Source organism: Pithys albifrons, chromosome 5 (assembly GCF_047495875.1).
Source record: "Pithys albifrons albifrons isolate INPA30051 chromosome 5, PitAlb_v1, whole genome shotgun sequence".
Taxonomy (NCBI): domain Eukaryota; kingdom Metazoa; phylum Chordata; class Aves; order Passeriformes; family Thamnophilidae; genus Pithys; species Pithys albifrons.
In genome coordinates this window covers 19,310,706-19,432,601 of record NC_092462.1, presented here as the reverse complement: position 1 = coordinate 19,432,601, position 121,896 = coordinate 19,310,706, and the positions used below count along the sequence as shown (strand labels likewise).

The 121,896-nt window shown below is 43.8% G+C and overlaps 7 protein-coding genes across 7 annotated transcripts; 4 read left to right on the top strand and 3 right to left on the bottom strand.

Moving 5' to 3' along the window:
* Positions 1–1,312: 1,312 nt before the first annotated feature.
* Positions 1,313–21,802, bottom strand: LOC139672185 (E3 ISG15--protein ligase HERC5-like). Its single transcript, XM_071555843.1, has 23 exons — positions 21,683–21,802; positions 20,615–20,747; positions 19,879–19,955; positions 19,093–19,314; positions 18,266–18,357; positions 17,543–17,673; positions 16,623–16,771; positions 16,230–16,306; positions 15,837–15,931; positions 14,578–14,637; positions 13,919–14,021; positions 13,577–13,661; positions 13,081–13,262; positions 11,846–11,941; positions 10,540–10,686; positions 10,347–10,466; positions 6,579–6,725; positions 6,321–6,493; positions 5,202–5,268; positions 4,922–5,001; positions 3,706–3,889; positions 3,226–3,325; positions 1,313–2,607 (listed from the first exon to the last, which is right to left on the bottom strand). The coding sequence occupies exons 1-23, from the start codon at positions 21,735–21,737 to the stop codon at positions 2,393–2,395; spliced, it is 2,790 nt and encodes a 929-aa protein (XP_071411944.1). The 5' UTR covers positions 21,738–21,802; the 3' UTR covers positions 1,313–2,392.
* On the top strand, positions 7,368–7,880 carry PYURF (PIGY upstream open reading frame). The gene is made up of 2 exons (XM_071555846.1): positions 7,368–7,577; positions 7,739–7,880. The coding sequence occupies exons 1-2, from the start codon at positions 7,381–7,383 to the stop codon at positions 7,878–7,880; spliced, it is 339 nt and encodes a 112-aa protein (XP_071411947.1). The 5' UTR covers positions 7,368–7,380.
* PIGY (phosphatidylinositol glycan anchor biosynthesis class Y) lies at positions 7,913–8,600 on the top strand. Its single transcript, XM_071555847.1, has one exon. It carries the CDS (start codon positions 7,913–7,915, stop codon positions 8,141–8,143), a length of 231 nt encoding a protein of 76 aa, XP_071411948.1. The 3' UTR covers positions 8,144–8,600.
* Positions 21,803–25,201: 3,399 nt separating the features above from the next.
* Positions 25,202–43,188, top strand: IGFBP7 (insulin like growth factor binding protein 7). The gene is made up of 5 exons (XM_071555845.1): positions 25,202–25,724; positions 39,219–39,328; positions 40,612–40,728; positions 41,355–41,481; positions 42,949–43,188. The coding sequence occupies exons 1-5, from the start codon at positions 25,253–25,255 to the stop codon at positions 42,966–42,968; spliced, it is 846 nt and encodes a 281-aa protein (XP_071411946.1). The 5' UTR covers positions 25,202–25,252; the 3' UTR covers positions 42,969–43,188.
* On the bottom strand, positions 43,130–61,367 carry POLR2B (RNA polymerase II subunit B). Its single transcript, XM_071555828.1, has 25 exons — positions 61,249–61,367; positions 60,712–60,784; positions 58,871–59,021; positions 57,381–57,493; positions 56,895–57,114; positions 55,805–55,963; positions 54,638–54,802; positions 53,932–54,128; positions 53,094–53,213; positions 52,546–52,732; positions 51,238–51,381; positions 50,816–50,955; positions 50,580–50,691; positions 49,977–50,131; positions 49,536–49,734; positions 49,252–49,420; positions 48,705–48,801; positions 47,523–47,617; positions 46,988–47,238; positions 46,810–46,899; positions 46,499–46,606; positions 45,930–46,043; positions 45,676–45,836; positions 44,277–44,472; positions 43,130–43,384 (listed from the first exon to the last, which is right to left on the bottom strand). Exons 1-25 carry the CDS (start codon positions 61,265–61,267, stop codon positions 43,295–43,297), a joined length of 3,525 nt encoding a protein of 1,174 aa, XP_071411929.1. The 5' UTR covers positions 61,268–61,367; the 3' UTR covers positions 43,130–43,294.
* A 51-nt stretch (positions 61,368–61,418) lies between these two features.
* Positions 61,419–74,297, top strand: NOA1 (nitric oxide associated 1). The gene is made up of 7 exons (XM_071555844.1): positions 61,419–62,475; positions 63,566–63,730; positions 64,592–64,788; positions 67,053–67,184; positions 68,855–68,971; positions 69,773–69,890; positions 70,470–74,297. The coding sequence occupies exons 1-7, from the start codon at positions 61,485–61,487 to the stop codon at positions 70,673–70,675; spliced, it is 1,926 nt and encodes a 641-aa protein (XP_071411945.1). The 5' UTR covers positions 61,419–61,484; the 3' UTR covers positions 70,676–74,297.
* A 1,939-nt stretch (positions 74,298–76,236) lies between these two features.
* On the bottom strand, positions 76,237–82,915 carry LOC139672647 (serine/threonine-protein kinase PAK 3-like). Its single transcript, XM_071557093.1, has 9 exons — positions 82,708–82,915; positions 82,339–82,402; positions 81,249–81,297; positions 80,167–80,279; positions 79,480–79,597; positions 78,634–78,733; positions 78,024–78,220; positions 77,440–77,577; positions 76,237–76,383 (listed from the first exon to the last, which is right to left on the bottom strand). The coding sequence occupies exons 1-9, from the start codon at positions 82,913–82,915 to the stop codon at positions 76,237–76,239; spliced, it is 1,134 nt and encodes a 377-aa protein (XP_071413194.1).
* Positions 82,916–121,896: the final 38,981 nt, after the last annotated feature.

Sequence of the window (121,896 nt, the reverse complement as noted above, 5' to 3'; positions counted from 1 at the left end):
TGGTTACATGAGCAGCTCTGCCAGACTCTTGGACTTCTTTACATGTCACATTCAGATCACACAAGTGACCTAAAATAATTCCTGCTGCAGGTTCAATGTACATTTGCTGCCTATGTGAAGACTTCTAAAGCCACAGCTGAATGCGATGCTCACTCATATTATATTCTCCTGCATGTTTTATAATGGGCACTGCTTCAGAAAATGTAGACACATCTCACTGTCCACATTAATTTTAGAAAATCAGAGAGGAGGTCTTTATATAAATATATATATATATATAAAAGTAGGGCTTATTTGAGGACAAATTAAAAATAGCCTTGAAAGTTACTCTGGGCCCTAATCTCCCATGTGATGTTGCATCATACATGATGAGAAGGAAATTCCTCCAGGCTCTAAATAAACCTATTATCATTTAATCTCTAATGGGTTATTTTGAAAACCAAAGAAGATACATCTTTTACGCACTTGCATAGCACAGAAGGATTTCCAAGAGGCTACTAAAGGCTTAGAAAACCATATAAAGGGAAACAAGCAGCCATAGGCAGGCTGATGAAGAGCAGGCTAAGCTGCCAAAACCGAAACTTGTGGTGGTGTGGCAGCATTAACCGGGCATGGGATGCAGACAACAGCTTGGGTTTCTGCCAGTTCCCTCTTTCTATAAAAATACACCTGCAGCAGGGTGGTGCCTTTTCCAGAGGATGTAAGCATCCCTGTGATGTCCTGTTTGCCTCAGGTGGGTGAGAGGGACAGGGGTTAGATCTGAATGGGCCATGTCCACTTGCCTCCCTCAGCTGCCAGCTGGCAGCCTCCAAGGTGCTAGTTCCCCTCTTGTCACCACTGCCATGCCACCTGCTTTCCTGTACCACCCTGGTGCTTGAGGTGCTTGATGTTTTTCTTTACTATACTGTAACTTAAAAGGAAGCTTTCTTATTTATTTAATATGTAAAAATGCATATAGTACTGATCTGAAAATTCATAAATATTGCATATGTCTTTCCTAGGAAACATTTACTTTCTTAAATGAAAAAAACCCCAAACAAAAAACCAAAAAAACCACTGGCAGCCACTTTTTGTCACAAGAAGTTTTGTGTAGTTTACTGTCATTTTACCCTGATCCAAGAGGGTATGTGTGCATGTGATACCCAACACAAAGTCAAGACAGAACAGAAAATAAAAACCACTGTTGACTTCTCACTTTCAGTTTTTACATTTATCTAAAGCACATTCTACATGAAACAGGAAAGACTGACTTGTTCAGCATACACAATGCATCTCTTTGAAGTACACTTACATCAGTCTTTGACTCCTCTTGTGAACAGCTTCCCCATATCGTGGAGGACAGAAAACACAGATATGCTGCCATATGTAGGCAGAGGCATAATGAAGGAAGAACACAACTACAGGGGTGAATATTTAATCAAAAATATCATTTAATTCAACATAGTAAAAGTCTTCTTTTCAGATGCATGTCCCCTGATACATTTAACACACCACAGAGAAGATGGCTGAAATATCAAGATTGTTGTTTCTCTCTTACCAGAAAGCAAAATAAACAGAAAACACACATCCTGCCTGACATTGTCAATATCATGCCAGTGCTTTGCACTGTTTTGTCAATGAGGTTCCAGAAGCCCTGAAAGCCTCATGTCCACACGGCTCTGTAGACAGAGATATTCTCTAAACCTAAAATGTTATGATTTCATTGCAGAACATCTTAGAAGATATAAAGAAACATGACCAGTATCACAGTTACCACAGTAAATAATAAAAAGTGCATGAATGCTTTACAATTAGAACTTTTGGAAAAAATCTAGGAATGATCAAATGCCCATCCTAAGAATTTCTCCCAGATAAGTCAAAGGCCATATCCAGGTGAGCACAGACTGCTCCTTCAATTCTCAGTTTGCAGGAACATTCTCCTTACTGTTAGTTGCTCCCCAAGAGAATCCTTAGCTAACATAAATGAAAACTTTACCCTAGGTTGCCCTTGCAAGGATGACTGCTCAGCATATCCTGGCTGTACGCTTGGTAATATGTACAAATTATTGTACTTTGCTGCTGTGAGCTCACCAATTGAACCAGACCAGCACAGTGCAGACCCTGTCTGCACAAATATATAAATGCAGTTGGTTATCAGCTTGCTTCTTAGAAGTGGGTCAAATAGGGTTTGTTCTTTCCTAACTTTGCAATCTAACCATGAGGTATCTGGGTTATGCTCATTTTTATAATCAATATAAAATCTCAGCAAATACACACACTCAAGTATTTATAAAGTGCAGTAAAAATAAGGCAGGGTAGAAAACAGTAAATTTGAATTATTAAGAGAAAAATACAACAAGTGAAACAAAGACTTCTTTGCTTATTTTTGCTTTGAAGTGCTTCTGACCAAGAGTTAGGTCCAGCCAAAACCTTCATTATGCTCTATGGCACAAAGCAACTTTTCCTCAAGTATGCTTTTACTACTGTATCTGGGGAGAAAAAAAATGAGGGAGCAGGTATTGGCACAGGGATAGAACTCATCTGGATTTTCTACTTGAGGATCTACAATAAAAAATCGAAAACATTCCAGTTGATTGCCAGGGATTCGATCAGATCCTGACAAAAAGCCTGAAGGAATGAGAAAAAAAAAGCAAGAAGAAGTAAGCAAATTAAAAAATAAACAAAGATAACGTTAATTGAAAATCATGAAAATAATTAATGAAAATCATGAAAGGAAATTAATGTAAAAATATGGCCATTTTCATAAGCTCATTATTTTGCTTTGTTTGATTTGTACCTGAATACAATAAAGTCTCTTACTGATTCATTGTAATTATAAGCCCTTTTTTACTTTATATTATAAACTTCATGGATGAGGAAGGTCAGGCTAGGTCCAACCTTCATTTAAAAAGTATGAGTTGGCTGCTGTGATCCTTTCAGAAAGGTAAACTGCTTACGTCAACATAGCCTGCTCACACAAACTGAGGCCTCTGACCAACAAGACAATTACAAAAGCAAGGGATAAAGTAATTGCAAGGTTCGAGGTGGTCCAATGCACTCAGGCAAGCCTCAGGGGATGTGAGAAGGGTCAGAACCATCTCTGTGCAATTCTTTGTGGCAGTGGCAGGGGCAACCATGTTGAAAATTTGTTTGGAACTATAGTCTTTTTTATGTGCAGCCATCTATAATGCGTGTTGTGGGTGAGAAAAAAGGGCTATGAAAAGTTTAAAATGCCTGATACATTACCAAGGAACATTTTCTTTTTTTCTTCTGAGAGTTCATGAAACACAGTCCAAAAATCCTTGATGGTTTGATCTGACTTGTTATACTGCTTGTATATCACATTCTGTCATAGATACAAAAACAAAACAGGCCAGTTAATCCCAAATATTTTCATTTATATTTAAAGCAACAACATTTTATCTCATAAATTATAATCCTGTTCATAGATATTCAAATCCTCTTAACCTCTGGAATCTGCTTGTTCATTTGTGTTTTCAAAGATTCATATGACAATGCTTGACTTAAGTCTTGATATTTAGTCCCCTTTATTCTTGTACCTGATGTAGATTAGAAAGACAACAGTGACACAAATAAAAAAAAAAAGAGAAAGTCCCTTGAGCTTCTGTCCATCTGTTCATAACCTATGCAGTCAATGAAAGAACAAGCCAGAAGTAGTTTATGCTTAGCAGACAGAGCAGAAGGACACTGTGCTTGTAACAATACCTTTTCCAAGAGGTACCAGTCAAATGTTGTGTGTCCCTGGAGAACAACTTGGAGCTCTACAGGGAGAAATATCTTCCAATTTCTAGCTGGGCAGCCTCTTAAAAACCCTCGCATAAAGTCCTGAAATGGCTTCTGCACTGATTCATTCAACACGTAATTCACATACAAGTCAACATATTCTTTCCTGCAACAGATATCGAACAAGCAATGTGATAGGTGCTTTTTTAAAAAGAGAATTATAGAGAACTTTATACCTTATTCCTTTATTCTGTACGACCTGCTGTACTGTAAAGACTCAGACTTTACTGAGATCAGTCATCACTGGCTATTAGTTAGTCACTGAACAAGCTGGGAGGACCTTCATAAATGAAAGAGAATGCTGGCCAGTATAGATTAATTTTGGTAATACCCCTTGTACTTCATGTGAACACTACAATGAAATCCTGTCAGACACTTGACCATTATAAAGATGGAACCTAGAAGATCTAAATGGTGTAAATGTAAATTCAACAAAACTCCCACTGAAAGCCCAAGAATTTCCCTGATATCAAAATAAATATGTGCACAGCTTCAGTTAGTAGTTTCACTCTTCTCTTTACTCATGATGGGGATTTGTGTAGTGACATTGTACTTGCGCAAACAACTCAATGTAAATGCTATACTTCAAGCTTCCTAAACAGCCCTTTTGTGCATCCCTGTGGGTCCTCAGATCATCTGCAGAACTCAGAACACGGAATTTCTCTCTGTCCTCTGTGACGAGGTTAATATTGACAGAAAGCCTTATTGATAGATTGCTCCTTCTCCTTTATATACAAGATATATCCCATGGACGTAGCTAAGCAGGAAACATTTTGCTCTAAAAAAACCTTCTTGCACATGTGTACCTATAGTTGGATCTCCCAGACAAATCATCTGTATTCCACTGAAAATACTGTTCAAGGGTATTTTATACATTTGTTAGGAATTTTTCTGATGATGCCAGGTACCGGTATATGCAGATGCCAGGATCCCCTTCTCATCCACTGCTTGCACAAACTGCCAATGTCTGGCACATGTTCAGCAAGTACAGCAGGAATTGAAAGTGTACAAAGGCCAAGACGAATGGCATAATACTGAAGTCATTATTTTCTAAGAGTATATAGGGATGGGTATAAGCATGTTATTTCATACACTTGTAACAAGACAACAGCGTAAGAAATATAAAAAGTAAACTGACCTATTATCCTTAGTGACAGGAATGTTGGCACCATTTTCTTTAAGTTTAACAACATCCATAGAACCTTCTTCTTCCATTATCTACACAAATAAAATAAAACATTGGCTGCTATATTTATGTATGACAGATGTCTATGTCCAACATCTATCATTCTTTCTGCAGAGCCTGACATAGCACTTTTAATGGTTTGAGTTTATAGACAAGTGTTGTCATTTGCATTAGGACATTGTCTTGCCTGAGTACACACATGAGATGTCTAAATGGCACAAGGGACTGTTACCGTGAAGCGTAGGTCCATGTCTTTGAGGGTACGATCACATTCTTCATTCAAAATTCCCCAAAGATTCCTGTCAAAAAACAAAGGGGGAAAAACAGAGAGGAAACTTGACCATTCAATGCCCTTTCAAATTCTGTGGAAAACCATCTTTTGATAAGCAGTATTTAAATGCATACACATACACAAAACATACACATACACAACACCTAGACTCACAGAGAACCATAATATATGGCCTGGAACTTATGTCTGCTACTGCCATGGGTTGAGGGAAAATGCCTACAGTAAAAAAGGATTCCAGGCAAGTCCACTCCCATGCCCTGTGGAGACAACTTTACACAAAGTTCAGTGAGAAGCTGTCTTGGACCACAGCCTCGCTTCCAGACATCATCTGTTAAGTATGGACCAGTGGGATAATCTGGGAGTACTGGTTTGGGGTGCAGCACTCCTCCAAGTATTGCGGGCAACCTGATGTTTCAGTTAACTGAGGACTCTTTAGCACCTCAACACAGTGACTGGGTCATGTGATGGGGTCTCATCTTCTTAGCTGTTCACAGCACTTGAGTGGAAAGCTGAGTTTCAGGGGCCTAAAAGGTGTATGTTGGTGATAGCAGCAGCCCGCCCTGCTGTGTCTGCCTGAAATCGCCTTTCCCAGTGTGTGGAAGCCCTGCACAGGGGTTCCCAGAATTGGCACAACTGCAGCATATGGCAATACTTGCTTGTGCAAAACAACATAGTGGAAATCAATAATTAGTAAATCAGAGAAAAAAAAGCATTAGTAATTGGGTGCTTAGTTCTTTCAAGTCCAAACTACAGCTCAAAGGGTTTTGAACTATGCATTCACAGTGTGGACTTAAGCTCATGTGGAGCAGAGATCTGACCTCTTCTAAGCCATAGGGCTTGTTTTGTTTTGGCAACACCAGCCTGTGTTTGAAAGCAACACCTGTGCCCTGGACAAAGACCTCCTTAGAAATCTGTGGCTTTTACCAGCTCAGCAATGGCAAAATACAGATACTATGGATATCCTGAATTTGGCCTTGGGGATCTCCCTGTGCATGGTCAAGGTAGGACATGGTCAAGGTAGGAGACCCAGCCAAAGCGCGGGCCGTGCCTGGCTCTTACCGGCCCACGGTTGGGAGCAGCTCCTCGAGGTCTTCCAGGGTGGGCGCCAGGCCCAGCAGCTTCTTGTAGAGAGCCCTGGGGAAGGGCAAGGGCACCACGCGTATGTTATACAGGGCCATTCCGCACAGCGTGCCAATGAAGAAGAAGGTATCGTCATCCTCACAGCCCGAGGCCTGGTCAGGAACAAGCACACCAGAAAGCTGTGACTGCCTTTTCCCAGGCGTGGGCCCCCTACCCGCCGCCGTGGGGCTGCCTCACCTTGCTGGGGAACCACACGAGGCCGGAGGCAAAGCGGCAGAAGGCGCTGGTGCCAGTGCCGGGCTGGCAGATGGTCCTGGCAGCGACGCTGAAGAGCTCCTGGGCCAGCCCACCACCGTCCCGCCCCTGCTCACCCACGAACACCACCTGCGAGGCCAGAGACACCATAGGCACAGACACTCACGCTGCCCAGATTTGTGTTCGTTTCCAGGGTGGAACAGGTCAGTGGCTACACACCCGAGAGAGACACTGATTTATTCATTTTAATGTTGTGCACACCTGGGTGCTTCGTGGTATTCCACAGATCAAGTACATCCCATTGGACATTTTGGGCAGTTATTTGTATGCAGAAACTCAGAGTTAATAACTTGCCAAGTACAGCCCTTCCATTATGATTGGTTAGGAATTTCCACACAAGTCACACAACCACAGGCTGTGGAGAAGGGTCTGCACCTGAGCAGGGGCCTTTGTGACCTGTGGGTGTGATTTTTAGTCTTACAGTGAACATAGCTCAACTATAGATACACTAACCTTGAGCATTTTGCCAGGTTTTCGGTGTATACATAAACATACATCAACATTTTGATTTACTGCATCCTTAAACCTTGTCAGTTCCCGGATGCCCTTGACTAGGGAATGCTGGCTGCTGCCTGCTCCGCTGATCAGGTCTCCTTTTGCTGATGGGGCTTGAAAGTACAGAAGCATCTTACACGAAAAGCTGCCTGACTCGGCTAACCTCGGGGAGCTCCGCCCTTGGCAGCAGCAGGGCCAGGCGCGGCTGCGCGGGGCGGGCGGGGCCGCCATGCTGCGGGCCGTGCCGGGGCTGCTGCGGCGGGCGGGGGGAGCGGGCGGGCACGGCCGGGAGCGGCACCGGGAGCGGGAGCGGGATCGGGATCGGGACCCGGACCAGGAGCAGAGCTCGGGCTCAGCGCGGCCGCAGCCGCCGGAGTCGTCGCTGCTGCGTTTCCTGGTGTGCCCGCTCTCCAAGCGGCCGCTGAGGTGAGGACGGGCCGGGCGGGCCGCGCTCGCTGCCGGCCCTGGGCCCGCGTGGAGCGAGCGGGTTCTCAATGGATGGACAAACCCAGGTTATTCACTCCTGCTTCTGTTTTGTTGGTGTTTTGGTTTGGTTGTCCCCCCCACCCTCCGACTTGCCCGGCCAGGTACGAAGAAGCCACGAACGAGCTCATTAACGAGGAGCTGGGTATCGCGTACCCCATCATCGACGGCATCCCGAACATGGTTCCAGAGGCTGCCAGGAGGACGCACAAGCAGCCCCCGGCCGAGGACTCGAAGCAGCCCTGAGGACACGCCAGGCACGGCGGTAGCTGGGACTGATGGCCGGGGGAGGGATGCTGCCCTCCCTGCCCACACTGACTGTGCTCGTTCCCCTCCTGTCCTTGGCTGGCTTGTTTTACTCAGCCAGCGTAGACGAAGCCTTCCCCCAGGGCTGCACCAGCACAAACAGCTTGTGTTTCTACAGTCTTCTCCTTCCTGTTACAATACCGGTTTATGTGTTCTTTCACCTTTGGACCTGGATGGGGATTAAGCTTTTTAGGCACAACTAGTGTGATGCGTTTGCTACCCCCTAGGCTTCTTTAAATCAATGCAGTAGGTTTAATCTCATAGGGTATTGCGGTTCATTTGAGAGTTCCTTTCGACACTGCTGTCTGTCATAATTTTCTTAGTACTATCTTGAACTGAATAAAGCAGTAGATAAAGAGTAGTAATAACAATTTCCTCTGTTGTATCCCTTCAAGAGCATTGTGTATTTGTAGTGACACTAATGAAAACCTTCTAGGTGGAGATTGTAATGAGGAAGAACTGTACCCTGACTGAAAAAAACTGACCTTAAGTAATATACTAAATTAAAACATGCAGTGATATGACTCTCTCTTTGAGAACTTTGGTTTTGTTTTAACCTGATGCGTGTACTGAAATATACTTGTCTCACTGTCAGAAGAACATAAATTAAGCTGGTGTTTAATAACAAATCTTGAGGTAAATGAAGAAATTTCTTGGATATCTGTGTATGCAGTGGCTGCTGCTTTTTTCTTTCCTTTTCTTTCAAGAAAAGAAGATGGGTAAATGACAGCTCTGCAGAACAGATGTACCTGTGTGTTTGGGGACTTTGTTACAGTGGCTTCCAACATACTCCACTGTCTGGCTTAGGAGATGTATGTCCCAGTACTATGTGTTAAATATATCTGAGTACATAAGTTTGATAGCCAGGCTGGGTAATTTTCATTAAAGAGGCATCTCCTGACAGGTTAGAACTAAAATAACTCCCAACTGAGCCCAGGATTTGGTAGCCAAGTCAACAGCTACAAAAAGGCTTTTTAATTATCTAGAATATCCTTCCCCCGGCACCATTTCCTGCTCAGTAGGGAGGGAATAGGAGATTCTTCTGCAGAATACTTCAACCTTCCCTGTCTTTATTTCTGCAACACTAGAGAATGGGTGACAAACACTATGCGGGTGTCGTGTCAAGTTCTCAGTGCTGTCTGAAAAACCTCCTAACTGGACACAGCTATGGAGACAGGTCAATGCTATGATAATTATTATAAAGGCTTCTTTTTTATGTTTTGCTATTGAGTGGTTTATATTTGCAACACAAATATATTAATGTCCTTTACCTGCTGAAAAATGCAGAAAGGCAGCATCAAGTTGTAAATACTGCAGACCATAGTTTCTCTGGGTGAGAGACTAACAGTGCAGTCAGATTTATCAGGCTGCTGCTGGGCAAATAATGCTGCAGTGTGCAGTGTGAAAGGCAGCACTCACAATAGGTGCATTTGAAGGCTGACTAAGTGCAGCTGTTTGCCAGAGGTTCTTGTGCAGTTGGTGGAAACTTGAGATCTAGAGGACAGCACAGAGCTCAAGCCTCACCACCTCTGCAAATAAATGCTTCAGCTTGTGTAGTGAGGAAGATGGAAGGAAAGGCAGCTCTAGGGGCCATTGTGAATCTTCTCCTAAGCATACGAGAAGGAAAAGCTTGGACAGTTCTTGTTGGCAAGAAGGCTCACTTGGAAAGCACCATAACTGGGTAACAGGGCACTGAGGTTGATACTTCCAGCAGCACAAGCATAGGACCAGACTTTGTGTTAGTGACTGATGGGGCATGTTTTTCCTGAGCTGACCTCCACTCTGTGCAGGTGCCCTCTTCCCACATCAGCCAGCTAGTGGCTTTTGCAGGAAACAACTGTCAGAACCTCTGGGTTTGTGTGGAAGCCACAGATTAAAGGCATGCGGAGACAGCAGCACTATAATCAGATTCCCATCTCTCTCTCCAGCACTAACCTTTTCCCCTCAGAGAGCATTTCCATGAGAAAACTCGCTTTTTGTGGCTGTGCTGCTTACTGGCTACTAAGGCTGGTTCCCCAGCCACTGGGGTTTTCATGTACAGCAAACTAGCATAGTCTGACAGTCACTCTAGCAGTAATAGTACTGGACTTTGACAATTGCTGGTTTCCTGAGCAATCCTATTACATTACCCCAAAGCAACCTCACAGTAAATAGCACTGCCACTTGCATTTAACTTATGCCAACAATGCTTGATGGCTGCCTGGAATAAGAATGTAAGATACTGCCACCCAGATTTATTCTACACCGCTTATGGAACATATTTTATAGTAATTTGAAGAATAGTTGATTTGTTGTATGCTCAGAGAATACTAAAACTCTCCTACCAATACTTCACTCACACTGAAAATCAAGGAACACTGCAGCAAGATATTTAGAGCTAACAAATAATACAATTTGGTATCTTACCCATAAGGTCTTCCTGAATTCTTGGGATGAGGCACTTTCTAAATTGTTCCGTATGTCTTGCAAAAAGCACTCTCTTCTGACACGAAATTCCCATTTTCTTTGCACGAGTGTAAAGGGTATCTGAGGATTGAAGCAACAGTGGTTAGCAGTGTGTTTACCTCTTCTAATCTGTAACAAAATTGACTGCACCTACGTTAGTATGGGTCAAAGATGGAACACTGCATTCTGTGGACAGAAACCTGCGTTCTGTGGCCAGAATCATGTGTTCTGATACATGAAGGTTAATCTTGTTTTGTGTGTTGAAGATGCACGGATACTTGCTCAGCTTCCATAGGGCTATCTGAAACGACAGGGAAGAAAGGCAAAGACATGCTGATTTTCCCCTGAGAAACCAGGGATGTGTGTAGAGACTGAACTGCCAGTCTGTACCCTGGCAAACTCCCATATCTCTGAAATGTGCCCTGGTTGTGTGCATGAGCACTACACTAGCAGAGGTACACTTCCTAAAAACAGCTTCTACCCACTTCTGTGAGAGAGAGAAAGAGACGGCATCTAACCTGTCTGTGCAGACAGACACTTGTGTTACAGGGCCCCAAGAATAAAACACAGAGTGATTTTAACAGCATCTTTCATAATTCAGCTAAACCAAAACACATAGTAAAAATGTCCTGGATACTTGGGTTATGGTACCTTGTTTTTAAAAACTGCTGGCTTTATTACCTACCAAAAGTAGACACTGGTATAAAAATAATCTAACTGAAAGTGTTACACCTCCAGTGTCATAAGGCAGCAACTTCAGGTCATGACCTATTTGTCTTTTGATTCTATGCTGTTTCCTAAACCTCCTCCTCCTCTCTGGTTAATTGGTACAAAATTGGTACATTAGGAAATAAAAGCTTATGAAGGAATGAGGCACTTGCCCTACAAATTCCAGCCAAGTTGCCAGAAAGCTACATTTTATTGCCTAAGGAAGCCCCTACTATACATATTTCCACTTCATACTGCTTCCTGTGACACCGATAGCATTTGGTAGCTAATTTTCATTCCTTCATGTCATCAAGAAATTAATCATTTCACAGACCACCACTTTGTTTTAAGATGTAAGTAAAATTAAATGTTCAATATGGTTTCTAAATAAAAGTTTAAGGACAGTCTGCAATATTTCTATTAATTTAACATAATAAAATCTAGAGTAACAAGAAGTATAGCAACCATCCCTCATGGTGCTTTATCACACGGATGACTACTTCAAAGCAAACAGAGCTGCTTAAGACACTGGAGGTCAGCTTCAACTCTCAGAGCCAGGGGTCATCTCAGGAAAGGTACTACTGCAGCAACTAAAATACTGGCTTGGTAAAGGGCTTGCTAGAGAAAATGCATTGTCTTTGAGATATAATGGGTTAAAGTCTAGAGTTGACTTTCATATATATGTATATATACACATATACTATTTAAATAAAAGAGAGTGTTTTGCATTGCTCGTAAGATTTTATACTTACTGCTGTATTAAAGTGCTGACATAACATCATAATCTCTCTCACAGGAGGTACATAGAAGTGGCTTTCTTGTACTCTGAAACCAGTTCGGGAGTTCACCTGCATTGATACACGCAATATGTCAGCAGCAGATCTGGTGAACTGTGTGTCTGTGTGGCAGAAAAGGACTGACAGGGCTTCCTGCAGAAAGAGCTCTGAGACCCTGAACAGAAGTGAAAGGATTGAAGTGCTCCAAGTAGCACAGAGCCCCACAATGAGAAGTCTCAGAAAGCCATGTATAAACTAGCAGGAAAGCAATTTTCATTTACAAAGACTCCTTGCCAGGACTCCTTCAGGAAAGGTATGTTTCCCTCTCAGTGTCTTTCATGCTGCACTGAACACTGTGTAGCTCACTATTCATTTTCATACTTGTTGCCTGGCAAAGATATGTGCCAAGGGACAGTGAACATGTAAAGCTCCAAGTGATGTAACCACTTACAGGGGAGTAGGCCCTGCTGGATTTTTGAGTTAATTTATCTGGATACATACAGATTCCAAAGTCTAAACTTCAAGGACCACATCTGCATTCTCAGCCAAAAGGATATTCAGTTCTGAACAAAGTTTAACAATTCTCCTTTGATTCAGACTGTGTGCTTGAGCTCTTGACTTTCCTAAACTTTTAACATCTCCGCAGGAGAAATGATGATTGTCAAGAACACAGTTACTGCCCTTTTTGTTCCCCTTGTTTGTATGCAGCTAAAGAGGCTCTAATACTGTTGATCCATAGAATTTCTCATGTGACAGGCTCTTAAAGCATCATGCAGTGTTAACTGTGGCAGCCACAATGTGCCAAGCAGGTAAGGTTGTCTTTGAAATACTGTGAGCATTTACTGGGGTAAGGGATCTCACAAGCAGAAAGGGAAATGGACGTGCTACGTAGAGGACACCACATCCATAGCTCTGTAGGCATCAGTGCACACACTCCTCACACCACTGAAAGCGTTCCTCCCCCTCCCAAGGGCTATAACATGGTTTAGCTCTTCATTTATACACAGGGTCTGTTAGGCACAACTCCAGCAGGATTCTTTCAAAGCTATGCTGATGCAGAACCAGAGAGATTCCTGAAGCAATGTAAAATGACAAGGCTCCATGTTCCCTTGTAAGAAGGAAACCCAGAGAATTCAACAAGTGAAAGGGATTCAAATACTCCAAGCCATATTGATACATCCTGTCTAATGAGGATTCAAGTCCTTTCTGACCTGATAAAGCATTTGCAGTATTTGGAGAGACACTGCTTCTTCTGACTTCAGGGTGAAAGGTTCTCTTGGCCCACGGGTCTTTACTTCCATGATAAATTGAGACAGGGTTTCCTGGGAAACCCCCTGATACAGAATGACCAGCTTGTTGAAAAAGGATATTTCTAGATTTGACCACAGGTACTCTGCAAAGAAAACAGCTAGTGAGGTGACACATAACATGTGAATCACCGTAATTTCTGGATGAAGCTGCATTTTCTCTTTTTATCAAATGAACTAAACAAAAACTTGCTTAATTTTGGACTACAAAAATTAGTAAATCCTAGATAGATTTTTAAAAATTTTTGTGTCTTGCTGCATAGTCCCCATTTTTCTATGTCTACTGAAAGCAATTCTTGCAAGCTCTGGAACATATTACATCAGTGATACTAACTCTTGTTCTGCAACAGAAAGTGACCAAGCATTTAAATCATTCAGTTCTATCATCATAAAACCCTACCAAGAGTTTGCAGGTCCTTTGGCTGGAGCTTCATGATGGCTTGTCCTAGAAGTATCAGAAACCAGTAAGACCTTACATCCTTCCCCTGCAGAAGGAAAGGCAAGATCAAATAGACTCTGAAATTTTCAGGTGAGATGGGAGAGGAAGACAGTGATGGCAGTAAGTACATAATCTCCTCTTGCACCTTCAGAGGCCAAAAAAAACAAAAACAAACAAGAGACAGGGGTTAAATGCCATTATATTTTGCCAAAGGAACTGGTTTGGCATGAAATTCCCATTTCATGCACAAATACAGAGCTCCTCAGCATCTGTATAGTGAGCATTCTTATATTAAATCCTTACCTGTTGGAAGAGTTCTGGCTTCTCTCTGATCTTCTTGTAAAAATATTTCACTTCTGACATGTCTACACCTGAGACTTCTTTGGAGGTTTTGAAATGTTTGTCTCTATAACAAAGGGAAAAAAAAGAACACTAAATTATGTGAGAAACTGGTTTTTGTTATGGATTGAGTAGTGAAGCATTTTAACACATATCTGGAAAGTTCAGCCCCAGCTCTAGTGGGTATAGTTTCATATGTTCCAAGAAGATGAACAACACAGGTCACTGTTTTGTGACCTGATTAATATCCTGTCTTTCCTGTCTCATGTGGCTGGGAATTATTAATGGAAGATTTTCTGTATTTCACACAAAACAACTTCCACTTCAGTGCTGGGAGGAGCTATTACAGATCCTTTGAAAGCTACGATATTGCCTAAAGGGATTATCATCATCTGTCAAATATCACTATAGAATAATCTAAAATATAAGCTTCTCTAGCAAATTTCAGTAGAACTGGGAGTATAAAAACCCTTAATTTAACTTGGGCTTTGAAAAATACAGACTTGCTTCTTGCAAATTCAGATAAGACTAATCTTTTCTACATACGTGGTCTAAAATAACACTTTCTGGTCAGTTTACATGCAGGCAATATATACTGTTATGTCTAAGTCAGTGCACACTACCTTTTCTCCAGGAAGCTTCCATTGATGCAAGCCTCAGATGAAAAGATCAATCTGATATTCCTGATAGTAAAAGACAAACCAAAGTCAATACCTTCAACTACAGGTTTTTAATTCCAAGAGAACAGAAAACATATGTACAAGTGTGCCTGTGTCTGATCACACAAACTTCTTAGCACCACTTCATGGCCAGCAATGCTGAAGACACTGCATTCAAAGAGTTGTGATCTTTGGCAAGCCACCTCTGTTCTCACGGGCCTTGTAAGAGAATCTGCTCAAATGCTCCATGCCAGCCAGTTGCATGCTGGTGGATGTTATCATGGAGATATCTTCTCCTGACAGGTTGGAACATTTTCTGGTTCTGTTTGTTATGCAAAATAAAAGGCACTGCAGCATTGCAGGAAGTAGGATCCCCTTCATGGACAGGATCTTTGTAGCATGTGGAGGGAAAATCTGTCAGGCTGTCAATTTACTGCTTCACAAAAGCTGGGTTCCCATCATCTGAAGGGGTGTTAGATTTACTCACTACCTGTATTTCTGGTTCTGTTCTTATTAAAGCAGCTATTTTATAACCAATTTGCCCTCCCTATTGAGATCTGGAGAGAACTCTCTTTCACCCTCTCGAGAACCACTTTCCATATGATCCAAACTGTTCTAAAAGTGGTCAGGGAAACATCTAGTTCCAAGTTAGCCAAAATTTTGAAATGCTCAAAATCAGCAGCTGGAGTCAGACTTTCCCAAAGAAAATAACTCCCATGTAAGACCTGCAAAAAGACTACCTGAACATAATTCTCAGATGTAAGTGTAAGGTATTCCACAGTAATATGTATTTGCTGCTTTTGAAAATGGGTGATTAAAGAAGGGATCGCTAATTTTAAATGCTGACAAAACAATCCCGTTTGGGTACTCTGGATTGCAATTTTTCCATAAGGCCTTGGTCTGCAGGCAGAATCTTTTACTGATTTAACTTGTTGGCTTTTCATCAACTTAACAACCATTCTGTGCAAGAAGAGGATAGGCTTCTGAAGATGGGCAGTACATCTGCTCTGTTCCTGCAAAAAGGTTATTGAAGGGCTGTTGCTTATCAATATCTCTTTTTCCTGTGCAAAAACTAGGTGAGAATTGCCGGTACAAGACTGTGCCTTGGCTAAATTCTTGAACAACGGTTCCTATAATATTTCCCCCAACATTATATTTTTTAGAGAAAATCATGTATCAGGGACAAAACCCCAAGCAAACCCCAAAGTAGGTTTTTTCCTTACTTTTTTATCCTCTCACGGTCTTTTGAATTGGAACTAGAAATCCATTCATCCACTTTTTTATCCTCCAGAGTGGCAATTCCATTCAAATAGGAGTTCTGTGTGAAATGCATGAAAACATTGACAAGATTAAAGGTCTAGGAGGTGGGATTCTTATTTTTTAAACCAATCTTTGCAAAAAGACTTCAGACTAAATATGAACAAATAATGGCAATCCAGCATGATCCAGATGTGTTAACCACAGAGCACACATAATTGAGATACAAGTTAGTTTCTGTGTAAGTATGGAAAAAACTGCGATATATGAAATTGGAGTGCTAAAAGCATGATGGAAAATCTGAATGTTTCCAGCAGTATTGTGAACAGTCAAATGTGAACTGTCAAATGTGCACATACCTTGTTCTCCTTGCAAAGGACAAAACTTCGGTTTACTCCTGTAGTAATTTTAATCCCCTTTTGTGATGTGTTATTTTCTGTGAAAGAATAAAAAGATTTTCATAGAACATTTGAAGAGACAGTCATTATCTTCAGAGAGTTCAGTGCACAAAAGTGGAACAGTAAAAAAATCCCTCGGATTGTTGTTATCTGTCTAAAAGTTGATTCTCTGTGGCCATTACCCATGACGATAAATCAAGCAGCAAATGGAATAATTTGTCACAGAATTTGTTGGGATGGCCAAGTAAGCATGAGACATGATGTTTCCCTCTCAGTGCAAACATGAAATCAAGAAAGCAAACACCTCCCAGGAAGAAACAAATATAGATTGTATACATCTGCAATGGTCATTACTTTGGCAGGAGTTTCCAGTATTCACTGGTGGATTGATGGGAAGCGGAATCAACTGATTAGGCTTCCTCTCATCTTCTGGCCATCCTTCATCACCAGAACCAAAGAAATAGAATTTTTCCAAGGAAGGGACATAGACCAGAGTGTGCTGTCTGTTCAGGAAAGAAAACCTGTCATAAGCAAAGACCACTGGCTCAGACAGAATAAAATTTACAGATACATTTTCAGAGTGGAGACCTGAGGCTTCTCTTTAAAAGTCCTGAGAGTGCAGACAAAGAATTCCTTTAACCAAAGTTAGAACTCTACATTGCATAGATGTTCAGCAATACAGAACATATGGACTCAGATTTCCTATACTAGCCTCTAATGTTTGTGATTTACCTTGGTTCCCACAGCAAAAGTAGTGTTACACCTTGTTAGCTTCACATCCTTCCGTTTTTAAAAGCACAACTGCTGTGCTGCTGAGCCCAATTCTAAGCCCAGGTAAGGTGACAGAAGACTTTTTCTGGGCCAGTCACAGAAAAGCAAAATGAAACTGGGTAATTATCACAGCTTTCAATTCTTACTAAGGACCCATCAGTTTATCAATGTAGATGGGAATTCAGTGGCTTTCCCAATGCAGACTTTTGAGAGTCTTTTGCCCTTTGGAACCCAGTACAGCCTTTGTTTATAAGAAGAGCCAAAGACTAAGGGCTTCTGGTGGTTTTGCAGCTCTCTTCTTCTGCTCATCACAGGCTGAGGGTTCTGCTCTCACTGAGGCTCTGTCAGAAGGGTGGCTTACCTTGAAGAGTGGACAATAATCTCACAGTGCGGGCCTACTGGGGTACAGGAATTTAAACATCTTGGTGTCCCCCCCTCTACTGGTCTACAGTGATTCCCCTAAGACATTGCCCTTAGAAGACAAGTTATTGGCACATTCCCACCTGCCACAGGCAACCTGCGAAACCCTTGCTCCCCACAGCTCGGCCACCACACGAGGCACAAGTTCATTCCGGGTAGAGTTGTGACCAAGCTGGCCAGCCCCTCCTGCTCCAAAGGTGCACACCAACCCCTCCTTGAAAAGAAGAAACAAACAACAGTATCACTGCATTATTAATAACATTCAAATGGTAGCCACTGAGAGTGAGAGCCAGTAAGACACAAAATGTTACATGGGACTTGATTCAAAATGTCCCTGATGCAAACACGGGTAGGGTTCACTTTTCATCACGCCTAATCACACACTGTCATGTCCAAATCATTTAAATCCCAAGAAAAGAAATGTAACTCCTGAGAATAACTCCCTGTTGCTTAAGAATTTTACTTGTATAAATAAACCCTAGTGAATTAGGTATTGTTAACATTTTCTCAAGTCCCCAGTATGCTATAAAAAAGAAAAATATTTTTTAAAAATACTGAGAGTTGAACCGTACACCTTTGCTCCAGGATTCCAGTTCACCATATCCCTGCAGAAGTTCATATGCAGGTGACAGGAATCTGAGAAAAGGCCAGTTTTCCCAATAGCTTAGTTAACATCCCCTGACGACCGCTTTCAGACTCAGGTGGAAGCAGGCATTACCATCCCAAGCGCTCCATGCTGACTTTTAGCAGTGTATCTTTTCTAACAGGGTGAGGTCTCAGATGCTAACTTTCCATTTCAGACTCACCTTGGAAAGAACTGCAGTATGATCTGCCCCACATGCGATAAATACAGTCTTCCAGTGCTCTAAAGCTCCGACATATGATGGACAGTCCCTGTCTGGCAAGAAAATAGCACTGCTAAAGTGTGAGAGTACTGTGGGGTCTCATACATAGAACAACTTAGAGGGCTTAAGCACTTTTCAGTCCTTCTCTTACAACAATTCATGTAATTACAACTTGGGTTTATGTTGTTTTTCTACCCTCCACTATGACATATTCTTTCTCATAACGTTTCTCAGAATGGTTTTTCATTTACATTCAGTTTGAAACAAAATTCATTGCTTTGATGTTCCCTTGTCAAACGGTACCCAGCTTCAAAATATTTGGTTCTCAGGGGTGTGGACTCATTCAGATTAGATTCTGCTGACTTCAGGTTTTGTCTGGCTTGGGCAACTCTGCTGTAGCCTTGTAGGTTTGAAGACAGTGGGTGATTTTGATTCTCTCATCTTGTGTTTACAAATAATTAAAGAAGACAAAAAATATAAAATAATTTCTTTTATGCAAGACTTTCCAGAGAGAGGCTGGGAGTGGAAATAGATCTCTAAGACCTCAGAGATCTTAAAAGCCCACACTATCCAGTTAGGCACATAAAATGATTGTAACTTCTCTACAGAAATACGTAACTTAAATCCCTTGTTCCTGTGTGCCTTTCTTGGTCAGGAAACAAAGAACTTATCCAGATATATTTTCTTCAAAACACTATCTGCTGCTGCTCCAAAGGGCTTTGACAATACTGAGGAATGACTCGGTGAGCTCACTGACCAGGAAAACACTTTCCTGGTGCTGTCCTTACCTTCTGTGTCTCCAAGTCCCAGCTGCCCACAATCATTCTTTCCCCAGGAGTACACAAATCCAGAGAGTGACACAGTGATGCTGTGAGCTCCTCCAGCAGCAATTTGAGCAAGTGGGATGCCCTTTAGTCTTTCCACCAGCTGTGCTTCAGGAATAAACGTGGTTTGGCTCCCCACTCCAAGCTGTCCATGGGCATTCTGGCCCCAGGTGAAGAGCTCACCTCCTTCACATGCAGAACAAAAAAAAAATCCAGCTTAACTTCATTGCTTCCCTTGAGTATTTGCACTTTGGGAGTAGTAGCAAAACTCTGTACTGTTTTCAGGGAACTAGTTCTAAGGTAAGACCATCAGGTATAGCCAAATTTCCATTTGCTTCTGATCTCTTTGGGGAAGTCCCATGTTGCACATGTGACTCAGCATAGCAAGAATAAAGGCCAGGTGTTTCCACCCCTGAAGTCATACTTGCATGAAGTTCCCAACCAGAGAGGTGTTGCACCTTAAGAATGAGCAGGCCTAGTCAATGTAGAGTAGGCCAGCCAGGGCTGTTCTTCACAACACACCTTTGTGGAGAAGGTATTGCTCAGGAACTGGAGAGACAGACAGAAATGCAGGTCCCTGCATGCTGGGAGGAAAGGGCAGCATCGGTAGTCAGTGCATTTTGTGTCCCCTACCCACTGCTCATTATTCTGTAGTGGTGCCACAAACTATTGGAAGGAGTATAAACGCTGCCTTCCTGGTGCTATAATGTGATTCCTGTTTGGAGAAAAAGAGTTCTTTAAAGATGCTACCTCTGGATAAAGCCATGGCGTGCTGGTCTCCACATGCTATTTGAACAATATTTAGACTTCCTAGTTCTTTCACCAGCCTATAAAAATAAGGAAAAAGAAAAAAATCAAAATAGGTAGATGCTGTGCCACAAGACAAAGTAAAGGAAAAAGATCCTCTGCTTACCAAGCCCTCTCACTTTTAGCAGGAAATATGTGGAAAAATATAGGTCACCTCTAAGTTAATTCACTCTGCTCTTATGCCAGCCTGCTGCAGCAGGGCTAACTGATTTGATTGTGGTTTGCTCCATGGGAAGCTGGAAAGGAATCAAGCTCAACCCTGGGCACGCTAACAGAAAATCAGAGAACAAACTGCTGGGACATTTGTTGGTTACCCTCATAGCTTAATCAGAATGTGGTAAGGTTCAGACATGCTTGTGCCTTTCACATGCAGTTTTCCCAAGCCATGTGTAGTTTGCAAGTCATCTGCATTACTCTGGTGTGTACTACTGATCCTCACTAAGTTTGAGAGAAACCTGTGCATGCCAAACAGCTCAGATCTTGGTATCATCCTCAAAATGCGTGCATTTATTGCTGGGTTAAAAAAGAAGATAAAGATTTGGTAACTTGGAATGTATGTGTTCCAGTTCTGTCTCTACAACATGAACATGACTCGGTCTCTTACATATTACTTTTAAGAAAAGCAGGCTGCATTTTCTGACTTTGTCATCCATACCTCCACCCTGTGACAGCTCCTTACCTTTGTTTAGAGCAGTTTGCTGGAGCTTTTGCCCAGTGTTCATAAACCTTCCCATCATGGGAGAGAATGAGCGTATGTGTTGCATCATGGTTTGAGCACTGTGCCTTCTCACTCCTCTGCAACTGTGTGTGCTCTGCAGAACACATACAGACAGACACGATGGTCACAGTAATGCAGCAGGCATCTTAACCATCTCAGCCCTCTCCCCAAGATCATTGTGTGCTACTGTTTTCAGCCAGAGCTTCTGCTCCTCAGGAAAATGTGAGACAAGTGCATATGATTTATTTTCTCAGGCTCCTTAGGGTTTCAGTGTCCTATCCACCCACTGCTTGGTTTCATGCTGGTTTACTGTCCTGGCTACCACTAAAAGACCTTGCTCCATCTCTCAGGCTGCTGTGCCACCAGCTCCCAAGACAACCAGTGAAACATCAGCAGAAGCAGTCTATTACTTTTGCACATCTATTGAGAGTGTCCACGGGAAACAGCAATTCCTGAGGTATCTGACCACCCCGGATTTGTCACAGGCTTGGGGATGGAGATGCCTCAAGTCAGACTTTTACATGACACTGAAGAAATAATGACAAATTCACCCATTGCCTATTTAGAGCAGGAGGAGGTCCTTCCTTGGCTACAGCTGAGAGGCTGCAGATGCTTTCGTGACCCTGAGGCACCAGGTCTACCCAGTGACTCGCACGTAGCGCCGCTGCAGCACAAGTGTCTGAGACCCGGGACACACAAACGTGGAAGGTGGTCACCGGCAAAGCTTGCCCTGATTTCTGTAACACCTCTGGAGACTCACTGCCCACCCTTTACACACCTCCAACAGGGAACTAGAGAGGAAAAGTCCTGTTTATTCCCCGGCATGGTCTGCTTCCTTCCAGTCCCCCGTCTCCTAGCTCTGCGCGCTGGGACGCGTTAAAGCCCCTGAGGCAGAGGCTCCCCCTCCCCGAGGGGTCGCACAGCAGAGTACTGCAGCTTCAGTGGTTCCACCTCCTCAGACCCGTCCTTGCCCCCGCGCGGACCTATCCCAGGGGGTCTCGCCCCCGCCGCCCTCCCACCGGGCGGTACCTCCCGTGCCGTGTTCCCGGCCGCGCCGCCGCTCCCGCCGCCGTGCCGTTGCCATTCCTCGCTCGCCGGCCGCCCGTCAGCTCTGGAGAGATAGGGACAGCGTCCGGACAGCGCCAGGAACGCCCCGGCGGGGAAATGGAAACCGAAACTCGGCACGGGCCGCGGCAGCGGGAGGAGCAGCGGGAGGGATTCCCGACTCCTCAGAGGCCGGAGCGGGAAGGTCTGACCCCTGCGCTGAAAAGGCGTGAGCTGCTGAGCTCCGGTGAGCTCCTGGCTCTTCTCAGCCTGCGGAGGCGGCTGCTGCCCGGATGGGAGGAGAGGGGAAACCACAGGGCGAGCGGAGGGATGCCGAGGTCTTCCATATGGAAAAGGCACCCGTTTGACTTCACTATTAACCTCGGAGAGTGACCCGCCCCCGTGTCCATCCCGTGGAGACGACAGACCTACTCTGCTGCTCAACTGTGTCTGCAGGGTAAGAGCCCGCACAAACCCAGAGGGGCAGATTGGCTGGAGGAAGTCAAGCCGCGAGTGAAACGCTCGGTTTGGAAATAACATCAACATCTGCGGAATTGAAGCTGTCTGCTTCCATTCTCACATAGTCTCTCCTTTCGTCTGCTAAATCGCTCCCTGCCTTCAAAGATCCTGGAAGCCTCCCCGCCCCCGGAAAGACCACCCAGCCTCTCCCACCTCCCACGCTCTCTCATTAGAGTTATGTATGCAGGACCATCGTGGTAGTGAATGATGAAACGGATCAAAACACATAAGAGCACTTTTGTTGTATTCCTAAGAGCTGCCTGATAAATTAATTCAGTCTACTTAAGAAAATTTTAAGCTGTTGAATACTAAGCACAGATTTTGGGGGGGATCTCTACAAAAATCCCAAGAAGCATAACACGAATCTACAGATGAATACTGGCATTCACTGAAACACAGTGGACAATTCATTACTAGGACAGCAGAAGCATCAAATGTGATGTATTTAAATGGAGCAGCCTGTAGTGCACAAAAAGGCACACGGAGGTCCCCGGGGTGAAGAAAAAGGGAGGTGGAGAAGCTGCACAGGAGCCGTGGAAGCAAAGCAAAGTGAGCCTTGTTCCTATCAATTGAATTCTGCCCCAACCACTTTCCTACACATAATATGCTGGTCTTATCTCCTTTCACAGTACATAGGAAAGTCTTGAGATAGGTAATACCCAGCTAGAGCGGTGATACCAAAGCACGAGCTGCGAAGGGACACTAGAGGTCCTTCTGCACCAACGCATGTACTAAGGCCGCCTCCCTGGGAGGAAAATGTGCTCCAAGCAGAGGCAAGCCCACTGCCTCCTGTCTGGCACGGAAAAGAAGAGATTCGAGGGAGGGAAAGGGAAAGGGAAAGGGAAAGGGAAAGGGAAAGGGAAAGGGAAAGGCGTTGAAATTCTTCCTCCTTTTTGGAACTACATTTTTCCTCCTGTTGAGTGGAATGCCGACAATGACTTCATGTCAGATTTGCTCTGGTAAGCTACTGCAGGTTAATTAAACACTGCCATTCGCAGCCGAAGAATATCTAATCAATAGGAATCTAGGGGCCTCTGAGGGAGATGGCTGGCAACTGGCAGGAGACAGAGGAAAGAGGTGAACAGCAGAAAATCTTTTTTGTAGCTAGAACTGGGTTTGACAGATGTGTATGTCTGTACATTTCACCCCTTCACTTCTCTAGTGAAATACCCATAAAACCCAAATGAAAGCAAAACACAGCACAGCAACAACAATAAAAGGTGTTAAACTCCTGAGTTTGGCATACTGCTTGCTTATGAGGCCTTTCTCCAGGAGAACAGCACAGAGTACTTCCAGAGTGAGAGGAATGGAACAATCCAAGGACATGTATGCAGATACCATTGTCTCAGGAAAAATGAAGGAATGTCTCATGCTGGGCCCCAGGGAGCCAAAGAAGCATGCAGTGGGAGTCCGTTCCCACGCTGTCAGCAGTTGAACAGGCATGAATTGGTCAGTCCCTCCAGATCAGATTTGGGAGCATGGGGAACTTGCAGCCCCTCTCAGCTGGCCTGAGTCACAGCTCCAACTGCTCTCTGCAAGGGAAGGGACAAGAAGGAAGCCAGGACTCAGCTGCCGGCAACCTATACAGGGCAGTGCTGCATACTTCAGTTGCACAGCAAGGAACACCAAGTACCTCCGTCCTTCTCCACACCAGAGTGTTAAAGCAGTACCCACCACACCTTGGCAGAACCAAGGCTGAGTGTTGTCTCAGCCTGGACTGTCCCACATGAGACGCGGCTTCTGCAGGCACAGGCAGGCCTGAGGGCAGGGAATGAGTGCAAGGGTAGAGAGAGCACTCTGTGCTGCCCCACTGGCCCCACCCAAAGGGTTTATCAGCACCGTGGTGCTTTGAGTTTGGCACTTTGAGGGCACTGGTTTGACAGAATCCAGCAACATCATCGAGTGCTGCCTGAGGAATACTCCCAGTTCCTGCTGGTGGCAACAGTCCCCTGCCCTTAGAGACCCTTCAGGAGCCATGCCAGGGCAGGAGCCACAAGCTAAGAGAAAAGAAGGCAGCAGGCAACAGTGTTGTCCCCAGTATGTACTGTAGAAACTGGACACCCCTTTTTCTTCTTCATCTCCACTCCTACAGGAACCTCATGGGCTCATCAGGGCCTGTGCAGCCCCCCTCCTCAGCCAATGGCTGTGAGGTGAGCATGGGTGCATGGCAAGAATCACAGAATCACCAAGGTTGGAAGAGACCTTTAAGATCAAGTCCAACCATCCACCCAGCACTACCACTGTATTTCCTAAATCATTAAACCATTTTATCCAGTGCAAGATACAGATGCCTCTTACACATCTCCAGGGATGGTGACTCTACCACCTCCCTGGGCCTTACCACCCTAATAGTGAACATTTTTTTCTAATATCCAATCTGAATCTCCTCTGTCTCAGCTTAAGGCCATTTCCTCTGGTCCTCTCACTGCAAGTATGGCAGAAGAGACTGGCCTTCACCTCACTACAACCTTCTTTCAGGTAGTTACAGAGAGCAATGACGTCCCCTCTGAGCCTTCTCCAGACTAAACAAACCCAGCTCCATAAGCTGTTCTCTGTAAGACACATTTTCTAGACCTTTCACAAGTCTTGTTGCCTGTCACTGGACACACTCAGTATCTCAATGTCCTTTTTAAAGTCAGGGGCCCGAAATTGAATGCAATACTCGAGATGTTGCCCCACCAGTGCCGAGTACAGGGGGATGATCACTTGCCTGCTGCTGCTGGACACACTATTGCTGATACAGGCCAGGATGCCATCGGCGTCCTTGGCTACCTGGGCACATTGAAGGCTCACATTGAGCCGGCTGTCAACCAACATTGCAAAGACCCTGTTTGCGGAAAGGAGGCAGACGCGGTGCTGAGTGCGGGTCAGCCGGGAAGGACAGCGCACGTCGGGGCCCGCGGAGGGTCCGGCGGCCGCGGGAGGGCAGCGGCGCCCCGCTGGCGAGTCCGGGGCCGGGGCGGCGCCGCCGGGGAGGGGTTTCCCCCTTTGGCGGCGGCTAAAGCGGCTGCCGCGGGCGGGCGTCGTCGTGCCGCCATGCCGCCCTGCGCGATGCTGCTGCTGCTGCCGCTGCTGCTGCTGGCGGCGCTGGCGGTGCCCGCCCCGGCGGCGGCGGCGGGGGGCTGTGGGCCCTGCGAGCCGGCGCGGTGCCCGGCGCTGCCGCCGCGGGGATGCCCGCTGGGCCGGGTGCGGGACGCCTGTGGCTGCTGCTGGCAGTGCGGGCGCGGCGAGGGCGAGGCGTGCGGCGCCGGCGGCGGCGCGGCGGGAGGACGCTGCGCGCCCGGGCTCGAGTGCGTGAAGAGCCGCCAGCGCCGCAAGGCGAAGAGCGGCCCGGGGCTCCCCGCCGCCGGCCCGACCGGCGTGTGCCTCTGCAAGAGCCGCTACCCGGTGTGCGGCAGCGACGGGCTCACCTACAGCAGCGGCTGCCAGCTCCGCGCCGCCAGCCTGCGCGCACAGAGCCGCGGAGAGCCCGCCATCAGCCAGCGCAGCAAGGGAGCCTGCGAGCAAGGTGCGGGGACGGGAAGGGAAGGGGGGATGTCCGCTCTGCTGCCCCGCACGGGGGAAAAGCTGCGCCTCACAAGTGCTCCTGCTGCTGTTTTATCTCACCGGGGTGCTTATTTGTAGGGTGAAGGTGATGTCAGACCCACCTTCAATGGACTGGAGAGTCCCAGTCGGGTGGCGCTGCCTAAACTTGGAGTGACAATTCAGCCCCAGAAGTGCAGAGGAACTTGAGCACTCAATATTGGCATCCAGCGGTGCTGGAACTACACGGTTCCACTTCTCATACTTTGCCTTTCAAATTGCAGTTCGCGCTGCTGTGAGATGGGACAAAAGGGTTGAGTTATCCAGGGGAAGGTTCTGCCCAGGAAGATTGCAAACTGCGAGGAAAGGAGATGATTAAATGGATATGAAAGGCACAGAAATTCATAGCCAACATTCACTGGCTTGCATTGGTTCGAAATGAAAACTAGCAGCGACTTTCCTGTGAGCTGCACGTAGAAGCAGTTTGCACTTGCAGCATTTTCAACCAGGAGCTTGATTCATCCCAAGCTTCTTCTTAGGGATGGTGGTCAAGAAAGAAATTTTTCTGCTGCAAAGCCTCTACTAGAAATCCTGACTTCTGAGAGTGCATTTTGCTGAGACGGAGGGAGGGAGAGAGGGAGGGAGGAAAGGAGGAATGGAACATAGCACGCAAACCATATACTGAATGTCTCAAGGACAGTATTGCAGCGCCAGTGCTGTTTTGGTGGAGGAGTGTTTTCATAAACAGTATGTGCAGGTCACAACCTCCACCTCCTCCTTCTCTTTCTTCCCATAACTGAGGCCAAATATGTTTGCAAAAGAATGTTTCTGAAACTCCCAAGGAAGGCATGAAAGGCTGGGTAAGGATTGGTGCTTTAATGTTGCCCATTAAATGCCCTGTGTGGCTTTTCACAAACTGTGCAAAACATCAGGCTTACATATTAGCCAGGAACATCGTGGTACAGTGTTAACTCTTGGAGGGAAGGAGTTTCAGTTTCAGTGGGGTGAGATGAGAATGGCCTCAAGTCTGTGCCTCGTGCCTCTGTCTACTATTTGGAAGGAGATGGTCAGAGCAGTGCTAAAAATCTGTGCTATTTCTTGGCCCTGCCAGCCCAGACAAGGGAGAGGATGGGTTTGAAAGATGTCTGAGGTCATGCTTCAGGTGTGTACTTGAGAAGAGGGCTGTGTTCTCACTTGTCTTGCCCAAAGTCGTCTGGGAGTTCCTTATAAGACAGGTATTGAAACTTGTAAGATACTGTTTCAACCCTTGGCTGCACTTCGCTTGTGTTCATCTCACACTGCATTCTGGTTTAACTTGATGGGGCTTTTGACCCAGACTGTGGATATAGAGTTTGATAAAGTCAGTGCAAACATGAGTAGTTGGGCAGAGAATGGTAGGAGGCCATTCACCAGCCAGCCTCAAACAGGCTGCTGCCTGTTTAAGAACTTCACTGAAGCTTGTGGTGTTGAGCCACTGGCAAAATGTCCCCTCCTCTGTCACTCTGGAGGGACTCTTCTTGTGGCTCCTGCTGCTGGGAGAACTGACCCAGCATCTCAGGGAAGGGAGCAGGATGGAAGTGGGCTGCTCAGCAGTGGTGATACAACCAGCTGTTCTGAAACTTCTCTTGGTTGCTGTGATTCTTCTTTTGGTGATATGCATTGGTCTGTGAGTTGCAGCAGAAGCAGGGACCCATCCCACACATGTGGTAGACATCTGGAAGTATTTCTGTAGCCCCAAGGGCCTCCCAGCAGTTAAGACTGTTGGGTGGGAAGGGGTGGGGAGTTGTAATCTCTACATGGATTTTGAAACAATGACAGCAGAGAACATCCATCCCATCATCCCCAAGAGGTAGAACCTTTCTCAGTATCTTTCCAGATAGTAGACAGCAGTTTTCTGGGTTTCTAGAAGAACCTGGATGCTCTGGGAATAAAAAAGTGGAAGTTCTGGCTTTTGCCATTTCCCACCACAAATGGATATGATCTCCTTAAGGCACTATCTAGGCTGGAATCCTGCACAGGGAGACCACAAACAGGCAGGATCCTGTTTGCATCAGTCATTTGTGTGAAAGCTTTGGCACAGAAAGAATTCCTTGGGCAACAGGGCACTTGTGCTTCCTGCTTGCGGCAGATGGGCTCTGAGGTGTCTGCATGCGCTGGCTGGACTATAAGAATTTCATCCGTTGTGTCCAAGAGTGAGCAACTTTTCAAAAGAACCTCTGAGAAGACATCCAGAAAATTACATTTTCAGCAGTGTCTAACTGCCTTTGATTGTCTTTTGTTTTTGTTTTTGTTTTTTGTTGTTGTTGGGGTTTTTTTTGTTCCTGGAGACAGAGGGCTTGTTTTGCACATCTAATCGGATGTTTCTTGTGTTTTAAAACAGCAAAAGGAATGAGTCCATTCTCAGCCCTGCATAATTTGCCTTGACCTTGTCCTTGGTTGTTTGTCAGATTTCTCAGATGTGATATCTGTGTTCTTTGTACAAAAATCGTGAAGCCATGCAGAAAAATTTATTTCCACTGCAGCCAAAACATCTTCCTGCTGGAGGGCAAAGGAAGACAGAACTGAGAAGAGTTTGAAAGAATGGAAATAACCCTTGCACTTGGCAGGTGTAGGGATCCAACTAGTCCTTTCTGGAGTGGGCTGCATGTAGCACGACTGTTTAGGAAGTCTGGAAAATGGCACCCTACTTGATTTCCAACTCCTTGAAGCTTCCTGGCTTCAACTGGTGTTGTGCCAGCAGGGTAGGGCAAACCTGGCTGCTATTTTGCTCTGAGGGAGCAAGCAGGGATGCCGTGGTGCTCCCTCCTGGCTGAGCTCCTACTTTGCCCTCACGCTTGCGCTCACAGGTGGCTCTGGGTTTGCCCTGCTGTCTGTCAGGGACCCGCTACCCACATCCTGTCTCAACTCATGTGTCCTAGCAGCCTCTTTGTCGCTAATCCCAGTGCTGAGGATGCAGGAGATGGACGCTGTGAAGTTTTCCATCTGCTTTCCAATATTGCCTTTAATTGGATTGTCCCTCTGCTCTCTGCCTATAAAAATGCAGCTCAGGTTTGCTGCCGGGTATTGAAGGCAGGGCAAGTCCAGATGCAAAGCAGAAGCCTTTTATTAGGGCAGGTGCAGGGGTGCCTTCTTTGATAGACCCTCGGCAGGAGAGGAGGCTACTCTGACAGCTGGGGAGCTGCCCTCTGTCATTGCTGTCAACACAGCTGTGCACAGATGTTCAGAAGAGCCTCTTATGGAGTTGGTGGCTTCAGAAATGTAGGCTGAAATTCATTTTGCACACAGTGCACCCACTGAGGCTGTTTACTGCCAGCTAGGATCTGAGGCAGGAGGACTGTGGTACCCACTGCCTTGCAAAGCCATCTGGCAAGAAGAATTCAGGTTGCATGGCTCAGCTCAAGCCAGGCAGAAGAACAACCACAAAGCACCAACCCCCATCAAAATAGCTATCAGGATTTCTGGCATGATTGTGAAAAATACCAGGCACTGACTTGTTGCCTAACCAGTGCAAGAAGGGACAAATACCCCTGACTCTTTGTTATTGTTAGCTACCAGCAAATACCTGCTTCGAGGATGTGTTGTAACTGCTAGAAATTCTGCTAAAGTTGCCTCATTACACCTTAAAGGCCTAATAATTTTAAGTCCCTGATGCTTGTTGCAGCAGGGTTGGGGTCCTCTGGTGGTTTTGCTGTTGCCAGTCAAGGCTTTGTCTGTGTATTATGCTCACTTCTCTCTTGGTGGAAGCCAAGCGCGCCCGTCCTTGCCCAGTGCAGGGTACTACAAAGCGGCTCTCAGCAGATATCAGAGGACAGTGTTTCACTCTCCAGGGACCTGGTGCTACTGTGTACCTATTTACAAAGGCCTCCTGGAGGTGGAAACTGAGGGCCTTTCTGTGTGAAGGGTAAATTTCCTGGCTTGCCAAGCAGTCTGCTTTACTTCTGTAGGACTGTATGTCTTTTAAAACTCCATGGCTCCATGGAAGTATTTTCCCAGGACTGGGACTATGCAGTGGTTTTCCTTATGGTGATGAGGGCTCAGTACCTTGCAGGATCCATCTCCCAGGCTGAAAAGCCTATGAACAGCTATGAACCAGGAGAAAGTCTTTGGAAGCTGACTGTAACCAGCACTAAACTTGACAAAATCTCACCAGCAAGAAGATACCAGTCACTGGAGCTGTGCTCTCCCCACAGAGAGATATCATTTTGCCTTCCCAAGAGCCCACACAGCATCCCTTCTGGAAGGTTTTTTTTGCTAAGGTGCCATGCACCAGCTCTGGGGCTCAGGAAAATCTGGGTTGAGGTTCTTGGCTGGCCAAGGGGTTTAAAAAATAGACTGATGAATGTAGGATTGTGCCTGCCAGGCTCTTATGGAGACTGACTGCCCCATGGGCAAGTACACCGCCCCATCCGCCAAGTTCCTGGCACTTTATCCCATCAGTGGTTTTGCTTTGCTGATGCTCCAATGTTCCATAAAGCTGCATCTGCACTGCAAGCAACGTTCCCACAGGTCAACTTCAAAACAAGAAACATAAATCACATCTGTTGGATCATTCCATCCAAATTCAGCTGTTGGAGCTTTGCCAGAAATATCTTAGTCTTGAGGATGGTTTGTTTTATTTTTTTAATCCACTGCTAGAGCAGAGCAAAAACAGGGGTTTGGGAAAGAACCTTGTGGGAGATGGCAGACTGCTGTTATCACTGGCATTGGCTCACCTTCTCCTGATACAGCTGCCTTAAATTAAAAGGCTCCCACTCCTTCCAGACACCACAAAGCATAGTTCATATCTCATCACATTTTGCAAGAAACTCTTCCAGATTTGTTAACAAGTGGCTTAGATTGCTCTAGTTCTTTCCTCCTGTTCTTCTTTCCTGGATTTTAAAGGACTTAATATCCACATTTTATAAATGGTTTTGTCTTTGCTGGTGAAAGAGAGATTTAGACAAGTTTTTGCTAAGTCATCTGTGGTTAGAAATGAACTGAATTCCCTGACTTTCCTGGGAAGGTGGCTTGGGTTTCTGCATCGGATGGGAGTGGGGGTCTTGCAGCAGTGGCCTGCTACCTGCTGCCTTCTACCACAAAGGAAAGCATTGCACTTGCAGGTGGATCTTGCCAGCATTTTTGTGATGCATGCAGAGTCTCTGGCAGAGCAAATCTGTGCAGGTGCATGGTAGGGTTACACCTTTTGCTTGTACCACAGGGTCCTTTCAGATGGAGTGTGGTGTGGGGATATTTTTCAGTGTGGTGCTTGCTTTCTGAGCACACAGTGCGTTGGGATTTTGAGAGGAAGTTTATAGGGCTGAGGCTTTATCATAGAATCACAGAATCGTCAGGGTTGGAATAGACCTTTAAGATCATCTAGTCCAACCGTCCACCCAGCACTATCACTGTAATCCCATAACCACTAAACCATTTCACCCAGCACCAGATGCAGACACCTCTTAAACACCTCCAAGGATGGTGACTCTACCACCTCCCTGGGCCACCTATTCGAGTGCCTCACCACCCTAACAGTGAACATTTTTTCTAATATCCATCACTGCAGATGTGCTTTATCTGGACTTTATTCCATTATAATTTAGCTGAAATTTGGTATCAAAACTTGCATGTGACCCTAGTCCAAAATATATCTAAAATCCTTCACAAAATTGACTGCTGGATTTGTACTCAAATGCCAGAAATTGATGACAAGAAAAGCAATTACCCCCTAATTGGCATTTTGAGGAATGAGACTAACTTTGGAGAGTCCTATGGAATCCCAGAGATCTGGAGATTTCTAAGCAATGTAATCGTCCCACACTTTTCCACAGTATAGTCAGAACCATGATCCCATCTCTAAGAGTAATTGAATTGGAAAAAGCAATTGTTAAAATCTCAGCTGTCATTGAAATCATCCAAAGTCAGACCTCAGATGCTGTTGCAGCTTCACAAGAAGAAGTCCATAGTTTGTCTGATGTAGTACTACAAAATTGAATGGCCCTCAATTTCTTACTAGCCTCACAAGGAGGCATGTGTAAGGTCATCAGCAGTAGCTGCTGTTCTTACGTAAACCAAACTGAACCTAGATAGTTATGTTTATCATTAGTGTTTTGCATAATAGCTAGCTGTAAGATTTAATGCTGTAGTTGTTATTTATCTTTTTAGTGTAACACTAAGTATAAGTAGTAAAAGCTGCAAAAAAATTTGAGTTTTGTCCATTTTAAAAGGAGAGACTGATGCCTCAGGGGTTTTTTATTTTTTAATTTATAGATTTTAGAAGTACTTGTAACTGTAGCAAAATGCAGATTTAGTGTGTTAATATTTCTAACAATTTAGGTTCAATGTTTATGTATTCTAATCCCTATCCCATATCAATGTCTAAAATTCCATTAGTTATTTAGGCTTCTTTTCAAGGTAGAAGGCTGAATACTATCTTAAGGCCTGTGCTATGAGACATAAACATAAACAAACAACCTCAAAACCAGAACACTGGAAAACCTCCAACGTGTGCTGAAGAAGATGAAGAAGATGAAAAAGGGGTCCCACTGTCCCCCCCACTCAAATCCTGATGGGGTGTGCCAGGGGTGGAATGGGGCTGGACCAAGACATGTGTGAATAGGGGATTTGGTGTACAATATTATAAAAAGCATGGAGATCAGAGTCTGAGGGGGCGCATCATCATGTATTCCTGAAGGCCCTGAGCCTAGACATTAGAGAATCCACCTTTTAATCTTATCCCACACTAACTTGGCTTGGAGTCCTATTTTTTGCAGTCTCTCAAGGCATCAGCAGCCCTCCATCCATCCATCTTGTCGTAGAAGGAGATGAGGTTGGTCAAGCAGGGCCTTCCTTTTGTAAACCTGTGTTGTCTGGGCTTGATCCCCTGGTTGTCCTGCATGTGCCATATAATGGCACTCATGATGCTCTCTTCCATAACCTAACCATGCCCAGAACAGAGGTTAGGCTGACAGACCTGTAGTTCCCTGGATCATCCTACCGACCCTTCTTGTAGATGGGCATCACATTTGCTAATTTCCAGGCAGCTGGAACGTCTCCATTTAACCATGACTGCTGATAGATGACTGAGAGTGATTTGGCAAGTTCTTTCATAAATTCCCTTCAACACTCTGGAGTGTATCCCACCAGGGCCCATAGACTTGTGAGCGTCTAATTGACTAACCATCTCTTCCTGGATTATGGAGGCTTCACTCTTCTCCCCATTACCAACTTCAACCTCTCGGAGCTGGGTATCATGAGGACAACTAGTCTTGATATTAAAGGCTAAGGCAAAGAGAGCATTAAATAACTCTGCCTTTTCCTCATCCCGTGTCACTACACTACATTCTGCATGCAACAAATGATGGAGACACTCCTTGACCCTCATTTTGCTGCCTATGTATTTATAGAAACTACTTTTGTTGTCTTTAACTATAGCAGTCAAATCAAGTTCAAGTTGGGCATTGCCCCTTCTAATCTTCTCCCTACATGACCTCACAACATCCTTATAGTCCTCCCAAGTAACCTGACCCTCCTTCCAGAGATGGTAGATTCACTTTTTTCCCTAAGTTCCAGCCTAAGTTCTCTGTTTAACCAGGCTGGTCTTCTCCCCTGATGTTTTTCGACATATGAGGACAGCCTGCTCCTGAGTATTTAAAGATTCCTTTTTAAAGCAAATCCAGCCCTCCTGGACTCCATTGCCCTTCAGGACCAATTCCTGAACACTGCTGTTCACTGCTGTTCACTGTTTAAAAACACTGCTGGTGTTTTTTAAATTCATGTGTATCTGGAGTTTTCCACTGTTGTAGCATAGGCCATAAATTCCCCCTTAAAAGGCAGTTAGTTATTTGAAAAGGTTTTGGTTCACTGGAGCTTGAATTTTTGTGGTTACTTTGCTAAAATCTACTATGGAAGTTGTTTAATATCTTACTTGGCAGAGTCCTGGAGAACAACAGTATGCCAGGGACTATGCAAAACCTTCAGTGCACAGGAAGATTCCGTATTTCACCTGTGTCTTCATTCTCAGTCATCATAGCATATCCACATTCAGTAGGAAGGAATGATTACTGATCAGCAAATTCCACCCCATGTTTGTTTTTTCTAATGCTGGAAAGGCATGCTGTGTTTAAAAAAATGTGTTTAATCTTTTGTTGGGCTGAGGTTGATTGAGGTTAAAACTAAATAGGAGATTACCACATAACAAGTCTAATCAGGTCGGATTTTTGCAAGCCCTGCTTGCTTTTCCATGCATAAACGCTGCCATGCCTTGTTCCTGTGTCTCCCACTGCCAGCTTTTCACATTCTTTCCAGGCTTTAGCTCATGGAACTGGATGATCAATCCAAATCATTCTGTGATATAAAAGTCATGCACAAGGTTTCTGAAGGCATCATTCCCAAAGCATGGTAAAACAGCAGGAGTGGGATTTCCGGTGGTACTGGTCTGCTCCATGCTGAGCCCAGTGGTGTGGAAAGCTGGAGTTGCTTCATGGCAGATACTTAGTGGCCCAAGGCCCTTCCTCACACTGACACAGTCTCAAGTCTTCAGGACTCGGGGCAAAGCTGCATTCATGTTTTCAGCCTTTCCAGGGTTACTGGGCTGCTAAAATCTGAGGTGGAGCATTCAAACAGACACAGCATCTGACATCTACTTTGCTTCGGATGCCTTGGATCTTCCTTCTGTAACTCCTTAGTCTCTTCAAAGCCAGGTTAAAGGAAGATGAGAAACGCCTTCAGAAAGTGGTAAAGAAGGAGGCTTGTAAATCTGCCAGAAGGCAGCAGGCAGCTTTGGGAGTGGTGAAGGCCAAAAGCACTTCCTGTCTGCTGCTGCCTTTCACAGAGCACTGATCTGGGAGGGAGCAGCTGAGGCCATGCCAGCTAAAATGAGTAGATGCTGCTTATGGAAGGTTTCCTCTTCTCCATATAAAGTAATTTTGAAGGAAAATACTTTGCCAGCAACTTAGGAGACTGGAGTCTATTTTCAGACTTGCAATAGCTTGTGAGAGTGAACAATGTTTAGTTTTTGCTTTGGTTTGCCATCTCACAGGGAGTGTTCCCAGCCTGTGTTTGAGCCAGGGCTGTGGCACAGCAATGCTCAGGAGGGCTGACTGGGAACTAAGCTGACACCCATATGAGCTTCAGTGTGTGGAACATGGATATGTGTGTTCATGGTTTGGATTTCATGCACACATCCAAGCACCAGGGCATACCCCACAGTGCTTAGTGTCCCGCTCATTTCTGCCTTCAGTGACATACCTGTAGGCCTCTATATTTTAGCAGAAAAGTTACTGCTCTGCTTGTTGTGTGTTTTTTATTTGTGTGTGAACACCAAAGGAAAATCGGTGAGGACCAGGTAACCCTGAGCTGTGATAGACCATCCAGGTACCAGTGAGGGGCAGATGGCTGGGTTGGGAGATCCCAGGTCTCTGCCTGCTGTGGCTGAGAAGAGAAGGGATGCCTTTTGTGGGGAGGGGTGTCAGGATCAGATGCCAAATGATATCCTCATGGAGGAAGTCAGGCTCTGCCACATGCTGCAGCAGTAAATCAACTACGTAACAGCAATGGGAACTCTTCTCCAGCTGCTGCTTTTGACATAACAGGCTGTCAGCTTGCTGCAATCTGGAGAAAAAATAGTCCCTGCCCAAATAGTCAGGCTCTCTCCTGGGGTGAATGAGCTCTGGGGCTCTGTAAAAAGCCCCTTCCTGGGCCAGGGAGAGCTATTTGTTTTACAAAAAATGGGCAGAGCATGGAGGAAATGCCTGAAGTGCCTGTGAATAGCAGCTGGTCTCCATCAAGAGCCTGGGCTGTCCCCTTGGCTAAGGAGCTCCTGTGAAGTCAGAGCAAGTGCTGGCAGGGAGCATCTGCACATCAGCAGTGTCCCAAGTGCAGGCCCTGGTGGGGAGTGGAGGCCACTTGGCCACCTCGATGGTGGTGACCATTTTCATCAGCAAGTGCAGCCCTCAGGTCCTCGGACCAAAGGAAGTGGATGAAGAAACATTCCCCTTCGTGGGCAGTGCTGCAAGTAGAGCATCAAGGCTTCTCAGCTGCAGGCTGTAGGATAAGAGCTGACAGTCTCCTTGCAGGCAGGAAGCAAGACATCAGCTCTGTACAGGGTGGGCTTGTTTCCAGCCCTGCTGAACACATGGTGGCTTTGCTCTCTTCACAAGAATTCACGAAGCAAGGGAGTGACTTGGAGAAGGGAACATTCTCACATTTTCTGAAGTGCTCACAAGGCTCAGCCATCCCTTACCTCTGCTTTTGTCAGGTTGCCGTGTTGTCTGTCCAACTCGGTCTGCTTTGGGGGATTGTGGGAGAGAGCATGAGTGGGACCAGCACAGGCAATAAGCAGGGTGACTGCCATGCATGTGAGCATCAGCTCCCTATAGTGGGAGTCTATCTACTGCTGTGGTATGTTGTGATTTTCCTTTCTATCTGCTGACTCTTTGGCCTTTCTCATTTATTTTTAGTGGTAGAAGAAGCACAGCTCTAGTGTTTTGGCTGTATGGGTTAAAGTCAAATGTCTGGAGAGTCCAAAGTGACTCTTCTCATGACACTTGTTGCATCTCTCAGGATGTGTATTCCCTCCTGGCCTCAGCGCTGTGCTGGATAGAGGTGGAGGCCTGTGGATGCTTCCAATTCATTTTGCAGCCAAATGCAGAACATCATGTTCTGCCTGGTTAGATCAGGATGTACATCCCAAGCTCGAGGTCTGCCTTTTAAAAGTCAGGCTCCTGTTGTGCTGTGGCTGCTGTGCCAAGCCAGCCAGAGCTTTCCTGTGAAGCTGTGCAGGCAATTCTCCTGTCCAGGAAGGTAAACAATTCCTCCTTGTTCAGGAGGTGGGTAGAAATTCTTTCTGTTTTCCTCTGCCAGCAGTTACTGCTGAAAAATCGTGGTGTAACGTGCTCCTGGCAGGGTAAGCAAACACCCATGGGCAAGAGGGAAGCTCAGTGGCAGCCAAGACTGAGACACCTCAGGCAGTGGATTGAGTTGGGCACTGAATGCTGCCAGTTCCCAGCCAGGGAGGACTGAAGCCAGATTCTGGAAGAGCATAACAGTGCCTTAAAATCCACCTGGCTTTTAACATAAGAGTCAGTCTCTCTCCTTTTCTGTTATAGGAGATGATGGTTACTTGGGGGCAGTTGTGTTTTTCCCACCTCGTGGGGAACCCCTGTAACCAGTGACAAAGAGGATGGTGTCATACAGGGGCAGACATAGCCCTGTCGGATGGGAAGAGGCCCCAAGCTCTGCCCAGGAAAGGCACTTGGCATGTAGGGGGTTGTGCATGTCTGGAGCAGAAAGCAGCAGCTGCAGCAGGCTCTGCTGGGTGCACATCAGCTGGAGGTCCTCACAGAGCATGGGGTGAGCTATGCTGCCTGGGGACATTGGGTACCATCAGAGCTTCCAAGTGCACTATTGTCCCTATTGTTTAAGAGACACCGGAAAGACAACAGCTGGGCTGTGCAGGAAACAGCCATACTGGGTAAGGAGAGCAGAGTGCGTGACCTGAGGTGGCCCCGTCCTGGGGATGGTAATGCCCTGGGCTGGCCACTGCCCTGCGCTGCTGCACAGGGGCCAGGCTGCGGCTGGGCGTGGCAGGTCAGCCCCCTGTGCTGTGGTGTTCTCGGGGGGAACAGTCTTCAGCGGGGTGTTGTTGAGGGTGCAGAGCTGGGCACAGGCCGGAGGTGCAGATCTGCTCTGGGCTGACTGGGGCACGGATAACCCCAGCACCTTTCCATACGGGAAAAGATGCTGTGACGCTTGACACACTCCTCTTCTTGCCAGTGCACAGGAATCAATTCATGCAGCAGCACAAGCAGCAACAGGGTAAGCAACATAATGAAACACTACTTAAATCCTTGACTCAGCTCTGTGCAGATGAAGAGCACCTGGGTTGTGCATTCTGCCAGGAAACCAGCCCGTGTGGACCATTAGGCGTGGTTTCCACGGTCGCCCAAGGCTACACATAAAACTTTGCTGCTTCTCCACAGCAGCCTCCTGTCCAAACCAGAACTGGAATACTTTTGTAACAGAGAATGCTGATTGCAGCCACCCCCATGTCTCTTAGCAGCTTCCCACCAGCAGGCAATATACAGCCTTTCCTGCACAGGGAAGTCTCAAAAGAGAAGAACATACACTTCTCTGGGATAGCACCAGCTGCTCAGGAGTGGTGAGCCTTCTCAGCATCTCTTTGGTTAAAACAGAAGGATGGCTGATACCCTCTAGCTGGTAATACTATTGTGGACCTGTCCCCAGATCCTGAGGTGGAAAAAGTCACCAGCTTTCTGCTGGAAGATGTTAGTGCAGTGGGATGCACCTAAAACCTGTTTTCCACTGCCTGTGTCAGGGCTGCAGCAGGGAGTGCACCTTGCAGGACTGAAATCAGTGCATGTTCAGGACCCCATAACGAGCATCAGGACCCAAATCTTCATGGGGCTGAGCATGAGCCATGGCCTGTGAGCCAGCATACTCAGGGGCTTCAGTCAGGCTGGCTCTGGAGTACTTGTTTGCGTAGGAAATGCCTTCTTCTGCTGCAGTGTAATGGGAGCTTCAGTTTCCTGTTACTGTCTGCATCTTCAGAGCAGAAGGGAGAAAGCTGTTTGTTGTGTTCTTAAAGCTCTCAATAACTGGAAATAAACACTATGTGCTCCTTTGGTCTGCACTTCCTATTGTGGAGAATTAATAGCTGCATTTTGTAAAACAGCCTCACTAAAGAGGGATTGAACAAAAAAGTCCATTCTTCCCTTTCTGGGATATGGGTTACATCTCCAGCATTTCTCAGCCTGAGGGGTAAACATCTCCAGCCAGATCTGCAGAACAACTCTGTTCCTATCTGGCTTTGGAAGCAGTTCTCTATTTAACCAGGAATTGGAGCTCTCTGGGGAAAAACCGAGGTCTGCATTCACCTAGTCTCTTCCCAGATCCCCGCCAGGGAGAGCTCTGCCACCCTCCAGCCAGCCTCCTTTGGCTGAGTATTGTACACAGATAAAACATGAACAGTGTAATATTGAATTCTGCTAGACAGCTGCCATGGGATTGAAATCATGCTGGGAAGAAGGATGCTGCCAAGTTAGCCAAGCTCTCCATGGCATGAGAGAGTGAGTGGGAAGCACCCTGTCTCCTGGGGGTCATCTCCTCCATGCCAGCTGACTTGGTGACTGCACGATAAGCAGAGCTATCAGTTTGTACAGTCCTGCTCAGGCCCTGAGATGAAAATACAAGCCATATCTTACCTCTGACTTCAGTCTTGCAAGTAGATGGGACTGATCACCTGAACTGCTCAACATTTGACTATCTGGGGCAAGTGCCCATCAGTCTGAACAGCTTAAGGCTGGATGCACGTGTTGCTTTGGAGAAGGAAGTGCTGTGATGTGTGATCAGTCCTGCAAGCTTTGCTCCAAGCAGGGATGCCCTTCACCTTGTCTTCAAAATCTGTAAGATGTGACTGGTCCCACTTAAAAGGAGATAGGCTTGTAGTCACCCAGAGCTTAAAAGCATTTCTCTCTTTTTGCAGGACCCTCCATTGTGACTCCTCCTAAGGACATCTGGAATGTGACAGGAGCACAGATCTACCTGAGCTGTGAAGTCATTGGCATCCCAACCCCTGTCCTCATCTGGAACAAGGTAAGGGCCCTGCTAGGAGCCCACAGAGCACAGCAAACCTGAGGCAGCTGAAACTGCCTGGTAAGCATAAGGACCACAGCAGATCCCTCTGTAGAAACACACCTCTTTGATGAGTTCTCTCATCTGTGCAGTTCTGTACACCCCCAAATATCTGGTTTCGCTTAGACTTTAGTCATTGCTTTTTCTAAACTCTTCCTGACCCTGAGGCAGAACAGGACTCATGTTTCTCCTGGTAGCGCCTGGTATTTGGAGCACGTGGGGAATGTCACTTGACCTGCTGTCACCCTGCTGGCACAGTGACTGAGGTGGCTAGACATCACCCACGTCGTTGGGAACATGAACCGCATGGGGCAGCTGTCTCCAGTAGCCAGCAGCATGTTGATTTTGGCAGCACTGGTAACATCTGGCTTAGGACAGGGGCCAGCATTGAGCAAAGAGGATTGTAACCATAGGGTTGAGAGCCACTGCACAGCCCCCATAGTCTCCTCAAGCGCTACAGGTTTGTGAACACTTGGGAAGGGCCTTAAAATTAAGCTGAATGTCAATGCTACTCTGCTTTTTGTGCCTCTTCCTGATGGCTGAGAGACTGCTGGACATGGTGGCAACAAGGGTTGAGTACCACTTAGCCCATGCTATGCCTGGGGCTTGGATATGCAGCACTGGGGAATGACTGCACTGCTGCTTTCTCACTGATGCTTGGCCCACCAGAAGGGACAGCCTGGGTTACTGCAGAAGAAATGTGCAGGACTGCTGCTGGTCTGCTGGGAAGAGGCTAAGTCATGCAGGTAGACACTCAGTTCTCTACTGCTGCCACATTAAAAAGCCTGATCATCAGGAAGTTATGGGTGAGTCTTTCCAAACAAGGACAACAGTCAGCTCCTGCTGGTCCCCCAGTCCCAAGCTAGAAGGCAGCTGCTCCAGCCTGCTCAACTGGATTGATGTATGGCTGCCAGCAGCTGCATTGGTGGGCTAAACATACCCTTGGCAACATGCACACGAGTTCTGTGAGGCTAAGTCAGTTCAGGGCCTGTTTGCATAGCCCACTGCCCAGCACCCTCCATCCCAGAAAACCATGCCACTCCATCTGTTCCTGATGAGGCAAGCGGAACACAGCCCTCGGGCAGATGCAGAGGCACTGGGGCAGTACTATATGGAGGACAACGTGAAATGCTGACACTAGAAAAAACACATTCATATAAAACTAGTGTTGAACTCGTCTGTGTGCAGGTATGGTTCTAACAGTTCCAGAAATAACCCCCCCGTTTTCTTACCCTTCTGTTTAGATAATTCGAGGACAGTATGGTGTTCAGAGGATGGAGCTTCTGCCTGGGGACCGGGAGAACTTGGCTATCCAGACCCGAGGGGGCCCTGAGAAGCACGAAGTGACTGGATGGGTGCTCGTAAGTATTTTTCATATGTCAAGAGCTGCACAAACAGTACAGAGCAGTTTGCAAATATGAACAAAGAACAGTACAGAAGACAAATGGCAACAGGCAGGGTGTTTAGAGAAAAACAACCTTTGTGAATTAGGAATGGCTCCAGTCCTACTTGTTGCATGCATCCTACCTCTGTCCAGCATGCAATAGAAGTGTCCATTCTATGATCAGAGGCTAGATAGAAAGAAAAGATCTCATAACTTTCCTGTTGCTGTTAGTGGGAAGGAGACAGTCTCTGCATATAGGAAGGAATGAGTGCAGAGGCAAGGCATCCCTAAAACCCACCCACAGCTGTGGAGCCTGTACAGATCTGCCCTCTGCTGTGAAGCAGAGAAGAAAGCTAGGCTCATCCACAGGAGTGGGTGCTTGTCCCAGACCTCACTGGGGAGACCCACCACAAGCTGAACCAGACTGTTTATAGCTGACAGAATGCATGCAGTCAGTATCATTCCCAAGGGTGAATCACTGCTTCATACACTCTGTGCACCTCATCATGTCTCAAGCAATCAGAAAGTTACACAAGATACCTTAAAACAGAATCACCTCTACCTATGCACAGGATGCTCACTGGGATGTGTTTCTTCCCCTAGATATCCCCTCTGAGCAAAGATGATGCTGGGGAATATGAGTGCCATGCATCCAACGCCAAAGGAGAGGCAACAGCTTCTGCAAAAATCCATGTTGTGGAAACTCTGCATGAAATAGCTCTGACCAAAGGTTTGTAAGTGTGGCTGAATACTCAGCAACTCTCTACCCTGGCAGTTTACTGTTGATTCAAAAGGACCATCTCAGTTTAATGCTTTCTAAAACAAACAAAACAAGGCCCCCCACTCCCACCCTAAAAATACCAGTTTAACATGCAGCTTTTTGTGTTTGGAAAAATATTCCCAAGCAAATCTTAGCTGCTCGAGTTCTCAAGGGAGAGAACATTGCCAAGTGCTCTGAAGTACTGGAGATTAAAGATACTAAATTAAAATTAAAAAATACCTTCTGGGCTTTTTCCAGAGCAACTTTCAGTCATTTTCCAGCCCTAACTTTATGTTGTCCTTTCAGTGTTCTCTGGACACTTGCAAACCTGCCCATCTCTCCTGGGAGCAGTACTGGCACAACAAGCCCAAGACAGAGGGGGGATTTCAAGTACTTAAATTCCTGCCAAGTCCCTGCACCTCCACCATCCTGGAAACACCCCAGTACCTGCCATATTCTCTGCATTCTGCAGTGTCAAACCTTGGAGGGTACAGCTATGCCATAGCAGGTCCTATTTGCCAGGCTGTGTGCAAAGCTGATGGCAAACCAACCACCCTCATTGCAGCTGCAGAGATGATGGCTCAGTATCACAGCCCTGTATGCTTAGGAATAAATCTGGATAGCTGGGACAGTAACTGTAACCATGCTAGAAGCAGAGGCACTGAGAACCAAGCATCCAACTAGAAAACACTGTGCTGCCCAAATCCACTTTTGGAACATAAACCTAAGTTTTAATCCCACCAGCTTTAGCCAAACGATATAGTCTTGACTTTCTGTATCCTTGCATCTGTAAATAGCTGAACTACTGCCCTTAGGAGAGTATTAACAGCACTTGGCATTGAAATAAGAGCTTAAAATGAATCCTAGTATCAGGCATAAGAACTTTGCTAATGTTTTTTAGCTAGTCTCTAATCCCTTTTCAAACACCTTCTTTATGGATGTGAATGAAATTTTTACTGACTTGTGCCACAAACAGCACACATAGACCCCAGAACAGAAAATGTTCACTCCCTCTCTCTCACAGTAACTACCGTGAGGCTGTAGTACCATGTATATTGCGTCATAGTTTATTTCTTACACACAACCCCCACGTGTTACAGCTGTTTCTTGTCAGCTGTAGGAAAGCTCCGAGTCAGCATGCTGAAGTCAAGCGATAAGTAAGTGTAGACTGCCAGCTTAAAGGAAATTGATAAGATTAATGGAACAAGCTGTCAGACGTCATAGTTACACACTGTGAGAGTGTGTCCCATGCCCAGGTGATCTCAGCACAGAAAAATGCATCTATTACCATCCCCCTGCAGCAGGGAGGGAAGGAAAGAAGGAAGGAAGAAGGGGTCAGGTCTCGCCCTCAGCTGGAAGATCAGAAAGCTAATGCCAAAGTTGCAATATTCCCTCTTGGAACAGTACAGAGTGTAACATGTTTTTGTTTTTCCACAGATGATGGTGCAGAGCTGTGATGTGAGGACTTTCACTTACCCCCAGTTTTAAATTAGTATTTTGGAAAGCTGCAAGCTCTGGCTTTTTCTAGCTGACTAATCATTCCCTCTTAACTCCCTTATTCTTTGACTCCCAGTTTGCTTGCACACTTCTTTCACAGATGCACAAATGAAGAGATTCACAAGTTTGATTACAAATTTTAATTCTATTTACAGGAAATAAACATACTTTTGAACAGCACACAGCAGATGAGTAAAACTGTATTTTGAATGCAACGTACACAAAAGGAAACAAAACCTGGAGAACTTCAGTCTCATAATTAAAAAACCAAAAAGCCCTTTTAAGGCTAAACACTCATCATACGAGGTGCAATACTCATAGACATCAGTTCTTGGAAGAGGAGTTTGCAGGCATAGGGCATTCGAACCAAAGATATCTGGAAAGAGATTTTGAAAGTCTTATGATAGGCACTCCTAAAGCATCAACTTCCACCATCCTCTAAGCAAATAACTCATTGAGTTTTTGGCTCAAAAGTGAATCTGAAGTTATGCATGAAAGCATTTAACATGAATTGCTCACAGATGGTACCAAACCGAGAGGGAAGCTGAGACTGTTCTGTGGAGGCCACACAGCAGATATCCGGAACATATTTTTAATGTAAAAACCCTGCAGCCAAGGGATCTGATCCTAAACAAGAACCATTTAACATGGGAATGTGTGCATAGCAAAGTGTGCCTGATGTGCAGTAAATGCAGTTAAGATTCCCAGCACACACTCATTTGTAACCCCAGTGCCACTGCTAGAGCTGCAGCAGTCAGTCTGGCAGAAGAACAAACTTGTTCAAGGCAACCCTTTTTATCTCTGTCGCCACTCTTCCTTGACATGGTATTGTAACCAAGCACACACTGCAGGGCTTAAATTAAATAAAAAACCCCCACCAAAGTGCAACACAAAAGGCCTCCCATGGGGACCCAGCTCTGCAAATATAAATATCTTCATGGGACAGTCACAAGGGCGATGGTTCTAAATTCCTGTGATTCTGAGTTTTACTTCTATAAATAAGTTCTCAAGCGTTTAGAGTCTCTGAAAATGCTGCATTGTACAATACTTGAACAGCACTTCCTGCCAAGTGACAAGCCCACTGTAAAGTTACTAAGAAAGCATCCAAATTAACTAGGTCAGTGTAAACACTAAAAACAGTTATGAAACTAAAATAGCAATTGTTCTGGTGCTTCTTTAAATATTTACTTCCCTATCCTCCTGTTCACTGGAGTGGCATTTCCTCTTGCCCACAAAGAGAAACACTGGCTGATAAAAACCACACGTACCTGAGTTTTATTGCGGCATCCCCGGCATTCATAGGTGTGAGTCCTCGTGTTTGCAATCGCCATGATTCCACAGAGGTTACACACATGGACTTGGTATGGGTCTGAAGCTTCAAACAATCTTTCTCTCAAGAACTGCGCTGCTCCATGAGCAATCTGGCAATCTCGTTCCATTTCTCCAAAGCGAAGGCCACCATCACTGAAAAGAAACAAAAACACTCAGCTTTTGAGATCACTGGCAAAATAATCAGTTTTGGTTGGCAGAACAAGTGTCTTACCAGAAACACAACAGAAGTATTGCAAGACAGGAGGAAAGTTGTGTATTATTTTGCCTCTAACACCTCAGAATAAACTGTTAGGGAGAATGTGAACACAATAATTTTTAACTGCTGCTGAGCATTTCTACAGGAGGTGTCTGACAGTCACAGCACAACCACAAAGCAAAATGAAATATACAATTAAATCATCATCTACTTATCTGTGGTGGGTTTAATTTTGGCTGTCTGCCAGATGCCCACCAAGCAGCTCTCATGACTCCCCCATGCTGACAGGACATGGGGAGAAAATGTGATGGAAAATTCAGCGAGATTGCTTATCAATTACTGTCACAGACAAAACAGACTCAGCACGGGGAAAATTAGTTTATCACCCATTAAAAAAAGAGTGTTAAGATAAGAAATGAAGACAAAACTAAAAAATTCATCTCCCCAACGTTCTTCCCAGGTTCAACTTCACTTCTTCAGTTCAAACTCCTTTCCTCCTCCTCTCCCCATGGTCACAGGGAGAATGGGGAATGCAGTCAGTGCCTAACAGTTCCTCTCAGCTGCTCCTTCCTCCTCATACTTTTTCCCTGCTCCAGCATGTGGTCCCTCCCATGGGATAGTGCTTCACAAACTTCCAGCATGAGCCCATCCCATGGGGTACAATCCTGCAGGAACAGACTGCTGCAGCATGGATTCCCCACAGATCATACATTCTGCCAAGAGCCTGCTCCATCACGGGCTTTCCACAGGCTGCAGGGCAGTTTCTTTTGCATTTTTTCCCCTCTCTCTTACAGCTGCTGCACAGCATTTTTCACTATTTCTTAAATGTATTCCCAGAGCAGTGCCACTAGCACTGCTAACAGGCTTTGGCTGGTCAGAACCAGCTGTAAGTGACTGTGTCCAGCACAGGGCAATCCCTGGTCCTTTCTCAGAGAGGCCAGCCCAGCAGCACCTCCTGCTACCAAACCTTGACACTACACCCAATACTTGATCTTAATCCAAACACTTGAAAAATGGGTGGCTAATTGCAGTGAACTAATTACGTTGTAGCTGCAAAGCTACAGTTTTAGCCCTACAGTTTAGGGCTAAAAACCTGACGGAAAAAAAAGCACCATATAGAAACTAACACACATCCTTACCGAGATCTACCTTCCATGGGCTGTCTGTTAAGTATCTGGATGGGTCCTCTTGCACGAGAATGGATTTTGTCATCTACCATGTGCTTCAAACGCTGGTAGTATGTAGGACCAATGAAGATCTGTGATGTGATTTTTCGACCAGTGAAGCCATTGTAGAGGACCTGAGGAAGTCAATGCAGTCACTGAATCATAAGCCTTACTATTCGTCAACTGTATATTAAAAAAATTACAATAAGCTGATATTTTGACTATACCTCATTTCCTCTTAGATGATAGCCATAATCTGATAAAAGATTGGAAATCTTCTGCACATTGACAGCATCATTAAAAGGTGTAGCATCACCAATTTCTCCCTTGTTTGCAGACACCTACAAAGAAAAGATTTGCAAAAGTCTGTTAAATTTCTGAAGGACTGGTTAGACCACATTAAGCTGTTTAAATCAGTTTTAACTCTTAATGCTTAAATTTGAGAATCCATGCCTATAAGAGTATCCTATCTTGCTTTGATTATCAGCTACACAATTTAAAAAATACAGAGTATCAACACGTTTTCTAGGCAAGGGGAAAAGTCTGTAACAAAAGCAACAGATGAGAGAGCACACTGTAGTCGGATTTGCTGGACAAAATTTACAGGACTATGGGTCTTCCCCAAGAAACCTCCTTTTGCTATCAAGTAACTGGAGAACAATCCTTATTTTTTAGTGAAGTAACACCAACTAGGCAGTACTTGTCTTTATAAAAGACCTCCAAACCAAACAATAACCTCTCCTCCAAATTTTAAGGTCATATTGCTCAGACATTCAGTACAGAAGATTCTTCTTACCTTGCCCTGAAGACACTCAATCAAGTGACCAATGGTCATGCGGGAAGGGATGGCATGGGGATTGATAATGATATCAGGTGTGATGCCTTCACAGGTGAAGGGCATATCCTAGAGCAGGGAAACAGACAGTCAATTCTTCTCAGAATGTCATGTTTAGGAAAAGTAGATGCCTGGATCCAAATGAAATCTTTTAGCTAAATTTAAGTCAACACATTGCACCTGAGTAGCTATTCTACAGACAATTCACTTAAGGCACTTCAAATGATAAGAAGAGCACAGGTAAAATGTTAAGAAGAAAAAAAAATCACTACCTCTTGCCTGTACTGGATACCACAAGTTCCTTTCTGACCATGTCTGCTAGCAAATTTATCTCCAATTTGTGGAATTCTTACAGAGCGCACCTGTAAGCAACAGGGGAACATTCAATGGATAACTTAAACACAGAACAAAGATTATTTAAAAGTAGAAAGCACACCAATTGCTGCTCACCCTAATCTTGCAGAACTTGTATCCTTCCTGGTTAAGGGTTACCATGACCTGATCTACAATGCCAGTCTCACTAGTTCGCAGAAAAGTGCTGCAGTCTCTCTTTGTGAAGCGCCTGTTTGTGCTTTCCAGTTCGTCTTCGTTTTCTGGCAGTGTGACTGTTTTGCCAATGATGACATCATCCCCAGACACACGTACCCCAGGTGCTATCAAACCATCATCGTCAAGTTTGTCATAGATTGCATGTCTCATACCTTGGGGAAAAAAAGGAAAAGAGAAAGCGGATTCACAAATTTTTCAACTATTCATATTGACTCTGATGTTCTGTAGAAATTCAACAAGTCTGCTTGCAACTTCAGGCAATTGCAAAAAGATCTCATTTTACACAAGTATCCCAAATGATTAATTGCAGCTAATATAGACATCTCTGCTATCTTATATGTCCCGAAACGAATACTGAATCAGTTCGACAATTTAACAGCCTTTCCCACAAAAATGTAACTTAAAAACTCAGCCTTTGCATGCTCCTGTATCTTACCTTGGCAAGTTTCACGTGTAGGCTTTTCAAAAACTTCCTCTTGGTCATACCCTTTTTTAGATTCCTGCTCTTTGTATGAGCGGTAGAACACAGATCTGAAACAAAGCCATAAAGTTTTCTCCAGTGACACTACCATCATTTTCCCTCATCCATAAATCTCAATTTCACTATAATCACTTTTTTATCACACATTATGGCTACTATTACTAATGACAACCAAAACCAAAGAAGGAGCATATGCCACACAACCTTGGCTCTAATTTCCTCTTAATCTGAATATCACTGAAGAGGGGAAAACAAAAACAAAAAACCCCACCAGACAAACAAGTTTCTGATGGCATTATGATGGTCAATTTTCAGATACTGCAAGTACATCTAGATAACATGCTAATTTTTGATGAACTGCAAAGACTTTTGCATCTTGCTGACATCTCAGAAGCAGTTATTATTCCTAATGATTATTTACATCTTCAGCATATCATTCTCATACTACTTTATTCCTTATACCTGCCATTTTACAAGCTGTTTTAGGCTCCTGCTACCTTGCAGTGACACCCTCAGTACAACTAAGCTGCAGCAGGAAACTTTCAATTTATGTAGGCTTCTTTCTGGGGCTTTAGGGGTTTTTGCTTGCTGCCTTGGTTGCCAGCACACCAAAGCCACAGTCTTTCAGGTACTAAAATGCACTAAATCACACGTCCCAACAGCAGCTTCTACCAAGGAGAGGAACATGCCAATCCTCACTGATAGCAACTGTCATGTTACTAAAGGCAAGATCATGTTACAACGCTGCAATAATTGTCATTAAGGAGTTCATGTAGCTGGCATGAGTTTTATGAATATACATCAGGAAAGAGTCCAAATGGTTTTTCATTGAACTGTCATATGAAGAACAGTAAACGTAATAAATACCAAAATGGAAAAGCTGGGAAGGCAAAGTGGGCAGTCAGGTTGCACAGAGAATGAACCATTACTCGCTGTGTTTTGTTAAGATACACACTCACTGTTTTCATTGTGCTGCTCCCTTCAACCTCATAAAAAACCCCCAAATTAAAAAGCTTCTCAGGTTGGAAAGATTTGGAGAACATTGTCGTCCAGCATAAGATGAACTCTTCTTGAGCCTCTGGACAACTCAGTATAGGTTTGTTTTTTTTTTTAATTCCAAGCAGTAAAAAATATTACCTGAAAAAGCCTCTGTCAACAGCAGAACGGTTCATGATGACAGAGTCTTCCTGGTTATAGCCTGTGTATGATGCAATGGCTACAATCGAGTTGATACCTATAATATGCAGAGCAAATACTTTGAAAGGATCCACACATGCCAGTCAGACATTATTTGTAACTCAAAATAAGCTGTGTTCTCTACCGTGATGCTGTTCTGCCCTTTTGGAGATAACATCTCCATGTTCCCCGCACAAAAATACTCGGTATCAGCAACTTTGGGGTAGAAAAGAGTCAAGAGTGACCCCTTGTGAAAAAATCTAGCAAATATCAATACCGAAAATGCATTTTTTCAGTTAGGTTTTAGCACACTATAGAGGTAAAGTAGTTTCACCTGCAGCACTACCAGGATTTTCTGCAGTCTAGCTGTCCAGCTCCAAACTAGCAGTTAAGCTATAGTTATTTTTAAAACTGCATACATTTGCTAAATACTCAGGTATTCTACACATTTGTGACATTTAAACAAACAGTAGTATTTTTGTTCAACAAACATGAACTGACAACGCACCTGCTGGTAACTCTCTGAATCGCAAGTACTCCATGGAGCGTGTTGTTACAAGGGGCTTCTGGGGATAATACAACACATGTGCCAACGTATCCATACGAACATGGAAGTTTGTAATGTAAACTCCCATAGCTTGCTTACCCATAGCAGACTGGTACGTGTTCCTGGGAGACTAGACAGACAAGGAAAGACCAGTAATTATGTACATGAAGCTCTTCGCACACACACACACACCTGTGGGTTTCCTATAAGCTTTGAAAGCAGGATGTCAGAAGAGGTGCACTGACCTGGTTGTGATCAGGGAAAGGGATAATAGATGCACAGACTCCCAGGATCATGGATGGGTGAATCTCACAGTGTGTGTATGTTGAACAATATGCCACACCTTTCTCTTGCAAGTCATCTGGAGTCATTGCCAGCATCACAGTCTCTTCTTCCAGGGTATCAATGTACTCTACCACACCACTGGCTACGAGATCCTGCCAACTGAATAACCAATAACTCAACTAACACATAAAATGGGCCTCTTCAGCAGTAAAGAATAAGGACTTCCCGGATTATTACTACTACCATCACTGCCTCAGTGTGATTCAAAAAATTGACTACCAGGCAGAGAAAGCTTGTCTGAGCTGCACAAAGCTTTAAACATTTCTTTCTCCAACCTAAGGGAATGTGCAGCTTCCAAGATGGTGAATAACATTCAGCTGAATTTCAGGAATGTATCTCACCTGTAGTTGTTATACTCTCTTTCCTTCAGTTGGTCAATATGCCTTTTCTTCAACAGCAATTTCTGTTTCTCCACAATTAAAAGGGGCCGACAAATTCTGCCTGCATCGGTATAGATGCGGATTTCTCGCTCACGGATATCTCTAATCATTGAGACCTGTACAAGAAAGCAGCATCCCATGAGTGCAAAGACTTAGCTTGGACCACAGAACAATAACTAAATTCCCTTAAGCAAAGACTTTACAGGCACTATCAGCAGCACAGAACAAACAAACACTACTACAACAAAAGCATTTCAGAAGACTATTTTCAACTTTTTTTTTTCAGCTGGATCCTCTTTAAAAACAACCGACCAACACTCTCACCCCCAACAAACCAAACCCCAAAAGCAAACAACAAATCACATACAAAATCAAGTAACAACAAAAAAAGGCACCAAACTCAAAAACATCTCCAAACAAAACACAAAACAAAACAAACTGCCACATGAAACATATTTAGAAAGAGACTGGCAAATATTGCTCTTTGGAGCTTGCAAAGTAGCATCAAGGCATTATCCTCCCTTGTCTAAAAGGACACTGAAACTCTAGTTGTAGAATTTATACCTCTGACACAATGATGTCCATCTGACGACGGAGCTTCCTGAGGGTATTCATGAGCTGCTCTGGATCTTTGTGTATTCCTACCCAGCAGCCATTAACAAAGATCTTGGTAGCACTATAAAGAGGGGAAAACCAAACATAAAATAATAAAAAAAAACACACCAAAAACCCCCAAGACCTTGAAGTGTTGTGCAGGACAAAAAGCTTAAGTCTATTTAAACAGTTGCATTTGCACATACTCAGCTATTGCTGCTGGAGAAATTTCTTCCAGGTTTTCCATACTCCACTCTTCCAAGAATTCCAAAATCGGGGATGGCTGAGACCCCACAGAAATATAAGCCATCAGGGCTAAGTTCTTCACAAGTCCTACTGCATGACCCTAGCAGAAACATAAAGTTAACTTGCATTATCAAATCAAGAGATACCCCCAAGAAGATCCAGGAACTCAAAACTTCAACTCCTCAAGGAACTGGACATAGAACATGGTAATTACTTCATTAATTTCTGCCATTTAACCACAGAGTTAGCTATAAAGCTAATCCTGTCATGCATAATGTCAGCATTTTTAAAAAAAATGCAAGCCATCATCACAAGTGCCATGGCTACAAAATGACCAGCAGAAAAAGGCAGTAAGTACTGACATAAATACTGCTTTCATTACCTCTGGAGTCTCAGCAGGGCAAACCATTCCCCACAGTGTATTGTGCAGCTGCCGGGGCTTTGCCAGTTTCCCGTCTCTCCCAATTGGAGAATTCAGGCGTCTCAGGTGGGAAAGCGTAGATGCAAAAGTCAGGCGGTTTAACACCTGCACATGGCAAGAAATTCAGTTAGTCAAAACTTCTTAAGTATGTTGTTGACAGACATTATATTACCATAAGGGTCAATGCCCTCTAGAAATTATGTACTTAAAAAGAACTAAACTAGCTCTGATTTCTTTTAGTTACACTTTTTAGTTCACCTCCACTAATCTTAAGACTTATCCTTAGAATAAAAAGCTCCTAACTAGTGTTGTAGTGGCAGGAGTTTCCAGAACACACTTACACCATGTCAAGGCCCAGCAGGAACACAGTTATATCCAAGCAAAGAGCTGTTTTTTGTTGTATAACTTTCTCCATTCAGGTAACTGAACAAGTAATACTTTCTAAGCAACATTTTCATTAGGGGGGTTTGCCAATACAGTAATACAGACATCTTTTCAAATTTTGAAAAACCAGGGCCACTTAGGAGCAAATCAGCATTTACATTCTTCTCAGAATCTGCTTGAAGCTTCTCAGAAGGTAAGAAAATCTATTTTTACAGCCTGAAATGTGAGAATTTATTTAAAAAGCAAACAAGCTCCTCATACACATACACCAACACCACTCCATGCAGAGACACCAACCATCTTCATCCCTCTCCTTACTTTGCTTTCCCTGAATTATGATACCACAAGGGCTTCAGACAACAAAATGTGCTGGCATTGAAAAACTGACACCTTTTTTCTGTTTTCATCCTTATGAGAAAGCAGCTCAATTAAGCACTGCACTGGCTAATAAAGTCAGTGCTCGTCATCATTTGCTGTGGAATATGTTACTTTTCTATTACAAGGTGTCACTCAAGTTTCTTTTAACCACCTGTGAAACACTGGAAGTAAATACAGGAAAGAAATTCATTCTCTCAAAAGATCCCCTGGGACTAGAATTTACCAGACATACAAGCATATGGTCTAACACAGAAAAAAATCTTTAGAAGAGTTACACCAACTGTTTAGCAGTAAATGCAATAGCTAAAATAAAAAACAAACCACGACAAAAAAAACCAACAAACTACACATCTGAATCAATTATTTGCATCTTCATCTGCGTCAGCTAAGAAAGTTTCCTTCTAAAAATGCTTTTATTTAACATAGAACAAGCATGGCTGACAAGCAGTGTTAAACCCTTCCATGATATAGTTTTTCTTTTACACAAACCTGACAAAGCCACTGTACCTGAGATACTCCTGCTCTGGCTTGATGAGCTTTCTTCTGGTCACCCCAGTTTCCAGTTGCCAATGAATACTTCAAACCATCTGAAATAATTCTTGTTTTAATTGCCAATTCCAAATTGAAATCTTTCCCTCTGTCAATAAACTTTTGTGCATATATTCTCACTTCCTTCAGCAAATTCTTAAACATTCTGTAGAAGACAGACACCAAAGAACATGATTAAGCAGTGCTGTAGCAGTTCACCCTAGTCAGTGCTATTTGGAACAAATGTCACTGACCTCCTGAAAAGAAGCAGTTTGTAACTATCAGGAAGGCAGAAGGAAATAAAACAAATTAACCTGTTTGTGAACATGCACAAATGACACTGCAAAACAAGTCAATATTAGCCATCAACTATAATAGGAAACTTAATCAGTCCATGAAAAGGTTATAGTCAGATACAGGCAACCGGCTCTTGGGCACAACGGAATTAGTCTGACTGATTTAGACACAGAGCTGGCAACACCTCTACCATTAATTATGTCCAAAGAAAGTGTACATGTGATAGTTACCCTCTGAACAGGAAAGCCAACAGTGGCCCAGCAAGATCCAGTCTTTTGTTGCCATAATGATCTCTGTCATCCAGCTCTCTTCTTCCCAGTGCTGCCAACAACAATCTATGAACCATATACCTAAGCAAATAAGAGAGTTTATGTTTTAAAGTGACAGCAGGCATTCACAACAAAGATAACATGCTTTCATAGATTGATCAGTGAACTCTTTCCTAAAGGCTGTCTATTTAGATCTTTAGGATATTGGTGTCCTAAAACAGACCTCTTCAGCACATCCCAAGAGTTAAATGACCCACTAAAAGTTCAGGCTGAGGACAGAGGACAGAGAGAAGTCAATATTTAAATAATGATTAAAATATCTTTTGCTACAGTCTGTCTTGTTGTGCAAGATGGGCTCTGTTTAAGCATGTGTAGTCAGGTGTAAAACGGCAAGTCTCCTGATATTGCACTTCATCAGCATACTAATAAGCAGTGATCAAGAAAATGTGCTAATAGTATAAAGTGATTTACATTACATTCAGCTTATCAGTAGTTATCTACATATTAGTTATCAATTTCTATATTTTGTCCATGCAAAAAGTCACGTAACACTATCATCACATCTAACTGAAGATTCAGGTGTTGGAGGTTTGTTTTGTTTCCTTTTTTTTATTTATCGGAATTTTCATTTTCTCAGCCTCAAAACTATACCAGAGCCCTAAAGTTTATCACTGAGTATCCAGAGACTGAGGTTAAAAACAAACTTGCATTTACTGTGTTGTTCCAATCATATACATATATGTGAATGAAATGTATGTTCAGGGTTCCTTTGCAGATGTGAGACAAAGTTCTGACATACCCTAGAAAATAGGCCTTTTTGGTTTCACAGAAGTCACTCACACCAACATGTGGGAGCATTTCTTTCTGCAGGACTTCTTTAGCATACTTGATTCTCTTTTCTTTGGTGACGCCTGGCTTTGCACCTCTTGAGCCAATGAAGTTCAGAGCAACATTTTGCTCTTGAATGACAAATGCTTCATCCAGAGAAGGTTTGACCTAAGGCACAAAAATACAGCAAAATCCTGTAGCGTCCCATGTCTGTTGCGGTTGAAGGAAACTACACAATAGTTTGCTAAGGACTCTTTCCAGGATCTGCTAATTACTGAGCCTGGTATTTCTGGCAAGAGAAAACAGTAATGAAGCACATGGGAAGAACACAAAAATAGTTTAGACTTCAGAAAATAGCTCTCATTTGAGTACATTCTAGGCCTGTTGCTGTTTCAGGTATAATCAAGATTTTACAATTAAAGTCAATGGTGGCAGGAGAAGATCCTATCTCTCTAAATATATATTAATTAACTCTCTGAAATTTCCATTGCACTCTGTTCACTTTAAGTACTCATTAGAATAGGTTTAGGTAGAGAACTTTTAACATTTCTAATAGACAACCTACAAAAATAACAATAAAGAAACAAACTACAAATAGAAAATGGACAATACTTTAAGTGATGATCAGTCACACCTAAACATCACCAAACATCAATACATAATTTAACATGTATTACCATTTCCATCATTTCTGGATCTTCAAAATCATATATGATGTGCTCTAAAATGTCCCTGTCGGACACAAAGCCTAGTGCACGAAAGACAATAATGATGGGGACTTCTTGTTTGATATATGGCAAAGTTGCTACAATGCGCTGACCGATAGCACTCTTCTTGGCACCCTGAAAAGATGGGGAAAAGAACACATTAGGCTTAAATCATCCTGCCTTTAAACAAAAATATCTCTCTGGATTTGGATGATACAATGTAAGTGTATTTATTCAAGAGCCACAGGTAAGCACAACTTCTCAGCAGGACAACTAAGGAGCTATTCTGAAACCTTATGCTGGCAGTGACTTTGTATTTTAAAACATTTTGAGCTTTAGAAGTCTGCAAAAACTTATGAGGTATTTGGTCATACAAAGGAACATAAATTCTACTTGTTCACCAATATGCAGCATTTTCTCCTTCTGTGTATTTGCCAAGAGCAAACCACCCTCAGCGTTCCTTTCGTCAGCTTAAACCCAGCTTTTCTAACCCACTGTGCAAGTGATTATTGAAGTAGCTGCTCCCGTTTTCCAGAAACACTGTGGGATGCTGAAGGACTCAGGAGTGCCTCAGATATCGGGAGTGAGAGTAGCATAAAAACTTCTAATAAAATTACTCATGGAAAATTTCACATCAGTGCAACAGTAAATGAGTACTGACACCTTCTGCTTTAGAAGTTAAAAGTAGCACTTATTTCCCCCTCACACATGGCACAATTAGATGTTAAATATGAATTTATATGTGGTCTGCAAAATACACTAAACACTAGCTTGGACATCGGCAAAGACAGGGTCCCTGCTCCTCTTTTGGTCCTTCATCAAAACACAGGACACAACTTCTTTAGATTTTCTAAAAACTCGTACACAGTAATTATAAAATTATTTTTAGTCTTGCCTGAAAGCCTGCCATAAACTAAGTTTTCATGTCAATCCTCAAATTATCATAGACACAGCCATACTGTATGACAAACAGAATACATTTTCACTTAATTTTGCTTCTTTGCAACTTAGCATCAGAAGAAATTTCTTCTCAAAATCCCCAAAGCAAACTACACAAAGAGACAGGACAGTAATAAAACTCCTAGAACAATCTCTACAGTAATCCCCAGGGCAGGGGTTATTACTGCCCAGGCATACCTGCCCGCCTCTGGCCAGCATGCTAACCCATATAGTACTTGTTGGTCGAGAGGAATTTTCCAGACAAGATCTACACTCTCCTGTGTAGGCATATTTTGAGTCTTTCTTTGCGAACACATACACTGTGTTTGTAGCCATTTTCTCTTGAGCAATCAGAACCTGTGTGAGAAAGAACAGTAGTAAATAACTGACAAAAGAGCATGCTCAAAGTAACAAGCACAGTGTGTTTCTACTATTCCTTCAGGTGCCTTAAGCATAAGAGCATTGCGCAGCATGAAGTCAATTTGCTGAACTCTGGATTATACTCTGCATTTTAAAAAATACAGATTTAAGCAAAACATACAGCTAGTTAAGACAAAACAACCAAAACAAGAGACTTAGGGAACACTGTTCTCTGTGATGTACTTATGAAATCTGTGAGCTACGCCGAGACATTTGCTGGCTTTAGGCACAACTGATAAAGAAAGCATTTCACTATGTTTTTCCAAGGCCAATGCACTACATAGGCATGTAAATTTAACTGTCAGCTATAACAATCTAAGATGGATTATTCTTTTTCTCCAAGAAGAAAATAAAATTCTAATACTTTTGCTGCAGTTACTCAGCTATCAGTTACAAAATACTGGCAGTTTCACTGGTGGAGGACTAGCCCAAAGAGAATATGACTTCCTAAAGCTGCATCCACTGCAATGCAAGGAAAAATCCAATTTTATAATAAAATGCATCATAGCAGTGAACAAGCTGGAGGACACTCCAAGCGAAGAAGCGCCTCATTTTAGAGTGCATGCTACTCTGCAATGCTGGAAATAGAAAGGAAAATATCTAAAGTACTTTGTGGCATTCAGTGCAAAACAGTTCACACAACTGAAGAAGGGAAGAACTGAAGATGGGAAACATATCTCAGGGAAGAAGGTAGCTTGAGAAAGTCCTAATAGAGGACTAAACTCCCATCTTTCTGTAAGATCAAGAGTATCACACAGTAACTGACAGACTGGAATAACAGTGCTTATGCTTCTGGCAAATCATATGGAAACAAGCAACAGAACTTCCAGTGTCTGTAAAGACACTTGTGCAAGGTATAATCCCTCACCTTTTCTGATCCATTGATGATAAAATAGCCACCAGGATCAAGTGGGCATTCATTCAGTTCACAGAGATCACGGTCAGTTAAGCCATTCAATAAACAGTATGTTGAACGTAACATAATAGGAATTTTTCCTATAAAGGTTTTCTGATGCTGAGTCTGTAACTGATCCTCCCCTTCTTTAATAACTGTTTTAGTTATATCCACATACAAGGGAGCTGAATACCTGCAGAATAAAAATACCACTGTGTTATCTGTCAGTTATTACCTTTCTGTACAACCTTGAGTAATGAAGGCACTTATTCAAGCACTCATTGGTATATTAAGCATTATTACCAAATCACCAATTATCATCTGGATTTAAAAATAGGCATGGAATTTTAAATAGAACAGTATTTATTACATTTTCAAGGCACTACTATATTGAAAAAGAAATTAATAATGCAGAGGCAGTTCTTCCTTGTGTTTATCCACTACAGAGTTGGTTCTTACGTAAGGTTTCTTAGTCTGGCTTCATTTGGCATCATAGGTGAGGGTGCTCCATCTCTTTCCCAGTGTGTAGGTTTGGAGAGATAGATTTGTTCAAACTTCAGTAGATAACGGGGCTGGAAAACAAGAATACATTTATTTGTAATGGAAGAGACAATAATTTTGGTTGTTCAGAGTGGCCTTTAAGAGTTTAATACACAATGCGGCCACATGTCTTCAGCTCAAGATATGGAAACAATCCCTCTCCAGATGTCTAGATCAAAAAAGCACGAAAAAGCTTTTAATAATTTCTTAACATTGCATTAATAAAAAAGCAGAGGAAACTGAAGGACCAAAAGCATTGCTAAGTGATGAATAAACTAACCAAACAGGTCTTCTTCCTATAAAATAGCTAACAAATTCAAAATCTGACAAGTCAGTGAATATATTAACAAAATAGATCACGCCTTACATATGCTTACTTAGACCTTTATTGCTTACATAACTTTAGATAAAACTGGTTTTAAGATGCAAATATCTGAACCTGCTTTAACATATACAATGAGACAGTTGACATACCAAATAAGCTGTAAGCTTTTGTAAAGCTTTGCTCCCATTCATAAAACATCTCTTTTTTTACTAACCAAAACTGCTACTGGAGAAGAACAACCACTACCAATAAATGAAAGCACAGCAAGTTGGTTACACATCAGTTCTGAGGATGATTCTATAGCATTAGTAAAAAATGCAAGGGAACAGGAAAAATGTGTAACAAACTCAATGTTTCGGTGTCCTAAAGTTCCTTTAAATCTTCAGAGGGAAACATCAAGGTAGTGACTGATAGCAGGGCAACACTTATCACTATGGGAACTTAGGGGAACAGGGATCAGACCACATGAGGGACACAGATGAAGCACAACAGCCACTGTAGAAGGTGCATTCTCATCACAGAAGAGCCATCACAGGGCACAGACCTGAGACAATTGGTTCTCCTTTGGAACATGGTGACAACGGAAGATGATGAGTAACAGCAATCTTTGAAAACCTGGACCTAACTTCAGCTGAAGAAAACTAACAGAAGTTTTCAGCTGTAAATCTTTCCTGCTGTGGTAAAGCTACTGAAAACCAAAATCCCACCAAAACTTGCTTTTGGCTACCTGACTTGCTCTACTACATCTCTGTCAATGCAGTTTTTCACAGCAATTGACAATATGAGCCACAGTAGCCAGTCGTTCTTGGTCACTTCTCAACCAAAAGGAGTCTATAGGACAGGGAAGTTCAATTCCATGGATAACAAAGATCTTGAACATACTTCTCAGTTATATACCCGACTATATGACAACTTAGCCACATATCTCAGACTCCAAGAGTTCATCCTTCTGTCCTATTGACTGCACAAGCAGCATCATAGCTTATATGTATTTCCATCTCTTGAGATAGGGGTTGAATAAATCCAATGCAAAATGATTTTGCATTGTAAAAACACACCATCTCTGCCTGGGTTCTCCACTTACCGGCTCCTCCACTTCTCCTGAGGCATGCTGGGCTTCAGCTTGTAAATCAATTGGTGGTGCATCTTCAACAATTCTCTGCACAGACATCTGAATAAACTCATCAAAAGAATCCAACTGTTGCCTCACTAAACCCTTTTCATCAAAGTAGGAGCTAAAAAAAAGCAGATTAATGAATGAGAAATCTTAATTTAATTCAGATATTTCATAGAACAAGCTTAAGATTTATAACAAAACCTCCAAAAGTCACGAAATACAGTAGAGAATCAAACACACTCACTTATCCCAAGGCATGAGTTTCAAAGAGATGCTCAAAAATGTTTGATAATTCTCTCACTGCTTGAAGACACAGAAACTACAAAGTGACAGATGTGCTGACATCTCTTGGCTAAGCCACGACTGCACACACAGCCTACCTTAAGTTAGAAGGGAAATATGATGACAAACCTCAGTGAAAGCGGCTTCAGCTAAAGTTTTCAAACACAACTGTAAATCGTTTTGCTTTAAATAATTTTCCAAGCTGCAGTAAAAGGAGAGCATGCCCCGAAGTCCAAGTAATGGTTCTCAGAACTTCTTTTAACTTGAATCCCCTATGTTCTAGCCACAAATGATTCCCAGCTTCATTCCTTCTCCAGGTTTCCCTTAGCCTTTGGGTTACCCAACTTTAACCCAGCATAACCTAACTGTAAAAATCAAAGACTAAATTTGAAGCCCCACATCCTAACTTTTGATGGGATGAACTAAGCACATCTGCTGCATTAGCTCCTGCCAGCAAGCTCCTCTGCCTCAGTGAGGTATTACTGAAGTGAGCCAGAGAACCCACATTACCTGAGCTTCTGTCCCATCACTGCCACGATCTCCAGAGAAAACTGCACATAACCACCCCCCTAGCAATAGCTTCAGGCTTCCCCAAGGGCAGCACAGCCCTGGCTATCGTGCTGTTGCTGCACAGTCTGCCACTGCCCAAGGGGAAGATCAATCTGTATTACGGAACAGTTGAGGCTGGAAGGGATGTCTGGATGTCACCTTGTCCTATCATGGCACCCAAGCAAGGTCACCTACAGCTCATTGCCTTTAACCAGCTTCAGACAGCTTTTGAGTTAACACCAAGGATGGAGATACAGACTCCATGACCTCTCTGGACAACTCATGCCAGGGCTTGGTCACTCTCACAGTAAACAAAGCATTTTGCCATATGGAGTGAGGTGCAGCTTCAGTGGAAGAATTTGTCTTAGATACCTCCCACGTCTGAAAGCAAAGACAGCTTTACTGCTCCGCAAAAGAAAGGATCTCCTTCTGTCTCCAAAGTTTCACATCTCTGCTCTCCAACCAGAGCGTTTATGGGACCACCTCTGCAGATCTACCTTTCTGCTTGCAGGTGCTATTCTAAGGCACCATTAATGTACATCTTAAGAATGATGCAACTAGTGAAAGAAACACTTTTTCCTCAGTTCCACACGGCAACCCACTTATTAAAGTCACAAGAAGCTGCAGGGGGGCTTTTTGATAGAAAATAATCCACTTAAATGGTAAAAATAGTCAAGTACTAACTTCCTAATGCCAGCATCAGCTATGAGATTAGTGGACAAAATTATGTGCTTGATACGGAATCAAAACCACCTCTCACTTAATTGAAAACAGTGTGGCTCCCTGAGGGTCAGCAGGGGTTCCTCATCCCCGATGACAACACTTAAAGCCCTCCTGCTCTGAACGTGGTACAACACAGGATTCAGCATAACCAAGCCTGCAGCTCCCAGGACATGTCCCTAGCAAAGTGGACGCCACCTGTGAGGCCAAGAGCGCAAGTGATGAAGGGTTAAGAAAAGGGAGTTTTAGACAGTCACCTAATGACAATCCAGCAGGCTTCTTGCCACAGGTCGGGCGTGATCTCATCATCGTCCTCATCATACTGCATATCTGCGGGGAAAGAAGCACAGCGTGTGAGCCGGGCTCCCACCACCACCTCGGTGTCCCTCCTCGCTGGCCGAGGGACTCTCCGGCACCCCAGCAGCACCCGTGCCTGCCCGGCTCCCGCGGGGGATCCGGAGCATGCCCCCCACTCCCGGCTCCCGCGGGAGATCCGGAGCATCCCCCCGCTCCCGGCTCCCGCGGGAGATCCGGAGCATCCCCCCGCTCCCGGCTCCCGAGGGAGATCCGGAGCATCTCCCGGCTCCCGCGGGGGATCCGGATCATCCCCCCGCTCCCAGCTCCCGCGGGGGATCCGGATCATCCCCCCGCTCCCGGCTCCCGAGGGAAATCCGGAGCATTTCCCGGCTCCTGCGGGCCCCGCGCGCTCCCAGCGCCGCCCCTGCCCGCCTTGCTGGGACGGACGGGACAAAAAGGCGGAGGGGAAAAAAAAAGGGGGGGTTGGAAGGCCTCACCTTCGTCCGCGTCGTACATGTTGGCGGCGGGGGGAGGCGCAGGCAGCGGCCGGGCGGGTGCGAGCGGGGCGGCGAGCGCGGAGCGCGATGGCGGTGCCGAGCGGCGGAAAGGCGGCTGCGCGCCCTCTGACGTCACGCACACGTCCACCGCGAGGCGCCCGCGCACATCGTGGCGTCACGGACAAGTGGCCTGTGTCGCGACAGCGCCCGGCCCGTCCTATCCCGCAGTCCCGGCCATGCTTCGCCTGGTCCCGGCGCTCCTGGCCCGCGTGGCCCGCGCACAGCCCTGCGCCCCGGTGCGGAGAGTGCGGCGGGGCGGGGCGGCGGCGGTGGGCGGCGGGGAGGAGCAGGAACAGGAACGCTTCGTCTTCCTCGAGTACGAGCCGGAGCCGGCTGAGGCGGCTGCGGCGCCGCGGCGGGAGCGGGAGCCGAAGGCGGGCAGGCAGCGCGAGCCGGAGGCCGGCAGGCAACCCGAGGCGCGGCGGGAGCGGCGGGCGCGGGGCATATTGGCGGGGATCCCGGGTGTGTCCGACCCGTCGGTGCCGCCGAGCGGCGTGAGCTGCTCGGGCTGCGGGGCCGAGCTGCAGTGCGCGGACGGGGACGCGCCGGGGTTCGTGCCGGCCGAGAAGTACCGCAGCCTGCTGTCGGAGGGCGCGGCGGGGCTGCGCGGGGCCGTGTGCCAGCGCTGCTGGGCGCTGGCGCACCACGGGGTGGCCCTGCGGCTGCGGCTGCCGCCCGACGAGCACCGGCGGGTGGTGAGCGCCGCGCTGCGCCGCCCGCCGCGCCACGGCCGCGGGCCGCTGCTGCTCTACGTGCTCGACGTTATGGAGCTGCCCGACCCGGTGCTGCCGCAGCTGCCCGCCCTGCTGGGCCCCGGCGTGCCCGCCTCCGGCGTGCTGGTGGTAGGCAACAAGGTGGACCTGCTGCCCGCGGACGCCCCCGGGCACCTGGGGCGGCTGAGGAAGAGGCTGGCCGAGGCCTGCGCTCGGGCCGGGCTGGAGGGGGCCGCGTTGGTGGACGTTCGCCTGGTGAGCGCCAAGACCGGCTTCGGCGTGGAGGGGCTGGTGAGCCGCCTGCAGCGCTCCTGGAAGTGCGCCGGGGACGTGTACCTGCTGGGTGCCACCAACTCCGGCAAGTCCACGCTCTTCAACACCCTGCTGAGCTCCGACTACTGCAAGTCCCGCGCCCTTGACATCGTCGACAGGGCCACCGTGTCCCCCTGGCCAGGTCAGGGACGCTGCTCTCGCCCAGGGTGTTGGGGGCTCAGAAGCCAGCGAGCGCTGGGCCTCTCCGCTGTCCTCGGTCACTGCCATGACAGCAGAACCTGTCACCAAACGGAAACCCACCACCCCGAGCACCACCATGGTGGGCAGCGAGCTCCTGAGCTATGCTGTGCTTCCAATTGTCACCTCTGGGGAGTGGCTGAGGGAGCTGGGGTTGTTTAACCTGGAGAAGAGGAGGTTCAGGGGAGACCTTATCATCCTCTGCAACTATCTGAAAGGAGGTTGTAGCCAGGTGGGGGTTGGCCTCTTCTCCCCGATAGCTAGTGACAGGACAACAGAACATAGTCTTAAACTGTGGTAGGGGAGGTTTAGGTTGGACATTAGGAGGAATTTCTTCAGAGAAGGGATGATTAGACATTGGAATGGACTGCCCAGGCAGGTAGTAGAGTCACATTTCCTGGAGGTGTTTATCTAGATGTGTGGCACTTGGTGCCATGATGTAGTTAACGTGTTGTTTTTCAGGCATAGGTTGGACTTGATGATCTCAGAGGTCTTTTCCAACCTGATTGATTCTGTGATTCCTTGGGGCAGCAGGTGTGGGAGTCGTGCGCTGAGGGTGCTGTGCATCAGGGACCACTGAGGGGACTGGTAAACCAGAGTCAGCCTCTGTGTGCTCCTCTGTCAGTGGGGATGGTGCCTGATCCACATGCCTTGTCCTGTCCCTATCAATTAGGGCTGCCCTCCAGTTTGGAGGAACCAGGAGGTGGACTGGTGAGCACCTGTAGGTCAAGCCAAGCCACCTGGAGGTGAGACTTGCCTGGGGTGTGTTGTCAGTCTTGGCACCACTTGGCTTTGAGATCCTTTTGTTCAAACTATAGGTGAGAACAGGTCTCAAGCAGGTGGATGCCTCCTATTTGCTGCCCTGACTGTGGAGGGCGGTACTTCATGGGAGCAGCTGTAGTTCAACCTCTGGCTTTGTTTTACTGGGTTTCACCAAAAAGTTGGAGAAGCAATTTTTTTTCTTGTTCATCAGAGCTTAAATATACCAGTTAAACAGAGACCCAAATGTACCTTGTTTTTTTTTTTTTTTCCAGGAACAACACTGAATCTGTTGAAATTTCCAATTATTAATCCTACATGTGACAGGATATTCCGAAGGCAGGAGAGGCTGAAAGAGGAGGCAACAAAAACAGAAGATGATCTAAGCAGTGAAGAAAAAGTATACCTTAATCACCTTAAAAAGCAAGGCTACTTAGTGGGTGAGTATTGCCCGAGTATGTGCCCCAATGAAAATACTGCTTCACACAAAGGATTGTTGACTCCATAGTTTGCTGTAGAATCCAGCTGTTTTTTGCAAGTAATTGCTTCCTACACTGAAAGAACTTATTTGCGTTTAATTACTGGAAGGAAATGCTATCTGTAGAAGCAGTAAAAAATTTCCAAACTTGCATTTAAGGTATTTTGGTTAGTGTTTGTTCCCAGAGTAATGGGGGCAAGACCTTTATCTCCTTCATAAGCAGCATCATTAGCACTTCTTTTGAGTACTTGTCAGCTGCTCTAGTAGCATTGGCGAGATTTTCTCTGCAATGCACCTCACATCTGAACTAGGCTGGCAAGTTCTGACAGTTTAGTGGTTTACAAGGATATTTAATATAATAGTAAAGTATGGGCCATCTCTCATTCCTAAAGAAAGAAAACAAGTTTAATTTTTAAATAATCGTGTTTGGGTTGCAGGCTGCGGTGGTTGTACTTCATTGTAGTATTTATCCAAAGAGGGGGTCGCCAGAAGATAGCTCTGGTCTTCAAATCAGTTTGTGTTTGGCAGTCTGAGGCACTGAAAAAAGAAGGCAGCTGGCTTTATTATAAATCAGAAATAGCAGAGAGTCTGTGATCTATCCTCTGCTGAGATTTTGAGGCTTGAGGAGTGCTAAGCAAGAATATAGAAGAGATTTCTTACCATTTGGGTTTTTGAACACACAAATTTGTAGTCACATACCATCTTTATCACCTTTATATTGCTGATGTGCATCTCTTTTAAGCCAGGAAAGGGGCAGATGTTTGATTGAAGGAAAGGCAGGTTAATATATTAATTATCAGGAACCCTTTTCATTTTAATCCAGGAAGAGTTGGAAGAACATTTCAACGGCAGAAACGTAGCACTGTGATTGACTTTGATCCTGACGCACTCTCCTACAGCGTAGATGAAGATCCCATACATTCCTCGAAGAAGCAGGAGAAAAGGGAGGAGTTCACACACAACGAAGTGAAGGATGCTCGCTGGTGTTTTGACACTCCAGGAATCATAAAGGAAGATTGTGTAGGTACTCTGTGGTACCATGTTTTGGGATGACAGGGTTTAGTAGGACTGTTCTGCTTTAGCTGTGCCAGTGGGAAAGTATTTCTTCTGTAGTTTGAGATTAGGATTCTTTTAGTTTGGGAATCGTGTTAAGATATTGTGTTACTTACTTGGGATCATGTGATAATGTTGCATTTCTGAATAGTGCATAGTGCCAGCTTTAGGAGGAGCTGTAGAACTGCATCATCAAGCTTCCATTACCCCTGGATGAAAGGAAGTAATCAATAGTTATGTAAGCAAGTTTCTACCAGTGTCATCCAATGAAGCTGGCATTTTTGGAGCTCTCCCAGTCTACTGAAAAAGATGGAGCTTAGCAGGATAACCAGAGTTGTATGATAGAACTAAATCTTAGAGAACAGACTCTTCTGAAGCTAACAGGATCCACAGTGTTGCTGTTGATGGCTCCAGTAGGTCTGGCCTACATCAACATTTCAGTAGAGCATTGGTTCTACTGAAGCCAGTGCTGATGAAGTGCACATGTCCAAAACAGGCATGTTTTGATTTTTGATCACTTTGATGCCCATCCAAAGCTGCAGATCACCTTTTGGGAAAAATTAAAAAGTACAGGGAGATGGAAAGATTCTGAAGAGAATGAAATACAAGAACTGTACTGAGACAGAGGTGCTGCTTTCATGGAGTCTAGAAAACTACTGATTTTGTAGTGATGTGTTTGTGAGACAATAACCCACTCTGCTATGGCACTGAGCTCTCTGATAGCCAGTCTAAAGACAGACATCAGCTTAGAGAGCTGGTTTGGTAACTTAAAATTGCATATGTTTTTCCCCTCTTCTGGAGTTGAATACATGTGGAAAACAAGAAGGTTTTCCTCCATCTAGAAATGCTGCTGTTTCTGATTTTGATTATCCTTGCTGTGCCTTTGAAGTGCTACATGTCAAGTTTCAGATCAAATTTGGTTCCTACACCGGTGTTCAATCTGAGTGGAGAACAAGCAGATTGTCTATGTGGTACATATTGGTATGGGAGATTTCTAATTATAAGCAGGTTTATTTTATTTATTTTATTTTGGAAGAAGAGGGAAGGAAAGTGGCTGTTAACATTTGATGAAATAATTTTTTTGCCTTATTCCTTGAAGGTTTGTTTTTAGCTGCTTCATCATAATTCCTTACAAAGCCAAACTTTTGGAAAGCCTGGGAAAGGATTACTGGTAGCTCAGGTTTTGTTTAAATATTGTCAAACATCAGAAAACCTGCAGCTAGTATGTCAAAGCCTTCTCATATTTTAGAATTGGTGTTGAAGTCTGCTCTGACTTTCAAGCTAAAGAATGTCTGCTTGTGAACATAGGAATAGCATTAGGGGTTCTGGCTGCACCACAGTCCTTGTTATTTGGTCTTTTAAAGCTGAATTGAGGTTAATTATCATGCCCAGACTGGTAGAAATTTGCATCTTCATGACTGGAGGCACAGCCAAAAGAGACACGGTGGACACAAGTTGTTTCCTTCAAGGCAGCGTTTTTCGTGCTGACACATTGTTTCATGACTGGATTTGAACTGTGCTACCACAGAAAAGTGATCAACCTTGTGTGGCTGCAGCACTGCTGGTTAAGTCACTGGCTTTTAAGTAGACTTTGGGGTGAATCATCTCAGTGAAACAAGTTAGCATCCAAACAGATGAGCTAGGTGAGGCAGGAGAAGGAAGGGAAGAGGGAGGAAAGGAATACAGGGCAGCAGGACCATTTAGGAGCCCTCACAGAGGGGAAAGCTTGTTTGTGCAGGGTTACACATCCATGCTGGGTGTCAGGCTGGTCATCCCGCAGTTTGAATTGTTCCACGGTGTGATTCAGGACTTTTCTCTAGTGAGAGACTTTGAGATTAGCTTTGCTGTTAGTATTGATTTGGCACTTTTTGTCGCTACCTAAGTGGAGTAACTCAAATATCATAGCTGAAGGTGGTCTGCAGTTCTGCACATGGCTGCACAATAAATTTTGGGTGAGCTTTTTCCAGTCAGACCCTGGACTTCCTCATTCATATCCAACAGGCTGCTGACAGCTGTTGTATTTTGACATGGACCCTGCCATGAAGAAGTGTGGCATCTTATCTCTTCCTGTTTCTTGCTTACTGTGTGGACCAAAATTGAACTGTTCTGTCATATGGTCTTTACACTGCTTTACTTGGTCTTTTTCCTCTATGAATATAATGCCAATACTAATTGCATTGTCCCTATTGAAACATCTGGAATGAGCTATGGCAGTTCAATTTATTTTGCAGGTTTTGAATCTCCTGACAGAGAAGGAAGTAAAGCTGGTTTTGCCAACAGTTGCCATCGTTCCACGGACCTTCATTCTTAAGCCAGGAACGGCTTTGTTTTTAGCAGCCTTGGGACGCGTAGACTACTTACAGGTAAGGGAAGAAAGGATTTGGGGAGCAGCTGCTTCCTTTCTTACTATAGTACCAGACATAAAAGGCTTCCTGGTTGAGTGTCCCAGACCCCTTTTTGCTGCTTTGGAGATGATGAATCTGTTACTAAATCACTGCAAAAGGTTAGAAAGCCTTGGGATGGGTAGTTGAAAGGTCTACTTGTTACCAGCATGAAATATTTTTATAGTGTGTAATGGTAACTGCTTTTGAGTGCTGTCAAATGTCTTCAGCTTAATGTGCTTCCCATAACGTACAAAGAGACAGAAGGGAGGGAGGAGAATGAAAGAATTAACTAGGAAAACAAGTGGCTTTCATCATTTCTGTGTGTGGTGAAAGCTGGCTGCCAAGAGAGAAAAGCATGGACATTTTTCTTCCATAACACAAACTTCTGAAGAATTTGCCAGAGGAAGCAATTAATTGCACGTGTATTTTAGTTTTTGTAAACATAGGTACTGTGTGTCCAGCCTGCCAGGAATTTCTTCAATTAATCAGAAATTCCATACCATACACCTTTATTGAACTGTGTGGAGCTAACCTCCTATGATATTCCCTCTGGAAGGGGTGGTTTCTTCCAGATAGGCAATATCATAAGTGCTAGATACTTTTTTTTTCAGTAGTTTGCTCTGTTTTGGAGGTGTGTATGGCTATTACTGTGTTTCAGTTAGCTTTCCAAGATCACCATAGAAATGTTGAATTGGTACTTTGCTCAGGACATTCTTGACCTGCTGGAAGAAAATCAGAAGAGTGGAGGGAGTGGAATTCTCTAAGTAACAATGTGCCTGTATGTCAGGAGAGCTCCATCATAGCTAAGGTGGGAATCCAGGGCCCTGTCCCAAAAAAATGGCTTGGCAGGACAGAGTAGTAATACCTCACTCAGGAAAAAAAGTTTGTGAGGAGAGCACCTGAGCAGAAGAAAATCTCCTTATCCATACTGTCTTGAGAAAAGCTCTCAGAAAAGAACCTCCTAGGCATGTTGGTTGGGCGGTATCAGGGACTCAAGAAAGCACCTGGATTTGCATCCCTGAGAAAGCAGGACAGCAATAGAGATGACATCTTGCTGGCATTATACACCCTCTGCAGAAGTGCTTCGAGATTGGGCAGCACAGGGCTGCCTGGGGGGGTGTTTTGTTCTTGGGAGCTGTGGAGAGCACAGCTGGTATTAGCAGCCTGGGGGAACTGTGGTCAGGGCAAAGAAGTGTCACACGGTCTCCTGATGAGAGTTTCAGGCTCAGAAACGTGTCTGGTTTGTTGAGAGGCACATTAGAAATGTGGAGTGATAGGAGAAGCAGCACCAGATGAGACGTTCATCACTTCTCATGCTGAGTAACCACGCTCTTCTTGTGAATTAAACAAGAGCAAAGATCTCTCTGGGATAATCTGCCTGAACTGAGCAGCTGTGATGGCAGGAGATGTGGCATTGGGGGTGCTTTGAGGCAGGATTGTGAAACTGTGGGTGCTTCCCTCCTGGAAACTTGACTCCCCAGTTTATATAAACCCTGCCTGCTCTACAGTGGCGGAGGCAACCCCTCGGACATGGAGGGGACATCAGGCAAACAGGTTTTCAACATGCAGGAAAGAAATGGGTCAGGAGAGAGAAATTCATGACTGTTTTTCTGTTAGTATAATTAACACCCTCTTGTTACTTATTACAGGGAGGAAAGCCTGCCTGGTTTTCTGTGGTGGCTTCTAACCTGTTGCCAGTCCACATCACTACCCTGAGTAATGCAGGTGCCATCTATGAGAAGCATGCCGGCCAAGAGTTACTAAAGGTAAGGTGCTCGGGGAGGCTCTTGGCTGCTGGTAGACAGGCTGTCCTGCCTGGTGAAGCACCCTGTCTGGGGTCCAACTGACAGGGAAAATCTGCATTCATACAGAGTTTTGGTGTGTAAGTGGAGATGTGCAGTGTGGAGCAGTCTTGGACAGACTACATGGCTGCAGGTGTGGTAGGAGAGAGCACTCGATGCATTTTCAGCAGAGCTTCTGTTTCTAGCACAGGCTGATTAAGATTTGCAGTGCTCTGCTTTCCGGTACTTGGCTCTTGAACTGCCTTAAAGTGCAGGCAGCAGCAGGGATATTTTCCATGACAAACCTTCAGACTGGGGTTTCAGAACAGAGTGCAGTTGAAAAATGTACCTTTCTTACTCTTTCCCTGCCAGATCCTCTGCACACCTCTTCCTCTCTGTGTTCTGACTTTTTCCTTGGTATGGCAATGTGCTGTGTAGCAATTGCGGATTGATGGGAAATGGGGTGAGATGTCCCTGTCCTGGCATTTCCATTCCTGTGCACATGGAGAACAAGTGCTGTCACTCACATCAGGGTGGCTGGCCTGAGCCACCTGCAGTGGCCACTCCATCATCTTTGCTCATCTCCCACAGGATTCCTCTGGATGTGATCTTGATTCTGTTCTGGCACACCTGAAATAACTCCTATAGGTTATTAAATCCAGCTCTTAATTGGCTAACAAATGCCTAATATCTTTATTCCCCCTCGTGCCTTGCTTGCCAGTTTAAGGTTGGGAGTCCTGAAGCATATCTTGACTGTTAAATCTTTCCTCTGTGTTTTTATCTTAGGTTCCCATGGGTGGGGAAGAGAGGATGAAAGAGTTCCCTCCACTTGTCCCTCAGGACATTACACTGAAGGGAATTGGTACCACTGAGGCAGTTGCAGATATCAAGCTTTCCTCTGCAGGTAATTTAATATTCCTTCATTAGTTTGCTTTGCAGGGTCTGCATCCTAGAAATGTCGATGTGTAGAGGCCTCTGAAGGGGTGAAGCCATATTTCCTGCTCGGACCAGGACTGTCAACAACACAAAATCATAAGAGCCATGAGTTTGTCCAGCTGAGGCCTGGCAGCTTCCAAGAATGGAAATGGACTGCGTTGCTTGTACATGATGGCAGTGTTGGAATACTTTATGTTTTGGCTGCCATACAGGTTCCACACCATTAGGAATGGCTGTGACACTGTTGGTTGTCCATGTGAGAAGGGCAGGGCCATTGATAGGAAAGCTTGATGGTGTTTTTGATAGTTCCAACCTTCCTGCTTAAGTTTACCAGGAAAGAGCTGTGTCTGGAGAGAGTAAGATGTGGCTTTAGGTGCTACCTTCTACTGCAAAAGAGCTGGATATCACCTTTGAGCTTGGTTTCTCAAAGAAATTACCTGGGTAAGCTCAGGTTCTTAGCCACTGTGGGAGGCAGTCGTTTCTGTCAGAACTCTTGTTGTGATCCTAGGGACTTGTCTCTCTGACTGTGTTCCTTTTGGGTGTGCAGGATGGGTGGCAGTGACAGCTCATGCAGAAGAGGAATTGCTGCTCCGAGCCTATACTCCCAAGGGCACCGCATTGGTGGTGCGGGAGCCTCCCCTTTTGCCGTACATCAGTACTGTCAGAGGAGCCCGGATCGCAGGCTCTGCTGCCTATAGGACCAAAAAGCCTCCCTCCTTTGTGGAAAACCTGAAAACCACGGGAAGCAGATAGCACTTCTCATCATGTGAGCAAGGCAGAAGACAGAACAGCCTCTGGAGATCCTTGTTGCTTATTAGTACTCGGAAGACCTCGGGTTCCTTTTTAAAGGCAGACAGGTACATTTTGGAAAGAGGCCTGGGTAGCTCTGTAAGTCCACGCCCGATGCCGCTGCTGAACTGCAGGTATTTTGAATGATCCGAGTGGCTGATAACTTGCTGTGAGAGGTGAAACAGCTTCTGGTATCTGCAAGTATCTGAGAGCAAATGCCTTTACCTGTCCCCTCTTGAAATATGGGATGGAAACTCACCTGCCTGACCTGGGCTGGCTCTGCTGCTCATAGAGTAGGTGGTTTCTTGCAGACGTGCTCCTTCAAGTCAGAAATCATGCCCTTGTTCTTGGAGGCTTTACAGTGTTTCCACAGTTATGGAGGTGGAGGGAATTGGAAGGGACAGGGAATGCTCTGGTGTGCATATGAGCCTCTGAGTGGTAGTGGCTGATGCTGATTCAACAACAACAATCAAAAATTGTGTCCTTTCACTCCTTCAGAATCTGAGGCAGATGAGGGTGTGCAGTGCCCTGCTTTTGGTCGCAGGAAAGGGGAAATCAAGGAGAAGCAGGTCTGTCTGCTCATCTGCCTGAAGAGGAAACTTTTGCAAGTCATTGTTTTGATTTGGTTTCTGTAGCTTGTGTAAAGGTTTTTGAAACTGAGAGTGTAAAATAAAACTTTTCAAAGACACTCTTTTGTATCCTTTCAAATAGTTGACAAAGTGCTCTTGTGTAGGCATAAGCATCTCGCTAAATACATGAAAATTCCAGCACAGTAATAAATGTGCTAAAGCTGCTAAAGACAGGCAGAGAGTGAAAGAGACATAATCAGCCAGTCTTCTGGAAAAGAGGCAAAAAATAATATCTTCCAATGTCTCCTTACCACCACTTTTCCTTGTCCCATTTTACCCGTCTACTTTAACTTGAGCTGGGGAACTCTGCTGCAACCCCCCAAAAATATTGGTGTGATGACCCATTGTCAGGAACACAATATATGTTTTAAATTCTTGTCAGGCTGAACAAAGATACCAGACACTTGTCAGGCAGCTCTTGTGCTCTTTTGTACAGTCACCATGACTCTGGCAAGCAGTCCCCTACTTGGACTCCAAAGGTATTGGCCAACAAGGCCTTATATTTTTTTACAATACGCTTCTCAAAATGGTGGCTAACAAGCCCTTAGTTTCCTACAGTACAAGTGAGTAAGTTCTCAACTCCCACACCAAATTGCATAGGGCCCAACCTGCCTGACGAGGACCTGCTCCTGCTGGAGGTGACAGAAGGTCTACTGTCTTGATGTGCTGGTTGCAGCCTTCCTGGCACATCCAAGTGTGGGTTCTCAGCAGTCTCTGGGTGCCTAATCCCTTGAACAAATCCTGGTGGGGTGGCTGCCAGCAAGAACAGGCTTAGGCATAATGGGAAAGGCTGCTTGGTGTGTTCTCAGGCAGCTGGTCTGGGTTTCACCTGTATGTGTGCAGGTGAAGGTGCTAGTGGATTTTCTGGTGGAGAACTGCAACTCTGTTCTTTCAGGTGCTGATTCGTGGTCACTGCTGGAAGTGCTGTGACTCCTGGGCTCCCCCAGTTGGTGGCTGCAATAAAATGATCTTTTCTGTCTTCTGACTGTGACTGCCTTAGTATATTCTGGAGCGGGGAGCTGTTCTTTTGTGATCAGTCCTGGGGGAGGATTGAGTTTGGGATGACGCCTCATCCCAGCGTCCTTCCCAGTGGGCAGCAGGACTGAGTCAAGATGCCCTAGGATTGAAACCAGAGCACAGTATCACACCAGAGGGTGGAGTTTTGAAGGGATCTGGAGGTCATCTGGTCAAACATCTGCTAAAGCAGATAGATACACCTAAAGTAGTCGGCCAGGACCATGTCTTGGGGACTTTAGGGGTATCTCCTAGCAGGAACACCACGTGGCCAGAGAGAGCAAAATGGTGGCCAGGAAGTGTTCGAAGTCCTTCTCGTGCCTGAGCCATCCCTGCAGTTCTGAAGTTTGGGTTCTGGGCTTTTTTCTTCTGTTTTGCTCTTTCTCTGTAGCAGAGGAGTTCTGTGGCCCCCAAGAGGTGTAGGTGGTGATGGTGATGGTGCAGCTGCTTCAGGTGTGTCAGGACTTAAAGAATGCATCTAACTGTCTGAAAACACTGTCAAAGAAGGAAATTCCCATAAGATATGGCATTACACTGTGTACATTGCTGGGCCCCACCATTTGAGAAGGATGTGAAGGTTCTCACATGCCTCCAGTGGAGAAGTTTTCTTTTTTATGCTTTACATGGGCATATGGTTACACTTGGTTATGGCTACATGCTTTAAAAAGGAAACAAGGCGTATTTTCAGCAAGGTAAAAATAAAATCAGTGAAAAATTAAATTTAATGCTATTCAACTGAAATTTATAGCGACAATGTGCCAACAGCAGTTTTTTTTCTCTGTGCGGAAAAGTGCTGACTCATGGGATCACCAGACTAAAGATCTCTTGGAAGGTTTAAAATTGCAGGTGGTATGGCATAAGGAGAGATAGGTGAAAGACTGAAAGTAGGGGCAAAGGTGGTTTGTTCTTGATAGGAAGCACGAAGAGAAAATGTGCTTACTTAAGGTCTTGATATGCTAATGCTGTCCCACTTGCTGTGTTTGGGGAGAGACTGGAGGAGATGGGATATGCAGTCAGCTGCAATCCTAAAGAAAGAATGAATTAAATGGCAGGCAAAGTAGGTTTGTTGAGAAGATGATGAGACTGCAGTGTGCTCTACAAAAAATGAGTAAAATCCTAATTAGTTGTGTCCTGATGACAAGGTTAAGGAAGTGGCTAAACAGTGGATGGTATGCTACATCTAAGGTTGAAAGGATGTCTGCTAATGTTCCTGTTGAAGTTGCTATTGTAGTAGGGAGAAAAAGGGGAAAAGCGAAAACATAAAAAGTAGTACAAGATAGGACACTCCTTTTTTCTCCCATCGTTTATTTTCAGAAGAGATGAGAACTACATGGAGGAACTCTTGTTTCTTCTTCATTTCCATACCTTAAATCACTACTAATGCTGCACTTATATGGTCCAATATACGCATAACAATGCATTTATATTGCATAAGAAAAGGGGAATTAATGTTTTGGAACAAAGATGATAATGAGAATACCATTCAGTAAAGTTGGCTTTAAAAATCCTTTAGTATTTTAATCTGTGGAGCATCCTGACTCTTTCTATGTCATCAAACTCTATATCTGTATTTGGTAGTGATGCTAAAGCTTGGCATGGCAAGTGTCAGTCACAACTCGGGAGCTGCACCCATTCTCTCGGTTATTGCCGAGGAAAACTGTCATGACTAGGTGTTCCTTCTGTGTTGCACGTGCCCCTGCTCGGATTGCTCTTTCTGTGCTTTGAATCAGGACAGAAGCTTGAAGCTCTTGGTGTAGGTGTTGGGAATTGGACCCACTACCACCAGCGCTCTATAATACAGAGGCTGTGTCTGCCTGAAAGGGTGAAGAGTAACACATGGCCTGGAAACTTCTTGGAGAACTCTGGAAGCAAATTCAGGAAGGAGAAAGGGGATTTTAAGGGCTTTGACTTTGCTGGGAGAAATAAATTTTTGATGCACCAGATTTGAATGAGTTTTGTCACTGTTCCTGCATGGGTATTGAATTTTACTCTTTATTGTAATTCCTGAGATGGAAAATGTCTATCTTGGCTCCAAGCCTAGTGTAAATTGATGAATGAACACCTACATGGGAAATGGAACTGATGGAAAGGTAATGAAATGCATCATTGCAACCCAGTCACAACCTGCAAACAACAACTGTATGAACTGTGATTCAAAATCAGATCAAACCATGGGCAGAAAGAGTAAAATCATCTTCATTGTAAGAAGAGGGCATGTGGAGTTTTGGGTTGTTTGTTTTTGTTTGTTTTTTTTTTCCATTCAAGTAGCACATATTCACACCTACAGCCTCTGGAGCATGACAAAATCTGTGGTTTTCATTGTGGGTGAGTTCACATCAGTTTCACTAAGTTAACTGAACTAGTAGGACAAACACCTGTTCCAAATCAGGAATTTGACATTTTTGTTTCCTGGCTTCCCAACTGACTTTGCATAATTTCATTTCTATGCCAAAATATGTAGCGTGCGAAAAGAAACCTTTCAAACACAGTATCATTCAATCTGAACTATTTATTTGATTTGTCATTTGTAAAAGTACCCAGAGCTTCCATTGAGACCAAAGTAATGTTGCAGACAGAGCTGTTAGGAAAAATGTCATGGTAATTTTTACTGGAATACACACGCTACGTTTTTGTGTTTTAAATGTGCTGCACCACTGGATAGGCCAAGGTAGGAAAGCTTCTTCCCTGCCTTATTGGTGTGACCAGGCAGCCCCAGCTTTAGGACTACATTAGGAAAAAACATTACTGTTGGTAGGAAATGGGATGGAAAATTCCAAACTAGAGTATTCTATCACTAGGTACCTGCACTCCATGGCAGGCTTGGTGAAAGTGCCTATCAGCTGTAATTTGCAAGAGAAATGGCAGTTGAAAGTCAAGATGGACTTACAAAAAGTTTACATAGTAAACAATTTTCATTGAGTCTTCTTCCTTACAAAGACTTGGAAAAAAAGATAATGTCCACTGACCACTCTGCAGTCAGTACTACTCAATTTGGAGATAAGTATATAGATGAAATAATAAAGCATGGATGGAATGCCAATATTTGTTCTAACCTCTTTCATGTTTTCATCTAGAGGCCACAGTGAAATTAAGAAGTACCAAGTTTAAAAATAGTAAGTGGACTTCTCAGTGCAGTGCACACATAACCTTGGAAACATAAGCTTGTGGGACACCATAGTCAATAACTTAGGGAAAGAAAATAAGTTTTATGGGTGAATAACAGCTGTATTTTCATTAAGTATAATTAAACACATTGTTCCAAACCTTTAACATTTATGGCATAAATTGGCTTTGATTGCCTGGACAATGAAGATACTTCCTTCATCTGCATGTGTTTCATGCAAGTGTCAGGACTTTTGGACCTTCTGATCTTTCTGCTGTGTCTAACATGTCTAACTGAAAGACAGGATACTGAATTCCATGAATCATGTGTGTGTTGATGGTGATTTTGATGATATACCAAGATTCTAAATCTCATTTAGGGAAAACATGACATACTAGTTGGACTCTGAGGAATTCTCTGCTGCTGGACTGTTGTGGTTTAAGCCCAGCTACTAACTTAGCAGCACGCAGCTTCTTGCTGCCCACTCACCCCCATGGCCAGTGGAAGAGGGAGGAGAATCAGAAGTAAGACTTGGATGTTGAGATAAGAACAATTTAATAAAAAAACCAAAGTAAAATCCAATATGAATGCAAATCCTAAATCTAAATCTTAATCCTAATGCTAATATAGATCGTAATCCTAATCCTAATACAAATACTTATACAAATATTAATACTAATACTAACACTAATAGTAATACTAATACTAGTGCTGATGCCCTGTCCCTAAGCCCTAACTGACTCCCCTTCCATGTAAATGTCCCAGTTTATACTCTTTTTTCAGGTTTCTTCTGAGTGCCACCCATTGCTGTCAGTGGAAAGAGTTATGCCAACACGGTCACGTCTTCTGTCCTCTCTCAGCTGCTTTGCTGCATTGATTACACCTGTCAGGCTTGAGAGAGGCTTGGCTGAGAGTAAAAATGGATGCTGCCCAAAGGAAAAGAAGAGAAATGAACTGTTACTTTCCAAACTCAGTTCCTCAGGAGCTCAAGCAGTGTTCCTCGGGTTACCAGACAGATGCAGGAATTGGACTGAGGGGACCATCTGCACCTCTGTCTTCATGTCCAGTACATTGTTATCACAGGCAAATGTGGCCCATAATCTCATTAACCCATTTATCAAGGTGTTTTCTTCTGATGGGATATTTGCCCAGCCCATGCTGTGGGAATTCCTTTCAGGAAACTCCAAATACTTCCTTAGGTTCCTCTTTCCTAAAGACATGGACTACTGTAGTCAAAAAAGATGAGGAGCATAAGGCACTTTGAGAAAACTCAAGGCCAGCTAAGAAATGTTTATCCCAGTAGGATTTGGGCTCATGTGTTGTTAAGAGGACCACTGAGGTCCAGGTTTTCAGCATGAAAACAAGACCAGGGAGACAAGTGATGGAGGGCTGATGGACTCAGCTCTGGCTTGCAGTGAGAGAGCAGTGCCTACTATGCCCCTCCTGTACCTGCTGGCAGCTTTCTTCACAGCAGGGACAGCCAAGTGGCACATTCAGCAGCAGCTGCCCATCTGCCACAAAACGTAGCAGTGATGCTATACAAGTTCTCATCTACTTGACTGTGCCAGGCAGCAAATGGAGCTGGGACAAATCTCATTCAGCTGTCCCTGTGTTGGTTGGAGAAAACTCTAAAAGTAGGGCTTGGTGGCAGAAACCTCTAGGAGTGGGGCAGCAGGGATGATGCTCACAGGGAGCCTCTCACAAACACTTCCCACAGCCAAGGCTTAGACCACTTGGCTGGGACTGATTTTATTGGGTTCCTCCATCACCATCACCATTTCAGGCCTTTGTTCCAGGGATTAGAAACCAGAGAAAACCGAACATACTCCCTCAAATACAAAGTGGCCACAGAAGTGATCAGAGGATGGAGCACTTCTGGGGATGAACAGGAGAGGGGAGGCCACCTTATGCCTTTGAGTTTAGTTGGCAAGAACACCGATTCATGGCACAGTTGTCTGACATGCAGCCATTTTGCATTTTACCTGCAGAAGTTCCTCAGCAGACCATCGACTGTCCTCATCTGTCTGCAAGCAACAGGTCAGAAAGTGCTGCAGTGCAGGGGACAGTTTCTCACTGTTTTGCAGCTCTGGTATCCCTTGTGAAGCTATGAGGTGCAGGGCCTAGAGAGAAAGGAAACCCGAGACTTTATCTGTTCCTTTCATATCCCTAATTGCTCCCATAGTCCCCATGTTTTGAGCTCCATCCTCCCACAGCAGTTTCTTCTCTTGCAGAGGGTTAACAATGATTTTTCTACACCAACAAAAAGACATACAAATGATCTTGCCTTGACAGCTGATTTCATTGACTGACCAAGTTAGTAGGAACTACATCAGCAAGAGCATATTGTGCTTCTCTGAGGATTGACTTTGCAGGCTTTACAGGTTACGTTCAAGAGTGATGCAACTAAAGCTACAGTAGATGTTAATATGCTCCAGCAGCATTTTTGGATGGATAGGCCTTGGTTGAAGTAGTTCAAGCTGATGTGAATGGGGTTTTTTTCTTGTGGGAGAGAGAAGATGGGGCAAGTTAGAGCAGCAGTGGTTATGTGGTAGTATTTGCAGCGTACCTTTGCAGGAAGTTCCTGAAAGTAAGGAGGTTCCCCTTGCAGCATTTCTATCACCAGGATGCCCAGTGCCCAGATATCCACTTTTGGGCCATATGCATCCTTGGTGATATATTCCGGTGCCATCCAGTGAGCAGTCCCAACAGTTGAGCTTCGTGTGCTCTGCTCAGGTGTGATACGAGCACAGAGACCAAAATCAGCTGAGGACAAAACCAATATCATTAAACCCGGCCTGAGCTAAGAAGTCAAGCAATGAGTTCCCCACTAGAAGCCTGAGAAGGCTGAATCCTGCAGGAAAAGTGGCTGTGCTCTGTTTCCTCAGGGCTGTAGCCAAGGGAATATGGAATGGGCCACTTGAAGAAACCCTGATGTTTCATTCAGTGGCTTTTCTTCACTTGATGTTTTAGATTGTAACTGCCTCCCTTTGGGAGGGACATACAGAAACCAAAGCCACTCTTGACACCTTGTTCCTCTCTGCACGTTGCAACTGTGCTCTCAGCCTGCAGCAGTGCTCCGTGCAGTGCCACAAGCACTGCGTTTTGGGCACTAGCAGTCAGTCTTTAGCAGCTCCACACGCATCCCAGGAACACCACACCTGAGCAGGAACACCTACCCAACTTGATGGATCCATCCATTCCAAGAAGGATGTTATCGCTTTTGAGATCCCTGTGGATCACTTGGTGGCAATGGAGGAATGCTAATGCTTGCAGGCACTGAGAGATAAAACAGAAAAAGGAGAGAAAAAAGTAATGACCCAACTTCATCAGCCAAGAAAGGAAATTACTCTAAAAGATTTCACTTCTAGGTGAACATGAGGAATGGCAAAACAATGACATGTGAAGAGGAAGAACTTGCTGCTTCCTCAGTAGTAAAACACTGTCTTTTCTAAGGGAAGCCATTTCAGCTTTGGAAAGAGAAATGGCAGTTGGTGTCACACATCATCCTCTGCAGACACAGACAGAATGAGCGCTGCTGCAGTGCATGGGCTCTCTCCATCCAGAGGATAAGTCATGGTTAGCCAAAACAGACATACTCCCTCTCTTTAGTATGAAGTGGGTGGCTTTTGGGTGAGAGGCTTTGTGACCAAGATTTTATTGGGAGCTCGTAGAGCAGACATGGAAGTAGCATGGTGGGTGGAATGCTCTCCGTTTCAGCTGAGGAGTGCAACAGTTGAGTCTGTAGTTTCCTTTGCCATTAGTTTAAAATTCTGCCACCACCATGTTCTTAGGAAAGAGAAGGCAAGGCAAGGAGGAAGGGAAGGAGGAAAGGGAGGAGAAAAGGAAGGAGGAAGGGAAAGAGGAAGAGAAGGAAAGGAAAAAAGGAAAGATGCTCTTTCTTCTCCATAGCATTAAAGCAAGACAGAAACAAAGCTCTGAACATGAAATCACTCCTGTTCTTGCCACCTGTTTAGAAGTCCCAGCCTGCCCAAGCAATTGGAAGCACCAGTGGCATCCCTTACCTCCCGGGAAATAGCTGCCATCAGTCCTTCAGCCATACGCACTTCCTTGACCACAGTGCTTAAGGGACCTCCATCTACATATTCCATAACTATCCAAAGTTTTTCTCTGACAAGGTAGCTGAAAGAAGGAAACAATGGCATGGAGAATGTGCCTTGCTGAATTATCCTACTTAAGAGACTAGAGTTGATTTCTGATCTCGGAACACTTGGAAATGAACACAGAATAAAATGCAGAGACATTCCTCCTAGGCTATAGACTGCATGTAATCTGTGTAGTCTATACGAGAAAGGCACATAAATGAAAACTGAGATGTCTTAGATGGCAGACAAGTGAAAAATACAGGGAATAATTTCTAGGAAGGTTTATCAGCACGTGTCATAAAAGAAGATATGATCAACTTAAAAAAAAAACCAACAAAGAAAGAACAAAAAAACATGGAGGCTCTGAACTTGCATGCTATTGTTTTGTGGAAGATAGGGATGACCCAGGTTTTTGCAAACAGGCTTCAAAAGACACATACCCAAAAAGAATGCAGACAAAATGCACTCTCCTCCTATACATTTTATATGAATAAATAAATTGTAGTAAAGAGCTGACTTCTCTGCCAGTGACCGGAGGGGGTTCTTTTAACCTTTGGCTTGCAGGACGTAAAGGAACAGTCACATGATCATACTGGAACTGCTTACCTGTCTACATAGTTAACAATATTTGGATGCTTATGGTCCCTCATGACCAAGAGCTCATTGACAATTTGTTCCTTTTTGGGCTGTTTCTGGAAACTCACTTGCTTTATGGCCACCTAAAATGACATTGAAAAGCATTCACTTGAGAAGTCTCTTGCATGAGATCACAGCGAATATGGAGTGAGTGTTTCTGGAATGACAGAGGTGAGCTGTCCCAAACTGCCTTGCAATTACACCTCAATTACACCTCAGAGCTTAGGAACTGACTCTACAACTGCCAGCTTCTCTGCTTGCTTGGCTATGAGTTACAGGACACAAGACCATAGATGTTTTGTGTTGTCAATTTGGACAAATGGTCTCCAGGCTCCCAGTCCTCAACCTCAACACTCTCTGCACCTCTGTTCTTCTCCAATGACTTTAGTTAATCACTGCTATTCTCATACACGTGCGGTTTGCCAGAAGGAAAACACCGCACAACAGCCGGGAATCCTTTAGTGTTTCTATGGGGTTTGATCCTTATTTCCAATGCAACTGCTGCTGTTCTTGATTGCATAACAAAGCAACACAGACAGACCGATGGAAAAAATGTTGTTTTAAAAAGATCATTAAGGTTACCCTGGAGAAACACAGTCCTAGCACTTCCTAACTTGTATTGTGATTTTGCAACTCTAAAGAATATTCTTGAACACGGTTTACACTTGCAATTGTTTCCTGGGTTGAAGAAGAAATCGCACGCCCTCTGGCATTTTATGGATATGCTTCTGGTTAGAAGCAGAGCTTAGAGTTTTCAATCCCTCATAGGCCTCTATTCAAGCACAATCACAAAGCCCAGCACTGCATGTGGAAGAGAAGCTACCTGGAAGAGTCAGATGTATTTGCTGACAGGCAGAAATGAGATTTCATAAATCTGAAGCTGTAGCCCCAAAGAGCTGCCCAGAATGGATTTGACAGGCTGACACTAGTCTGTGCTTCAGAAGAACAGCCTTTGCAGGAAAAATCTGGAGACCCAAAGTTCCAGCCACAGCTCACACCAGAGTGGAAAGCACTTAAGAGCTGCAAAATCTGCTGGGCGTGTTGACCCTTACCTGTCCTCCTGTGACAGTGTTGGTCGCTGTATAGACCGTTCCAAAGCCCCTAGAAAGAAAAGAGTACTGAAGAAAGGAATGAAAGCCAGCCCTGACTGAGGATCTCTGCTGCCTGCAGTGTTTATAAAACATCCGGATTCATGTCTGCTTCAGCCAAGAGCATGGCAGCTCAGCAGCTCCTTGCCATGCAGGGTATCCAAGAGAAAACTTAGGTGCAACATGATGGGCTGGAACAAATTACAAATGGACACACCACATTAATTCAATTCAAATCCCCTCCCAAAGGTGGAGGAGTGTCTCTACAGGACCTGGAAAGTAATATTTTTCATTCTTTTCCCATTTTGCCTTGTTGAGTCCTCAAACCTCTCATTGTTTTTCCTCAGATCTCTCCTTTGAATCTAATCACCAAACTCAGGTAAGACTATGCAGTCATTCTGAGAAGCCTGAACACCTGTGACAGCCATTTGAGTAAAGGACCTAGGCTGGCTTTCTCCAGCATGCAAGGAAACCAGTCTCCAGCCGCCTTGTGAGGTCACCTGCCATCAGGATGCATTTTCCTCTCAACTGCATTGGCACTGGGTCTATTCCCACATTGGGTTTTACTGCATCTGCTACTAAAGACAGTTTCTTTGTTCATCTCTGTTTTCTGTCTCTAAACTATGTGGTTATACTCCTGACCACCGAAAATATGTTTGGCAAAATATTTAAAGTTACTGGGAACTGTTATCTGACAGCCATCATGTGGTCAGTTGCTCCTTTAGGCAAGGAAGTTATTCTCTCCTCCCTTGACCTTGGCTGTATTATTTGGAGACATACAGACATAATTTCTCCTAACAAAGCAGGCAAAGAGGTGCCATGCACTTGAGGGACAGGAGATCTTGTAGGTCCTGGTCCTTGCTGCGGGCAAGACACTGCCAGCATCAAGTTGTCTGATGATGAAATCTGACTCCAGTTCTAAATTCTGATGAGTACTGAGAGGCAGGAGGATGTAAACCCAGTGCTTGAATGTGTTTCAAACTTGTCTGACTTCACGCCTGATCTTTCAGCAGCAAAATACCTGGTTTTGTGAAGGAACTGTGGTCAGACTTACCCTTTGGCAAGTTTTTCCAATCCAGTGTAATTCTGCATTGGATCTCCTACACTCACAATGCTCCCTGAAAGAAACAAAGTGAAAGACAGTCCCTTCAAAATGGAGATACCACCCACCATCTGGTAGATCAGAAATGCAGCTCCAATGTCTGGAGCTGTGAGCTGTAGTTAGTTAGGAAACAACAACGAGACAGGCAGATCTGTAGCACAGGTGGCTTCCGCAAAGACTGATTTTCTACAGGCCTTTGAAGAGATACCTTGACAGGCAGAAACATTCAGAGAAGTCAGAAAAGAACAGGTACCCAGTCAAGTGTTTGTCATCTCTGAACATTAACACTGCCCTATCAGCCAAGAAAGGCAGAAGACATACTCAGTTCGTCTAGGCTCTCCTCCTCTATCCTCTTGTACTGCCAGTAGATGCTGCTGTAAGAACTGCTGGAAGTGTTCATGTAGGAGTTCTCAGGTGTAGGAGTGTCACCTTCTTCTTCGGATGCCAGTGCAGCAGCAGATTCTGTAGCAGAGCGTGCATTGATCTGTGGCAAAGAATCAGCTTGTGTCCGAAGGGAGGAAACAGCCATTAGGAACCATGTTCCAGCCCTTCCCTGACCAACCTTCTCTTGCCATGGCAAAGCTGTGTAGGATTGTGCTCACCAAGCTTTGGTCATGTAAAATCTATGGGTGTAGTCTAAGTTGTCCATTTAGCTACTTAGACAGTCCATGGAGAAGGGCAGGTACGTCCATGGGACAATTCTCCTACGTCTTCTGCAAGGCTGTGAACTGTGCTTTTGGACTGCTCGCTCTGCTGGTGACAGGGAGCCTGCACAGACACTGTGGAGCAAGTTCCTGCCTTTTACACCCATAGCACTTACAGAGACAGCACTACCTCTTATGTGATATGGAGATAAACTCATGGTCCCTGTCAGAATGTCAAGAAAATAATTACTAAACTTGAAAGTTTGGAATCCATTTGCCAGGTGTCAGTGGCTGGGGGGGGACAGGGAAACACTTTATTTTGGTAGGACTTGAGCCCTCAGAATTTTCAGCCAGGAATGGCCAGTGCTGCCTGATCAGGAACAGGCAGCTCTGGATGACACTAATGACAGCGCAAAAGAAAGTTGGCTCTTACTGATTTTGGATGTTCAGACTCTAGTCCAACAACAGGTGGAGCTTTGTTGTTGCCTTCCTGCTCTTTTTCCTCAGAAAACAGCAAAGCAGAAGGACCCTGAGGAGCTTCTGATGCTGGTGATGTGCTCTGTGGACAGACAGCAGCATGAGTGACAGGGAGTTACATTTCATTTACAACCTTATTTGTGTTCAGCTATCTATCTGGCTGTACTAAGGAGAAATAATAAACTTTGATGGAAATAGGATTCTAAGTTGCTAAAACTGAAGTAAAGTTGGCCAGTCAGACAGCACTGCATATTGTTGTGAACTATTGTTGTTCCACCATGGGTAAAGCCAGCAAAAAACTTTCTGTCTGTAGAACCAGACTGTCATCTACTTAAAAGCTGTGCAAGACAAAATGAGAAAACAGCCAGGGACACCTTCTCTGCTGATGCAAAGACACTGAAGAGGACTTTCAGCCTAGAGGGCTGGCACATGATTGCATCAGGCAAAGTTCACAGCTCACTCCACAGTTTTGAAAGGTAGGAATGTCAAAGGTTACCTTATCATTCACTGAAGGATGGGCTCCTCTGCATTCATGCAGAATTTCACCTGAAATGGGCAAAGGAAAATGAACCAGAGGTTAGAAATCTGCCTGTTGTGGGTAATCCCATGGAACAGGTGAACCCAAATTGAGAGCACTTTTCTTTCATGACATCCCCCTAGTAGTAGCAGTTCTTTCCCACAGCAAGCAAGAGAACAGCACAATATACCAGGCTATTCTTTTTCCTCTTTAGAAAGGAAGATGCTTTCCCTCAGTTCTGGAGAGCATTGAACAGTCTTTAGGTGGACTTCTGAGAAGCTCTGCCAATCTATATTTGGAAAGCTGTATTGGTTGGACAAGCAAAGTGAGGAAATGACATACTCCACTACCACAGACTAACTCATGTAGGGAACAGAATGCCTGCAGGTTCAATTAAAAATGCTGCTCCACACCACTTTGAATGGCTGGAGACATCCCTTTTTTGGGTGCCGCTGTTGACCTGAGCTTTAGCAAAGTCATGGGATCTTGATGGCATTTTGGTTTCAAAGGCAATTCAGTTCCTAAGGGATAGCCCAAACAACACAACAGTACAAAAGCCAGGTCACCTACACCTAGAAAGAACCACTACTTACTGGCTAGATGGGTCACCAGCCAGGGTTGGTCCGGGCAAGAATACAAAGAAATGGCCAACAGAACAAACCGGCAAGCAGCAGCACAGACTTGCTTGAACATCTTAGTAATGCTGTGCAACAATTCAGCAGCCTGTGCACGCCAAGGGAAGAAAAGGACACCGCAGGTGTCAAGTTGCGGCCTCCTGGATGAGAGTGCCTTGATGAGGAGCAGCCTCCTGCAGTGAGCAAGCCAAAGGTGCTCTGCACACCGAGGCCTTCCATGCACCAGTACAACAGTCTGTGCACCAGGACAACACTCCATGCACCAGGGCAACGCTGCGTTGACATCCCCGTGATGTAGCAACGATCCCCTGACATCACAATAGCAGCCGCTCTAGGTTTGCTACGAAATTCATCCAGAGACCCTGAATATTCTCTAGAGCTAAGGCCAAAAGAATTGTGGAAAGTTCTCCTCTCTCACTTGAAGCTCTGTAGCAGCCTGTCCCACTGCTCTGCAATGCCCTGTAGTTGTAAAGGCCAAAACACGCGGGTTTAGAATAGTCAAAAGCCATGGCCTCACAGACCTTCTTCAAGATCCCATGCTACGTGTACAATGACTTTTGACTGACACCCCCTATTAAAATGAGATGCAATGAGTCTCTATCAAAATCTAGGTTTCAAATTTGGACCTGACTTGAAAAAGAAAATAGAGGAATGTCCAGGGAAGCAAAAAAAGGGCACAAAACTCCTCTTGAAATCAACTCTACCCTTCCATGTAATAAGGAGTTGAGGCTTAGCTTGTTTTCATGGTGATTTAGTGCAGACATAGAAGGACTATCCTCTATTGGTGGACATCACAGAGTTTTTAGAAACTGTATCCTGGATTTTCAATGCTTAATAAGGCTAACACATTTTGTGAAATGATCACTGCTCTCTGACTCAAACGTACACCCCTGATCCAATTAACTTTCAGCATGCCAGGGAACACTGTGTGGTAAAGAATGTGCCTTTCAGCTTTCCAAATCCTAACACAGCAGTGTATCACAGCTGCTAAGGAGGTCTCTTTGTTGAGCTGCTGTATCTCTGCAGGTTCTCTGCTGTAAATATACAGAAATCAGGGCCTTGGAAAAGAGGCTGAGAGTGCCTAAGCCTTGGATGAAATCTTGGGCTCCATCTTATGGGTGAGGGTGGCATTTGGAAACTGATCTACTTGCTGAAAGTCCCAGCTGAAATTCTGTTGCTGAAAAATGGCTTTAATGATCCAGTACTAATTATCCATTATTATCAGTATGCTGCTGCAGTACTCTGACAGCTCAAAGAAGCATTCTGGGCCTCTGTTGCACCTCTGGGAGCCTCCCTGTGCACCTCTGTGAGCCACAGAAGTCTGGCTGTAATGGATGTAAGGAAAGAAAGGAACAAAAGGAAGGTCAAACCGAAGGTGGGACAACATGGAAGGTGGGAGGAAGAGAAAACCAATGGTCCAAAATGGGCAAGTCCCATCAGAAGAAGGAGGTAAGAGGCAGAGACTAAATAGATCAAGTGGTGGACAGGCTACAGGAAGGCAGGCTTCGGAAAACACAGGAAGCTTGTTCCAAAGTTCAGAAGCATCATTCCAGCATTCCCCTCTCGCTTTTGAACCAGACAAGTGCCGATTGCAAAGAGCAAGACCTGTGACCTGTAACTTGTTGCTTCATTTCTCTCTTTAGGAAAACTCTTTTCTCTTTCAAGGCCATGAAAGTCCTGAAGAGGAGGAAGGAGGTGACGCACAAACAATACTCCTGTTATCAGTTCCCACACTTTAACCTTCCGTGTTACAGAAGAAACTGGATTAACTGTGTTCTCTCTGAGTCATCTTGGTTAGCATTAGCACCTCAGCACTAGGAGCTAAAGGAGTCAGCACCTTAGCCCTGAAGAGCAACTGAGATGAAGCCTTTTGATAAAACTAATGCTGCTAACACAGAACTAGCTGTATCTGGCAGATAGAAGCTCGGACTTCTAGAGTCCTTTAGGCTGGAAAAGACTTCTGAGCTCATTGAGTCCAACCATTAAGCTGGCACTGCCAAGCTTACCACTAGACCACCAAGTACTGCATCTACATGTCTTTTAAATCTCTCCAAGGAATGTGACTCTACTACTGCCCTGGGCAGCCTGTTTATGAAACGACATGTAAATAAAGAAATAATTAAATAATTAAATAAAACAAGCAAATAATTGTTTAAAAATAATACATACTCGCAGGGAATGTGCCATTTTCTACTGTTGTACTAGATTGTATAATAATCCTCACTACAAGCTATTTTACCTGCTCATGACTTGTAGCTGGATGAAAATCCCCCAGAACTCTCAAATTTCAAATGCAGCAATTCTGCTGATCCCTCATCCTTCCTTCTCCAAGAATCAGAACCCATCATTTCATGATTGCAGAGCCCAGTGGCCTCCAGCCATCATAGCATCCGCCAGTCCTTATCTGTTCACAGGTCCAGTGAATGCCTGCCCACTTTGGCTCACTGACCAGCTGTGTCAGGAAGGTCCCTGCCACACACTGCAGAAATCCAGGAGCTGTTCCCTCTCCTCTCTACTGCATTTGCAGCAGACATCCCCACCTTCTTTGGTTCCACTTGCAGAGGCTCATATCTATTATCCATAGGTACTTGGGGAGGGAGAGGACAGTCAGAGGAGACGCACCTGCTGTGCCAGGCTGGGACTTGTCACCTCTGCCACGCTTCCAATGGGTCATGGTGTTCTGCCAGGTGGAGACAGGATAGCAAATCCTCTGTCCCACGCATGCTGTCTGCCTGTGGGGCTTGTGTCAGGGAAGGCAGGTGTGATTGCAGAAGTCTGTCTGTCCCTTGGACTCCCCGATACTCCTCAGCTTCCTCACCTCTTCATTCAGCATCTCTCTTTTGAGGAGAGACTGCAGGAGTTGGGCCTCTAGTCCAGAGAAGAGAAGACTGAGAGGGGATCTCATTAATGCATATAGATATCTCAGAGGTGGGCATCTTGAGGATGGTGTCAGACTTGAGTGGTGCCAACCACAGGACAAGGAGTAACGGCCATAAACTAAAACACCACAGGTTTCACCTCAGCATGAGAAAGACTCCTTCTTTCTGTTGAGGATGGCAGATGTGCCGCTGGAATGGGAAGGGAGGCTCAACCACTCCCTTTGGGAAGGGACTGCTAAGGACCAGAGTCCATGGACACTGTGTCCGTTCTGCCTTTGATGAAAGGAGCCCGAAGGGCCATAAAGGCGGCAGCCAGAGTGCAGTGGTTTGGCCGCACTTGTTTAGGCGCGTGTGGGGAAGGGCGCCGGCCGTGCCCGCCGGGCTGTTCGTGCCTCGCCGGGCTGTTCGTGCCCCGCCGGGCTGTTCGTGCCCCGCCGGGCTTGTTCGTGCCCCTCCGGGCTTGTTCGTGCCCCTCCGGGCTGTTCGTGTCTCGCCGGGCTGTTCGTGCCCCGCCGGGCTGTTCGTGCCCCGCCGGTCTGGCCGCCTCAGCAGCCGCCGGGCAGGGCCAGGCGGGGCCCGGCCGCCCCCTCGGTGGCGCCGCTGCTCCGGGACCGAGGGCGCTGCAGAAGCCGGGCAGGGGCTCGGCCGGCGGGACAGGCGCTTGGGGATGCTGGGCTGGCACGGCGCAGCCCGAAGGAGTCGGGGCTCCTTCGGCAAGAGCCCCTGGAGCGCCAGCGCTGCCTCGGGCGAGCCGGAGTGGAGCTCAGGCAGTGCCGGGCCCTGTTGGTCCCGGCACAGCCCCAGGAGAGCCGGGCCGGGCTGTGCCAGCCCTGTGCCCGCTGCTGTGCCCGGCCTGGGTCCCAGGACATTGGTGTCCCCGGGCACTGGTGAAACAAAGACAAAATAATATGGCTTAAAATTTAACCATATTTTTGCTAGCTTTTGAATTTGCTTAGACTTTTCAAAATGTAATGTAATGTAACTGTTTGCAAGTGGGGTCAGCCCAAGTGGTGGGCAGTTAATATAAAAAGAGCTAGAGCTAACTAAGTGCAATATAACATACTTATACTAATATAACTTATACTAATATAACGTACTTATATTATAAGTATGTGCAACCAAGATAAGAGGACTTGCTTGAATGGAGAAGCAGCTCGAAGCACATGAGAAGTGCTTTCTAACACAGAGAGGCAGGGGAAAGCAGAACCTGGATATAAGGGGAGGGGATGAAGAATAGTAAACAACATAAGACATAAACAACAGAATGTATAATTTCATGATGTAAATCTACAGAGTGACTGTAACAGATAATATTTGGAGCTAACTGCTTAAAAAGGGCTGAATTTTGGACACATACTTGAGGGCATGGGCCCCCTGTGTGGCCCCTGCCATGGCCAGGCCGTAATAAAATTATGCTTTACTATCAATATCTAGTTTTTCTTTAAATCACTGGGAGGCAGTAAGGACATTGGGAACTGCATTAAAAAACTAAAATAAAGGCTTCAGAGGTGGAAGTGACAACAGGATTTGCCTAAATAATTTGAAGAAATGTTAGTCCGTTAAATAGTTTTGCTTAGTTTACCTGAGAAAACTTTCTTGGGAATGATGCTGTTTGGTATTTTTGTTTGCTCGAGAAACTTTCAGAGAATCCTATAACCTTTAAGATAAGACAGATTTTTTTATAGGTAGAAAGCATCTATGTTTCCTTTCTATGTTGCTTAAAAGGAGTAACCAGTCAGAAATCTGCCTCCTAGGCTGAGGAAATAGCATCCAGGAAGAAGAACAGGAGAACCAGTTCCAAGACTAGGGAACAGGACAACTGAAAAGGACCTGCTAAATTTTTTGAAGTCGTGCACATTTCAAATTAGATCTGTATTTACTAGTATGAATAAGTTTTTAAAAGATTTTAATTCTTCTAACAGTTATAGTGAAAATAGTTGAAATGTTAATAATAAATAGTTAATAAAGTTAATACAGAATTAATGTAGAATTATTTTAGTTATGTGTGTGACAAGAAATGAGCATAACCTTATATTTTGCTCAACTTGCTGAGAATTTCCTAACTTTTGGAGAAGAGAGACCTTTTTCAAGCAAAGATGGACTGGGAAAAGAACATAGTTTTGCAAATCTTCAAACTGACACATAATCAATCAGCATTCAGCATTCAAGGCTGTGAAACAAGTCACCCAAAGCGAAAAGATAAAAGCAATAGAACGGATTAATTTACGGAGTAAAAATCCGAGTGTTTCTGAGAAACTGTAATTGAAATAAAAGGTCCCTAGATGGCAGACAAGACCGTGAAGCAATTGCAGCAGCGCTGTCCAGCGAGACTCGTGAAATGAGTGCTGTTTAAGCTGAGACACACACACACACACACAATGAATGTGTAATAACTTCTGGAAATCTAAGGTTTTTGCTTTTGTGATTTCCTTGAAGCACTTATGGATGGATTTATCCGCAGTGCATCCTGGTAATGTCAATAAAGGGTGCCTACTCATCATTGATACAATTTTGGTGTTCAATCTTTGTTTTGATTTCAGTTCCCCGCGAAATGCTGCTGAGGATTTATCATCAAATAGATGTATCTGTGCATCAGGCACAGCATTGCCAGCTGGTAGAGGGAGGGGATTGTCCTGCTGTACTCTGTGCTGGTGCAGTCTCACCTGGTGGGTGACCAAGGCAAGGAAGATGAAAAGCTATTGAAGAGTGTCCAAAGGAGGGCCATAGAGATGGTGAAGGGCCCAGAGGAGAACACATATGTGGTGTTTGAGGTAACATGGCTTGTTTAGCCTAGGGAAGAGAATCCTGAGGGGAGACCTCACTGTGGCCTACAGCTTCCTCGTGATGGGGAGCAGAGGGGCAGGCATTGATCTCTGTGGTGACCAGTGTCAGGACCTGAGGGAATGACGAGAAGCTGAGTCAGGTTGCATATCTGGGGAAGGTTCTTCACCCAGAGGGTGTTTGGGCACTGGAACAGGCTCCCCAGGGCAGTGGTCACTGCACCAAGCCTGACAGCTCAAGAAGCATTTGGACAGTGCTCTCAGGCACATGGTGTGACTCTTGGGGCTGTCCTGTGCAGGGCCAGGAACTGAGCTCACCGTTCCTTGTGGATCCCTTCTAACTGGTATATTCTAGAATTCTCTGATTTTGTGAAATCCAATAATCCTAGGGAATGCCTTATATTTACCTTTTTTTCTTCTCACTGGTAAGCCAAAGGAAGCCATGGGAGGAAGAACTCTGTACCTTTGGCAGGGTGAGTGCAAGGGAAGGAGATTTGACATCAAACGTCAGGGAAAATCCTTATTTTTAAAGAAAATGTTGATGCAACTTCATTTTCCAAACAGAAAATTGCCTTCTGAGTTTTCCAACTTGTCAGGATAATGGTTTTTTAAATGATTCTCACAAATAACTGCAGGCCAAGTATTCCCAATGCCTCGCCTTTCAAACAGACATAATAAAAATAGCCAATCACAGAAACTGACATAGACCTCCAAATTTTTCCATTTCAGTGTTTTCACTCTCCTCTGCTTGGCTTGTGATAGATATGAAAACAGCAGCAGCAGCAGCAAAAAAAAAAGAAAAAGGAAGAAGAACAGAACTGACCATAATTCAAAAGATGTCACTAATTACAGACACAGGAGGGATGCTCAAATGAGCCAAGGTGGCAAGAACTGACATTTATGGTTCCTTCGTTCTCTATATGAAACATTAGTGTACTCTTGATCAGTAAATATATGAATGAAGAGAGAAGGCAAAAGTATGAGACCTGGAAACAAGAACTATCCAGGCCAAGGTGTCATTAACAGTAAAATTGCTTTTCCTTTTATATCTGCTATCCCAGAACTTTAGCTATTGCCATTAGTTCAATCCAAAATGACATGGTACTTCACATCAGTCTAAACATTAGTCTAATCAGATAAAATACAAGGAGGCCAAAACATGACTGGATCTCAGGTCCTCTAGGAATGCAAAGAGTTAAGTTATGGGATGTTTTACGGCTCATGGGTAGGGTTTGAGATACATGAATGGGATGTTCTACAGACCTTTCAGCATTAATAAGGCTGTTGCATAATGGCCTTTGATGACAGAGAACTAGAGTCAGTGGTCAGCCTGGCGTCTGCTTGTCCTTTTTTTGCTGGTGATGGTCCACACACCCAGTTGCCTCTCCTGTACTATGTTAGGGCTCTAAGCACACGGCAATAACTGAACTACTGCCATAATTTAAAAGGGGGAGAAGGGTTGGAGAATGGAGATATTCAGACTTAGGGTTATGCCTTTAGCAACACTGAACAATCCTGCCAAAGAAAGTTTGCATTGCTGGCTGTGATGTTCTGTACAGCTTCCTTAAGCTGGAAACTGATACTGAGACATCAAGGAACCTATTTTAGCAACGTGGAAATGTCATACAAATTTAAAAATGTTTTCACATTTTTTTCTACAGAAGTCTTTGAGAGCTTTAGAGTTTCCAATCAATGCAGCAATTTTATTCTACAACACATTTCAAAAACCTAGGAGGTTTGTGAAATGAAATGTAATTCTAACATTTACTTTTCAGATATTTGGTGCAAGTGAAGAACAATTCTGAAATATCCACAGCAATTCCTTCTTATTAAATTCATTCAGTGTGGATATGTTTTATATCTGTAAGTATTTGCATAATGAGCATACTTGATAAATAATTACTAAGTTACAGTTAATTGTCCAATTAATTACAAGAAAATCAATTTGAAAGTTGGAGAAACCTTACAAGTTGCAGTAAGAAGAGGGAAGAGTAGATGAAAGGAAAAGGTAAATTCAATTAAAATGTCATCTAAGTCAACTTTATAATTTTTAAGGCAGTAAGGAGAGATTGGCAGCTTCCATCCTACTGCTGTGAGATACTTTTGTACCACTGAGATTTCTAACACCATTAGCTCTGATTCTCTGAACTTTTGCATGGTAGCTCAGTCTATTCCACAGAGACCATTAGTCTCTCTGAATGTGGCCCACTTTTGCTAAGAAAGGTTTGCATACATAAAAGGAGATGCTTGAAAGCGTCTTTGTTTAATAATACATTATTGCTTTCTATGAATTGGAGTATTTTCATTCATTTTTACAGGCTCCACATAAGGCTTATAGCAAATATAGCTTACTCATGAATACATGTGATGGTACCTCTAGCACTGCCTTCAGCCTTGATGACCCTGATTTGACAGAGCTGTCAGTAGCACACTTCAGACCAACTTCTACCAAAAGCTAGAACTGGAGCTACTCTGGCTGCAAACGACTGATGGGGAGGAGCAGAAAGGCTCATTTAAGGTTTGTTTTGCAAAAAGGAAAGAATAAAGCCAGTGCCTTACAGTAGAAGGTCTGAAGAGCAGAGGGTGAATTGTCCTTTCCATGGACAAGCATTGCAGTCACTCAAGCATGACAAGACAGGACTGCTCACCACAGTAGGGGGGAAGGCAGCACCTTGGAAGAGTTGGAGTAGTTCTGATGTTCACTTTCTTTAATCACTTTAAAGCACAGCCTCTACTTCTCATGTGCTATTTTCCAAGCCTCCCATGTCTTAGTCATATCTTCATGCATCAGGCAGATTTACTTTTCCAACAGCACTTGAAGTGAGGAGAAAATATCTGCAATTTTAATAATGAGCACTTTCAGCTGTGTATTTATTTTTAGTGAGCAGAGTGCTCCTTTCCTTGCTTTTCCAGGTAATTGGATATACATGTCCTACTAAATGACCTTTCATTCTTTGCCATTGTCTCCTGACGAACTTTTCCCTGTCACTCACACTTCCTTGGTAGCTTAGAAAGTCTGCCAGGATGAAATATTTTTTATTGATAACAAAGAGACTAGACGACCTGACTATTTCAGGATACCAACGCTACAGATTAAGTCCTCAAGGAGTACAAGAGGGCCCACTTTATGCTCCTCTGACTTTTTTTGCCAGGGGAGGTGGGCTGTGGGTGAGAAGAGAAATACAGATATCCCAGCTCAGCTGACTGTGGGTATTGAGTGTTCAAGTCTTCACAACTAGTGAAAAAGAGGGAAGCTGCTTGTTTCCTAGTGCTTTTCACAGTGAGAAAAAGCTGACTTGGAAAGGTTTGTTTTGTTGGCTTTTAGGAAATTACCAGTTGTGGTCCTGATTCAAACATACCTGTGTTGCTAACCACAAATTACTGATGCTTTCCAATTAATCTTTCCATTATTGTTCATATTGTGATTTTTCCTTGATGTGTTCCTATTGTATTATTTCAAATATCTGTTTTAACATGGCTGTGACTACCCACTAACCACAGTGTCTTACAGAGTGACACTAACACAACTGCTTTACCTTTCTTGTTGAGATGCATTTGGCATCAGGTTATATCCCTTCTGGGCTGAATTGAGCTGCATTGAAATCAGCCTAATCTGTTGGAACAAGTGATGCTGCTCACCAGTTCCTGAGAAAAGTCATTCAGGGGCTGCTTTGTTCTGTTATGTGGGACATATAGACCTCACTGTGTGATAATTAGAGCCTCTGGCAGACTTTAAAAAGTCTTTTATATAAGTCTTTTATATAAGCCTGTTACAAGAGCCTCAAAGGCTTTGAATTCATAGACATTTGCCCCTGTAGCTACATGCCCAGTAATCCCACCCACAGACCTCTTTTCCACCTAGTTTTATGGTGGCATATCAGTATTTGTCACTTGTTATTTACGGATAAAAAGGTGATATTTAAGGGGACACTCAATCTCCTGTATTTAATAGGCTTAAGAGAGAGAATCAGTTCTTTGTCAAGTTTTTTCTTGCTGTACCGCTTGATGGCACACTTGCATTAGCACACTGCAGGCTGAAGGTAAGACAAATCAACACACAAATCCTATCCAAAGTTGTTTCACTTAATTTGTTCTGCATCATGAATGTACCTGTTTAATTGATTAAAGGAATCTAGCACTGTAGTATTGAGCAGGAATAAGTGGGGCATACAAAATAATTACACCAAGAAAGCCCTGTATTTTGCAATTTTAATCCCAGATGTTGCCTGGATAATTCATTACTTTCTCATTCTTTCAATAAGTTTGGTAAGAAACTTGCCTTTGTCCTACTAAGCCTTTTCTTCCAGGTGTGACAAATTTTTCTTGCCCAATATTTTCTTCTTTCTAGAAGGCTTGTAGTAGGTTTGTTCATTGCATGTGTTCATACATGTTTTAGGGTTTTCTTTTATCCTATCTGTTCAAAAGCAGCAGTGAAACTAAACAATATCTTCTGTTTGGCTAAACTGTAGGTGAAAATTATGTCCTTTGAGTAATAAAATTATGATTCAACTTCATATCAAAGTTACATTCTCCAGTGGTCTATATGAGGATAGTAATGAGCATTAAGTGTTATCACATGTGCCACTTCTCTCTAGGTGGTTAAAAATATTTTAGTGTATGCTGCAGATGGTTACAGACCACAGATAGAATCAACTTGCTAGTCTGTTGGATTGTATGACTTCATGAAGAAAGTATTGGAACATTTATTATCTCTTTATATAGAGAATCTTAATAAAAAAATGTAAATGACCAGGATCTGAGGTTAAAAAGTTTCAAGAACTGGGGTGAAATCTTCGGAGGGTGGCTGACTGTCATAGGGGCACCTGTTCAAGGGCTGGGATCCAAGTTCTGAAGGAGAACCTCAAAGGGAAACCTGGAAGCACCTCAGTACAAATGACTGGGTGCCAAGGGACTCTTGGATTTACCAAAGCCTAAATCCCACCATCTTTTTTTAGAAAAATGTTACCTGATGCACAATACGGTTGCTAACAGTCTTTTCTTACCATGACTTTAATAGTCTATTACTTTGACACTTCATCAGCTCCTGAGGGCTGGAGTGCAGACTTCTTGTCTTTGTTGTCTAATTATCCTTGTTCAACTTTGTGAATGTGTTCTTCTCCCCTAACACTCCTTCCCTGCTCCTTCAAATGCACAGGTAAAAGATGGGCTAGAGGTTTAAATCAGGGATAGCTCATTCTTTTTATTCTGCCGGAAACAATGGAGAGCAGAGTGGGAGCCTCACAAATAAGTGTCATGTGTAGGTAGCACCTGAGAGATTTCGAAGCGCACACTGTTCTGACTTCCTTCATTACCCACTGAATTGCACTGGCAGTGATAATTGCAGCTTCAGGAAAAATAACTGCTAAACAATGATAGCAGTAAAGCCCTACAGCCTTTCTCAATTAAATTAAGTGGAAATTTAGTCCTTGAGTACTACTTCTGAAACTGGCTGTGTTGGAAGATAGTGTAGTGCAGGAGAAAGACTTCTTGCTTTGCTCTGTGACCATCATCCCTATGACCCCAAATGAAGAAGAGTCGGTGTCCACCTTTGGCCTACAGCTAATGTTGGCATGAGAATAAAAGCAACAGATTGCAAGCTGAATCTACTCCAGCAGAGGTCATGTAAGCTGCTGAATTCAGGGGAAGGCCATTGCCATCTCTGTAGCCATCTCTGGTTTTGCATCAGCAGCTTGTACTTCCACCATTACTCATTTGTCTCAGCCGCAACCTCTTGATCTTTGAAGGCTATTTTGGTATTGTTAGAATGTCCTTTCTACCTCACTTTTTGCCACTCTTAGCTGCTTGCTTTTGCTTTTTATCAACACCATCTGCAAACATCTTCCTTTTGCTAGTGAGCCTTACAAACTGCAGTCTTACAAATTAGGATTTTTGTTTCTGTGCATTCTTGTGTGAGGAGGAGTTGGAGTAATTTTTGGAAATACCTTTACACTCATTTGATGTAAACTACCCAAAATGAAAGAATGAGCAAACAAGTAAGAAATCTTTGTCATAATACTCATGAATCCAGATTTTCTTCAAATAATATCTGAGAGAGAATTTTCTTCAGCCTTCATAAGCGAAGAGAACTCTGCCTTAATGAATGTTGTGTGGGATAAAGATGAGGTAGGAAGGACAGGTTTTTGTGAAAGAGGACAGCTGCAAATCAATATAGCCTTTTAACCTCTTTCTACAGTGCTTAGAAACAATAACCCAAAATAAGTAGAAAGGTTTTTAGCCAGCGTTTCTATAATGTAGCTATTGAAGCGCCGTCTCAAAGATTTTAGGCACAGATTTCTGTGTCTTAATTTTTTACAGTTTTTAGAAAAACTACCTACAACTTTGAGAAGCAAGTAGACACAGCACATGATTGTATCCTAAGAAATCTGTGTGCATTCACCTTTGGCTACCATCCAAAGCTTGTCCACTGCATTCAATTTAAGCCATTCTCCCAATAAAGTGACTGAACTCTTCACAATCCCTAGGTCTAGCCTGAAGTTCCTCTTCTTGCTTTCGTCATTTCTTGTGCCAGTTCCTCATTGCTTTTGGTGTATTTTGAGGAGCACTTAACCCCAGAACTCTGTGACATGCACTTTATCAGTGTAACAAAGCATCTCTGGTCTTGTGCAAAACAGAAGTAGTCATCTGTCTGGAAGTGGCCAGGACTTACTGCAGGTTGTCATGTAGAGTCAGAGACTGAGAAAAGCGAGATTGTCAGCTTTACTTTGATAAGCCCATGAGTGTGAAAGACATGTCACATGCAATTTCCATTGCAGATATCATTAGGAATCCATGAGAAGCATGAATGCATGGAAGGAGTCAGGCATGCAGAAAGTTATTCAAACCGAAAATCCTTGGGCAGTTCCAGGTGTGCCTGCTTTCCATAGGACTCAAGGAGATTCTCAAAATTGTATTACAAGATCAAAGGAAGACTATCCATTGCCAAGTGCTGCATCCAGAAAGCAACATAACATTTTTGGATTAACCTTCCTGTATTTCCCTCAAGCAAAAAAAGGTGATAAGTCCTCTCACAGTAGGAAAGCAGGTTTTGTAGCATCCAAAAATGTTTTTCTGCTTTTTCCGTGTATTTGGGATCATGTTCCTGGGTCACTTGACAGCAGTGTACTACATCCTCCTTGCCTTTCCCTGGCACTGACAACTTAATCCACAAGTACAAGCATCCTCTCCCTTTGTGATGTAGGAGCCATATGGGCTGTTGGCGGAGTCACCTTTCAGAGGACAGAGCACCAGCTTTTCTTACAATGAGAGATCAAAACCAAGGACCCGATTCTTCAGCAGCATCTTGAATTCTATAGCTGCATGAGCTACTCACAGCAAAGGACCTGGCATGCACTGTGCTACTCTGCAGGATGATCCCTCACAGAAGCTGGCTGCAACTCTGCAGTGAAGAGCCTCATCTTCCTGAAGCTGGATGTTTGGGGTCAGCTGGGACAGATGCAAGGACCCATGCAACTCAAATGTGTGCTAGTGCTTGATTTCCAGTCACCAACTTAGTTTAAAAAGCTGACTGTAGGTCAGAGAGGAAACTGAGGGGGTGAGTGTGAGTGCATCCCTTAAGGAAAGCTGTTTAGAGTTCTACATTAAAGAGAACAGAGCTACCTGGAGTATGTGTGGTGGCTAAGAGACCAATTAGAAGCTGTGGTGTATGTAAGGTGAATTGGTTAACCAATTACGTGGTGGCCTGTTGGATGTGAGAGTGCAAAAAAGGTGTGGATATTACTGCATGAGAGAGAGATTTACTAGGATGTGAGAGTGAGTCAGATCTAGATCTACTAGGATGTGAGGTGATGTAATAGGAACTAAAAGGAATTAACTTCTTCTGCTATGAGCTATGAGAACTGTCTGTTAACCTATCTTGAATAAACTCCTTGTGAGCCTTCTGATCAAGCCTTCTGATGTCTGCTGTGCCTGAGCTCTTCTGACCGTCAATCCACAACCCAGCTCCGTATAAGGGGCTCCCCCTATAGGAAACAAGCTTTTGTTGCTTTCATTTGCACTCTCACCCAAGAGTTTCTGCACCTGGAAGCTGGTAACAGCACAGCATACTTGTACAAGCTAAAAATACCATTTCACTTAGGAAAAATAATGTCCCTTTGAAACATGCACTTAGTTGAACAAGTGATGTAAAATGCATATAAGATCTTTCAGACCAATGCTACCCCTAGACAAAGCGTTTGTTCATCAATAGGGGGATAAAAAGCATCACTGGAGAAGGTCAGCAGCCTAGCTTCAAGAACTAAAGTCAGATAACTGTTAGATTTGCAAGACAAGTGGAAGCAAAGTCAGCTTGTGTCAATCAGTATGAAAATGTAATTTAATTCTGTGCAACAGAAATCAATTTTTTTCTCCCAGGATCTAAGATAACTAAATATCACACAGTCAGCTTAATTAGTTTCTGATATTTGTACAACTTCACCTTTAAACTCTGGGAAAAAACCCAAAGTTCATGTGTTTATTCTTTATAATTCCTTTCTTTTCTACTTTACTGCTTAGAAGAAGGAGTCTCACAAAGCTTCACAGTGGCAGTAAAATCTTATTCCAATTCAGACTTCCAGTTGGCAACCAGGAGATGGAATCAATGCTCTACCAGATCCATTAGGCCACCTCTTTAGTATCACTAAACCAAGCTCAACAAAAGAACACAAAAACAGAGGTCTTTAAACTTTTTTAAAAGATCTCTTTTCTCATCAGTTGCCTTCCCTAGGGAAGTAACAGCACATAAACTGCATGACCCTCATTCAGTGTTCCCTCCCAAATGTATCTGTCCAAGTCTTTTTCAGTATCAGTGGCTTCTCTTAAAGCTGCTACTCCATCACCTCACAGTCCGGGGACACACAGGTGCCAAAGTATGGGCTAGGAGCTCCCACAAAGCAACACATCTCTGCTGCAAACAAACTTAAGGGGTCTGTGCCTTTGTGTTGCCCTGCCCCACACAATTCCCAGTTGCATTTTCTGGCCTATTACTCCACATGTGGCCCTGCAAGAAGCATTCAATTACCAGCATCAGAACAAGTCTCATTACTTGTGGCATGGGTAGACCCCTGCATAAGGGGTGCTCAGCCAATCTGATCAGTCCACAGCACACAGGACACTAATTCGGGAGTAGTGAGACCAGCAGCAGGTGCTGTGAGAACAAGGCGAGGAGGACAAACCAGGGTGCACAACAACTTCACCAGTGTGGGGCTCACTGCCAAGCAGAGCAAGCAGGGCTGGTGGCAATGAGTCCCAGCAACAGACCAGGAACAATCAGACAAACATTCAAGTTCCAGAGCACACTAGGTTATCTGGTAAGTCAGGCTCAGCGAAGAACAAGGCTGAGGCCACACCATTTTACACAGTTCACGGAAGGGGTAGAAGTGTTCACATCTGAGTTTACATAGAGCTCCTGGGCTATGAATGAAGGCCGGATGTTGCAGCCCCTGATTCAGGTGGGTCTGGAGGACCACCTCACAAGTTTCGTTTTCACCTTAAAAGGACATGTTTCCAGCCTCAACCAATTGGAGTCAGACCACCGCACCTGGGGCGGGGTCACTTGAGGTCATATATACCTGTGTTTTTGAATAAACTTGGGATTTGCTTGAACATCATATTGGTGTGTGCGGTCTCCCTAGAGCATGGTTTGCAACAGCCGGAGGCACCAGGAGAGGTTGATGAAGGCAATTAGAGTCTATTAACACCCTCATACTCATCTAGCTGGCTCTCCTCAGACTTGTTTGCATCAAGAATTTTGCCACTGGTCCAGGAGAAACAATCAACCACTTTGGTTTCTAAAATTTGGACTACATTTCCTCAGCTAAAAAAGTTTTACTTGTTATAAATGTTTCAAGAAGTCTTCTGCACTCATCCCTCATCCAAGACAAGGTTTGTAATGGTTGAACTAAATGGGCTCCTGCACTTGGGTTTACACCTCTAAGCTCAAGAAAAGGGTAATTTCTAAGACCTCTGTGACATCTCTTTTCTAATTTGCCCTAAACCACAATGCTTTTCCTTTGTACACCCTTCTGGCTCTGTAATGCTTTTCCAGGTTCTCATGCTTTCCATAAGTACTATCCTTGAAGAACAAAGTCAGAACTGAGAGTTTCACGGGCATTCAGAACAGGCATGGTCCTGCTGTGCCTACAACCCAACAGCCCAGAGTTACATACACAGTATAGGATGAAGCATTAACATTATGTTCTCTAGACCACAATAAGCACTTCCATAAAGCCATGCTCATTGAAGGGAGCTTTGCAGTATACTGTAGCTATCCAGAACTCTCTTGGCTACTGTTGGTTGGAAAGAGAGGGGATGGTTGCTTTAGCAGAGCTGTGTGTTCCTTTAAGTGCAAAGTCATGATAAAGTGAGAGATGGAAATCTGCATGGCTGTGCAACGTGCAGTGATAAAGATGATTATAACCTCCAGTTCTCTTGAAACTTACCAAGGGCAATGGGGTGAGAGCTTAGTTAATCAATCCTGAGGAATCCTTTCCTGCTATCTTTTCCATCAGCTAAAGAATGAAGTCACAAATGATGATGATTCATACCCAGTGAACAAAGGCATAAGGAGCTCAAAGTGCATTAGGCTCAACACAGCTTAATTAAAACAGGCATTGCAGGAGACTGTTGATAATGCCCTCTCACATTTCTTCTTTTTTGAAGGGCTACATCCCAATTAGATAGCGTCTTGAGGTAAAAATGCTCTAAACTCAAAGACAAAGGGTATGTCACTACCCTAACATTTAAATATGTTGGGACAGAAGTCAGCACTAATATTCCAGGCAAGGTACATATGGCAAAAGTTGTATTGGGATCAGTGTGGTTTGCCACACTTGTAGCTGAGCTCCAGCTTTCAGAGAGTTTACCTGAGTGAGAAGCTGGTTCTTGGCAAAATCTGAAGCACAGTGTAAAGAACACAGTCATGCCCTCAAAAGCTTGCAATTCAGTTCCATTATTGACTCTTGGGTTAATTATAGGGCTGCAGAGGTAGAGAGAAAAGGATAAAAATACTAAAATTCAGACTGGCAGGGGAAGCAAGCTGGGGTGAGGCCAAGCCTCTGCAGCACATTTGATTGCCAGTGATGGCAAGAATTCTATGCATAGTTGAAAATCCTCATCTTCATATTCCCCTTGGAGTTGACCATAACACTTAAAACAAAGCACCTTTTTAGAATCAGGGCTCCAGTCATTTTCTGCTAACACAGATGCTACCCTACCAACAGGGACATTGAAAACATCACACATGGGGAGTAAAAAATGAGAAGCCTAACTTTTTTGAAAATGAAGGCTGGTACAGAAGCATATTCACTGTAGTCCAAGAGGTGAATTTTTCCAGGACATCTCTAAAACCTCAAAACTTGAAAGGTTCATGCCTAAAATCTCTGCAGATTTATTTTACATAACAGGAAAATTTTGGAGAGAAACAGTCCTGTAGCCATAATGGTACTTGTTCTTGGGAGCAGTGGAATGAAAAGAGTTTAAGTGATGGAAAACAAAGGAAAGATCCCTCTAGGAAGGAACACCTCTCTAATAGAAAATAACCTTTTTTCCCCTGTATGTCATTAGTTTAAAAATTGTCTACTTTCAAACTGGAGCTTTTAAAGTCCAGAATAATTTGCGGTCCTGTAGCTTGTCAGAACTTTGGATGAGAACTCAGCTCTCAACTCAGGTCTAGTTTTGTCTTGTCAGCCTTAATTGCAACTTTCTCTTCCTACAAATTGATGAGTAAACTACTCAGATTTCAACTTTTTTCCTGTATTGACTTGTCTCTTGTCTTCTTCTATCATTAATCTTTCACATATACTGGAAATTTTTCTGAACTTTGCTACATGTAGCCTGCTTTATGCTACTCAAAGGGCCTGAATTAAAATTACAACTTTTGTGTGGATTATCCTTGAATTAGAAAGATATCCAAAGCTCTTTCATGTTTCACATCCGGAGAAAAATGAGGTTTATGTGGGAATGGGAGATGTTCCTGTCAAGAGTTAATAACAGCATTGATTTCTGCATCACTGTGGCTGTATCTGCTCTGGGCATAGAATCAGGGCCAAACATTTAGTGGCTGAGAGCAGAATTGACCTTTGAGATCATTGATGGGACAAATATTAGCACTCATTATAATATTGCTAGCATCTAATAATGATGTAGAAAAATATGCAGCCCTTGCGGAAGCAAGGTACAGGCCATAACTTTCTGGGGACAGCTGGTTTTCTGCAGTGTTACTGTTTATATTGGGTTCCCATGTGTATAATGTAGCTTAGAGCAACCCCAGAGCAGCTTTAAATAATGTGGCCAGTTCTGGGCTTGAGAATTAATGCATTGGAAACAGCTTTCTCATAGTCTGCAGTTTCTAATGTGTTAATCAGTCTGCCTCAAGAAGATGAGAATGTTCAGTCTGATGTATTTGAAGGTAAAGAGCAGGATTCTCTAAAGCAGTCATGATTAATTTTAGTTATTTAGTAAGACATATCAAGGAATTGTCTAATTAGCAAATCTGAACATCTGATCCCCTGTATGCTTTTTGGTGAACATGAAGGGCTGTTTGTTACCAGCATTATTTCCAGTGTGTCTGAGAAGACAGTTTTTATTTCATTAACCTGCACATACGTAATTCTCAGATCACTATCCTGTTCCTCTGTGGGATAGATGTATATACCTTATTGGATGCAAAAGGTGCTCAATTTTAATGGGGAAGGACAAGAAGCAAGCTACAGTCGTCTTTCTAGAAGCTGGCAGTCACGCCACTGTCCCTTATGTTGCTATTCTGAGAGAATGGGTAGGATGTAATTCCCTTCATCTCACACAGAAATTACTTGTCCATGTTGGCATTTGCAGCCCTCTGGGATAGCCCCAGCTACTGACCTGTTTGCTAAACACTAGTTCAGCTGTGTCAGTTCTGTCGAAAACTATTTCCTGGCATTTGTGTTCAGCTCACACTATTTTGCAATATCTCAACCACAACTGTTTTCTTTCTTGAGGAAAATACTTCTCTACTTAGGCCATTGAAAACCTGGGTGTTAAATGCCTTTCATGTCTTTTATCAGCGCTGTGTGCATGCCTTCTCTGTTGTGAGCAACCGTTGCTGTTCGCAGCATGCCCATTTGTCATTCTTTGTGTCCACACATGTTAGTGGTGTTGTTTCTGAGAAGCTTCGTGGTACAAAATGACCTCTGGGCTGGGCAACTGCATTCATGCTTGGAAGTAACACTCAGAAGCACAGTCCCTCGGGCAGCAGAAACAGCAACATCTGCCTTGGGCTGTGAGGGAAGCTGAGTCCTCAGAGACACGAAAGCCTGAAGCTATTTTCTTTTGTCAGTTATTCAACTGAAGTCACTGGGAAATTACTGAGGACAATACATCCAATTAGAGAGATCAGTTCTGCACCTCATGACAGCAGTATGCATAGTTCCTGCAGCATCAGGCAATAAAAGTTACTCCTAGGCAGGCCTGCAATTCTTTGAAGATACTCTGCACCGTGCTGTAGACATCTGTTAGCACCACAGGTGCTTCCCACAGCTCTCCTAGTGAGCAGGTTTGAATAGGTACTTGCCATTGCATTTCAGAAGCAGCTAATTCCGTACACTTAAATGGTGCACACTCCAAGGAGATTTCATTTGGTGCTTATGTTTTACTCAATGAGATAAACAGGCCTAAGATTCTGTAATTCAACAAGACAGACAAACCCATTGGAGCAGGGAAACACTACAGAACTATATGTGGAAATGACTTAAGTTTTATAAAACTGTACTTTTTCCCCATGATTTTATAAAAAACATCCACATTTACACAGCATGAAAAGAAGACAGATTGTCTACTGTTCTGATAGTAGACCAGAAATAGATAGTGGTTTACAAGCAGTTTAGAAACAGCCAGTGGCAGTCTGGGCTGCCTTTACAGAAGTATTCTGGAGCACTCATTTCTTGAACATTGTGCTGAGTCTGGGCATTTTATTATCAGTAGGGAGAGGTCGGGGCTGAAAGAGAAAAAATTGATGAGCAGATCATTGACTTGGAATGAGCGACTTGTACAGTACGAGAAAGATTAAAAGGACTAAAGTGATTTATGCCAGCTGAGGATCTGAGCTGGCCAGTTTAGTTTTGGCCACTAGCCAACCTAAAGGGTGAGAATGGAGCTCAGCAGTCTGCAAATAGCTGAAGGCTGTTAAATACCAAGGAGGAAATTAAATGATTTAATGAAGCACACAAAGGTGTAACTAGAAGTAGTTGGACTTAATTAAGAAAGGGACTATTGTAAATGAGTATCCAGAAAGCTTCTTGTTAATGAAATATAATAGTCTGAAAATCACCTTAGCCTGAGACTTAAACCTGTGTATGACAGAATACAAATGTCTTGCTAGTTGAGAAAGATTTTGTCTTTATAGCACATAAATTTATAGTTATTTTGCAGTCCTGGGCTCTAATATATCTTACCTTACGTGTGCCATCATGTATGTTTGAGAGTCCTAATCACAAACACACTATATTTTTTTTGCCACCTTTAATGTATATATGCTCCTCTTGAAAAAAAAATCCAAACCCTAAAATGAACAGACAACTGTAGCTTATTACGTATGATTAGTAGAGAACTGGTTTTATGGTTAAATGGAGAAAAGTGATGATAACTATGTGGTAGAACAGTCCTTGCCACAGTTCTTGGATGAGAAGATGCTTTCTTAGTTGTCTCAAAATTCTTAGAGGATGTGCCCTTTGCAGTGAGGGCAGTGCAGTTCCAAACGGGAACGAAACTCGAGCTTAGCTGGGGCATTCAGGTATCTCTGTGGCAAAGAAGATACATAGAATTGTTGCTACTCCTCTTACCTTAAAACCAGTAGCAACCGACTAGGGGAGTAACATTTCCATTTGTGAACAAACTGTGAATCATTAGCTCAGATATTTGAGAGACAGAGATTATTCTGAATTCGCTAAAATGGCCACATCTGAATTTATTTCACAGCTCATTAGGGAGCTGTGTATAATAAATTACACAGCATGTTGTGTTCAGCTAACCTGCCAGCTCCCTGGTTTGTTTTATGCTCTGGGTAGTTGAATGTGAATAAGCAAATAGTGCCTATTTGACCATTGTTTCATTGTCCAAATGACAGAGACAGTGACTGGACAGAGGCTTTTTTTTCTTTCCATTGAACCTAAAGTCGTTTCTTGCAAACCTAGAGGTGATTTTTCTGCATTCTACAGCCATGAGAGCTGCTTCCAGTTGATAAGAAAAGACATACTAGCAGGAGGACAGAGCTACCTAAAGGCAGGAGGGTCTGTTTTTCGTAGTTAATTGTTGCTCACAGGGCTGGTTCCTCTCAGCCCAATAATTTCCACTTCCCAGTGGGCAGGATTTTCAGACAGGCTTGAGATGTCTTATAGACCTCAAGGACATGCTGGACAGAGACTCAGCCTCACCATTTTAGTATTCATTTTGGGCTGTAGTTTCATGTGGCTGCCTCACAGCAATGGACATAGGGAAAAGACTTCATTTCATTTTCCATATGTAATAGCTGTGTGACTTGACTATGCAGTCCCAGTTTGCCCTGTGGTCCCACTTCGTTTCCCCCTTCCTGCCACCCCCTGCCCTTCCCTCCTCCCAAATTGGAACTCGCTGGGCAAGATTTTCTTAGTTTTCCTTAATATTTTGTTTCCTTTTATGTTGCACAGTTAATACTCAAAATAGGTCTCTGTGGAGCGAGAATATGTTTCATTTACTTCTTTGGTGGTTCTAGAAAAGGCTAACTTATTACTGGAACTAGTAAAAAAATATATGTATGTGTGTCTATAGTATTAATGCTTTCTTATAGTGAAAGCTTTTGATCATGAACAGGGAGCTTTTGGGGGGATGTTTCACTATAGAGTGTTTCCATTTTCTATGGACAGGATTAGTTTTTTTCAAAGACTAGCTCTTCCAGGCTGTAATGATGGCTGTATGAGACTGTGAGTGGACAGCTCCTGTTTTTTGTACTGGTATGTTTGCATTAAGTCTGGTCTAAACACACTATACTGACTGTACATACAAATTTCCCAGTTGATTTCATTAAGTCAACTACATCCATGACTTTGATATGTATTTTAAATTGGAGAGTGCTTTATTCCATGTTTCAGGAGTTCTTAAAAGAAAACAGAAACCCTCTGACAAGTCCTGGGTACTTTTATATGAGAAACAAGTTCCCTGTGAAAGAAATAAGTGTGTCTTTACGAAATCAGGTTTCAAACAGGTATAAGATTGGTGCCCAGATGGATTCAAATTCTTCCATAAAGTCACAATGTAGATTTTAATTTACAGAGTGGTGTTAAGGGATTAGTAGCACTCACAAGTACATGAAAACAATACACAGGTGTTAAGGCATCTGAAACCAGTGGCTGCATTTTTACAACCAGCTGGTTCCATCTTCTAGGATGAGGCCGAGGTTTTGTCTCCTCAAGTGGTGGTTGTGTGGCAGGGCAGTTCATGCACTGAGCCAGCATTTAGAAACTGCAGGAGCCTTGCAGCAGGCAGTAGCTGTGAGCATAACTGGAGGCAGGCTGTGCCATGCCTCTGTTTCACCAGCTGCAGCCAGGGAGAAAAATTGCACTCAACTTCTTTATATGTGCTTTGATGACAAGTGCTCTGCTGGAGTCAGGCATTAGGGCTGTCTTTATTCCCCTTTGGAACTGGTAGCACTAAACAACCATCTCCTTTACACACATACACACCCAAATAGCTCTGCAAGTTTCTGACACTGACCTAAGTAGGGGATGGAAACAGTCTGCTCTGTGCAACAGAATAAAGGGATTTTAATTTTCCCAAAACCATACATTCTACCTTAATTGCTTTCCTGTAATAATACAGCGATATGGTGTTGGCTTTGTATGAATAATTCAGGGCAGTAAAATGATAAAGTTACCAACAGAAGATGACTTACAGCTGATAGCTTAATGCAGTTCATAGATATTTCAAAGACAAAAAGATATATCTGCAGGTGGAATGTGAAATACTACACTGAGAGTGTGTACAAATGTATTAACTCTATTACTGGGGTAGAGGAAAAATAAGAGTCAGCTGAAGATAGTGAATAAAACATTTTTATATAGCCTGAATGTATGCTATCACCTTCTAGTAAATAATGAACAGAAGATCTTTGCAAAATTCAGATAATCTCTTGTGCAATCGGTACAATATATTTTATGAAAGGGAGTGGAAAGACTTGAAGAAGACACAGAACCCTTTTCTAGTGGAGTGGTTAATAAATGCAGTATTACATGTGCACCAGCAATACGTAAGGGGGTGAATTTCATGCATGGGCTACACATATCAGAGGGTGCTAGGGCTTTACATTAGAAAACATGCCCTGCATGCAGAAGCTCTCCAAATCCCCCTCCCCCCCCCTCTCCCCCCCCAGATGTCTGTGCTCTGCATGGTCTGGGAGTGGTGATCCAAAGGAGAAGCTGAAGGCAGGTTGGAAACAAAACAGGTGGTGTTGCAGCCCTGAGCTTCCAGGATGCTGTTGTGTTTTGTGCTGCCTCTCTGGCCCAAGCTGGTGCTGAACTGGAGGAACTGAGGGAAGCAGCTTGTCAGAGCAAAACCCAGCAGCTACTAAAATCTCCTGACAGCTCCAACTGTGCTAACAAACGTGAGTGTTGAGGTAAAGAGCAGCACATATTTCCACAGGTCCCCAGTTCCCACGGTGGAGTGGGCCTGTTCACTTTGCTCCCTGCTTGGAGCATAGGGAAGGTGGGGAAACTCTTCATAATGCAGAGCAGGATGGTCATCTCCTGTGATGCTAGTGCAAGCCAGCCAGCAGGAAAACAGGCAAACCAAGACATTCCATCTAGGGTTTCTTGCTGAATCCTCACTTCTGCACCTCCCGCTCGAGGGATGTGGTTTTCTTTTTTTTGTGGCCTGATATAAGCACTTGGAGAAGTGGTAAGGCATGAGTGCACATTTTGAGAATTGCCTGAGGCTCTTGGAAGCATCAACCTCTGCCTCTGCTGTGGAGGCTCAAAGGGCTGTGTTGTGCCTGCCCCTGTGGGCTCCACACAGCCCACTCAGGGGGCAGTGTGGGCACAGCCAGCCTGCTTGAGCGCTGCAGACTTTGCAGACTAGACCTTGAGAACTACTTGGCAGAGACCATGGCTTACCAGATGCTCTGGAGAAAAAAGACTGTAAACATGGAAGCTTTGAATTTTCAGGGACAAGTCTCAAGTCGCTCTTAAGTTTGGGCCACAGTCTGCTTCCTGTAAATCCATGCAGCTAAGTTCTTTGTTTACCCTTGAGATGCACCTTGCAAGCACCGTTAGAAATCTGCCCCTGAAATAAGCTTGAATATTTCTCCTGTATTAAATTACCTTGTTAAATCTCTCTCTCTCTCTGTCGTTTTGCTTTTTAATACATTCCTCTCCTTTTAAAGCAAGTCAAAGAAGAATCTTCACTCTTTAGAGTCACAGAAAAAGAAAAAAAAGTCTGGAGTTACTGGTCTTTTCTCTTTTTCCTCCCCATTCTATTACCCTTTATACTATTCATTTACCTGTTTACTATTAAAATAACTATCTGTTGGTAGCATTACTTTGTGAAGTGATACAAATATGCTAAGTGGAGTGTGACAGATGAATTCCATAATTTGAAAACCTGCTAGCTATGAGGTAGCAAGCAGTGCCTTTTTCTGTCTTTATTGACTATTAAAACTCCATTTTGCAGCGCATGCTGTTCCAGTGACATGGTTTTCCATGCAAAAAAGTCTCGGTTTTTTTTTTTGAAAACCAAAAAATCTTCCCATCTGTGTTCATGTGGGCTGTTTAATAGTGGGGTTGTTTATTCAGGCCAGAGGAGATAGTTTCTTTTGTTAAGAAAAGGGCTTTTCATTACCTTCCTAGAATGTAATTTTTTAAGTATGTAAATTAAAATCTTGCATATTAATTGCAGGGCAGGCAAGTGCCATTGGCATTCTTTCAGTATACCTATGCCAGAGCTGCTGCTGGCCAGAATGTGACAAGGCAAAGGGTTGTATAAATACATCTGGTCTGAGCGATCCTGATGGGAAATCTGACCACAAATACTTAATTCCCTTCTGTGATTGCTTTCTGCTCTAATTACTTTGTGAAAAGACAGAGTGATTGTCTTTTCGATAAGCTGACATACTTTTTAGATTGAAACTGTAAAGTGTTTTTCTTCAGTGGAGGTTTCCATTTTAATGGAGTAGCAGTGCTTTGGAACTCAGCTTATCTCATTTTGGCTCAGTGCAGTTCAGTAACAGCTGAGGAGTAACTTCATTAAACATGTGCTGTGTGGCAGGGGAACGTTGCTTTGCCAAAATCTATGCTTATTGTGAAGTATGTTATTTTAACAAGGGAAAGCTAGGATTTCATTATACATTTATTCCCACAGTAAAGATAATTGTATTTATCTCTCATACAGCAACTTTCATGGACCTTAATAAATATGAATTAAACCTAACCTACCCATTTATTCTGCAGAAAAAATGATAAATATTCATCTTTAAAAATCAGTTCTCAAAATAGGCTTTTATTTTAAATATGTGTCTGCTGTTAATTGGAGTGTATGGTAAAAATGAAAAGCCAGATCTTGATCGTGGTTACCCCATAGGGAATGACAATAAATATGCTGATACTAACAGACTTACACAGATGTTTTCATAATAAAAAGCTTGTCTTCAAGTGTTAATGTTGGAATGGTGGCCTTCACTCTCTGGTGCCAGGTGTTCACATGCACTGCTCTAAGAAAGGGGATGGTCACTTAAGTCTAGTTGGAGTCCTGTGCTACTGGAAGACTTTTTGAAGCTGAAATCTAAGGTGCAGTTTCTGTTTATGTACAGCATGATTGGATTCTTGCCTTCCTTTTCTGAGTAGTCTGCTAATCCCAAAATTTCAGCCATGCAGTGAATAAAGCTGATCAAAAAGCAGAGCTTTCATTCCTTTTGAGTTTCTAGTGGTGAGCGTTTAGAAGATATTCAGAAAGCCCAACGTTAGGTATGCAACTCCAAGGAAAAGGGAAGATTTTTTCCCCAGGCCTGATTTAGGTCCCTTGATGTACCTTCTGCTCACTGACTGTGTATGTAGGAAAGGTATAAAAACCAGTTTCCTGTGCTGAATGGTGTGAATAGCCATATTTTATTAATTTCTAGGCTGAAATCTTCTGAATGAGATGACTAAACTGAAAACTCTTTAAACCTTTTATCCCATAAAATGTTACTATCATTTTTAGGTTTTACAATATTTCATTTTTAAGTGCTTCATTCACTTACTTTTAATCAAGGATGCAAGCATGTTAGTGTTTTTCAAGCAAAACCAAATTTCTTCTGGCTGCTGCAAAGATTTTAATTTCAATTTGTGTTGTTTCTGAGCTCAGCCTCCAGGTCACTGTCCACTGAGCCCCCCTGAGGCCTTCGTTTTTGGTGAGCTCCCTCTGGCCAAATTCCCAGTCCATGCTAATGCTCTTGCTGTGATATGCAAAATTCTGCCCAGATGGTCTTTTCTTCTGGAATAGTTTGTGATGCTCAATCTCCCATTTTCCTCAGGGGAGAAATATATAATTTAATTTGTGGGTTTCAGTAGTCTTGCTAATGACTTGCTGCTTGTTCTGTTGTTTTTAAGTAGTTACAGATGCTTCACTGGCAGTTTTACATTGTCTTGCATTGTTTCCATCAGTTGTTGGATTTCAGGAGGGAGAGATGTAAACTGTACTTCAGCTTCTTTGAGACAAAGCTGACGGAGCTGTTGAAAATGAGGCACATTCTGCTGCTGAATATTTTGCCTTTCTGGGTTGAATGTTGCAAGAGAGAGCTGGAAAAGTATATTCATGAGAGAAACTACTGATTCTGAAATGCTTGTCTCTCAAAGTCTAAAGGGCATCAAGTAGGAAACCATTAACTTCTGGCACAGAACTTGCCCTTTAGCAACACACAGAACATTATTAAAACAACCTTTAAGGCTTTTACTGGTGAAGATGTCTGACTACTACTTTATCACTGTCTCAGCAGTGCTAACTTAAGGCATAGGCCTGAGGAGCTCAGCCTGTCTCCTGATCTGACAGGTCTGTGTGTTGTGCCCATGGCAATGAGTCCAGCCAGTGCATCACCTACAACAGGAGGCCTGCTGGGCTGTGTTTGTAGCATTCCTGGGGCCTCTACTGTTCTTAAAACCCCTCTGTGTTCAGGAGTGTTTTAAAATGATGTGCTGCAGTAGTTAGCATTTAATAACAAAAAGATAAAAGCAGAGCAAGCAGAAATTATTTTATCCTTACCTGGTGGTAAGCCGTGCAAAAGAAAGATAGAAGGCTGCTATGCTCCTGTTCTGACAGATTCTTTTTTAACCTAGAGAGATACAGCTAGCTGAAAAAAGAAATGTTTTCTGGGAATAACATCCAGAGAAACTTATTTTTCCCCCCCCTGCTCATTAAGACTGTATTTTTATTCTTGATGAAGAATGAAGTATTTAAGTTTAAATGGGTATTAGTTTGTAAGGAAGTGCTCTGAAAAAAATGTTGTAAGAGGGAGTTTTGATTTCATCTGTAAGAAGTGTTCTGTGCTTAGCTTACAACAAGCAACACCAGTGGTCAGTCAGCTTTGCTCTAAGTGCTGTGAACTAAGAGAAAAGCTGTGAATTCAAACATTTATTAGAAACTTGAGGCTCTTGTAGCTAAACCTACAAAAACCCCCTGCAACAGACATTGATTAAATCTCTCTTTAGTAGTTTTTTTTCCATATCTGTTCTTGGCTGTTGTAATTTTTCATGCAGAATCATCTCTTTTTTTGAGAACAGAATGACACTCATAGGTCCTCTGTATTAACAGCAGCAACAGCAAAGCAGATTCTTTATCTGTAAAGAAACTTGCAGGCACAGCCTGTTGCTCCTGGGGCTGACAGAGTGCCAAGAGCTCTGGCATAAAGACCACTGAACTGGATGGACTCAGATACAGCATCCGTGGTGCTTGTACGTGGTTTGCTCTCAGGGGAAAGTTGCAGCAGGAAGCAGTTGGGGCAGTGTCTTTTGTATAGCAGTGATGACCACAGTCATCTGTATCTCTGGAGAGAGAGAAGAGGGAGACTGTGAAGGTACAGTGTCACTGTCATGCACGCACAGTGAGTAACCCTGGTCAGCTCACACCTCCCAGCTGGCATGACAACACAGTACACAAGGATTATGTCAAAGTACATTTGCAGCAGTACATTGTTGACCAGATGTCTGACAGCTTGAGTTGCTGGGCATATGGAAAAATAACTAATGGGTCAGAGAAATAAAAGAAAAGCTATACTTTATTGCTTTGCAAATAATTTGCCTCATGTCCTGTGTATTAAGGTTATATAGGATGTCTAGCAACATGGCTGCTCAGGGCTTGGATCCTTTCAAATGCAGATACACTTGAAACTCCTGCTGCAAGATAGCACAGGAAGCCAGGGTTCTTATAAAAAAAAAAGTAGGTATCTCATCTGATTTTCAAACCGGCAATAACTGCATCAAGTCCCACTAGGCAACTGTGGATTTTCTCTTTCCACTGGTTAAATTCTAGCCCTGGAAAATTGCAGATTTGATACTGAATCTTCTTTCATTTCTCCGTTACAAATGAGCAACACCTTAAGCCTTTTAGAATACTGCTTATAGTTGGATATAGAGGGGGTACATTGTTTTACCCGGGGGCTTTATTTTACAGCATTTTTGAAGCTGTTGGTGGATCTGAGTTGCTTTCTGCAACAGGAACTTGTAGTGAAGCATGTTTTTATCTTACCTGTAATCCCCCAGTGTTGCTTCCCATACTGTTAAATGTCAGGGCTCTCCTTGTCATACCTATCTGTATGACCTTGCCCCCATGATGGCTATGGAAATTGCAGGAATGCCTCACAGAGACAGTTGTCAGCCTATGAACAGCTTCAGCGGGTTTTTTTTTCTCTTTCTCTTTTTTAAAAGCAAAGATAATTCTGACGGCTGGATGTAACCACAGGGTGGGTGTCCTGACATTGTTTGCAAGCTGGTCACAGTCACTGCTGACTAGGAGCTGTTAAACTGGAGCTCAGACTCCAGAGGTGTTGAGTGACATGCTGTTGTCCTAATGTGTCAAGCAACAAGTGCTGTCTTTTGGCAGCCTGAGCTTACATATCAGTTCTGTCAAGGTTTTAGAGTCTACAATGGCAATCATTTGCTTTGGCTGTGCTTGCCCGTAGAGCCAAACTGCTTATCGCTGAGTTGTCACATGCTAACCAACACAGGCAGCAGCAAGCCTCTCTCCTTCTGACTTGCTACAGGACAGGGAAGTCTGTGCATTGCAAACCTTACACAAATAGTGCATTCTGCCCTGCCAACTGTGCTGTACAGAAGAAAATTTTTTACATTAAAATGCTTCTCTGCCAGTGTTGGTGTGATAAAACAAAGCATGAATAAACTGGGATGTGCCAACAACAGAGCGCCAAGTGAAAAATGTTTTCTTCACTAGGGAAACAGGTGTTTCACAAGAAGCCACAGGAGCTTTTCTGGAGCCAACAGTGCCATTTTCCTTGGAGCTCAAGTTTAAAACCCTGTTTCTTTCAGCTTGTTCCAGGTTGCTGTGTGGTATAATACACTTACATACATGACATGCACACTTGTTTCTGCCTGCATTTCTTTCTGGTGGCTAACCATGGAGAACAGGAAGGCCTTGAGCTCACATGAACTCCATCCTCTTGTGCATGGCAGGATGCCCTGATGCTGTATTGAGGTTCATCACCATTATGTCTGTGGGTTGCTCATTTCCCTTATGGGTCAGTTCTGCTTTGTCCTCAGAGCACCAACTTGTGGCATGGAGCAGGAGCACCCAGGCCAGACCCTGAATGGGATCCAAGTGCTACAGCCCTCTGTTCTGAGGTATGTGGGTCCTGGAGAAGTATTCAGTCCAGCACAGAGATACCAGGGCACACTGTACCTTGTGTATGGCAGGGCAGGTGTCTTAGCATGGTTACTGATTTGAATTTTGACCTTGAAAGTTACAAAGTAGATCAAACCTCTGATCTCTGGGTTGTTCTCCATGGAGCAAAAGATAGTCAGGTCTTTCTGTGCCTGGGCTCTAGAGCTGTATCATGTTTAGTCATGAGCAAAAGGACCAGGTTGCTCAACTAGCCTGTGAGAGAGCCAGCTGTTAACGGTTCAGCAAGGTACACGTGGATGTGCTACTAGACACCCCATGGAGCCACTACTTGCTGTGATTCTGCTGGCATCTCCTAATCTGCCTGAATTCTTTTAGGGAAAGGCAGATGTTAGTTCAGGGCATGTGGTGGCTCCAGGTGCTGTGAGGATGGCAGGTTTGATGAGGTGGTAATCTCGAGCACATGAACCTGATAAATTTGTGGTATTAAGGCAGTGATGTTTCCACCAACACCTGCTGCAAGCGGAACAGCCTGGCTGAGCACTGCTTCCTATGCTGGACCAAACCCCAAAGTGGTAGAAAAATGATCTGTTCTCAGGTGAAATCTCTGCTTCTGAAGTATAAATAAGGAGCGGGTTTCTGGTAGTGCCTTAAATATGATGGATTTCCTGTACTGTTTTAAGCAATGCTAGGGAGGAGACTCTGGTCTCTGATGCAGGCTTGTCAGAAATAATGGTCAAACCAGCAGGCACTAACTAACCCAGGACAATATCCAAACTGGGGCAGGGTCACTTCTTTATCAGTGTTATTATTGAGAATGGTAGTAGTCTGAGAGCAGATGATTTATCTGTACAGGAGAAGAGTCTAAACAGCAGAATTAAATTATTATTTACTTTAAAAATTCTGTCTGATGAGCATGTTTGCTTTTTTTCCCTCAATTTTGCTGCATGGGAACATTTTTTCAAACATTTCAAGCTTGGGAAAACCTGACATGGAACAACAGTGCTTAATGACTTAAATAAAGTCCTTTTTTTGTTTACTTGTCTAATTCCAAGTTTTCAAGAACTCTGTTGTTTGTCAAAGTCTTTCAGCTTTGAGACAAATATGTCATGAGAATATTTTTTACTCACAAAATGATTGTAAAGAAAATGATAATTTTTCTTTTAGCTCAAGAATAATTTTTGGGTGGAGTATGAGTATTAAAAATGTCATAATAAATGGCAACTTTCCTGGAAAACTGAAGGTTTGTGAAAGAAGGCGGTTATGATGACAGATGTTTCAGAAACCTAATTAATAAAGCCCTGAAATGAAAAAGACTGAGAACAATTTGGCTTCTTGCATGAGAAGAAATCCAACACAACATTTCAAAAGTAATAAAAGACCAATCAACCCACGAACTTCAGACAGTAAAGAAGGATTGCAAAAAAAGGAGTTAGATTTCTTTTTGTCATTGTGAACTTTAAAATGTATCTCTGAACAGAACTTTCTGAAAGACCATGATTATATTTTGTGACAATTACTGAGCTTTCAGGATTTTTATACTCTCTACATTAGCAAACTAAACCTTTTGAATATTTTAATGTTGAAATAGCTCCTTTAGGAATCTGTAGGTGTTCTAGTCAAGGTTGTTTTTCCCTCCTGCTGGTCAGAAACTATTAGAGACCACAAAAATCTTTGCATCCAAATGAGTAAGTCTTTTTAAGTGTTTCAATGTCACGGAAAACTGCATATTTGAACAACACTTTGTTTTCCTGAAACTGTTTCATGTGACTCCAACTTCATCTTGCATGCAATAGTTTTGCCCAAAAGAAAGATGCACTTAATCTCAGCTGTTAGAGCATGGATTTTTCCAGTTCTGTACTGCTGCCATTTGTGAAAAATGGCTTTGCTTTACTGTATTTCTTTTCATTATCCTTACTTCGTGGCTGATCAGCTTCAAATAATGTGGTTACTTGATCTTATCCTCTGAAATTACAATCCATTATCTCATCAGGATATGTTCTCAGAGGGGATTTAAAAAAAATGCTGTCAGTAAGACCTATACTCAGCTTAAATTAAGTGAGGACATGAAGTAAGCTTCAGTGCTGCAAAGTACAGAGAATCAGCACCTGTCCTTCATTAATCCGATCAGCCTTTTCTCTTTACACTGAGAAGTGGCACAATAACATAAAGCCACAATTAAATACATAGAAACATGCTTTGAGGAGTCTCATGCACCCAGAAGCTGCCTTATTCTACCTTTGCTGCAAGGCTGACACTGACAGGGAGCTCATCACAAGTAAGCAGTGGCACATTAGGGTATGCAAAGCCTGTTGTGAAAAGCTGAAATAAAGCCAAACATTTGTAAACCAGTTTCTAACCTCTGTTAATTGAGGTACCATTTTATTAGGCAGAATTGATGACGCAGTAAGGAGAGCCACACTACATTAAGGCAAATGTATGGAAACACTTGTTGCTACTGAAAGGCAAGAGCTGCCTGAGGACATGCTGAAGGATGAGTGTAATGCTATATGGAAAATTCTGCAGGTAAAGGTCAGTGCAGTTTTCTTTGAAAGTAGTTCTTGAACAAGTTTGGGTGACATTTCTTTGTCTGCTTTCTAATACTGCTTTCTAATATGCCTCAAAGAAACAATGAGGTACAAAGCATATTGTCTGTGCAAGGACTTAAACACGTACAGTGTTGATCTCCCTGCCTGTCTACAAAATGCCAAGATGAGCTTAAAAATCAGACTGTTTTTGGGGGGGGAGGAAAAAAACCCTAAAGCTCAAAGTCTTTTTCTCTAGACTTTCTGAGGTCGGGTTTCAGATATGCCCATAGGTTTCTAAGGGCTACACAGTTACCTGAGTGAAAAAGAATAACAAAATATATAAATTAAAAAAAAAGTCTTTTCACATAGCATTTCCCATAGTCATGTCCTTCCAGATGCCATATATTTAGGGAAAAAGAACATCATGTGCTAAAATAATGAGTGTTAATAACATCAGGAATAGCACACTTTGCACTGATTTCATTTAAATGAGAGATGAAAATTCTCAGCTGCACAGCTATAAATATTCATATTTATTGTCAGTAAGCTTAAAAGACTGGTCACCTATGAAGATTCATTTGGGCCTCTTTATCGCCAGGAGCATCTCCTTGGACTTCTATACTGCGGTCCAACAGCTGTCTGTTACAATATATACTGCCTGTCATCAATTTGAGTTCTGTATCACGCTGTTCTTATTTTGGTATAGAAGTAGGTGTGTGTTTGTGTGTTACAGGGGCCCCATGGGGGTGGAGGTTTCACTTTGTATGGCTTGCAGACAGAATTACTGTGCTTGTGTATTTTGACTTCTGTTATTTCCATTGTGTCTCTTGTGGATATCTGTGGGGGATAAAATAAACACTGGCTTTGGATTTGATTTGCACTGTGAATTTGCTTCTATTTGGCACCACCCACACCAAAGTTTAAAGTCAACATTTTCAGTTTTCAAAGCCAGAAGGATAAGCCAGACTAATTCAGTAAGTTTTTAAACTGCTGATAAAACATCATTGCTGTGATCAGAGGTAAAAACTCCTTCAGGGACAAGGTGGGCAATAATGATCTCTGGGCCCTGCTTGCAAGCTGTTCCTTGGACTCTCCCTTCTCACAGCCTCTGAAAGATGTGGCCTGAGGCTTGTGGCTTTTGGCCATGTAATGTTTCCATTGCATAGCTCACAGGGTCAGGAAGGGTGTCATCCTTTGCCGAGGAGCCCTGCCAGTATAGCTGAAGGGGAGACATATGGGTGTGTATCACTTTTACCCTGTCCCTTAGCCAGTGGCGTTTAGTCCTGACTTTAGCAGTATTTAAAATAGTTTTAGAATTGTTTAGTGTTAGAGTCAGGACACTCTTCTTCTGTGCCTTTCTACCTTCCATTACTTGTTTGTTAAGAGATTAAGTTTAAAGAGAGAAAATTAAACTACCTGGCTAGTTTTGTAGCAATTCTGTGGAGTTTCTTTGAAGTGGCTTGCATGCACATGTAGATAAAATACTTAAAATTGATTTTGTGGCTGCTAAGATAGGCTTGTGAAGAAATAAAAAAAAAGCCAGAGGTTCATGCAAGCAGTTTTTTTTATTTGGTTTGATTGGGGTTCTATTTTTGTTGGTGTTTGGGTGCTGGGTTTTTTGTTGTTTTGTTGGTTTTTTTTTAAACCATGCAGCTCATGCAGCCTTTGTAAACAGCATGTGGGAATAATGCTATCACATTTCACATACTATACAGTGCAATCTTACATCTGCATTCTTAATGTCTAACAGCTAGGCTCACATGCTTAACTTTCTGCAGTGCTTTGGAAATACATTCTAGTTTTTACTTAATTGATATAAATAAGAGAATCAAGCCAAATATTTAAAAACATTAGCCCCATAAATAATCTGGTAAACCTATTCCTAAATTCTCAGCCACATTAAGACAGGAACCAGCCACAGAAATTGTTAGTGTTTGTCCAACTGACTATGTTATATTAGGTTCTTAAGTCCTTCCTTGGACAGCTTAGTAAAAAGAGACTGAAAGTACAGCTACCCTCCTGCCTGGCCCTGAGAACATGAAATCCAAAATTGAAAGGGGGGGATGTGAATGGTTCTGGTTAGATCAAGTGCAATACCAGGTGTAAGGGCTGCACAGCTGCTGAACAAGGTGATGAGACCATGAAGCATGGCATGTACCACATGGACATACTGGTTCAGACCTCCTTTAGCAAGGGGATTTCATTGCTTGTTTCCAACACAGTTGAGCACTTGATCCCAGCATTTCCTTCCCCAGCAAAATGATTGGCAGAATCTCCAAAAAGGGGACACTGAGATGAGTTCATGTGACCTTGGGAATCTGCTTTGTTTTAAGGCTTCATGACCTGTGGTACTGAACCCCATGTACTTTGGGCTTTGGAGTTTTGTGTCTTAGGGGCAAAGTCTGTGGGAAAAGAATAACCCTGCTTCCAACAAGTATTTGAAGTGTGTGGGATAAAAAGTGATGTATGAGGGGCTGCTGACAAGCATCTGGACTGACAGAGATGACCCTCTGCTGCTGACTTAACAGTTGACATTCTGCAGACTGAAAGGAGCTGACCAGTTCTCTGGGGATGAAGTACAAAACATAACCAAAGATGAAAAGGAACTTCAGAAGTGCCCTAAGGCCCCAGGTGAGATCCTTTGAAATCCCTTTGTGCCAGGCTGTCTGCAAAATGCACAGTGCAACAGAACCTCACACAAAGAAGGCTTGTGGAATGGGAAAGAAAAGCAGGGAAAACAGCAGTACCCTACCATCTCACAGGAATACAGTGTCATAAGTGGAAACTGCATGCTAAGTCTTAGTATCTGGCCAGTGGTTTGTTACCTATTTTGTTATGACCTGCACAGGCCAATGCTTGTTACCAGATATTGATTAGAAGGGTGCAAAAAATCCACTACAGGTGTTGCTTTTGCTGTGACAATATCAGCAGTTCATTTAACCAGAGATAATAGTCCTGCTGCATGCTTTGGGGGAAGACATTCCTTCCCTCCTGGAAAAAGCACCTTTCTAAAGGATGATTTAATGAAGTGCCTGCCTGCCTCCAAAACGACTCATGTCAGCCAAGTGAAGAGAGGAGGCAGAGCCTAAGTGTGAGAAGAGTGATGCCCATTCTTGTGGCCCCTAAAAATATTGGCCCCTTATATGGTAGGAAATTCAGAGCAAGTCAAAGCTGTCAGAGATGATTTAATTCTTGCTGAGTGCTCTTTGACTCCTCTTGCAGTCCCAGAAAGAAGCTGAGGTCAGGGACTTGGTGACTGCTGGCTGCTCATCCCGCCACAGCTCTGGGAACAGCAGCTTGTATCAGTGTAATGTGGATCAATAATCTCACCATGGGACTTCACCTATATTCTGGGACTCTCCATCTCCAGTGTCAGGCATTGAGATACAATAACTGCATTGAGGAGAAAATGTGCCTTTTGTCCAGTAATTAATGTTTCCCTTCCATGTGCACTTCTACTCAGAATGGGCTGGATTACCTCACACTGAGCCACAACATCCAAACCCATTGATGACATTTCAAGCAAATGAGGCACTTATTACATTAATGCCAACATCTCCATGGCTTTTATGCCTCTCTCTTTTAGAGCTTAGGTTATCAGTGGTAACTCTATCCCTGATTATTTTTAGTAGAGCAGCTCTCCCCCACCTTGTATGCAAGCAGTATGTTTGCTGTAGGCATAGTGCTGCAGTCTAATCCTAGACCTGTAATATAACAGAGTAAGGACAGGACCAGTCACCTTTAGGGAAGCCCTCCTAGTTGATGTCACAAAGTTTTTGGATCTGTAAAGATTTTTGTTCACCAAAATATTGAAATTGCAAATGGTTACCTTAGATTGAAAAATTAAAAGTATATTTTTGTAAGCATTTTCCTGGAATTGGCTCAGGTATTCAAGTGTTTATTGGTCAGTAATAAAATTCCGGTCATAATGTCTGCAGTAAATCAAAGCGTTTTTTTCCCAGAAGCAGCAGTTCAGGGTTTACAATTTTAAATGTTATAAGTATGCCCACAGTAATGACTGTAATACCACTTCCTTCATATACACAGAAATTAGCCATGATGATCAATATTATTCTTTATTGCCTTTGAATTGAAATACATTTAGAAATTTATTAATATATGCTAATACATCTCACTGATTCATAGATCTTACGTCTAAAAAGGGATATTGTATCAGTGTATCTCATCTTTTGTACAGCAATTTGTACAATTTCCATATAGTAGTCTGTTCAAATAAGTGTATCTCACACTTGGATTTTAGGACCTGTGTGTTCTGTGGTCTTTACCTGACGCTTAGCAAGCCTCTTATAGATAGCCAATAATTTGTCTCTCTCCATGTTGTGACTACCTTATACCAAAATTTCTGCTTGCTATGTTGACTCCACCAAGGTAGTAGTTCCTTGCACACCTTTCATTTAAACTCAGGGACAGGTGTACTTCTTTGGTCACAATACAATCTTTGTTCAAGTATAACAATTTTTTCCTTTAGATGCTGACATGTTTTGCATCAATGACAAGACAATGACTCATTTTAGTATAGCTAAAATTTAATCCTTTTTTTGTAGTATGTGATCAATATTGTTGTACATCTGCATTCCCACAGTCAGGGCTTTCCATTAACAAAGCCAGTGAAGACATTCAAAGGCTGCATGACTGCATCAAAAAAGTAACAGGGACCTGGTCATTAGGACATAAAGCATCTTAGCTATGAGTTGGAACTAGCATCTTTAGTCAGAACAACTGGCTAAAAAGTAATTAAAGTCAACTAGCTCTTGATATTGGAATTGTTTTGTTATTTCAAATGTCCAGTCCTCTTAGTCCTCCAGAGCTCAGACCTGTCCATGAATTCAGTCCCTGCTAATTCACTGCTTTCTTCTCTTACATCTTTTCTGTATGTTTATAAGCAGGAAACATTTCACGTATGCAGGCTCGACTTTCAAGAACTTAAGCAAATATACAACTTGATATAACACGGATTATTCTATCAATAGCAACTAGTGTGAAAATTGCCTTCTTTTGGGGGGTCCCCCACACTCTCAGTTTAATTCTTGCAGCAACTTATCAATTACTTTCTCTGTTATTTCATAGAGCTTGTTGCCACGTGTCTCTCGACAAGATCCAGTGACTATATTTTCTGTAAATTTTAGCAGAATCAAAGAAAAGATACCTATTCTATTCCTACACTGCATTCCAGAGAGGGTATTAGTTGTGTGGTAACTTTTATCTTGTGGAA

Bases quoted from the DNA above. Each gene is read 5' to 3' on its own strand.
- PYURF (XM_071555846.1), top strand. From the start codon at position 7,381: ATGCTGCGGGCCGTGCCGGGGCTGCTGCGGCGGGCGGGGGGAGCGGGC. The intron at 7,578-7,738 runs GTGAGGACGGGC...TTGCCCGGCCAG, and splicing joins CTCTCCAAGCGGCCGCTGAG to GTACGAAGAAGCCACGAACG.
- PIGY (XM_071555847.1), top strand. From the start codon at position 7,913: ATGGCCGGGGGAGGGATGCTGCCCTCCCTGCCCACACTGACTGTGCTC.
- LOC139672185 (XM_071555843.1), bottom strand. From the start codon at position 21,737: ATGGCAACGGCACGGCGGCGGGAGCGGCGGCGCGGCCGGGAACACGGC. The intron at 14,638-15,836 runs GTAAGGAAAAAA...TTTTACTATCAG, and splicing joins GACCGTGAGAGGATAAAAAA to GAATATCAGATTGATCTTTT. The intron at 13,662-13,918 runs GTAAGGATTTAA...TTCCTTCTGCAG, and splicing joins AGCCAGAACTCTTCCAACAG to GGGAAGGATGTAAGGTCTTA.
- IGFBP7 (XM_071555845.1), top strand. From the start codon at position 25,253: ATGCCGCCCTGCGCGATGCTGCTGCTGCTGCCGCTGCTGCTGCTGGCG. The intron at 25,725-39,218 runs GTGCGGGGACGG...CTCTTTTTGCAG, and splicing joins CAAGGGAGCCTGCGAGCAAG to GACCCTCCATTGTGACTCCT. The intron at 41,482-42,948 runs GTTTGTAAGTGT...GTTTTTCCACAG, and splicing joins TGAAATAGCTCTGACCAAAG to ATGATGGTGCAGAGCTGTGA.
- POLR2B (XM_071555828.1), bottom strand. The intron at 49,421-49,535 runs GTCAGTGCACCT...TTGTCTGTCTAG, and splicing joins CTTTCCCTGATCACAACCAG to TCTCCCAGGAACACGTACCA. The intron at 46,607-46,809 runs GTAGTGATTTTT...TCCCTGCTCTAG, and splicing joins GTATCCAGTACAGGCAAGAG to GATATGCCCTTCACCTGTGA.
- NOA1 (XM_071555844.1), top strand. From the start codon at position 61,485: ATGCTTCGCCTGGTCCCGGCGCTCCTGGCCCGCGTGGCCCGCGCACAG. The intron at 68,972-69,772 runs GTAAGGTGCTCG...TTTTTATCTTAG, and splicing joins CCGGCCAAGAGTTACTAAAG to GTTCCCATGGGTGGGGAAGA. The intron at 69,891-70,469 runs GTAATTTAATAT...TTGGGTGTGCAG, and splicing joins TATCAAGCTTTCCTCTGCAG to GATGGGTGGCAGTGACAGCT.
- LOC139672647 (XM_071557093.1), bottom strand. From the start codon at position 82,915: ATGGCTGTTTCCTCCCTTCGGACACAAGCTGATTCTTTGCCACAGATC. The intron at 78,221-78,633 runs GTAGGTGTTCCT...TTTTGTCCTCAG, and splicing joins GGATGGATCCATCAAGTTGG to CTGATTTTGGTCTCTGTGCT. The intron at 77,578-78,023 runs GTACGCTGCAAA...CTTTCTCTCTAG, and splicing joins TTCAGGAACTTCCTGCAAAG to GCCCTGCACCTCATAGCTTC.